At 42.0% G+C, this 136,938-nt stretch overlaps 7 protein-coding genes across 10 annotated transcripts; 4 read left to right on the forward strand and 3 right to left on the reverse strand.

The window, feature by feature from the left end:
• Window positions 1–282: 282 nt before the first annotated feature.
• sh3bgrl2 (SH3 domain binding glutamate-rich protein like 2) lies at window positions 283–8,703 on the reverse strand. Its single transcript, XM_084377577.1, has 4 exons — window positions 8,445–8,703; window positions 4,069–4,254; window positions 2,939–3,019; window positions 283–2,164 (listed from the first exon to the last, which is right to left on the reverse strand). Exons 1-4 carry the CDS (start codon window positions 8,487–8,489, stop codon window positions 2,150–2,152), a joined length of 327 nt encoding a protein of 108 aa, XP_084233703.1. The 5' UTR covers window positions 8,490–8,703; the 3' UTR covers window positions 283–2,149.
• Window positions 8,704–9,850: 1,147 nt separating this feature from the next.
• lca5 (lebercilin LCA5) lies at window positions 9,851–17,027 on the forward strand. 4 transcript variants are annotated; one of them, XM_084376932.1, is made up of 11 exons: window positions 9,851–10,269; window positions 10,707–10,847; window positions 11,896–12,052; window positions 12,151–12,566; window positions 12,890–13,131; window positions 13,245–13,550; window positions 13,788–13,925; window positions 14,067–14,163; window positions 14,259–14,395; window positions 14,497–14,683; window positions 14,771–17,027. In XM_084376932.1, the coding sequence occupies exons 4-11, from the start codon at window positions 12,173–12,175 to the stop codon at window positions 15,658–15,660; spliced, it is 2,391 nt and encodes a 796-aa protein (XP_084233058.1). In that variant the 5' UTR covers window positions 9,851–10,269; window positions 10,707–10,847; window positions 11,896–12,052; window positions 12,151–12,172; the 3' UTR covers window positions 15,661–17,027. The 4 variants fall into 4 exon arrangements, with proteins under 4 accessions (XP_084233058.1, XP_084233056.1, XP_084233057.1 ...); XM_084376930.1 differs by lacking the exon at window positions 11,896–12,052; XM_084376931.1 differs by lacking the exon at window positions 11,896–12,052 and having other exon boundaries at window positions 9,851–10,166.
• Window positions 17,028–17,109: 82 nt separating this feature from the next.
• On the forward strand, window positions 17,110–23,572 carry fam167ab (family with sequence similarity 167 member Ab). The gene is made up of 3 exons (XM_084378319.1): window positions 17,110–17,341; window positions 20,856–21,418; window positions 22,471–23,572. The coding sequence occupies exons 2-3, from the start codon at window positions 21,053–21,055 to the stop codon at window positions 22,732–22,734; spliced, it is 630 nt and encodes a 209-aa protein (XP_084234445.1). The 5' UTR covers window positions 17,110–17,341; window positions 20,856–21,052; the 3' UTR covers window positions 22,735–23,572.
• A 5,114-nt stretch (window positions 23,573–28,686) lies between these two features.
• On the reverse strand, window positions 28,687–37,149 carry ccm2 (CCM2 scaffold protein). Its single transcript, XM_084378304.1, has 10 exons — window positions 36,742–37,149; window positions 32,305–32,481; window positions 32,097–32,180; window positions 31,827–32,010; window positions 31,529–31,665; window positions 31,268–31,403; window positions 31,032–31,089; window positions 30,787–30,922; window positions 30,551–30,689; window positions 28,687–29,990 (listed from the first exon to the last, which is right to left on the reverse strand). The coding sequence occupies exons 1-10, from the start codon at window positions 36,769–36,771 to the stop codon at window positions 29,695–29,697; spliced, it is 1,377 nt and encodes a 458-aa protein (XP_084234430.1). The 5' UTR covers window positions 36,772–37,149; the 3' UTR covers window positions 28,687–29,694.
• Window positions 37,150–38,757: 1,608 nt separating this feature from the next.
• On the reverse strand, window positions 38,758–99,382 carry xkr6b (XK, Kell blood group complex subunit-related family, member 6b). The gene is made up of 3 exons (XM_084376703.1): window positions 98,502–99,382; window positions 46,267–46,463; window positions 38,758–45,491 (listed from the first exon to the last, which is right to left on the reverse strand). The coding sequence occupies exons 1-3, from the start codon at window positions 99,068–99,070 to the stop codon at window positions 44,521–44,523; spliced, it is 1,737 nt and encodes a 578-aa protein (XP_084232829.1). The 5' UTR covers window positions 99,071–99,382; the 3' UTR covers window positions 38,758–44,520.
• Window positions 99,383–108,060: 8,678 nt separating this feature from the next.
• On the forward strand, window positions 108,061–120,080 carry mtmr9 (myotubularin related protein 9). Its single transcript, XM_084378083.1, has 11 exons — window positions 108,061–108,120; window positions 108,516–108,710; window positions 109,627–109,735; window positions 110,034–110,159; window positions 110,259–110,432; window positions 110,557–110,774; window positions 110,914–111,075; window positions 111,203–111,344; window positions 111,573–111,793; window positions 112,244–112,395; window positions 117,289–120,080. The coding sequence occupies exons 2-11, from the start codon at window positions 108,529–108,531 to the stop codon at window positions 117,450–117,452; spliced, it is 1,650 nt and encodes a 549-aa protein (XP_084234209.1). The 5' UTR covers window positions 108,061–108,120; window positions 108,516–108,528; the 3' UTR covers window positions 117,453–120,080.
• Window positions 120,081–124,883: 4,803 nt separating this feature from the next.
• On the forward strand, window positions 124,884–130,645 carry tdh (L-threonine dehydrogenase). The gene is made up of 9 exons (XM_084377292.1): window positions 124,884–125,041; window positions 126,848–127,042; window positions 127,374–127,416; window positions 127,521–127,591; window positions 128,064–128,213; window positions 128,311–128,483; window positions 128,609–128,699; window positions 129,017–129,283; window positions 129,470–130,645. Exons 2-9 carry the CDS (start codon window positions 126,856–126,858, stop codon window positions 129,607–129,609), a joined length of 1,122 nt encoding a protein of 373 aa, XP_084233418.1. The 5' UTR covers window positions 124,884–125,041; window positions 126,848–126,855; the 3' UTR covers window positions 129,610–130,645.
• Window positions 130,646–136,938: the final 6,293 nt, after the last annotated feature.

Consider the following 136,938-nt stretch of genomic DNA (forward strand, 5'->3'; position numbering starts at 1 on the left):
GTAAATCTGAGACCACAATGCAGTGAATAAATAATTCATGTCTTTTTAAGGGGTATTTTGTATTCTTCAGTGAGACAGATATCATGATGCATTGTTAGATGATTGTCTTGCCAAATATCAAATATCACAAATTCGCTGTATCATGATCTATTGTTTTCATGGGCAACATATCATGAGTTGTATCGAACAGTCCTACCCCTTAACGTAATCTTCTTCCTTGTGTCATAAAACAAATGCAGAAAAGTGTCATCAGCATGATTCTCAACACAAAACAGTCACAGGCAGACATAAGTACATTTAGTCACTTTGTGGCCCGAACAGGCTTGTTGGTATCCATTTAACAAAAAGAAAAAAAATCACAAAAAAGTCATCACATGATTTGAAAAAAAATGAGGATACAACACTGCGAAACAGGAATGTCTTTAGTGTCGACAGTGACAGAAATACATGTGTATGAGTATGACGTGATTTTAAAAGTGAAAATGACATATCCTTTCACATGATGGCACAACATTCAGGGAGGAATGGCTAGCGAGGGTGTATCTATTTGTGTGTGTCCTTCATGTGTGAACATAAAGGAGGCAGTCAACCACCCACCCATGATAATTTAATAAGGATGCCGTGTGCTGGTGTTTGGGAGAGAGAGAACATAGAATAAAGACTGGAGGACCAAGAGTTGACCATGATTCATCAGTCTATCACTGCATGAAACGCCAGTCCCCACATTTCATCATGTGTTTACTTACATTTGAAAATATATAGATGGAAGGGGAGTCGCAGCAGGGGAAGCTGATTGCAGAGCTTTGCCACTCGTTTATCTCTCAGCGACAGACTATCATTTCTTATCTCCCGTCTTCTGTCAGATAAGACTTGGAGTAATAATCTGTGAGGTGTACTGCTACAGCTATGCAACCCTGATTGTAAGCATGCTTTGTCTGCAGCGGTCTTGATTAAAGGATAAAGCTGGCGATGATCTATATTTCTCATGCTGTCAACAAATTCCATGAAAATACCATAAATCAACAATGAACGTATTTAATTCCCCTGCGCTGCAGAGTGCCAGTCTAAACTGCACAATGTGATGAGTTCCTTCATTATAATAAACTTCGGCATGTAGTTTTTTGACTCAGTCCCACAAACATCCGATTGCAGCTGTGCAGTAAATATTCATTAGAGCCCAAATGTGTATTCATCCCCATATTCACGACAAACTGTTCATGTTTTATACAGTCTATGGTAGGATTAATGTAGGGCTGAGAGACAGACTTACACACTGTTGACTTTAGCCTTTTTATTGGATTTGTAGACAATAAGAAATATGTATCAAATAACGCCACCCTTGTCCTTTAATCAAATTAGTTTGGCAGTAGAACGACACAAGAACAAAGTTTGTTTTATTTGATCGCGGTGACTACGAACTTAGCATGAACGCTAGCAATGATATGACGTATAATCTTTATGCATATGTTTTAGGATACTTAGCATTTGGTCTCATCTGCTATGTGATAAGCTGGAGTGTCAGCCTCACCTCTGAGAAAAGCATCCTCACTCCCACACATGCACACACAAACACATGCGCGCACACACCAGCCAGACATGATGGCTATAGGCCTCGGGGTTGTTTCAGGTTGCGTTGAGTGCTGCCTCTCAGGTCCCCTCACTTAACGTGGCCTTCATAAACATCTGCTGATTGAGACGGATACACACATACACACTAAGGCATGCACACACACAGTATAGGTGTGTGTTCAGGTGACTAGTGTCTGATCAGTTCTTCCCCGTCAGCTGCACTGTAGGTTGACCTAAAGCGAATTATGCAAAAGCTGCTACATTGTCTTCTAGTTTGCACAGCATTTATGCTACTGACAGTGTTTGTCACAACGTGTTAAAGATAATACAGGAAACACAAAAGCATCCGTTATAGAGTTCGTCCAATTCTGCGAGAATCAGACCCTTCTTGGATGTGATGGTGGAATGTTGATTTCTCGAGTCAGGAGAGGTCGTACAGGGCAAAATCCACTGGGTTGGATTTTTGGCAACACGGTGGCATCGTAGCAGAAGGAACAGACACAGGAACAGGAAGTGATGCGGGTTTTGTCCTCGTATTTGAAGGGTCCCTGGATGTCACATACCGGCAGTTGGATCTAGGCTACGACTCAGAATCCTAGAGATCAGGGGGAAAAGGGGATAGAGATTGGATAAGTATCGTCTGTCTAAAGCACATTATACAGTATGCTACACAGCCAGACTTCTCTGCTCAACATTCCAGACTCAATCCATCTGCAACGTCCTGCTGGTTTATTCGTAATCAGATCTCTTTTAACTCAGTTATCCAATCAACGTCTCGGAGAGGGACAGCAAAAGGATGGACCAGGGGTAAAATTGAATAAGTACTCTCCTGTGATAAATGGAAATTTGATCCTTGAAAATTGGATCATCTAGTGGTCGCTGTAATCTCTTGTTTTCAGCCAACGTAGCCAAGTTCTAAAGTGAAGATGTGAGATACTCTGCTGAGTGATGTATTCATTTTCCTGATCAAATGAACCCCTGAACAGTGGTTGATGTAGGGATGATGATTATTTCGAAGAGGGTCTTTGAGAGACACAGCAGCAGCAGCAGCAGCGCATACATATTGATTTTTGTCAAACGGTTTGAGGGGAGGATTCGGCTGCATGTAAGAGGACTTCTCTTTTTCCCCACCACAAAAAGCTGATGTGCATGAAATGCCAATAAGTTACACAGTAAATGTTTCAGCTTGCAGAAACTAGAGCTGCTGATCCAGCACTGTGGGGACATGTTGCAGTGTTTAGTTCAGTTTGAGGAAGTCGGGACTGACAGCAAACCTCGTTGGCTGTATGATTTATACCACAGAGACAGCAGTTTGTTTTCTGCATCTCAGAATCTGAATGCATGCATTAGCGTTAATAAACTCTCTTACTTTCACTGACGGCTGGGAGCTGAGCCCAAGGAATGTAAACACAGTGTTGTCCTCCTTTGACTGGAAGAAGTCTTCGTAGTCCTGAGGGGGAGGACAAAAAAATGAGGATGTTCAGTGTTACATAATCTCTCTAAGTTTGAAAGATGCCAAACAAACAGTCTTTCCACTGCTGCTTTTAATATAAATCGCTGTGACATTGCAGAGTAATGTTGGATTACCTTGGCCAGTGAGAGTGACGGCAGGCAGAGCAGATAATCTGCCCCATCCATGAAACTGGATTACGACAGGATTACAGAGAAGCTTGCAAAAGGGGAGGACATAAACTGGCAAGCACTAACCGATCAAACTCATTCTCCAGAGTAGTTAGCTCAACCATGTATATGAAAACCTAAATCTCATGGTTTCCACTTTTAAAATAATTTCTAACCCTAACCCTCTGAAACTGTATTTATTGTTCTGTTGTCTCTTTGTTTGAATCTAAATAAAACTAAAACAAATGTATCAACACCTCTGTCTGCTCTTCCTGTAAAATATTTACAGTGTGACCCATTCAGACTTGGTGGCATACATCTATCCAATCAAATTCAAGATGATTTAGGTCGACTACCAACCTCATAAAACAGCTAGCGAGCTTGAGGGCTGTCGTAGCTAACGGACCGATGAGTACGTTTTGATCTCAGCTGGTAAAAACTTATTTTACATTTCTTAAGAATGTGGTTGAGGTCCGATTTAGTCGTTTCCCCCTCATTCCCCACCTCCGTAGCTACAGCAAGAACGTGGGTGGAGGAGGTGTAGGTTGAAAATATACAGTGTAGCGATGGATGAGGTGACAGCTCCCCAAAAGTGAAGCCAAATCATCTTGATCGCCCTCTGGTGGCTGGTAAAAGTAGACATTTTGGAATATATTGTGGTTTCATTTTTGTGTGACATGATGAAGATCTATAGACTGCAGAGGGCGGTACAGTTGTTGCACTGGTCATCCATAGGAACACACGTAATGCATTTTGAGGAGAATCAATGAAAACTTCATATTGTACCTTTAAAGAACAAATGCTCCAACAACGCTGTGCTGTACAGAACTACCTAACGGACAGTTGCTCATTAAAAACATTAACAAATCTCCAATATACCCCGCAGTAGCGATCCTCGTTGAAGATCTGCGGAGGCAGCGGGTTGCCCTTCTCCGGCTGCTTGTCTCTGGGGATGTTACGGTACATCCAGAGCCTCTGCTCCTCCAGCATGGTGATGTCTACCTCCTGGAAGCTGATTCGATTTGCCTCCAGGAAACCCACCACTGCCTGCTGGTGCTTCTTTACCTGAGGAGGTTGAAAATGAATTAAAGAAAGAAATAAAGAAGGGTGGAGGAGGGTTGGATTGGGATGTTTGGGTAGATTCACATGTACATTAAAAAGAAAGAAAGTCAACAATATTCACAAACACATCTCATACTGCCTTCGTGTATGTGTAAATGAAGTGCAGCTGGACGCTGTACTGCATGTGTGTGACATTCACCCCGTCTCCGTCTGCTGTTCCTGCAATAACAAACCGTAAGCTGACACCCATCGAACCACACACACACATGTGGAGCGTATGTATTCATTGCATAGCGACTCCTTTGGTAACGGGGACATTAAGAAGGATTATTGATTAGTGGAAGAGCTTAGCCTTGAAACCGGAAAGCCAACATACTTTTCCTGTACGGTACGCTATGACCTCTTATCACATCAGGAGAGTTTTTGTGAGGTTATCGACTGAAAATTAACAATTAATAGCCATCTTGTTTTTATGATGCTCCTAAAAGCAATGAATCGGGATGTTTCGTGTTTCCTTTCCCATCTTTGGTCAACGGGACGGATGCAACAGCTCCCTGTGGTATTGTCCCGTGTGCTCCGGGAGGCCCTGTGTGCGAGTGAAACTGCATGACAGTGTTTGTGAATGCTGAGAGAAAAAAAAAAAAGTCCAAGGATAATTTTAGAAGACAGAAAACTCCCACGGAAGGAGGAGGTCATAAACAAATTAGACACAAGAGACACAGTCCATATGTCTCAGACCTGCCACTGTGAGTGAGCGTCTTTCTCTCCCTGATGGTCGACCAACAGTTTTGTTTTGTGCCTAATTTCTTTTTCATTCACAGCTACCTTGTATTATGTCTATGTATGCACTGAGTGTTCATTAACATCACAAAGGGGCTGATTATTCAAAACAGTTTGAGGGCAAGCAGTGCGGACTCATATAAACAGGGGCTTATTTTGTGGCTGAACGCTAACATTTATTATCCAGTATGCTGAAAACATTTCTCCAGTTATTCTGCCTTTGATCGAGGAGACAAAAACAAACAAAAATGTAGTTAAATGATGAAAAATGAATGGTATCTACCCTGTGTGCTTGTGTGTGTGTGTGTTCATGCCATGTGTGTCCATTATTTTAATGATGCTAAAGGCCACAATGGAGCTATTGTTTTATTTTAAAGACAGTAAGGGATTGTTCTGGACACACACCCTGTCTATAAAACAGCTTTATCTGGACTCTCACAGCAAAGCAAACTCATTTCAAGGATACTGATTGTCTGTTTGTTCTGGCCAAAGGTTAAAACTCCACAAGCAATGTTGTTTTCTCATCTATACTGTATGTCACATCGCTGGCTTCCATATAAATGATATGACCTTCCTCTGAGCTCACAGGCAGGCAGCGTGAGTCTAAATAATGAAAGAGGTGCCCCTGGTGAGGGTGAAGGAAAGTGTGTGTCAGGGGATGGGTGAGTTCAGATTTTTTTTTGTGTGTGTGTGCATGTAGGATTAAAGAAATCCAAACACTCATTACAGTATGTGAGTATGCATGCATTGTTTGTGAGCACGTTCTGAAATGTGAGGATTAACTGGAGGTTAAGATTAATCCATGGACAGAGAGAGACATGGGGAGAGAGGAAATGTAATGAAAATTTAAAAAAATACATGAATTACGTCCATCCTGATCAACAAGATATTTGCTGATTTGTTGGAGCTAGCAATGGGGCCATAAAATGTCCCAAAATGCTGAAAAATGTTTTTTCCAAAGCCCAAGATGACACCCCTGCCAACGTTTTGTTACTAAGAAAATCTTAGTAAGAGTCTTATTCCCAACTCGTCAAATACTGACGCGTTGGGAGTGTGGGTTGGGCTGGCTGCCATCCCCCCCAAAAATCAGCTTTTCTTACAAGTAGGACCTTTAAAGGAGACATATTGTCCTCATTTTCAGGTTCATCTTTTTATTTTGATAGGTTAACATGCTTTAATGCTCCAAAAACACATCAGTTTTCTCACACACAAGCACTGTATTCCCCCTCTGTCTCAGCTCCTGTTCCTTTAAAAACCCTGCTCCAAAATACCCAGGCTGCTCTGATTGCTCAGCTCACCCACGCCTGAGACACCACCGCTCACCGTGTCTCTGGTCGGCCCTATCGTGTTTTCAGCTAACACTTAGCTTCACCTGTGCTGTGAACATAGGCATAAATCGTGTGACATGGTGACGCAGTGTGATGTCACAAAGTCACAGAATTAAAGGTGGGAGTACTGATGAGACATTCAGGAGCAGTGTTTTCTGTGAGAGAGAGCAGTTCCAGTTGGCGCAGACGTTGACCTTTTTAACTTCCAAGACCTTTTACATGCACAAACACTGAAGGAAAGGGAAAACATGATGATATGTCTCCTTTAAATCTTAAAAAATGACTCAAACCCCCTTGTTCGATTGTCAAAATAGTAAATTTCATAGTTGACAACTGATGTAATCATTCTTAGATCAGATAATGTGGGGATACATAGTGGGGAGTATTATTTAATTACATTTAGGATCATTATCAAGCCATTAGGAATTGGACAAACAGTCTGATGAGGCTAACCCTGATACATACCCTCTGAGGAGGGGGGGATAACCTAATTTGCACTTCATTCATTCTGTGGCGATGATTTCCGCCCCACTAATCTGCTGTTGTTAAGCCGCGAACTGCTCATTTTCATGAGGACACTGTAGTGTTTTGATTATTACTTTCTCCTTGAGTCTGCCTTTTTTAATGCTTACACATCCCTGTCTATTTTCCAGATTTCAACCCCTGACCATCCTCCTCCTCCTCCACCACCTCAGTCTCACACTCTTTCTTTCACGCAAACCCATCCATTTCACTTTCAATCAGCTGAGGGGATCCAACCTCACCTTTCCCTCTTCATTCAATCACTTGTAACTCAATTCAAAAGCATTCAGAGTGAATCACATTCACATGAGCTCCGCGCTCGCATAACTGACCCAAATGGTGGACCCATTCAGGCGTGCCTGCTTGTGTGTGTGTGTGTGTGTGTGCGCGTGATAGAGAGGGAGTCTGTGTGTTTTGAATGTATGTGTCATAGGATTAAAAATAACTCCTTTGTAAACGCTCAGAGATTGTGCTGCCCTCTTCTAAGGCCGGAGCACGATAAAATAAATATATTACTCATCCGTGCCGTTACCTAAGGCTTGAAGCATTCGCGCAGGAGTGTTGTTTGATGATTTTCTGCTTATACTTAATATCAGCTGGGTCTACTCAATGGTATGTGCCTGTTATTTCCCAAAAGGGGCATCTGGAGTGAGGCTGCAACTACCTATTATTTTCAGTGTAGATCTAGCTGAAATGTTCTGCTGATCAACTGAGCACTACATTTACATTTACGTTTACATTTAGGGCATTTAGCAGACGCTTTTGTCCAAAGCGACTTACAATAAGTACATTTGTCACAAGTAGCACTACACAGGACACAGTAAACGGCCTTCTAATGAACTATACTGACATCAGTCTCATGTATTTGGAGTAAGTTGGCCCCTCAGCTGCTCAGATCGTAGGAGCCCCTTCCTAGAATTGCACAGTTGAAAGGAAGATCTCAAAACACACAAAAAAAGTAAGGTTAAACCCAAAAAAAGCGCTGTACAAGAGGTGAACATGGACCTGCTTCTCCTGCTGATGGTTTCAAAGATGAAAAGCTTGATTAAAACAATGCCCTGCCCTTTTTTTAAGGAGTAAGCATCTCTCTTACTGATTATGTTTGTGAATCTTTTTGAAGCCATGAGGTGTTCCTGTTATTTTGTCCGCCCCTGAACATCCTTGGATAATGCAAATGGGCCACTCGAGGCGTGTTTGCACACCACACACGCACTTTGTTCCACCTGTAGGCTCCTACAAGAATGTGTTATCTATCAGGCTCCTACAAAATAAAAGGCGCTGCAACTCAAAAACATTTGCATTGCACAGGACACACGAGAGAAATCCACCTTTGCCAATTAAAAACGTGCATCTGCAGCGTGCTGGTGTGTAACCTACCTCCCCTGTCTTAATGATGCTGACCACTTTCACTGCTTGTGTGAGCAGCCTGGAGTAGATGAGCGCAAACAGTTACATAAGGCTCATTATAATAAGATTATAGGATTTCTCGAGCATGTCCACATTTGACTGCTTTAAATGTGCGACTGTCAACACGCTTGAAAAAAAGCGTTTGTGAATACTCACCGCGACAGAGCCAGATGAAGAGGCGATGTAAACCTTGATGACCATTTTTAATCCCAAATGCGCACAAACAAACAAAAAGTGTTTGTCGGCAGCGAGTCTCGTTTATTCCCAAACTCACAGGAAGAGACTTTAACCTGCGGGCTGTGTCTCAGATGAGAGAAGACACTCGTCCCCAGCATTTACACTGAGGCATGATAATAAAACAGCGTGCGAGCGTCTCCACTGCTCTCTGTGGCGCTCAGCGACACTCACAGCAACACACGCAACACACACCATGCAAATCACTGGACTTCCGGTCGTTGTTTTTCACAATAAAACAACAAACAAACAACGTGATTGCTCCATGGAGGGGATTAAGGAGGTCCAAATAAATATAGTTTATCATTTTCTACACATGCAAGAATCTAAACATGTAAATCTTGGTTTTCGTTTTCTCCATATGTTTACCAAGCAAAATTAAATAAGATGCAATCTAATTAAAAGACAGTTTTATTAGGCTAATTGTTTGGTTTTCAGGGAGTTTCTTCAGCCTATTTGTTTTCACAGATCCCCAACACATCATTTTAGTGGCAAACGTTATCTTTTTTATTTTGAAAAATCCTTTTAACTTGGAGTTTGACTCTGATTATGTCCGGTAACTTGACGCAGGTAACCTGGAAATGTAGCCCAAAGCAGGGAAATGTAGTTCTGGTTTTAAATTAATTATTATTTATTTTTTTTGTACCAGTTTGTTTGTATGTCATTTAGTAGCATAAGTCTGATTTTAAATTAAATTTGGTGAATTTCGGTATGGCTCAACCAGTTTGTGATGTGGCTCCAGATTCAGCTGCACGTTACACATACTGTATATAAATAAATAAATAAATAAAACTGGTTTTGTATCCATTGACTGTGTATTACTATATGTATTTTGATGCAGATGTTAATCCTGTTGGAGATCAAATTTTCCAAACATTTTCCATAACTGGGCTTCACAAAAAAGAAGATGCACAGCCTTGGTGGAGGCATGAGGCATTTGCTTGTTATCTTGCAGTACTACTGCAAATATGAAGAGCTGACAGATTTTGTACATGCACCCTGATATGTAGCACATTTTCAATATTGCAGAGAGTGGGGGAGAAACTATATCACCACTTCCTCCTCAGTTTGTTGGTTGCTGTGAAGCACTTTGTTTTAATTTGTTTGTATGAAAAGTGTTATTTAAATAAAGTCTGATTGACTGATCCCAATAACCTTTGACTAGTCATGATATCCTACCTATCAGATGGCAAAACAACAGTAGTATATTACATAAATACATAGCAAATATGCGGTATGCATAAATCTACTGAGAAACATACAGTATATCTATATATAAATATGACAACACGCACTATAGCGCCACGCTGGCGTTAAGGTGGTACTGCAGGGGTGCTGCGGTTGCCATGGTACGGCGTCAGCGGTACGACTGGCTCCTGAAGGCGTGGACGAAAAAAAAAAAATACTATCTGAACGCCCCCGACGGTCAGGATTACTCCGTCTTCTTGTTTTACTGTGGATAATTACAGGGTGGCGCATTCTAAAACGATACTATTTCCGAGAAGGGCGGACGACTAACGTTATGTCCTCATATATCTAAGTAACGGTTGCTAAGTTAGCTAGCGTCAAAGTTCATGCTAGCTTGCTAGTAGTTAAAGCTGTGTGGCTAACGTTAGCTACGGATGGAGTCTAAACAAGGAGCAGGTAACTAATTGCTACAAAGTTAAACATAAAGCAGACAAAGCCGGGAAGGTGTAAAGGAGTAAATGTGGCAAACGGACAGGCTGGTGCCAGCAGACACATAGCGGTAAGGCTAAAACGCGACCCCCACCTGTTGATGGTAGTTTTTTGTTGCTATGCTAGCACAGTAAGCTATCACCAATAAGTCAATCCTCTCTCGACGTTAGCTTCCAACAACCCGTTAAAGGCTAATGTTTGCTAATGTCAATACGCTGAAATGGTATTAGGAGAGTCACCCACTTTTCTCTCTCATCCACGCCTAATTAATAATGCTGCATTTGAGTAAAGGGACCATTAAGATGTGGATGCTCAGGTGCTAGCTACATTTTGTTGCCTTTAGCTACATGGCAGGCAGTCTGACAACAATGCACCTGTCAACAGCAGACGGTCCATTTTAATCCAATCTGTTCGTGTCACTCACAGCAGGCCGGGGAAGCTAGCATGTTATACCACTACAGGAAGCCCTTGATAACACTCATCTGTGTGTACATCTGCTTTCACCAGGGAGCTTCTCGCCTGACTGAGTATATTCTCTCAGCAAATATCATTATCAAGAGCCTCCGGAGACAGTCGGACATGAGCTCGATGAAGCAGAAGATGTGATGACGGCCACAGAGATGATGGGGATATAATGTAACCTTTGTGGTAGGTGCTAAATAATGGATACTACTGTACTGTACTTCGTATAATTATCATCAACACTTTTTTGTCATCAAAAACATTTGAGATTAATATCACTTATGTGTAATTTAAATGTGTATTTCTTGTAAATGATTAGAGGGGATAGCAAACAGTAGGCCTAAGTGACATGACATGATTTACTATTAAAGTTTCTGCATGTAATGAACTAGGTATAGTTAAACATTTAAAACTGAAAAAAACATTTCTGCCCCGCTTGACCTGCAATTATGCCCTTTTCTATTTATGCTGATGATGATGATGATGATGATGATGCTGCTGCTGCTGGTGTGTGTACTGCTGTTGCCATAGATACGTGTCCATCAAGTGATTGTGTTATTGTCAGGGCTGACAAAAGAGCAAGATGACTGCACGACCTTGTCATTAACACAGATATCAAAGAGCGAAGAGGCCCCTCAGTATTATTCAAGGGACTCAAGGTTGTTTGATCCCTTACAAACAATGGCAAATAATATCTGGAGGCGCTGGACTTTATTCTTTTTTTTTTTTTGAGTTTTGTGTGTTGATTGTGTGGAGATGTAGGATTTGATTAATGTAGAAAAACAAAAAATACATACCATTAAGGCTTGCAGTATAAAGACTTGCATCATGATATGATAGATTCAGATACAGTCAGAAAATGATATCAGACAAATTCTGCATTTCACAGAGTGTATGGAAAACCATTCAGCAATACATACAAGATATATATGTGGTGCTATCTACCATAAATATGCAACAACATGTCTACAATCAACAGAATTAAAATATCAGATAAGAACACCTGAACACTTTACATTCACTATATTTTTTCTGCTCCTTGTATTTTTTAAACGTATGTGTACATGTGTATCTTACTGCAGTCAGAGATAATAGTCTTGCTGTTTAATAAGTCACCTGGACAGATGGGGGCAGGCTAGCATTTTGTATGTAGCAGCAGCAGTGGTGTAGACCAGTGATATCATACATCATTCAGCCTCATGGAAAATTCCACCTCATGTGTGTTGTCGCTTAGTGACCAAGGCACACGATACGGAAAACCTGAGAGAAACCCGTTGGCCTAGCTTCTTATGACTGTTTTGGATGAATTTTGAGAATTTCATCCTGGTTGCTCAATACCAACGATGATGTCAGTTTATCAGGGGACTTTTAATGCAAGTCTGTTAAATCAGGTAAGGTACATTCTGTACGAGTAAGCCTTTGTTATTGTTGAACTGTAACTCAGAAAAAACTTCTCATTTCTTCCTTTTTGTGTTTAAATCCAACACAGCATTTCTTCTCAAAGTGACAACATGGAATCAGAAAACAAAACCGACCCTTATGAAGACAACCGGGATGCCGATCAAAGTCGTCAGTCACTGCGGAGTACGAGGAAAGATTCCCGTGACTCGTCCGTCCAAAAACACAAAAAGAACAACTGGGACAAGATCAATGATGGGGAGGAAAAGGAAGACGTCGCTGAGGGTAGATCGAAAACAAGAACGTGGCATTCTGATCCAGATCGGGACCAGATATCAGATGGAGAGGGGCGGAGGAGTAGTCGCTCTTATTACTCTGAGGACTACGAGAATGAGTCTCCTTCAGACAGATCGCTCTCACCTTACTCCCAGTCCCGGACGCCATCCCCAACGCCTCAGAGAGGGATGAGGGCAAAGAGGACTTCTAATAGCCCCCTTTACAAGACGGGTATGTACTGAAGGATGTGTGAATGGACAGATAAATACATTTATCTTCACCCTTACTTTTTAATTTCCCTGTACTGTCCAGATGATGGCAGTGTAAGGCAGATTTTAATGTGGTCATTAAGATTTTTATAAGCAGTTTTTTACCCTGAACTCTGACTTTCTTGAAAACACACTAATTGTGTTTTGAATAAAGTTTTTTTTTTTTTTTTGCATCAAATTTAATTAATATTCACCTCTCCTGGTGCACTTGTCCATGTAAAAGTGTTTATTGTCATTATTACTTTATATTTTTTTCAATATCATGTGTGTTCCTCTACCTTGCAGGCGGTGTGGGGCGTCGGGGTGTGTCTCGCCCACAGCGTCCAGGTGGCCAACCCCTGACCCAGCAGCACCGCAGGGGAGTGCGTTCACAAAGCAAGGAGTCCACACCCCCTAAAGACTTGGACCTGGTCACCAAAAGGATGCTTTCAGCCCGCCTGCTAAAGATCAATGAATTGCGCAACTCACTTGCTGAGCTGCAACAGCGCACTGACGAGCTGCAGAAGGAGAATCGAGTTCTCAGACAGGTATGCCTAACCATCTAGTTAAGTTTAAAACAAATCACATGGTCTTTTACCTTCAGATTCTTTGAAACACCTGTGGCATCCTAAAGTGGACTAACTGCTTTTCCGCACTGCAGCTTCAGGTGCGTCAAGAGAAAGCCCTGCAGCGCTATGACGACACCGAGAGCGAGATTTCTCAGCTACTGGCGCGCCACTCCAATGAAACCCAAGTGCTGCGTGAGCGGCTGAGGCGCACTCAAGAGCGGGAACGGGCAGCCGAGCGACGGTTGAAGGACAGCGAGGAGCAGCTGCAAAGGAGTCGGGCGACCATAGCACGGCTGAAGAAGCTGGTCGATCAGCGAGAGTTAGCCGCCAGAGACGAGCTAAGCCGCAGGCTGGAGGAAGAGAAGACACGGGCCCAAGAGGCAGAACTAAAGATCAAGGTAAATTAATTTATCAGAAAACTCAGCTCCTACAATAGACCATTCCTGCACATGATCTTTCCTCTGTCCTTTTTTAATTGTAGCTTATACATTAGATTTAACAAATGATAGATGTCTAGTTTACAAGGCTATTCCATAGCTAGCTAGACAATCACTTGCAGGTAATCATCAGACTTAAGTTCCTTTTTGTCATGCGGCAGTCTGAAAGTGCATTCGTTGTCCTGTGTGTGTTTGAAGGAGCTGGAGCGTAGCGTGGAACTGAGCAACAGCAGTTACCAGAGGCAGCTGGCTGCAGAGAGGAAGAAGACCATCAGCGCCCAGGAGGAGATCAGGACTCTGCAGGAGGAGCTGGAGCGACTGACCAATAAACTCAAGGTCCATATATTAAATGATATACTTGAAGATATGTTGTCTAACATTCCTGCATTAAAATAATTTTGCGGAGTTGTGTACTTGGATTATCCCAAATGTGTCCGTAATTTTATTTAGCAATTTTATGATTTGATTTATTATCAGGAGAAGGAGAGAGAACTAGATACTAAGAACATCTATGCAAACCGCATGATGAAACCATCACTCAGAAAAGATGCTGACAGTGGCACAAAGCGGAAAGGTGAGGCCTAACTATTGGTGCCTGTTCATGATTTATGTGCTGTGTATACTTCCTGGTCACGGTTTGGACTCTAATATATAATCTCTCACCTATAGTCCCCAGCAGGAACAGCAGCAAGGCAGTACAGACGACAGACAGGCTGTCCAGTCTGGATTTCCCCACACCTCCACCTGCCATCACCGATGCCAATGAGTTCAGTGAACAGGCACCTGATGACTACCTGTCACTCAAGGTACAAAGAAGTGACTGTACTTTACTTTACCTCCACGTCCACACTTTCTCCTCCCATATTGTTACTCATGCCTCTTTCTCTCAATCAATTTATGTCGAAAGGAGCCTAACCAAGAGGACAGACGGGCAGAAACAGAAGACAGACATCAAAAGTGGGAACAGCAGAAGATGAGAGATGGGGAAAAACAAAGAGACAAAGAGAATGAATCGGTGAAGGAGAACAAGGAGAAACAGCAACTCAACCAGGAGCTAAATGTGCTTGAGGAGAAGGCAAAAAGACTCAGAAATAGTAAGATAAACAGAGAGTATACATACGCATAGAAATTAGTAAAAGGCATAAAAAAGTAAAAGTAACGGCTTCATGTTCTGTCCACAGGCCGGGAGAAAGAAAAGGAGGAAGAAGACAGAAAGAGGACGAGTTCCTTGTTAAACCAGGAGGAAGAGAATAACAGGAAGCCCGGCCATGTCTTGGAAGAGGTGAGGAAGTGGAACCAGGATGCTCTGGCCAATCAGCAAGAAGCAGAGGAAGCACATCGCAAAAAGGAACAGCTGCTGGCTAAGATGCTTGAAATAGACCGTCAGAACCACGGAGCCCAGGACACCATGTCTTCTGAGTCCAATAAGGGCTCCAGTAACCATTCTTCTCCTCGTCTTCCCGAGCAGAGGAACTCCATTTTTAACCTGACAGAATCAGAAGAATCGGCCAGTTTGCGCGCCGGTGCTGGAAGCAGGGAAGGTGGAAGGAGAAGATCAGGCATAGAGGGTGGAGCTGTTGCAACAGGACTGGGGAGGAGAGCGCTACGGTCCCAGATCTCCGGTGATGACTTGGCATTCGGAAGCTACGCGCCTTCTTTTGGAAATTCAGCCTCCCGAGTTTCTTCAGGCTTCCCTCCGCCTCCGCCCACAGAGGACAGGGACTCTGCGTTAGAAGCAATAGGCGTTTTTAGTCTCAGAGGGGTGGAGACGGAGAAAGAAAAGGAAAGAGGAACCGGGAAGGACAAGAAGTCTAGCCTCATGCAGCAGCTATTTGGTGCCCTGGCTACACCTACTGGTGATGGTGTTAGCCCCTCCAATAAGATGGAGATCCTGAACAGTCCTCCATCTACCAATGGAGTGCGTTCTAGAAGGGAAGGACTGCTCAGCTACAACTCAGGGTCTTCCACTCCTCCGGCATCCTCCCTGAACACCCTACAGGTCGCAGACAGCAGACCTGCCATCCGTGCCATCAGCTCATTTGATGATGACATAGAGGAACTTACTTTATGAAATTAATTTATATTTAAAGTCATTAATCTCATAAAGAGATTGAGTGATGAACATGGTTTATAAATTCAAAATGATAAATTATTAAACTTGTCTTACTGTCTTTTAAATGTTTCATCATGTAGGACAATAATTTAATGTGACCGTGATGCATTCAGGTGCATGTGTGTCGACACACGGATGATGGATAGTTGTCAGTGTTGCTGAAACTGGGAATATAGAAATGTTTAACCTTTGATCTGTTTTTAATGGTAGTTGAACTCAGAAGTGTTGTGTCGACTGTGGCTTGTACTGGTTGCACTTGTCAAATTTGAAAAGGTTCCTCAGGTTGCTTTCCAGTGTTTGTGGTAGAATATGACTGGTAGTTTATCTTTCAAAAGCAGGATAGCACCGCCACAACACTCAACCCCATAATACATATCCAATTAATAAACCAAACCAAGTGCAAGCCTTACATTCACTCTGGCTGCAACACACATTACTTTGCATTGGATATTTTAGCGCTTTGCCATATTTTTTAGTAATGATAGTTTTGAATCCTGCATTTCTTTGTGTGTCGGTATTTGGGTAGGTTTTATTCCGCACAATTTGAGTTATTCATGATTTAAGAATGTATCACTAAGCAATATGACAATCAAACATCAGTTGCTGAATGTCTGAAAAATTATATAATACGGGTATTTTTAAAAAAAAACATTTATAATAAAACTTAAATGTCAAGGTTCTGATTAAGTGGGACATTACAAGGGAAACGTCGGATGTTAATGCCATACGAGCACGTGTTGCTAAATAACTTATTAAAGGACATTAAAAGCATAGATGTAAGTTGTATTTTCACAAACTAAAACTGTTACTATTTGACTTGCGTGTTTGAGGGCCGATACAGGAGCGTTGTTGGACACTCGTGGCTCTGAGACAGTAAATATATTTTATTATTATATTCCTGGGTCCTTGTCCCCCTGCACTGATACGACTCACAGCAGACAATCAGCACTAAAACAAACCACCAAGGTACAAGCTGTAGTGAAATAAATAGACTCTATTTCTATCTGTATTTATTTTTTGTTGTGTTCTTATAGACTCTCAGCATCTCCTAACGTGGCACAAGGCTGATATTAATGTGCATCAGGAAGCTGTTAAATTGTTTTAGATATATCCACATTTGAAGAGCTCTTTGTATTTATTCTGGCAGAATTCATTATTGTCACTTTCATAAGGGATTTAAATGTGTAACCAGTGAACACTTTGTGGTTTAATCAGCCTGCATTTTGGATTTTTCACATTTTCTACTTATTGTCCAGCTGTGTTGTTTGAATAAAGTGTATGTGTTGTATCTTAGTTGAATGAAAATAAATGCGAGTGAGAGTGAAGCTGTTGCTCAGTTATCAGTCTGTGCTGCACCCTCATTAATATTCATGCGGCGGGAAGTCTGATAGGGATTCCTGGGGCGTCTCCCAGCAACCAGAACCTGACGCAGCCGCTCCGCCCCGCCCCCGCCTCCGGTAGCTTCCTGCTCAAAAACAAGCGGACCGCGGAGCTGCTGAGGGACAGACACAGGAGCTGGGTCTCGATGGTCGTCAGTGATGCGGCTCTGCTCGGCTTCAGGTTGGCTGACTACAAGTTGGACTCCAGCAGCTGAAGTCTCACAAGGTGGACGAGCCGCACGCAGTTTTGAATGAAGCAGGTAATGTCTCACCTGGCAGCAGGAGGAGGTTAAAATGAGCGTCTGCGCACCAGCATCACTTCGGGTTATCCGCGCGTGACGTTAAGTTAAGTTCAGTGTGAGCCTTAATGTATATTTTTTATGCAGAAATCATGCTAGGCTATTCCTTAAAGAAACCAATGTGGACTACATGTTGCTTTTATGTTAAGAAGCTTTGCTAAATGAACAATTAAGTTGGTTAACTTGAGCACAACTTTATATTCTGACATGTCCCCTTATATGGGCTGAAGTTACATTGTTACTACATAAATGATATAGTAGCTAGCTAGTAGGCTAATGTTTTTTTGTGCTTTTTTCACCCTTAAAAAGTGAATAAGGAAAGAAAAATACTCAGAGGGAAATATTCATCTTTTTACTCCACTACATGTAGCTCATGTGATAACTCCAGGAATGGGTAACTTTGCAGTTACACATTAATAAAACAAAAAAAATATATTGTCTTTTAACTTGTATTGACTCTAGGATGCTCAGGCAAAGGGACTGCAGATGAAAGCTAGCCATTCAGCTAAACTCTGGCGCCTTTACACAGTGTTGTATAAAGTAACCAAAAGTCGTAGGCTACTTGAGTAAAAGTTACTAGGAACTAAAGTTATTAAATTCATGTATTCATGTCAATATCTGTCTCCAAAATGTAGTAGAGTGAAGTTATAAAGTACAAGAAAATGGGAATACTTAAGTATTGTACAAGTACCTCAAAATTGTACTTAAGTACAGTGCTTGAGTAAATGTACTTAGTTAATAATACTAAGTTACCTAAAATAAAAAAATATCGAAGTACTTCCTCAGCCACAGTAGTTTCTTTACTCTGTGTGTACATGTGTTATAGTATTAAAGTAATACTTTAGGTATATTGTGATTTAATTAAAGCAGTATATCTTAGCCTCTATAAATGTGATTTTTCTTCCATCTTTCTGAACATAAACAACCATTAACGGACAGCTGTTGCTGCTGATATCCATTATAGGTTTTTTTCCTTACTTCTTATTTACTTAGGTTTTTAATGTGGTATAATTTGAACCACGGGCTGTTTTATTGAGTTTCTGTTGCCATAACAAAGGACTCCAATATGCCACAGTAATTGGGTGTTTCCTTTTATGAATAGCTTTTTTGTTCAGCTGCTCATCTCTTTGAGTCAACGTTTGACCTTGTTGATGATTTTCATGGATAGTAATGCTCATGTTCTCATGTACAGCACTGTGTATCAGCACATAACCCCCCCCTCCATCTTGAAATTTAACACCCTTGGATGGAAATGACTCAGAGGTGTGTTGTGTTATAGATTGGAGAGATTAACACTAAAGCCTGATTAGTTATTCTGCAGTCATGTTTGTTATGTAGACATGCCTTCATGTTCCAGATAGGAGAGCCAGACTCAGAAGCCAGACCAGGTTTTGGCATCTTATAATCCAACACCACCAAATAAATTATATCAATGTGGCATTACCTCATCTGAATGTTGCTGAGCAGTCAAATCCCAGTGCCTTGAAACCAGAAGGATGTATGGGTGATGTTTGGTGATATGCCAGTTGGATAATGGGGATAAATGGTCTTTTTCCTCCCAAGATTTGTCAGCGTTTGTGCATTTGATATTCAGGATGTAAATTTTGGCTTCCTTAAGAGAAATATTTCCTGCTGGTCTATTCAGAAGTGGCTGAGGTCACCAGAAGTGCCTCTTAAATGATGAAGTAGCCAGCAGGAGGCTGGTTTGGTGTTTTTTGCTGTTGTGATTTTAAACTCTTTATTTCTGCATGATTGTGATCACAGCTCATTATATTTAATCACTTTTCCTCAGCTTTCTGAAACTCTTAGCTCTGCAGTTCCTGTTCACAGTGTAAATCACTACCTTACTGGAGATACAGTGTCTTTACAAACTCTTTAAAAATGCATGTGGTATGGATTTTCATCCTCCTTCATTGGTCTCCTGTAACAATGTGGTCTCCAGAGAAACACTGATTCCTTTATAGAATAAGGAGTGGATCCATTCCCACAAGTCAGCTATTCTTCACAGCGAGAGGTCTATTTTACCTTGCAGAACGACCAAGCCTATCATTAGATACAATGACTTCACTGCTGGTCTGCTGTGCCCATTATGGAATAACTGAGCGCTAACCACTTATTGAGTGCTTGAATACTGTGTAAGAGGACACTGGGCTTAAAGTCTGCTGTAGCTGCAGCTGTTATGTGTGTGTTTGCTATATCATCTAAGAGGCTGTATTAAAGATTTAGTTTGTGACTTTATTTATTTAGTCAAGTCTTTCCTGTTGGCCTCTATCTTCACCTAGATGTATCTAGCTGGGTGGACTAAAAGTACTGGTTCATGATCACCAGAGGAAGAATCCCACTAACTTTACTAATTTACTTACTTCGGGTTACTAAAAAACAGCACCCGCCCCAGCCACAGTGTGTTCACCCTGCTGCTGTCTGGCAAAATATACAGAAGTATCCGCTGCTGTACCACCAGAATATGGAGCCACATCTTTCCTCAGGCTGTGAGACTCCTGAACTCTCACTCACCTATATAAAAGTTAGTTTTTTGTCTCATGTAACATAAAAGGACTTTATGAACTTTTAACCTTAACCTTTAACCTTTTAATCCATGTAATTTTCCTCTATAGGCTTAGTGGTTTAAAGTTAAAAATCTTTATAACTTTTGGAATAATAGCGTGAAATTTGGTAAAAACTATTTTTTCTTTTTGTTTATGAACCAACGTATCTGCAAAACTGATTACATTGCCTTCAGCCCCTGCCATTCTTTGTATTCAGTGCTAATTAGCAGATGTGTCCATGCTACCACACCAAGATGGTCATCGTGACTGTCCTTGCCAGCATGCCTATGTTAGCATTTAGCTCAACGCAGAGACAAAATGCACATTGTTGAAATGCGTTTTTGTTGAAAAAGAAAGGTGAACACGTTCTATGAGAGCTACTTAAATATGCCATAATATTACGGATCCGTTAAGTAATTTGTGAAACATGTATTATCATGACACAAGTTTTTAGCTGCAAATAGAGGGCTTTCGGTAAAAGAGCAACACTATCAGCCATCGTGCCCAACCGCCAGCCGTCTGACACCTCAGGTTGGCGAAGCCCTGAGGACAGGAGGCGGAAAATTGCTGATTCATTTACAGTCCCGGTGTTGTTGCTATGGAAACAATTTGTTCCTGTTAAATGAAAATCCTGTAGGTGTGTTTCCTCAGTGTGTCTGTGTTATTAGATATGTGAGAAGCCAAATGCTCAATCTAAATTAGTTTACAGAAGGAAGGAGAACATGGAGAGAGAAGTTTAACTTTACTTTTAATCCAGTCTTTCTGAGATTAAATCTATCCTGTTGTACAACTGAGCCTGAGTCATGACAAAGTTGAGGTGTAGCCTTTTTGTCAGATGCCACGTTAATTTTATCTCTTGTCATTTTAATATGATAGCTGGTGATACAGTCAGCAAATGTTTCCTAACTTACGTCATCTCTTCTTTACAGCTTTAAAGATCATCTGCCTTCAAAACTCCAATGGATCCATCGGAAATCCTTTGAAGATCGACTTTGCTGACAAAGAGCAGAGAAAATAGATGCAGGAAGGACATGATCACATCACTGCGAGGCCACCAATGAAGAACAGATATCTATTTTTATTTTGACACATTTTTAGGGAGCTTTTTTTGTTTACCACATTAAAGATGGACGTACCCTCTGCTCCTCAGATCATGGTGGACCCAGCTCGTGTCCTCGAGGAAGCAGAATGTGGGGAAGAATTGGATTTGCCTACAGATGACCATCTCATGAACTTAAAGGCCTTGACTGAGAAATTAAGACTGGAGACCAGGAGACCGTCTTACCTGGAGTGGAAAGCCCGGCTCGAGACGGAAAGCTTCAGGGAGCCAGGAAGTGGAAAAGGCCCGATCCACGTTGAGCCTGAAGGGAAAGCAGTCACACCCAAAGAGACGGTAGTGAACTCTGAGATGATTCAGTGCAAGTTGCCTTCAGGCGTACTGAAAGGATTTGGGAACATCGATGAAGCTCTCAGTTGGCTGAGGAGAGAACTGGTGAGACATTGCAGTAGTTGGAGTAGTTTACTATAAGTTGTAAGTTTACTATAAATTTGGGATCTCTGATATATTTCGTTTTGTTTTGTATATGCAGCCACTGGACGTCCCTATTGCAGTCAGATAATTGAGATTCATTCACTTTGAATCACACTCTTTATTTGAAGAGCTTTTTAATTTTGCAGTTAAAAGCCAGATTGGGAAATAACTTCCTGCTACTTAGCTAATTAGAATTAAACAATGGACACAATGTCCAATTACTGGCCAGAAGAATCCCATTCACATCATTGAGTGAGATTGATTGGGACTCAGGCGATTGCATCAGACATCTGTTACACAGTTTTTGCAAGAGTAATCACTTTTACTCTGTTCAATTACTCTGCACATTCACACACGGTCCATAAGCTTGGACCGAGCACGCAAAGAGGCACCGTCAGAGGCAGAATCATAGCCAAAAAGACAGTGGACAAGAGAGATGAGAATAATCTTTGCACAGAGTTTTGCACACGGACAGTGGACATGAAAGAGACAAAACTAAGAGCACTTAATGATGAGAAACTTGTTTGTCAGTGTCCCACTGTGAGTTTGCTTTTGAGATTTAGCTAGACAATAAGGACTGAATGCATTGACCTCCTGTGAATCTAGATCAAGAACCAAGTCTAAATTGATGTCGACTCATACGTAAAACACTGAAGCATGGAATTAAAAATTGTTTGTAGAGGAATAGTTTAACATTTTGGGAAGTAGGCTTATTTGCTTTGTTGCCAAAGACTAGACAAGGAGATTGATACCACACTCATGGCAAAAATGAAGCTAACAATTAGCCTAGCTTAGACTAAAGACTGGAAACAGAAGGTAATGGCTAGCCTGGGTTTTTTTCAGAGTTTATCTAATAATTTCCCCCTGTTTTCAGTCTTGTGCTAAGCTAGGCAAAGTAAGTAAAAAAACTCCATCCACTGAGGAAGGCCATTAGATGTGTTTGAAAGAAAGTTGATTAATCAGTTAATCAGCAGGTTGTTTGAGCACCGCTGTTTCCTGTCTCTCTCCAACAGACGGACATGCGCTTGCAGGACCAGCAGCTGGCCAGGCAGCTCATGCGACTCCGAAACGACATCAACAAGCTGAAGATAGAGCAGACGTGCCACCTGCACCGACGGATGCTCAATGACGCCACCTTTGGGCTTGAGGAGCGGGATGAGCTGTCGGACCTGCTGTGCGAATGTCCGGTCACCCCGGGGCTGGGCCTCTCGGCCCCGCTGAGGCTCATCGGCGTCACCAAGATGAACATTAACTCTCGCCGTTTCTCGCTCTGCTAGTGACATCAGTCAGAGATTCCTAGAAACAAAACAGCCTGTCTAACACTATGTTTGCTCCAGTGCAACATGCCAGCTACGGCCATATGTCAGATAGTGGTCAACTCTTGTGCATTTAGCGCTTGACCACAATGATGTGAGGATGAACCTCGATGTAAACACTGTTTTACAATCCCTATAATCAAAGAGAGCGATTTTAGTAATGTATATTATTTAGAAAGAATAATTTGAGTGTAGAAGGTACATGTAAAGTGTTGTTGCCACTAAACTATACAGGGCAGCTATATACAGAAACCTCTCTGTCTTGTAACCACAGACGATTTTAAACTTGTAGGCCATTGTGACTTGAAACAGAATAGTTGCAGCTTTTAAACTAAAGCACTCTCAAGTTGTTTGGTGGGACTTTTGTGGTTTCTGTCTACAAGCAGAGATTAAAAATTTCAATATATTTTTACGGCATACAGACCTCTGTGTGATGCTTTCAATGACAGTCAGGATTTTATTGCATGTTCCATGTTGTCTCAACCTAAATGTTTTTGCTTTTTAATAAAGATGCCTTAATATTGATATATGTACAATATACCCGATGCATATTTGAGTCAGCTAGTAGTAACATTGCTTTTTTGTAGAATATGAAGAAAATGATTTATTCTTTGTAATGATTTGATGGTTTTAAGTTTGCTTCTTATAAGTAAGGATGCATGTAACTCTTGGTCAGAGCTTTGCCCTTTTCATGCTCTAATTGTGATCTGAAAGTAATTGAGATGGAAATGTCTGTTTGAGGCAAAAACAAGGTTTAGTTTCATGGATAAACATTGAATTACAACCCATCTTGACCAGATGACATGATTATGTGGATCTTGTAATGAGCCTCCTGTAATGATGAGATATGTCATTAGAGGTACCCTTGCCTTACTAATTTTCTTTGGGCTGTGGGGTCTGCATTTGAAATGTGAGCATAAGAAATTTGAGTCAAGTCCCAATGCACAAAGCATGCGACAGGAAAAAGGATTTTTAAGGGTTTAAGATGCCCCTCCTTGTGGCCCAGATACACTATAATACAATGTGAATATAATAACATCTTTCAGGCTCTCTCACACAAGATCTATTTTTTCACAACAACAGAGCAACCATTGAAATGACAGGGTTAACATCACCATCCACTGCTGAGACTGTTAGACATTATATGATTAGCATGTTGAACAAACAGAACACTCGCCCATTGTCTCAGTTTTCAGTATTCCCTGAACAGTGAGGCACAATGCCACCCGGCAAGAAAACAACTACTATGACAACTTGATCTTGTGTTACTACAGTAAGCCTATAATCGACTGGGACGTACTGTACTTTGAAACTGGTTTGACAAAATATGATACCTTAAACAGGTTCTTGTTAGTGGTTGTAGGTTTTCACAAATCTACTGGAACTAAACAATCCATCAAGAAGATGGATGCCTTACTTTTTCAACCTTTAATTTGCTGTCATCACAAGAAAGTCTTGTCAATGGCCTCTCAGCAGCGATGCAAACGACTGTTTGGGTGATGTGTGAATCAAGTCTCCTTAACGATACCTACAGCTTATTTGACTGAATACACCTTTACACTTTTCCAACTATGCATACTGCTTCAGCTGTTCCTAATAAAACGTTAAGCCAGCAGTGCAGTTTAGCACCTGCCCATTATTCAAGCAATGCAGTTTAGCTCCAAGGACTTTTTGACTCATAGATGTGTCACTAGGATGAATTTTTGTTTGCATTGGAGACCCTGAAGTTGAACTGTGAGATAGTGACTTTTTGGTTACTCCTATCAACCTTTAAATCGCAGCATTTTGTGTGGTTTCTGGGTATTTGGTGTATAATGAAGGGAAGGGAAGGGGCCCCACAACAGTTTACTGTATATTGATGAAAATTTGTATTACCAACATAATACAGACAAAAGAAACAAACTCAAATTCTCCTTAGTACACCAATACAGTTAAGCTCTCAGCCATTAGTCAAGTAATGTAGTTCATCTCCTACCTCACACTATATTTTGCATCCATCCCTTTGCTACTTTTTAACTATTTATACTCTTCAACTTTTATCCATTCACTCATCTTTACAGCTCAAAATAACATGTAGACATTATAATGTTCCTCATCTTTCATGCATTGAGTTTTATTCAACTTTAAAAAAACAAAAACATAGCTCGCAAAATGTTGAATTAATCCTTTAAGTTTTGGAAAACAACATTGTTATCTCGCCTCCTTTCTTCAAATTAGCCTCTCTGTCATTTTTGTCCCAATGCTTTTGTTCTCCTAGTAGGCCGAGCTGTCATCTGTGCATGCTTCACAAGAACTTAAATAAACAGTTGGGGCAGCCCAGGCTCCCACAGTCCTGGGTATGTGTGAAGACACGAGCATGGAGGTCATGAGCTTTTGCATGTGAGAGTCACAGTGTAACCCTCTTGCTGATTCCTGTGTCCGTCTCCATCTGGAGGGCCTGAAGTGGCGTGTCATGAATGACTCTGCTGAGCCTGAGATTTTTCATGCATGAGCTCCAGCTTTATGTGAGCTTAACGCTGCTGAAAGCCACATCTCCTTTTGACTGAAAGGCTGCCAAAGGGGCCATTGCATATTATTTAACAAGCTTCTGGTGATCAAGGTGGTTTCATTTCATTTTTCTATCATATTTTTTCTATATAGTGTACTTGTTGCTTGTTTAGATTCTAGTACTGCCCAACGGCTGTCCCTGGAGTTTGCTATTTTATTAATTTCATGCCTAACCCATCTCATTTGCATGACAAAATGACTTGACAGGCATAAAATCAGATGTTGTCTCTGCTGTTGAAGCATGAAGACCAGACACTGTATCAAAAGCCACAGTCCTGATGCAAAAATTAGGCATCATGTTGAGACCATAGACCTCAGCATAGACCGGCTGGTTCAAGTTCAACAGACCGGTCAAAGAAGGAGGTGGACCGGTAGCTGGAGAGGTTCCAAGGAAATTTCTTCTGCCTCACATCACTAGCATGTGTGTATGTTTCTGTGTGCGTATATACAATTACTAAAAGTTGCATAGACAAATCAGTAAGACAGACATGCATCGCAACCAAGAGATGACATTGATGTTGAAGACATCCTTCCTGCGGCCCGATGTTGATGAGGGACTCAACCCGCCTGGTGTTGAAGAAGAAGACCCTCTGCTTGGTGGATCCAGACGCCGTCCACAAGAGGAGAACAATGAACACGAAGCCATCGGTGGAAAAAGAATCAGGTGGTGGGACGAGTTTGCAGATAGCGACTCAGACAGCTGCTACGAAAGTGAGGAGAGCAGTGATGAATCTTGAGGAATGATGGAGTAAATCCTGGCAAAAATCCAGACTGTAGAAACATCTACCACTGTCAGAAGCCCTTTTACACTGCATTTTCATATTGCACTATTATTCTGCCTCACCGCCTGTATAAAAGTTACAGAATCTCTGTGGAAAACGGGGCTCGAAACTGCAACACATCACATCCCTGGCACCTTCACTGATCACCACCAGCCCACTGGAGTGGCTGAGACACCACTGACCCTATTACAAGACACTGTACCATCAAAATGGTTTTGAAGCTGTTATTTTAAGGTAAAAAAAAGAACTACATCAAGTGGGATGCTGTCAGTTACCTGCTATTTTTACCTTTTGTCTACTGGAGCTTTTTTTTCTGATGTTCACGGCTGGGAATGTAGCTGCCATCCTGTTCCAGGAATATAACAGATGTGACACCACAGAGCTGCAGTGCTCGCCGTGACTGAGCTGCAAACTCGAGCGTGAACGGCCGACAGAAACATCACCAAGGTGAACCGCAGGGTGAGACTGGCGAGAATCCCAGACTGCATCTCACGCCGAGCCTTTGTGTAGCACCGTCTGAGTGCGTCCCATCTGAGAAAAGATCTACTGTAAGGATGGGCCGCTTGCAAACCAGACCACCGCAACGCAAAGAAGAACATCATAAATAAACCATTAGTTGATGGGTAATTATTTTTTGGATGCTGACTTGGGTGATGTCATGACAGAATGAACATTCAACCGGCAACAACACTCTCAGGTTTTAATGGTGTGGAAATGAAAGCTAACTCAGACTGTTTTTGTTGGAGAAGAAAGGCATGCTGCCTCAGACTCATGAGGCTTTAAGCTTGACCACACAATTAAACCCCTGGAGCGTCGAGACATAGATTCTGACTGTGATGGTTGTCGGAAAATAGATTTATAAGGTCAGAGGGACATTTGGATCAGTTCCTGGACACATATTAAACATTCACAGGAGCTAAAAATAACTTTAAAAGCATCACTTTCTATGTGGGATATTTGGGGAAAAGCCCCTTTCTTGCAGATTCCTTTTTATTTTGGATCAGGCTGTGTGCTATTTGGTTGGTGGGGGGAAAAAAAAGGTCTCCACCAATGCAGCCTATCAAAGATTTTTATGCTGAAAGCAGCTGCCTGCTGATGTCATAATGTATGTTCAAGAGAGCAGCGAGTGTGAACCAAAACAGTGATCTGAAAGACGCTAAAATAGCAAGGATTTTGATTCAGAGCACGTTTAACCAAATCTTGACAGTATCAACTAGCAGAATGAAGCGATGCACAATATGGATTTTTTTCTTCAGCCGATACCAGGATTTCAATTACCTGCATCTCATGGCCGATACAGATAAGAAAACCAATAGTTTCACATTTTTGTATTTTAAAAAGTTCCTAATCTGTACTTTATGCACAGCTGAGGGTTAGAAAGTCTTAGATGTAGTGAGCAAAGATGAATGGTTTAATATTCCACACCTCTAATACGGTTTCTTGTGTTAAAACCTAACTTTTCCCATCTTCTCTAAACTCAAGGGACGTAATAAAGGAAAATGTATCAAAAGTTTTTTCTTGAATCAGCATCCTATAATAAATCCCTTTGAAGTTACCAATCTAGTGTAGTCACAGACTTCTATATTTAATCCATTACGGACACAATCTCAAGCGAAACACGTCAACGAACGCCCATCTGATTCTTCTTCAAGAGGCATGCTCATGCAAGGTAATGAAGTCACTATAGAGGCACTACGGGGGATCCGGCCGTTGTTGTAAAGATAATTGCCGAACTCTTTATAAAACAGCGTGGGATCTTTTAATGACTTAATTAAACCAACTGATCTATCTAATAACTACTTACTTCAAATGAGGAGCTGTAATGAGTCACTCTGCGCTGTCTAAAATTGGATTACGAAGAGTATTTACAGGAGGCCAATTAGGCTTCTGCCAAGTACTGTGAGAGAGCAGACGCTGAGACCATGTCGAAAAACATCATTTACTCTCCTCCTGTGCCAAAACAATGAAGCAACACTGTTGCAACCAGGTACATCTAACCAGGAATAGTTTGCCTGTGATGACAGAGTCTGTGTTTGCTCGGTGAGATCATAGGCTTCTTGATCATCTCATCCTTTTGTTCCGAGGCAGCGTCTCAAGCCAAAGTGGCTACATGAGCCCAGGTGTAGTGTTCCAGTCCAACAAACGGCAGACAACACAGACAAACATCTTTTGATGCCAGTTTGTTTCGTACGTTTCAAACTTACTGAGGGAAAAGTTTATGAAAGATCTGTGAAGGAAATGGTTTTAAAGCCCTGTGAGCGCCTTGACAGGATGGAATGTGCTCCTCCTGAACGGTGCTGCCAATTTCTGGCCTCTCGGACTCACAAAACTAATCCCTGACTTTGAGGGCGACATCCTGACTTATTGCTTTGATGAAAGCGAGGCTGAAGTTCCACAGCAGCTTACGTGCATCCAAGCAGATGATCAGTCAGAGAGGATCATAATCAGATTACAAAACCTTCGCCTCTTGTGTCAGTTTTGGTGAATGAAAAGTCAAATTAAATGGAGGTTATTCTCACTTCAAACTGCAGTGGACAGGTGGTAAAGATGGCAATCCTGATGTAATTTCACAAAAACAAGACAATCAGTTTTAAGTAGCTGTTATTTAATAACCATGATTTGCTCAACAACTGTAGTTACAGTTCATAATTACCTGTCTGCGTGTGACAGACAGTTGGCAGCAGTACTGCAGTGTAAAGGCACAATGACAGATAAATGTAATATCACAAGACATAACAAGATGACCTGCAGGAGAAGAACAAAAATCTAAAATCATAAATTTACATCAGCCATAACTGGCTTTGTCAAATACAGTCCCCACTCAATCGCTTGAACTGAATGAGAATTTTTGTTTTTACAGCATTTCCTTGGTCAGTTTGAATAAGGCAAAATTATATAAATGAGTAAACACTGATAACAAATGATAGTGTAGAAACAAAGTGGTACACAAAGCTTACTGAAAAACAAAAAAATATATAGAGCAAAATGTTACACTCTCACAGCAACACACACGTGTGAAATAAATGAAGACCAAAGTTCTCCTGGTGGATGAAGCGGATTGACCTATAGCTAAACAAAAGCACAAACCAGTACATCCTCACTCTTAACCTTCTAAAAACACGTAGACAGTCCTCTGATGGGTTCTCCAGAGTCTTTGAGGGTATAAACACACTGAAATATTCTCAAAGACTCTGGATTTCCGCTACATTGATGACAGCAGTGGCAGATACTGCCAATAAATGAGTACAAAAATCAAAGAAACTTTAAAAATATATCAGAGACCATGAATCCCTCTGAAATGCAAAAATAGCCAACTGACTGCGTGTCATCTACAGGGTCTGCATAAGTGCATTTGTTGACTTCATGTTTTTGTGGTAACAGGTTGAGGTTTTCGGTGAGTTTACAGGGACTGTGGAACGTCCTCTTTACAATCAGAGGAAAATACGCTTAACCAAATCTTAGGTCAGTGCTCAGGACCACCTTCATCTGATCCGTTCAGCTCATGCCTTCTGTTCATTTGTGAATTGGCTGCCATTATATGTCAGCGCCGGCGAAAAAAAAGAGAAAAAAGAAAATCCCTTTGCTCGCCATGTCAAGGCGTCACTCCCTCCTGGTCCATACTGCAGCCGAGAGCTTCGATGTCATTACTGATGTCAGTGATCATGCGGTCCCATTCGTCTCCCTCTGAGGCCTCCTGGCCCTCGTCTGATGCGGCGCTCCCTCCGGCTGCTCCGTTGCCGTTGGTGGTAGAATCGGAGGCGGAGCTGGCTGTGCGCCGGTAGCGACCAAAGCTGTCAGTAATGATGCCTCGTCCATCCTTCACACCGATGGTCTCGAGGAAATTCTCAAAGTGCTGGCTGTCCTTCTCTGGTATGAAGGGACGCAGGCCTGCAGGGGCACATAATAATGTGTAAGTGCCTGACAACTGTCTTTTTAGCACATACTTTAGGAAAAACGCGTTACATTAAATGTGATATGAAAGGAAGGTGGATTTATACAGAATAAAGGAGACAACAGAGCAGCTAGGACTTCTATCCAGATATCGTTTTTTATAATGTCTCATGTTTACAAATAGAGAGACGAAATTGGGCCTGAAACTGTGGTGGCAGAGATTTGCCACAACTGGAACCGACATAAGGTGTGGCTACTGGTACAAACACCAAGCAAGACTGTGGCACTTCTGTTCACTGTTTGTTTCACTTTTCCCCACAGACCAACCACAACCAGACCACATCAACAACGTCAGTCCATTCTGGAAGCAGCTACTTAGTGTTAGTTAAGGTGGCATTGAATACACCAGTGTAACCATGACTTAAGATTAGACCAGTTCAAATGATTGCAGACCTTCAGACCTTGTTGGATATGATAATCAAAAGGTCTAGCTAAAACAAGATCATCGCATCTTGACTTATGGGGGGAAAAACAGAAAAAAAAAAGAGTGGTCATACCAAGTAGAAGGAACTTCCTGCTGTCCCCATAGAGTTGTCGAAGGTTAATGCAGAACTCATGGATGGAGGATCCGTTGCGGTATTCATGAAGCAGGGTGGCAAACTGCTGGATCTCCTGTGATGACAGTTTTGTCCGCAGCTAAAAAGAGAAAAAAATGGCAAGAATTGTAAGTATTACTGTAGCTTGAGAAAATGTCTTATGCCAAAAACGGAAAGAGAGGGTGAAATCATCATACTGTGGTCATGTAGTCCTGCAGGAGCTCTGCAGCAGTGGTGCTAAGCTCTCCTTCACTCGCAGTCTTTGTCTGAGGGGATGCTGGGGTGGAAGCTGAGGGAGAGTTTTCTTCTGCCTCCATAGAGCCCTGGAAAGGACTGAGAGAGAACACACCCCTTGTAAGTGATAAGCAAAAAGTTACACTCTCAGAGATGTGTCGAAATCTTTCACGAGCACCGTGTCCAAAATAGAAACTTGTGTACTTACAATGTGCTTGCTTCCTCATCAAAGGCCTCCTTAACATCCACTTTGCTTGAAGAGTCATCTGCAAAATAACTTAATATTTACTACAGACTACATATTTACAGGTTTATATCGTTCTGAAACTTGGAAAGACTGTAAAACTCATCCATGAGTAAAACAGTATTATACTAATGTATTTAAACCCAATCAATTTTATATTTCTTAAGCTTGCGAGAGAGCTAGTGCATGTTGTTTCTCACCACTGTATAGAGAAAGGTGTCTGGTAGGTGTAGTCGCTCCATCAAAAATGGCTCTGTCCAAGAAGTCGATGGTTGATTCTGTGTAAACGATCTGAAAGACCTGGCTGAGCAAAAGACACAGCTCCTCTGCTGCTGCCTAAAACACAAAAAAGTGAGCGATTAATCATCCGCTCTTCAACGAATATCCTAACCTAACTAAAGACATTAACTCCTTTTAACAATGTGCATGTTGTAAACGTAGCCACAGATGCAAAGTATTACCTTATTATCAACAGCCAGCACAAGCAGACAGCAGACTTCCACGAGCACAGCTCCACTCTCCGATAAGGAGCTCAGCGTCTGAGACTTGTTGAGATCAGGACATGAGCTGGGGCAAGGAGAACCTCCTGACTCCTGGGCTGAAAAACAAGGAAAAATTAACAATGTCGAATTTAATTATTAAAGTGTTGAATAGTGTGTCGAGTAAAAAGTCAAGTCAATTTTATTTACATAGCCCAAAATAACGAATCACATTGCCTTTCATCCTTAGACTGTGGATTTGAGTAAAACTTCATTTTACCTGTTTTGATCACCACAAGGTGCAAAGAGTCGTCCCTGATGTAGGAGACAGCAGCGATATCATGGATGGGCACTCTCAGAATGATGTCTTCTCCATCGCGCCACACAAGCTTTATGTTGTATGCCGACAGGCTCACCACTGCATCCTGCTCTGCTGTCAGCTGGCCTGCCAACTGATGGGACTTCTGAGAACCACAGAGGCACACCATCCAGGTTGTGACAGATATTATGAACACCATATCAGGTTAAATCCTCTCACTCAGATACTCACCCTTGCAGTGTCGATGAGCTGCAGCACTTCTGTGCGACTTGATGGGTTCAAGTATCCTGGAACTGATGACAGCTGCCCCAAGTACTAAACAAGACAGAACATAAGAAAAAGGTTTTTACTTAGAGTTTGATCCAGTATCATATAATTAATCATTTAAGTGAACAGTACGACAACATTTTTCATTTATATCCCTGCTAGTCTCACTCACTTTGACTTCCTTCTCAATGTAGTCATTGAGCAGGATGTCAGGGTCGATGCGGTGGTCAGGCTGAGAGAGTGAGAACGTGTGGAGGGCCCTGCGCTCAGTGGCTTTCTCCTGGGCCTTCTTGTCTCGCCCCTTCTCTCCTTTCAGGAAGACTCGCTTGAACGGAGACACGATACCAGGCTGGAGAATAAAGAATAAAGAAAGAGAGCGGGGTGGAGAGAAATTAGAAGATTGTAAAGCCGCTTTCCTAAAATACAGTAGGAAATGAGACTGGATTTATGTGGATATGTAACATTTCAGACTTTCTATTCAACAATATATTATTAATAATTACATCTACAGCGTACATGTAGTAGCAATGCGATAGCAAGCAACAAAGTAAACCAAACAGAAGCTATATCAAACTTCTGTTGAGTGTGGTACTTGTATGCCGACTCCGTTTCCCCTGACTGAGCCGATAACTGCAGAGTAAGACACAGCAGATGTACTCTCGTATAGCTCTCCATGTTACCCAATACGTGTTTCTTAAATGTCAACAATAGCATGTGCAAAAGGAAACCCTGCATTTTGCAATACTTGGAGGAGTTTGCGGTTGAGGTCGGCGCAAAACATAAGGGAGAACCACATCTTAACATCTAACATCATGAGTATTTATGCTTAAAACATCAACGAGCAGAATGAGAAAAATATATTCTCCTTTTTCCGTATTTACTTAAACCCATTCATCGCTTTGTTTGCAAATGACCCGGCCATTTATCAACCTGGATGAGTTTGGTCTACAGTCTATGCATAAAACAAAACATTTCAAAGCATTTTAAAAAGCCTACCTCGTTCTCCATGAACCCCACACGCTAGAAGAGTCGCCTATTCAACGGCAAAGCACACAGCCGTGCCACGGATGCTGCTACGCTCGCACTGTCTCAACTAGCCACTTGTTGCCTCCACTCACACACAGTGACAGCTGCCAACTGATGACAGACGTACAGGATCAAACACAGCAGGACTGTGTGTCAGGGGTGTGACCCCCCAAAGAGGAAGGGAAGTGTCTCTCGCTCTATGCTCAGGCACAAGAACAGGAAGGGGACCAGCCACAACTTCCTGTGATGACACGCGCATGCATGCTTTAAATACTGTAAAGATTACAAGGCTGCTTCAGACTTCTTTCAATCTCGTTTTGAATATACTGAAGACAGACAAAAAAAGAGTGTGTGGTGATCCCCCCCTTTTGCTCCAAATCTTTATATTTATTGTGATGATGATGATGATGATGATGATGATGACTGCCGTCGTCCCTCATTCTCTCTTCACTCAGGACTCGGCTCAGCAGCACGTCTAAGCCACAGAAATACAAGACCTATATTCTACAACACTAACCACAGATGTCAAATCTGCAAAGCTGCACACTCAAAAGGGGGGGAAAAGTCTAGACATTCAAATGTAGTTCTGCAAGACTTATTTCCGTTTTTCAGCCACCTTATCAAAAAGGTCAATGTAACTAATTTGCTCTACAAGCATAAAATTATGCAAGAAGAGTAAACTTCATCCACACAATATCTACAATAGCAACACTGTATGGTTAATGTTGTAAGAATACTGAACAATCACTCACTGCGCCCATAATTTGGTTCCTGCCTGACGTGCTGACATTTGATCACAGAACAGCACAACCTATGACCAGTACATTATTTAACACCACGTAGCTCGTGAAGACAAACACATTAACATTTTACAGCGTCTCCATGTGAAATGTGAGACAGGAGCTACTGTAGTTGACCCACAGTGAATGGCTTCAAGATGAATAGGTGCCATTATTGGTGAAAGTCTGTTTACAAAAGGGACATAAGAGAGGATACTGGGTGGCTTCTTTGTGCGGTGATGGCCAGACTCTGAAACTTTCTCACACATAAGAACAATACAGGAAAACTTGGGCTGTTAAAATTAAGGCCCATGAGACTAAGTTGGCCCACCAGATGTCACGTCCCTACTGAAAGGAAAAGAAAAAAAGAAAAAGTTTGTCCAACCTTGCTATATTCAGTGTAAGGCTGCAGCAATTAATCCATTAGTCGTCAACTATTAAATTAATCAGCAACTATTTTAAGAAGCAATCACTCAGTTTGAATGTCATTTTTTAAGAAAAATTGTATTTTCTGGTTTCTTAACCCCTCTATTCCCAAAACAGAATATCTCTGGGTTGTGGACATAACAAGACTTTTGACGATGTCATGCTGGGCTTAGAAAAACACTGATCCATATTTTTTACCATTGTCTGATAGTTTATACACCAACATAACCAATCAATTAATCGAGACAATAATCAACAGGTTGTCAATGAAAAATAATCATAATTTCAGCCCTGATTCAGTGCAACAACAGGTTACAAGAATAAAAATCCAATCCTACAAATGATGACCATCTCTGGTTCATGGATGACCTATTATTCACAGTGAAGTAAATACCAGTATGTATTATTTTAATTTTCATATAGAATAAGAGTCACTTAAGGCTAATTTGTCTTCTGTACGCCTAGAAACTACACTACCTTTTACACAGCGGTCTTAAAGTAAAACACTACCATCTTAATCTGCCTTTCCAGACCTAAGCTGCAGCACCTGTTACATTAGGATATTTGTCATTCTTGATGTGTTACTGTGACATCACCACTGCAGCGGGACTGAAAGCAAGCTAATACACAGACATGCGAGTCATGACAGCATTCACTCTGCTATGTTCTTGTAACAATAATACCTCAACTTCTTTAGACACCACTGACCGGTTCAAGACTTAATGATTACCCAGAGTTTCCCTGACACCATGGGTGGGGGGCTTTTCAAAGGAGTTCATATAAATCATTTAGCAAAGTGAAAACAATCATATAAAGGTGTCTTGTGTTTCATTTGAACCTGTGCAATACAGTAAAATAAGTAAATAAATACATCTTGGGCAAATGCTGTTCACTATCACCACCAAGTGGCACATACAAGAACTGTATATATCTGTGACACTGATCCCTGAAGGTAAAGATCATCAATAAGTGCTAACCCTATGACAACAAACTAAGTTTGTCAGTGACATTGCACTTACAACTAACAAAAGGAATCTGATTTAGACCAAAAGGAGGTCTAAATCAGATTCATAAAGCTGAAACATTAACATTTAGTGAGATTAAAAAGGACAAAAGAAATACATTTTCCACATCCGACTTTCCCAAAAGCTTAAATGCTGCTCGGCATTATGAATCGGTCCCCTAGCCATCAGCGATGAGGCATTTTGAGGGGAAGTTTCAAAGAGTAGACACTGGGTTTGTTAAAAACATTTCCTTGTCACAACAAACCTTCTTGACACAAGGATATCACTTCACTTCCGTCCAAATTTCCCTCCACATCAAGAGGAGATGGGGAAACGACTTGTGTTATTGCCATGAAAAATTATAGAAAAACCAGAGCAATCATAGCAAAAAAAAAAAAAGTTAACCTCAGATCACTTCCCATTATGCTGCACAGGCTGTGAGGACTTATCAGTGCCATGTCCTGACTAGATATGCTGGAGTCCTGCAAGTCAGTTTCCTCCTGTGCCAACCAGAGGAACAGAGGGAGCATGTCCCCGGTGTCTATTATCAGACAAGGTGGGAAGAAAAAGATCAAGGAAATGTCAGCTATGTGTCCGAGCATAAAGATCTGTCCCACTCCAAATCAAACTGGATCATTAGGCAGTATGTGTGTGAGACAGGGCAGCAGGGATGGCTGACACAACCAAGGAGAGCTGATTCCCTTCAGCATGACTGACACCGATAACGGCTGCCTCTGACAGCCCATGTTGAGCACAGATCTTCCGCCTACGCTCACCAACGAGGGTTATTACTCTGAAAAACCTGTTTGTGCTTTCATTATCTTCGTGGAAATACTGACAGTACTGTATAACGCCCTATATGTCACCCTCAGTGTTAAAAAAACAACCCACAATGGATTACACACAATACATACATTAGCCTAATTATTACAACAATGGCCGGTATTTCCTTTTTAAGTACATCTTCCACAAGATCACAGCGTCATATCTGAACAAGTTTCAATGCACTACAAAGCGATCAACGCTCAGATAAAGTTGATATTAATATAAACACGAGATTAAATCCTGAAACTCAGTGTAATCTTGAACTGAGGCGGTAACGTTTTAAACTTTTAACACTCAAGCAGTTTCGCTTTAACTTACCTATTTACTGTCCCTTTGATAAAAGATACACACTTTTCCTTTTTGGACTAACTGTGGTTGATAGAAAAGACAACAAATCTGTCAGCGTGTGTGTTTTCCCGTTTATATTTACTTCAAAGTTGGCTAAACTTAGCAAGCTAACTGCTAAACTCCCCCTGCTCCGGCTAGCTAGCAAGTTAGCATGCTAGCTAGCCAACTTGCAGTACAAAGTGTGACAAATGCCCGACTCACCTTTTTCACTTTTTTCACATCATCCTCCATTTCTACCTAATGGTCCTCTTCTTCATATCCAGTTCAGCGCGGAGGTCCAGGTGAGACGAGACATAGCTACCGATGCTTTTAACCAGCACTCATCTGACAGTAGTTAGCTTTGCTAGCCTAGCCTAGCGTAGCTTAGCTCAGCCTAGCGTTGGTAAAGTGATGCCCGAATTTGAGCTGACAGCAAAACGCCATCCCGGCACTCGCCTTAATCCGCAACCATTAAAAGAAAAACGCCGGCGCGCCACCAGTGTGAAAATGCTACGCTTCAGTGCTGCTAAAGCGGCTACAGGAATAGTCTGTGAACAAGACAAACTAGGATAAAACAGGGAAAAGTTTTCAACCGTGCCGCCATTTTGGGCGTTGAACTGTGGTCCAGCATGCTTTGCTTTGCACAAACCAAAACAGCTGCTACTGATACAGCTGGGTGAGAAGGGAAGCCAGCTTAATGAGGCTGCAGTGGCACTTTCTCTGGTAGCTTTAAGTTGTTAACTAGGATAAAAAAAGTTTAACAATTCATCCAGTCACAGAGACTCACTTCAAACCAAAAAGGTATATCCTTATTATAGACATTTGACTTTTGGACAGGTAAGACTGTGCACACCTGTGAGTAATAAATCTGTTTTTTTTTGGTTCATCATTTTATTATGCACAGGATTCCTAAACAACTTTTTTACTAAGCTGATATTTTTATTTTTAACATCCGAAATAAAGCACAGGTGGCTCCTTCCTGTTCAAGTGACTCCTGTGAATGCAAACCTGCTCATGTTAATGCTACACATGCTTTCCTGCTAAGATAACTCTAAATTAAATTAAATATTATTTCATAAATATATATATATATTAATATAAAAAAGTGTCTATCAGAACAATATCTTGCTGTTTACAACTGCTGTTTACTATCCTTGTTTTGACAGCAACACAGAGAAGCCAAGTGGACGAAGACATGAACAGTTACAGCAAGACGATGTGAAAGTGGAGAAGAGACCCGAGACTTGCTGGGCTGCATAAGACGGGTGAGCTCATCACATGTTCAGTAACATTTAGTGGTGTTTAATCATGTCGTTTTAAGGTTTGTTAAAGCTGTGTATAAATCAGTTGAAGGGTTTTGTATCTGCTATTGGTTTGAAATATTTGCGATGGTCAGGAAATGTCACTTTGATGGTCTTTTTAGAGGATTTGTTGATTTTTTTCATGGAAATCATAAGGATTAAAGGTACTCGATGTGATTTTGTTATGTTAAAGCTATTACAAGGACATCTGGACGGTGAAACAAATTAAACTTTGATTTAGTGCCATACCACCAGACTACAGAGCAGCTACCACACATTGTGAGACTCCTGCATTCATCCTCAGCACTCTGTCATAAAAAATAGTTTTAATTTTTTGACTTACCTCACCTGGATAAGTAGTTGGTATTATGGTTAAATTTCTGTAGTCAATTGTGAAAACACACTTGAGTCGGCACGGTCAAAGTATTGAATTCAGTAACCTTGTGTTTAGGTCTGTGGGGCCTTATTTCTCTTTTGTACAGTATAAAAATAGACATCTCAGCACATGTAACCTTGAAATATACTGTTTATCTTAAACCTAGTTATTTAGCATTAACTGAACTTGCCCATCAAAGGATAACCTCAGACTCATCCTCCAGATATCCACATTAAAGGGGCTCATTTTCGGCCACATGTGAGCAGATTGTAACGCGGCCGGAAAAATTTAGACCTTCCCCTTCTCTCTCGGCCGCTTATACAAGCCTGTAGATGAAAGTTGTTCATGTTGATGGACTGTGGATTTCTAGGTGAGGGACTTGGGTCGGATTGTCCCCCGACAGTCCAAAAGGATGTGACTTTTTGACCCATTTAGTCCAAGTCCAGTACGTAGGCTCACATCCCACACCTTTGCAGGCCACATACTGCAGCCGCTTTCATCTGCCGAAATGTGTAACGTGCATGTGAATACACTACTAATATATATTGCACTTTCAAATACTATATTTATTTTTCTCTTCTGGGATGAACAGTCTGATATATGAATCTACAGTAAGGCTTAACATTACATTTTCAGCATAATATTTCTCTTTTCATCTAAAAACCAAAACATACAAAAAGAACTTTAGCACCATATGTTATTAATAATATTCATATTGTTCCCAAAAATAGGACATCAGTTTTGCTTTTTTTTTTTAAAGAACGGGGATTCCATGAAACAATTTACTTACATTTTATATTCAACAACAACAAAGAAATCATTCCCTTATATGTTCTCGGTCACAACATAGGTTGAATGAGTACACTTTTCGTAAAGATGCTACAGATCGTAGCAAATTTGCTCACTGACATTGTGCCAACTTTTTGGAATACCCCGGATAAATCATATAGTCTAGGGAGTATCCTGATAGATTCGTGAAATACACCGACAAGCTAACACAATCTATAAATTGATTGAATATAAACAAAGCAATATTTCCCAACACCTTTTGATAACAATTTCAAAAATCAGCAGCAATTAATATGACAACCATAGTCGCTTCATTGGAATATCAAATCCATTTTTAAACAAAATATTACAGCCAATTCTACAATAACAACAAAAATAGATACACACAGGTTAAGGACATATAGATGACAGGAATTTACAACACAGCAATCACGTTCTATATATTTTTTTTAACCAAATTCCAGTAGCAGAAGTACATTTGTGCTCCTGTGCATTCGCCAAAAAAGATGCGTTTTGTCATCTGCCAGTTCCATTCTCTCAGAGAAAAGAAAGAAGAAAAGAAAATCCTAGTGCAGATTGAATCATAGTAAAATAATAAACATACTATAATCATAGTGTAATAATAAACATTATATGAAAGGTAGAGTAACTGTTGTTTTTTTATGCAGATTGGAAAATCAAAGTGGCACCATTGAGTGTTGAGTTCTGCTGTAAACTGTGTGGATTTGAGGTGCTAGCTCTGGAGCATTTTTTGAGACTGCGAGTTTGTGGGGCACAGGCCCTTCAGTCAACCGGAAGGCTTTGCTGTCAGACAGTCAAAATGTGGACTGCGGTCCACAGCTGTAGCACCGTTAAAAATGTATTTATTCAGCACCAGGTTGTTAACAGAAATCAAAGAAGGATCAAACGTAAGAAGAAGAAAAATGCACCGTTATATCATCTGAACATACTGCACCGATGGTCAAACAGATGGTCGTGACACAAAGGTACAGACTTAAACCGAGTCAAACACTACAATGGCCTGCTGCTACACATTAATGCAGAAATCAGAGGGTTTGTTGTGCAGTCGAGAGCACTTACATGCTAAATGTTGAGGGTCACCTCACAATGAGATCTAAAGGCATGCTGGGAGGCGGTGGGAAAACCAGGAGATGAGGTTATTCAAAAGTGAATCGGTAATCGGGCCTGTTTCATCATTCCATTGTAAGAAAAATGCAACATAAGTGATTTTTTTTTTGCGCATTTCGTCATCATTGACTTCTTCCCATGTTATATTCCAACTGCAGGCATTATTGTTTTGGCTAGAGGATGTAATTGTTCACACGAGACAAAGGACACAGAAAGTTTACGTCTTGGCACTACAAATCATTCATCATTGCAAGACAGAAGAAGATGAAAAGGCATAGACAAAAGTACAAAACAATCATTGACCAAATTGTTCGGTATCGTGTCTGGCATCTTGTTAAGACTACCCATCAAACAGTCCAAAACTAACACTTGTGAGCTCAGTCCAAAACTGCTAAACTGTAATCAAGCGGGACTGCTGTGATTCAGCTTACCCAAACGTAATAAAAGATGAAGAACCCCACGTTCAAGTAGGGAAGATGTTCAGTATTGCCTTACTTTTTCTCTTATGTCTTTGACAGAACCAATAACTGGGTTTCACAAAGCACCCACCCCTTGGTTCTGTCACGCTGCGAAGTTCAGTTGTAACACTGTAACGAGGAAACAGTACAGTCCTGTAAATGGCAACTTGGATGAAAGTGTAAGACTAAGTAGCATTGTCGGCTGACAGAATTGAGAACTTGGCTTGACGTGATTTTGGGGAGACAGACAGGAAGAATACTGTTTGGTGTTGTCATCGTATTGGTGAGTGTGCTGGCACATGAAACAAGTAAAGAAAGACATTGGCATTGTTGTTTGCGGACCTGGCTGCCATGGCTGGATTGAAGCACCCAAAGTGACAAGGCACAACAAGGACTGAGAAGAACAAGCTTGCTGTTCAAACGCTCTTGCTGTGTGTTGTGGCTGTCGAGGGATGTGGAGTTGGGCAGGTAACCTGGCAGAAACAATTCTCCATAGGGGATTTTCTTTGTGACCTTGCTTATGGTATAAAGTGTGTCAGCCGGAAAACTACACAGTACAGTATTGAAGCGGCTTCCACTCGCACTCGCCGGTAGCTTAGCTCTTGAAAACCCGTTTATAATTTAAAGAAGAAAAATATATAAAAACTAAAGCCCGCTTATTAACCAGCTTCTATCTTTAATACACAGAATGCGGCAAAATGGTGATTGTTCTGTAGAATATTTAAAATATACTGCACGTCTCATAAAAATCCAGACTTGAACATATAGACTTCTTTGTAGACTTAATTAAAATCAATTAGTTTAATCATCTGCCATTTCTACTATTCCGTTAACACAGTTAGGCAAGCATAAATACTCTTTCACGACATGAAGCACCACTAGTTGAAATGCAGCCCAGTTGAACATAATCTTGTCTATTATGCTATATACATCATCCCGTACGCGCACACAGACACACACAAATGAATGAATCACAGTGTATTTGCACCTGATTTGGACATGTGTCCACGTCTGGAAAAGGTCAGCAGTGTTTGGAAAAAGGATGCACCTATACGCCAGGCAGCCAACTACCACAAAAAAACGCCGGTCCCCCTCCCCGTTAATAAGAAAAACAAAATGTGCAAACCATAATTTAGTGGTACAATCCCAGCCGTGGAGTGGTCCAGGATGCAGTATGTTAAGGAAAAAATGGAGACCCTTGAGGACATGCCTGGGGATGAGAACTGCATTGAGACACCCCTGAGTCAGCTGGTTCAGTGGTCTTATTTGTTGGTCCTGAGGAACCCCTGTATTGGCTGTTTTGCTTAGTTTTTTTTAAGTTTAACAATACTTATTATTCATTCGTTAACTAACTATTAACATGGCTGTTCATTCACTACAACAGAGAGGAACTACTCTGGCTACTATGGTAAACAATGAACAAGTTGGTTGTTTTGCATACTTATGTATTCTCTATACATACGGTGAGTTGGATGTTTGCTCCACCCTAGCTGACCCAACAGTTCTCAATTACTCAGGGCTGAACATCGCTTTTTAAGCTGAGAGGGTGGCAGACCCTGGATGTTGAAGCTCTTGGTTATGGCAGTGTACCTCATTGCATGTTCTCATGTCAGGATCTCCAGTTGTTCAACCCCATTGTTCAGTTACCAGAGAGTGTGAGAGTGTATTCACTGGAGGGTGCCAAGGCCCGACACCGCCGCAGAGACGGGGGAGAGGGCGGAGCAGCAACCGAGGATGGAGCCGAACAATCGGCGATGGGACAGAACTGTGGGAAAGGGCTGAGGAACGCACGCAGACGAGCGCGCGTGAACACCACCGTGCGAGAACACTTCGAAAAGCACACCGCAAGGAATAATCCACCATGCTCCGCTCAGGCCCTTCACCACAATCTGTCCTCCTGTTCTTTTCCACCCCTGGCAAAAACCGCCTCTCACCTTTTTGCCTGGACTCACTTGGCATCTGCCTTTTACAGTACGATGTTAGCAGGCACCCGTGGCCACAGCTAAGCAGAATGCCAGTGAGCCAGGAGAAAGGAATCTCTGCCGTGTGTCGGGCTCTTGGGCACGCCTTGTTGGGTGCATTCATACTAATGCCTCATACTAAACTCATGCCAAACACTGCAATGTAAAAAACACACATTATATATTCAGATGAATCATTGAGTAAATAGATAAAATTGGAGTATGAAATGCATTCTTTTTTCTTATGAATTGTTCAGTAGCCCTCACTTTTCAGTCAAGCTCCTTTGACTTAGAAGGCATGTTTTTTTCTTAGTTTGTTTTATTTTTCGTCGTGAGTGGTCGTCCTGTGGCTATCTGTGTTGGAAAGCTCCCGCAGGTTCAGCTGCGGGTTGTGTATCAGTGTGTAATTGCTGCACAGCAGGCCTATAGATGGCACACATTTTGCAAGGATTCATTCCACTGGTTCAATGGGGGCAGATAAATTGGAATGACAGTACTGTAAGATGCGATTTGGCTTTGTTTCAACTGTGCTAGCAGATGCCAGAACAGTCGCCCTGCACTCCTATGTAAGAGCACAACCTCTTTGAGGGCACACCAATGTTGAGGAGTATACCTTTTAACACGTCAACGCACAACATCTTTTTGTTATGTAAAAAAGTGAGGTTCTGGCAAAATATAGTTATGTCAATGACTATAAATGTGGACACAAATACGCACTGAAGTATAATAGCATAGAAATATCTTCTCAGATGTGTCGTCTTTTTTCTCAAGAACTTATTACAAGTCTTTGCACCCAATAAGCATATATTAATCAACCCAAAACATTAGTTGATAAGAAAACAAAAGAGGGTGGTTTGATAAGGGAGTACTTTCTGGTATTCAGAAGGGAATGGTGGAGGATTCCTTGAAGGCTGTCTTTGCACTTCAAAAAAAGTCCCCTTCTACCCTTTACTAAACACCTACAATCTTTAAAAAAAGTCTTTGGAATGTTTTTTTTTTTTACTATGATTTTCTACCCATCAATTTAGAAAACGTTGTGCTCATTTCCAACTTCATTCTACATTCTTTTCATTGTGTTTTTATCTTATTGTTTTGTGCTGTCACAACTACAGGCAGAAACAACCGAGTAAGGCGTGCTGTTACAGCTTGCCTCCACTGGAGGGCGGTCTGCACTGTAAAAATTGAATGTGTGGGTGGAACTGATTGAAGGTCAGTGTGCTTCTTTTTTCTTCCATACATGATGCGATTACGATTTAGGATTTTGAACAAAAATAGGACAGCCAGGATACACTTGAGCCACGTAAGCTCACAGAGGGAAAATCCATTTTGAATTACATTAATTACAGAAAGGGCACATCTTTGATTGCGTCCTCTCTGCAATGGCATCGTGTTAGAAATGTCAGTGCTTTTGAATTCATGGGCTAAAGACTTGGTAAACATTATCGTACATTTCAATAATTTACATAAAGAATGGCAGTAAATGTTGGGCCGTGCAAAGACCTGCCTCCTCTGAGACTCTCCTCCATCATTCCCATCAGGCTTTGCACCAGTCCCATATCACAGGGACATACAATATGCCCTTCACAAGTATTCACAGGTTGAATCACCAATACAGTATAATGCATTAAACACATTTCATAATGAAACATTCATATGTTATCTACACACTCATACAGAACCCTCCTCTATCAATGTAGAGGGATTTATATGAGACTTCTGTATATATCACATAGGTTTATAATTTTCTCTCTGTACTGTATGTTTTTTCCAAAAATAAATCATGACTGTGTGTTTAGACTGTCTTGACAGATTTCAAGTGGACAAAACACACATCTCCTGCAGAACAACTGAATGATCAGAGAAGAGAGAAGGAGAGAGCCAAGTGTCAAATGGACAGAGGAGAGGAAGAAGAGCAGAATGAAAGAAAAGGAAAGGCATGTGCATTGTTGTGTGATAGAGGAGGTGACAGAGCTGAGGAGAAGATTCCTTCAGAGGGAGGACTCGTACTGCAGGAGTTCATAAAGAAGCGGACCGTCCCTATACCTGATGCCCACCGCATTAGGGCTAACGTACTGCAGCACGTTTATGGTCCTGCGCAGGCGCCGATCCACAAAGTGTGCATCCCAGGCCGGGTAGCGTTTTCTGGGCATGTCTATCTTGATGAGAGGACCCTCAGGCCGGATGGGCCTGCCAGCAGCATCCACAGGCTCTGTGGACCTCACCTGGAAAACCGGAAGGCAGGTGTCTGTGGCTGTTTCATCCGACTCCACGTACTCCCCTGCCAGACCCCTTGTGGGTGTGGCTTGAGAGCCACGGGGGCCTGGAGTGGGAGCCATGGGCTCAGCCTCGGGGGGTAAGGGAAGGCCCCACAGCAGCTCAGCACAGCAGGAGCTGGCTAGCACCCTCAGCCGGGGGCCCATGGGGTGCAGGACCCCGTAGTAGAGAACCATACAGGCCACACCTGAGGCAAAGCACAGGAAGACGCCACAGAGGGCAAAAGAGGCATAGGCGTCAGTGGTGGCTGGGTCACGGTACGCATACCAAAGGGAGCTGAGGATGGCGTTCTCTAACAGTACTACTGTGTAATAGGCCACCATTCTGTACCGCGTCCGGCCCTCACGTACATTGAACCAACAGAAGACGTAGACCACGCCCACCACCATGTTGAAGAGTACCTCCTCCCACTTGGACATGCAGAAGTCGGTGCCGCCATGGATGACCCAGAAAGCCATGGCACACCAATGGAGCACCACAAAAATGCCAAAGTAGATGTGGAAAACAGAGGCAAATAGGGCAAGGGAGAGCACCCGTGAGGAGATGGTAAAAAGGCGCCAGAACAGATGCACCAGAGCACCTCGGTAACTCATACTCTTCTGGTCGTCACGTGAATCACGCAGGAGTTTGTGGTAAGATGCTAGCACCCAGGCCAGGGACAAGAGGGAGGACAGGGCAGAAACACCTGTGAATGTAGACAGAGAGGAAGAGTAAAAGCAGAGAAAGACTACGAATGGCAAGAATGAGAGAGGCTGACACTGTGGAGATGCTGTGAGATGGTTCTTAAAAACGTCACAAATTGAAAGAAAAATCCACTTTCATTCTTGGGCATGAAGAATAATGGTTTTATCTCAACTTGGCTGTCAGTCCACTTACTGTATACAGTACATTTCATTTCAGCCACAGCCATCTATCATATTTTTGAAAGGCATATTATTACCAATATCATCATAGGTCATCCAGTCAACACAGCAGCATTTAGTGCAGCAATCCGCTGTCCTTTAGACTTTATAACAGTAGAGACAGCAGATATGTCAGAGCCGTAACCTGCTGCATGAAAAATGATGGAGGATTATCTGCAGAGCAGCAGCATGGTGCCTCTCAGCAAATGTATTGATGGCATTCCTATAGACACCCAGACAGGGAAGGGGTATCGCTTGTTATGATTGAATTGCCCTCCTCGGGGAGCTGTATTGCACGAGGAAACTGGAATTGTAAAAGAGCTTTCAATAACAAGAGTGATGAATGTTGGAAATTGGATACAGTGGTGGAGAATATTGCACACTGTAAATAAAGTGATATGTGAAGCTCACAGAAAGTGGACTTGTCGGGTGGAAAATATGGAAGCGTCTCAGCATCATGCACTAACCACAGTATGACGTACAGCGTAATGCAGAAAATACAGAGATGAGGGATATCTTGCAAGATAAACTCGTATAGTGCCGTATGGAGCCTCTTACACTGCAGCCACTCAGCCTTGTTGCTCTGGATCATGATGCAGAGCTGCAGCACCAGCTGAGGGGCGCTTTCTAAGAAGGTCTCCAGCAGTCGCAGCATGTTGACATCGGCATACTCGTACATCATGGCCCAGTAGAAGCGCCTCTGGTTCTCCTTCTGCCTGTGACTTTGTATACCGAGATACATTGTGCGGATGTACCTGCAGAGAGAGAGAGAGAGAGAGAGAGAGAGATGATTGACATCCAGTTAATAATACATATTTCACTGTATTTTTACACAAGAACACTCGATGACAATCAATATTGCATGTTTGCCACTCAGAGAAATTCAGTGTTCAGTACACCTGCACACGGCTGAGAACACTAGAGGGCATACTTAGCTACACTTTTTAGCACACAGTGAAACATTCAACATCATTCTGCACTCATGAGGAGCTTATCAGAATTAGTCAGGGACTTTTCAGACGTTAAACATGAATTGAGTTGTATTAATGGACTAATTGCTTCTTGGATTTTGATTGCCACACAAACCTGTGAACATGTAACAAGGTCAATTATACAGCAGTAATATGTCTAACAGAGTTAAATACACATTTGTGATGTGTGTTATTATAATTACACAAAATGTGTGTAAATAGTTATAACCTGACATGTTAGGCCCCCAGAGTTGATATATGGAAAGTCTGAGGCTCAGTTTCTGTTTGCGTAGGCATGAAGGACCAGAGGATTTTTATTATTCACCAGTTTTGCCAGAATAAGCGGAGATCCCCTCCAAGAATATCGTCAAAACACAACGCACACAACTCTAGTCACCATAAAAGCAAGAATATGTCATGATAAAACTAGATGTAGTGACATAACTAGGGCCGTAACAAATTACTACTTTAATTGTCGATTAATCAGTGATTGGTAAATGTCCATTAGTGGTGCCTAAAGCCCAAGATGACGTCTTTGAATGTCATGTTTTGTCTACAACCTAACAATATTTAGTTAACTGTTATAGAGAAGTAAAGAAACCAGAAAATATTTGAAAATTTGACTTTTTTTCTCAAAATGACTGAAACCAATGACCTGATTGTCAAAAGAGTTGGCAATCATTTCAGTAGTTGACAACTATTGACAAACAACTACTATTGACAACTACACCCTTCTTCATCCAATTAGAGGGCAGAAAGTCTTACAATCATCCTACAATAGGAGGCACATAGTGAGCTCGGCAGTTATCATTCTCCTGAGTGCCCCACATACAGCACTAGGCTGGCTATTCCCATGACTGACTGGGTTTCATAGTGACTCTGGTGAAGCCAGGGAGATGGTAGGTAATGCAGCTAATTGAATCAGTTCTCCTGTTGCAATCCCGCTCCTGTGTTTTTTTAAAGGACAAAACATCGCAAGTCTTTTTGTGTACTGCTGAGCAAAAATGTAATATGCTCAGGGCTGTGATATAACTAATTAAGATCACAATCTTCTTTGGGTATGGATTTCAAAATGGAGCGCTGCCGTCGGAGCTGCCAATTAACGTGTGCAAGAAGACGACGGGTAAACAACAATGAGGGGAAAGCGTGTAGCCGATCCAAGCTTTGGACAGGGACATCACAAGACACGCTTGAAACTGCAAAGTTACAAACATCAATCCCTCCATCCAGCAAAAGAAAATCAAGACAACAAATAGAAGGAAAACAGCAATGTGGTGTGCTTTTATCCTCTCCAACCGGTAAACAACTTCAGCTCTTCACACGTTAGCCCAAGAGAAAACAATCTCTGCACCTCAATATGACAGTTATACTGGTTTATAGTTATCTTAACAGCGACTTCAGCCATTGCATATTGGGTGGTAGCTGCAGGGCCTATCTGCCTGAGCTGGCACAGTGGCCAAATAAATCCAGCACTTGATGTGAAGGCAGTCAACCGAGGACAATAGTGTAGCAAGGACAGAAATAGACTAGACAGTAGCACTCCCCGAAACAAATTGAGAGGCCATGGATCTAAATTCAGTTCTTAAAAGTGAGACACAAATTCACTGCAGCACAAGTGTGTACGAGTGGTTTTCAACATAATTGGCTTCTGCATTAGCTATTGGGGAAGAGATTACTGTTTAATTTTGAAATGAGGTTGTGAACGACGCGCTGTAAAGAATGCTTCGTCTAGTACGGTCTGATTGCTTGTGGTTATTGTTTTGGCTAAGATTTAAGCACTTCCTATTCTACATACATACAATACAGCTCTCAACAACGCACCAGACCTCCACTTAAATGTGGTCATGGGAACAGGAAATACATCTGGTACATGTGGAAGGCCTGTTTCTCACTTTTTGTTCACTTGTGCTCGCAGAATAATTAATGACCTCGACGTGCGCTCTGTTTCCCTGGGATCGCAAAATAATTGCAGCCACGAGAAAATGTTTAGACATTATTTTGATGTGGCACATTCGCTCTGATCTCAAGAAAATTGATTTGAGGTTGCTATTTTTTGCAGCTTGTGATCACAAATTAATTATTTAATGGCCAAGTAAATAAGCATGCTCTGGTGAGAGATCACAAAACAGATCTAAAGTGACATCCTCGAGGAAATAGGTCACATCTAAGCACAAATGAGGAAACAAAATTGGATTGGTCTTTTGTTTTTCTGCCCACAACAAAGCTCCCTCTGCTTCCTTTTTCTTTTTCTGACAAAGTTAGCAAACCTCTACGTGGTCTAGTCTGTCAGTCAGACAGTCAATTAGCTAACCTGGAAAGACAGCTCGAGTTTCTAAAAGCTGGGAAAGGAGCTGATGAAATGAAACAATGGAACAAAAATGTCGGCACGCACCAACTGTAGCTACAGTATTAGTGTGAAGACTTGAGGAACGAGCTGAGGGAGTTGGTACATTTCAGCAGTTGTGTTACAGTAGCTCTCAGACACATGAAGAAGAAAGCTCATACAAAGATGTGGCTGACAAACTGTACAGTACAACAGTAATATAAGTACACATATACAGTCCCTTATGGAATGTGCATATATAGACATATACTGAAAATCGAGTACACATATATTTGACAATACTTGCCATTATATTTTAATTTGCTTCAAGTATATATAACAACCAGTGCTCCAAGCTCCCAGTCCGGGCAGAGCCAACATTTTTTGCATATATTAGCCTACTAGATAATATTTTTTTGGATTATATATGGAAAAAAATGTTTTTACAATATATGAAAAGGGCAATAACTGGTATATTTGTCAATATATAGAGAATATAAAGTGATATACTCAATAATACATCAAAAGTACACTCTTATTTTATATTATTTCTCATATATCTTGAACTTTGGGCTACACCAACATCTTGTGTCTTGTCTGACATCTTGTGTTTGAAGATGACACTAATTTCAAACATAAGCCTGTGTCAACTCTTCATATCAGTGTAATTACAAGGTGACAATATTGTCAACACTGTTTAACTGACAAAAATAAAGAAAAACTAGAATGTTAATCTATCACATCTATGTATATAGAAAAATCTATTTCTGTTGCAGAAGGGGTCATTACCTGTGCTTTACTTGAACATGAGATGCACAAAATATCCCCACTAGTGTGTCCCTCTGGCACCTCTACCTACTGAGCCAAGACTGCTAATGCATTGAGTAATCAAAAAAAGGTCTGGCTGGGCAGGGAAATTCAGGAGCACAGGGATGGTGGTCTTTCTCGGGACAGTGGACAGGGGGAACAAGAGAGGGGTTAGAAAATGGACAAAAAGTTTTGGGGGATCAATGGCTCCAGGCTGTAAGAAGCATCATTATATCCAGAGGTAAAGGCTGGCATTCCGTGACATTTTCCGTTGGACTGGTAAATGTCAGATGGAGCAAGTCAACCCCTCTCCCTCACTAATGACATGCCACAGAGACCTACACAGGCCCTTTGTCTCCATCCCCCAATTTCTATTAGTCTGTGTGTTCCACTGTTATGTCTCACTGGTCTGTAGTGCCTCCGTCAGAAACAGTAATCTTCATGGCCTCCATAGCTGTCTCGCTTTGAAAAAACACGAGTCTACAGCCATGCTAGCAGCTCTGTGAGGCGGTGCTCGGGCACAGCGGTGCTTTGAACTAAATGCTGATGGCAGCATGCTACAGTGCTTGCAATGACAAAGCTGAAACGCTGATGTTAAGCAGGTCCGGTGTTTACCATGCAAACCAACTTATTTAAGCACGTCAGCATGCTAATATTTGTTTGGTCTCACTAAAAACATGATAGTTTACCACGATCGACATAGCAGGACATAGAAGTGCACGCTTTGGCGAGCTCCGTGACTGTCTCAGCCAGTGGTCTGAGTGCACTTTGTTTTTCAATAATTGTGTTAGTAATTGTGATAGTCTTCCTCGTAAGATCGTTTGAGTGGTTTTATGAGATGTTTCTCGCCTAAAGGAAAGCCTTAAGGAAGTCAGGTGATATAAATTGAGAAAGTACTTGGTTAGGTTTAGGTAACAAAACTACTTGGTAAGGTTTAGGTATTAAAACTACTTGGTTAGGTTTAGGTAATATGGCTTATTGTTGAAGTTTAGGCAACAAAACTACTTGATTGTTTTGTTGCCTTGGTTTAGGTTAGAAAACTACTTGGATAGGTTTGGAAAAGATAATGGTTTGGGTTAAAATAATTAGTCAACTTTCACTTTTTGTTTCACACAGGACACAAACAGCGTTGATCACATAAAATAATTTAAAAAAAAAACATGAATACATCATCATGAAACACATTGGAAAAATTTAAATCTTGGTGCTAGATTAAAAAAATGTCAAAAGGGGCAACATGTAAGACAGTCCATTGCTGAGTCTCATTCGAAGGTCTGCAAATACCAATGCTTTTGGTTGGGTCGAACCGCTTACTTTATTTCTTCAGGATTGCTTAATGCACCTTCGATCCAGTCGATCCAACATTTTTCGAGACAATAACTCAAAACCACCGATTTCAACACCATGGTGCCACTAAAGTAAAAATCATTGGATCACCAAAATCATTAGGATATATCACCTGGGTACCATGAATGTACATGTACAAAATGTTGCACTAATTCATCAAGAAGATGTTGAGATATTTCCTAGTACAAGTAAAAAACTTGCATTAGAAGAAAAATCTGAGAATCACCGAGGTTGATGGGATTTATTGACTTCATGGCAATCCATCCAATAGTGAGACATTTCACTAGAAAACAAAAATGTGGTAAACGTAATTGTTTTTTGGAAACTAATTTGGCCCTAATTATAGGAAAAAGGATCAATGTTCAAAGGTTACACTAGCAATTAATTAGTTCAAATTAATTGCTAGTGTAACTCAGATCCCTTTAGTCAGGGCACAGCTCTGAGTCCAGCTGAACATGCAACTTTCTAGCCTGCAATATGCGATAAATGAAAATGTTCAATAATAAACGTGAAATCATCTATTTAGTGAGCGTTATATTGAGTTTTTTCAGGTTCATTCCAATTTACCTACACGGGTTATGAATAGGAAATCTAATTCTTTCCAGGAAACTTGGCAATCCATCCAATAGGCGCTCAGTCTGGACTGAATTGGCGGACAAACCAACAGACGAACCAACAAAAACGCTTTTCTAAAAGCAACACAAGTAATGTGGCTCATGAAATGTCATCCAGATGGAAGACATGACAAGGTATTTGCCTCGCTTTTGGCTTCAACAGTGGTGCTCAGTTCTATTTTGCCGAGCTTTAACACTATCACCTTTTATTCAGTTTTCAAAATGACGGCTGACTGTATGTGCAATAATTCAAGCTTCAGCTCCGATATCCGAGCGCGAAAAAGCTCAATGAGAGTTCTTGCTGTACACATTCACATCACACCCGTTCCTCTCTAATAATTCACTCTGTTAGTTCATAGTCCCTTGGTTTCAGCAACAAACAAAAAATACTTGTACAGTTGAACACTTTGGGCTTCGCGGCTGTCAGAAAAATCTGAACTCACTCCATCACGTCTCCAGTACACACACACACACACACACACACACACACACACACACACACACAAATAGCGCATGCCTTCACAAGAATCTCACACACATCCCGCGATTGTGATGCACACTGCTAACACTCCCACAGTGCCTTTTTCAGATGTAGTAACACAAATGGCTCTCTAAAAATAAGCACACACAAATACACACACACACACACACGTGCACGCACACACATGCTTGTCAGCGCTGTAGGTAATGGGGGATTTCCTTTCTATTCCAGACACATTTGTCAGGCGGATCTCTCCCTGTCTCCCTCCCCTCCCCTCCCCTCACCTCCCGCCCTCACTCCACTCAGGCTGTGGTCCACTCCTTGATGCTCTCCTCTCCCCCCCACCCCCCCACCTTCCCTTTTAGCTCCATAGCTCCTCTACAGGGCTCCTCATGAATTATTTGTGGCAAGATCATAGCAATCGCTCATGGCTCGTTAAGCAGCGTACGCATGGCCTAACAGCTCGACGCTGTGCCGGGGTCGTGTTCCAAGCTCAGCCGTCTGCCGTTGCTGTCGAGACACAGGCGACTATTAACCCCCCCCCTGCACAATCACAAACACGCCATCTTCAGAAATGCGAGCTTTGCCAGCATGTGAAGTTGACCAACCGAAAGGAAGACGTCAGATACACGCATGAAAGTAATGACAAGGTTTGCATGAGTAGACATTCTGAGATCTGAGCATGAGCTGCAGTGACGGACAGGTAGCACAATAAACACACACACCATGCGGACGACTTGGCCATGTTGTTCCCTCCCTCTCCTCAAAAGTCATTGACCGATGAGTCATCCAGCCACCCTTACACTAATCCCTTGAGTGGGTGGTTAGAGGGATCACACACACACACACACACCTTGCCAAGTTTAACAGCATCTGTCTCCGAAGTCATGCTCGTGGGAAGGCTCAGCAGCTCAGACTGCTTTCATATCTCGTCATAAGCTGATTCATAAGAAGATCACAAGTACTATTACAGCAGCATGAAGCAGAGCTTATGTGTCGTCTGTTAACAGGTAGAAGCTGCCAGAACAGTGAGCATGGGGGACACATAACATACACATGGCCTGAGGGTTTATGAAACTGTGTGTGTGTGTGTGTGTAAGGTGGAGGCAATGCCAGCTGCAATGAGTCACACCCTGAGTCACTCCGAGGGGCTGCACATCGACTCTCAATGAGGTCTGAACCTCCTTTATCAGGGAGATTTAAAATTCTCCTTTTTATCAGGGGTATCTTTACTTCTCTGTGTCTTTCCCTCTTTTTCACACCCCGTCTCGCTACCGAGACAGAATTCAGTTTCTGTGTGAGGACATTTTTTTGTATTTTTCCCAACGAAAATAGTCAAAAGTGTGTGGGGAGAATGGGGGTAGCAGTTACAGCAGGTCTGTTTCCTCTCTCCCAGTACATGTTTGGTACTTGGTGCTTTTTATTTAGCTTCAGGTCTCATTCCTCATTACCCAGTTAGATCACATCAGCAATTATATCCACCGCGAATGCCTCTTTATGATGCCTACGAACATTGTTTTAAAACTAGATGCTGACATGACAGTACACAGTCACTGCACCACAGGAGTCATAATTATTGTGAGGACTAGAAACCTGAGGAGTTGCAAAAAAAATCTTAGATTCTGTTGGAAAAAAATATTACTACAACCTCAATATATCTGCATATCAGAGCTTGCGGCAATTCGTAATTTATTAATTACTTGATGACAGAAAATGTATGTGCAACTACTGTAATAACAAATGTATTCATTTTTCAAGCCAAAATACCAAATGTTTGAGAATGTACATTGTAGTGAATAGCATTTTGGAGGATTTTGGACTGTTGATGGACAAAACAAGTGATTTTATGATTTAAGGCAGTAGGAAATTGTGATGGATATTTTATTTATTCCTGTTTTCCATTGTTGTATTGACTCTATACAGCATGAAAAAACAATACAAAAATATATATTTTTTTTTCAAAGATTTATGTAACTTTCCAAATCTGTAATCTGTCAAGCACACCTACTTCATGCAGCAGTTGCTCAGGTGTACAAAGGTGCAAAAGTTTGCAGGTTTTAAACTTCTCTCAAGCACTGTCATTTTTTCATTCTTCACATAACTACTTCAGTCACTTTTTAAAGGAGACATATACTCATTTTCAGGTTCATTATTTTATTTTGGGTTATTACTATAATAGGTTTAGATGCTTTAATGCTTAAAAAACACATCAGTTTTTCCCTCTGTCTGACACACTCTGTTTTAGCTCCTGTCTCTTTAAGGTCCCCCCTCCCGAATACCCAGTTTCCTCTGATTGGCCAGCTCACACATGCCTGACCCAGTACCATTAACAACAACAGAGCAGCTGTGCTAAATCAATTCTTACGTGCCAAACTAGCCACTAGGCATAAATCATACAAATCTGTGACTCCATGATGTAGTGTGATGTCACAAAGTCACAGAATTAAAGGCGGGACTACTGACAAGGCGTTTCAGGAGCAGGGTTTTCTCTGGGAGAGAGGTGTTTCTGTTGGTGTGGACTTTTTACTACTAAGTTTAAGGTCTCCTTCCTTTAGTCCAAATTACCAGAACTAGTTGCAATCATGCTCATTTAGTACCGAAAATATAGGCATAATGTTCTCATTCATGCTCCTGTACAGCCATTATAAAAGGCGTCACTATTTTGGCTTTCTATCAAAGTATGTAAGGGGCAGAGTTTCCCGTTTCCTGGTATTACCTTAAGACCTCTTTGTGCGAATGACTAATAATATTTCTCATGACACTGAGTTTCAAAGGAGAAAGTCTCCTCTTTTCACTCAGCCATAGTGAGGTCAACAGTACGGGTCAGCTCGAGAAAAACTGGCAGGGATTCAGTCTCTTGCTCAAGGACACTTCAGAAGGCCGTCTCACAAATCTGCCATCCTTTCGCCCTTTACAGCGAATGGAAGTATCACAGCTCCGGCGGGAGCTGAACAGTGATGTCAGTGTTGTGTTATTTATCATTCGCCAATTTGTACAGTGCCAACGGAAACTGTTATAGCACACATCTCTTCAACTCAGCATCTTAGCCTCCGTGGAAGAGGAATAGAAAGTATATGTTGAAAAAGTGTACATCATGACTAGGGATTCTGACACTTTCCAAAAACACTTTGTGGCTCAATGGGCTTCCCCTTTAAAAGTGTACCACTGATCCTACATTAGATACAGCTTTATCCTCCTTATGGCGGTGGAAAGCCCTGGATGAAAGGCTGACTGAATTGAGATCAGAGTCCCACAGGCGAGTCAGATACACTCACATACAAACACACAACGATCTGTGACCAGTGCCTTTGGGCGATTCCTACAACGAGAGCTGCTGAAATGTTGAATGGAGACTGGGTTGACATGATGCAAGCTGAAAGCGATGGGGTGCGGCAAGCCGAGATGAGAGACGCTGTGTCAACTCTGCTCCACCCTGTCAGTTCCTGGAGTGTGTACTGGTTAACCACCTCTGGCATCATGACTAAATATTATCACTGTAATTATAACACTTTGTACATATACATCATTGCATGCGGTCTGTTAGAAGGGAAGATGTATGTGTTAATTCAAAGGTCACAAACACCAGTGAGAGTCTTACCAGTTAATGTCTCATTTACTGGAGTTTGGTGCTTCATGGGAAATCTTCAAGAAATAAAAGTCCTTTTTCACAGGAAACATTTTGGCACGTTACAGTAGGAAAAGCACGGGCGCAAACATTAAATTAATGATGGATGAATTATATTTAGCTGCTTACAAAAAGTGTCTACAAACATATAGCAATTAGCCATCTCTGTGAACAGATAGTAATTATAATTATCATTTTTAGGACCAGTGCAACAGCTTAAGCTCATTTACAACAAGATATACACTGTTTTGTTTGTATCACACAGTGTGATTTCACTTTTTATTGCAAATATGCAGCCTAATAAAAGTAGCGTAGCTTATTTGGGATATTTAAATCATTTGACTACAAGTCTACCAGTGGGTTAACCATCAAGGAATAATAAGTTAGTAGTTAGTTTGGGTGCTTCTCTTATTTTGCCCTATATACTGTAGAGTCCAGAAATGAGTTAGCTTTAGTTTTTGCACATCTGGTTCCCTCGTCTCAAAGTCTATGAGTTTTTTTAAATTGGTTTTCAGGTAAATGCCTCAAATAAGGTCTGGGGTTACTACAGGCTTAAGATTTTTACGTTTTGCTCTAAGACATAAAATACGTCACTAAATGTCCCACAATTGAATTATAAAGCGCGTCTAAAAAAATGGTGGTTGATAACAAGTGGCTAAATGAGACTACAGAAGTTGTCGTGGACATTAAACGTCATCACAGCAAACACAGAGACTCATCTACTCGCTTATCCGTCTTTACAGGCTGACTTCAGTTGCAAATTATTCCAACTCTAACTTTACAATTTGCACATTGATCAATTTATAGAAAACATGGACAGTAATTGTGTAGGAAGGCTCTTAGCGGAGGTGACGTTCAAGTCATGCAACCGCAATGTGCCTGACTACCAAAAACTGGGCTTATTAAGGGATATATCAACTGCGTAGAAGATTCAATACATGAAATTGAAAGTCACAAATGGATTTTAGCTTAATAAACTGACGTTTTGCTTGTTGGCATCTAGCTAACGTCACCAGCTCGAGCTCAGATAGCCTAACGCGATCTGCATCGAGCTGACATTCTCACAACCATTGTCCCAGCAAATTTTTCTTTTCTTGTGAGTGCAGATGTGCTGAACTAGGCTAGTACTCGAGTGCAAGCAGTGACCGTCTGGAGGTAACTTTGCATCACTGTCATGACAACACCAGGCATCCTCCGCTCACGCCTAGAAACAGTCCAGTCTTCATGCTAAGATAAACTAAGCTAAGCTAAGCTGACAGTTCCCTGGGTGTAGCTCTTTTTTATGTAACTCTTTATGAAAGTGAGCAAGCGTAATTCTTAAAAAGTGCAGATATATGGAAACAGATATTGTTTCACATATGTTGCAGTGTCAAAAAGCTTCCTCCTCCCTCTCTCCATCTGTGCACAGGGCACAAACATGACTCCCAACATGTACAGTAGCTCTTCTCTCCTCTCCTCTGCTATACTATTTCCCTTTTCCTCACAGCAAAGCCAGTCATTTGTTACCATTAGCAACGGTCCTCAGGTACCCCAACTCATTGTGCTGGGATCACGTGACATTTGCGAGGGGAAAGAAGAGGGAAGAGGGTAGAAAAGATAATGGGAGAAAAGATAGTCGTGGATGGGGAAGAATAAAGGAATAGATAGGGTAAGAGAAAGCAAAGTGGACATCACACACCACATGATCAAGGCCCGTCTGCCTTCAGATGGACGACAGCCAGAGATTCAGGCTGATCTAAGATAATTTGGGGTCATTCTCCAATAATGGACTGAAGCATGATACGGATAAGGAGGTGCAGATTCTGTATCAGTGCTAAAGAGAGGGGATGTTGCTTTGCCTTTCAGACGGAGAATGCTATTGATCACTTCAGCCGGGCATTAGCAGCTATCAACAGCGATATGGCTGCACTATCCAATATCCAGATGGCTAATCAAATGAAGGGGAGGCTTAATGAAATGATTGATTGGATTCAACAGTTAAAATTAAAGCTACATAATGTGGCTCTGAGCAGCAATCAAATGGAGATTACACAGAGACTGAAAGTATACACCCAACCTGCAGTCACCTTCGCGTGAACTCCAAAACTGAGAGGTTTAAGAAGTAGATCTGACTTGTAACGTTTCCCAACAAACATTCTGACATTCAAGAGAAACTTCTCCCCTAAACAGCAATGTTTACGTTGTTTTTTTTGTTTTGTTTTTTGAATTCATAATTCCATCCAGCGGTGGTATTTGTTTGTTTTTGCCTTCTGTGGTTTCTCAAGTAGATTCTTCTGTCTGAACCCAACCGAGTCTGGTCCGTCGGTATTTGACGACCTGAGAATGAAACTCTCTCCCTGCAACGTAATCTGCTCTCTGCGTCAGCAGTTTGTTTTATAAAGACACCCGAAAAAAAACCACCTCGCATTTAGGATTTTTTCACCCGCAACTCCCGCTGTCATAACAGCAGGTGAGCCGCATGTGGTGGAAGCTTGTTGTCAGTTATGTAACCGAACAAAACCAGCGTGCACCGAATGACACAGCAACAACCAGGTGCACTTATTTATTTTTTAAAGTATTTTCTGGGCCTTTTTCGGCTTTATTTGATAGGACAGCTTGAGATATGACAGGAAACGGCATGACATGTAGCAAAGAGCCACAGGTCAGACTTGAACCCAGGGCCGCTGCAGCGAGGACACAGCCTCTGTACGCGGGGCACACGCTCTACCAACTGAGCTACCAGGTGTATAATGCTAGTTAATCGATTGCATATCGCGTCGTTCTCTGGGACAGATAAAAAATATATATATAAATATTAGTATGAAATGCTAAACTGGATCACCAGAAACACTTGAGTGGAAGTTAATATACCAAGTAAAGTCTATGTGTGGGAAACACTGATTGTAACCAACATCATTTCTAAGTTTTTGTCCAAACCTGGCCCCAAACGCGGGTCGGGTATCCATGCTCCATTCTCAAGTGGTGGTGTGTATACTGTGGTCATTTATCGACCAGATGCTTCTCACGTTTTTTAATCTTCTAACTTCAGTGAGACAACAAAAGTCTAGTGCTGAAAGATTCTTGCAAAACTGCAGATTAACTGAATAAAAAAAAAACTTTAGGCCTGAATCCACTGATTTATTTTCATTATCGATGAATCTGCTGAATATTCTTTTGACAATTCAATCAATCTTTTGTTCTACAAGTGTCAGAGATCACATCAGATTTCACGAAGCCCAGGGTGATATCTTCAGATGTCTGAAACTCAAAGACATCCAGTTTAATATCACATTAGACAATGTAAAGCAGCGAATCCTCACAACTGAGGAGCTGGAACTAGAGAATTTTTCTCACTCTGCTTGAAAATTGACCTACTAATTGATTCAGTGCTTATCAAAGTATTTGAAGATAAATTGACTAATTGTTTCAGTGCCAGAACATTTAGAAAAAAACGGTAACGTTTCCAGATATGAAATGAGCTATTTAAACCGTCTCCTCACCCACTGCATGCTGGGATAGGCTCCACTCTCCATATTAATTCTCTATGATTTGAGTTTTTTTGTTTTTTTTTGAGGACATGGCTTACTTTAGCTTTTTGATTTGTTGTTTGTGTTTTTTCAAAGGTTAAAGTGTCAGTCGCGGACATTTTTCTGAATTACCTTCTCAAACACACATTACCGCTGGTCTCACAGCTCTTCATGTCAAATGTTCGGTAGAAAATCTTACCCGAGGCACACACACATACACAAAAACATGTATAATTTCGTCTGCTGCTGAAAAAAAAGGACAGAATGAGCTTAAATATGAGGATAGACAGTTATTACAGTAACAGCAATTTATTAGCGTGTGGCCTTCTGCTACCTTTAAGAGAAATACCCTGCCAGCCTGAAGTGAAATCCTCTTTCTCTCCCCCTTTCCTGAGTCTCTCTGTCTGTCTGTCTGTCACTCTCCGTCTCCCCGCCCCTCCTGCACTGTTTTTGTGGCTGCTCTTCAACCAGAGGAGGAGGAGGGCCAGATTATGTACGGATTAAGAAGAAAAGGCTTGACCCACTTGCTTTTCAAAGAGCACCAAACCAAAAAGGACCGTGTGGAGGCTGGCTTCCATTCAGTGTCAGCACTTCTGTTGTACTGTGCGAGACACTTGAAGCTCATGTTTATTGCTCTTAAGACTATAATTAGCAGGGGCTGGCTTATGGTGTTAAAATGCTTCCCTGACTTAGTGACTGATTGAAAGTTCTCCGTGTAAATCTCCTTTGTGCCTGTGAGTTTTTAACCGTCACATAACCAAAAATACATAATCACCTCGTTTTTGTTTGTGTTTTTTTTTTTTGTCAAGGTTTGATGGGCTCGCTTGCAGGTTAGGTGGCATTATGCATTTTTCAAGCCCCGGAAGATAACACAAGAATGGAGGCGAGAGCCAAGTCAGCACACAAGGAGGAAGAGGAGGATGGGGGAGGAAGGAGGGGGGGGGATGTGTGAGACAGAGATAGAGAGGAGAGAGGCAGTGGAGATAACCGCCAAGAAAGTGGAGGAGAGCAGGGAGAGAATAGAGAGAAGTGACAGTGTGATGTAGTGACAGAGGAAGTGGAAGGAGGCGAGAGGCAGCAAAAGTGGCAAGACAAAGACACAAGGAAAAGCAACGAGAGGTAGAAAAGAACCTGGGGAGTGAGAGGAGAGTGAGAGGAGGGGGAGTGAGAGAGAATGAGACCCAGGAGGTAAACTAATCACCGAGCACGCAATGCAATTTTCTGGCTCTGTGCCTCCACTCCACCATACTCCTCCCTCCTTCGCTCTCGCTCCCTTCCTCCCACCATGCGCACCCCCCCCCCCCCCTCGTCTCGGGGGCTCTTTTTACTATTCCGCTCACACACACTGTCTCTTGCTCCTCTATCTATCAGGCTGTACCATTCCAGCGTTTCCCCTCCTCTCTTTAATGCTGCCCAGCAAATCCCCTCTGGCTCCCCGAAAATGGATCGAGCCACTCTGGCCATCAGCTTTCAAAAAAAAAAAAAAAAATGCTGTGGATGAAGGGAGGGAGTGTTTTTTTTTAATGAGGATGTGGTGTCTTTTAAATGATGATTATTCAGCACTGGAGGATGCTCTCTCAGGTGTTTCTTATGCCTCGTCTTTATGACAGGGTGAATGATGGGAAAATACAACTAACAGTCAGCAAGAGCATAAAAAAAAAGAAAGATGATATAAAGCAGAGGCTGTCTGTTTGCATTTGTGCATGCTCATGCGTGTTCGTAGTGTGCCTTTGCCCCGAGGTGGAGGCATTTAGGAAGCGTTTGATATCGCTGCGGTAAAGGTTTGAAAGTGTGTTCAGTCTCTCTCCCGAGAGCGTCGGCGGTGCCTGCCTGCCTCACTGTTTTGCAGCGCCTTGATGATGATGATAGATGTTCGCTCCAGACATGCAAATAAAGGAGGCGGCTCCGTAGAAACCGCGCACACGCTCTCGCTCGCAAGCCCACGCACGGCACACACACACACACTCACATGTGTATGTTTGACTATGATCAAGTCATCCATTGATATATTAATCTGCCTCTTTAGGGAATATACCCCCGGGAAAATGCAGAGAAGCTCCCACACACAGCAGACTCCAATGTGCCCCATTTTCACAGGAGCGCCGACTGGGAAGGAAGATCAGTCGCATAACGTTGCTAATTTGAAAGATAGGGGCCTCTCTTTAAGAGGAAGGGGTGAACGTGTGAGAGGAAAGCCAGCTAGTTCATTATTGACATGCAGTATATGTCACCTCATCCATCATAAGTGACACTGCTGCTGCTACTGAGGCGTACAGAGACACACACACACACACACACACACACACACACACACACACACACACACACACACAGAGAGAAACGCACAGACTACAGGATCAATTTCAACATAAGCTTATCAAATTTTCACTCTTACACAACAGTATCACTGCACATTCTCTACACACACATACACATATATATAAATGTGTACATATGCAACCATATCAGGCTTCAGCACATTACTTCCCAAAGCATGTCATGAATACAACCGATGCATTACGCATAAAGACACTAAAAACACTTTTGCACGTACGTCTCTTTCCTCTCAAGTGCAAAACCTGACACACACATACGTGGCTGGCTACACACACAAACACATCTTTACACCGGGCTTCACAGCATCACATGGGAAAGCCCCGAGCCCCATGCTAACCTGAGGGGATCCAATGACACAAAGCATATGTGTGCGCCCCCAGCTGCTCGTCGCTGACAGGCCCGCCGAGCAAAACCTGTTGTGACAGATCAAAACATCAGCGTGGCGGGCGCAGGGAGGACAGAGAAAGAGAGAGAGGCAGACAGAGGCGGGTTGAGCACATTAAGTGGCCACCGTAACAACTAATCCAGAGGTACTTTGGCTATGCAGGGGTACTTTAAGGTCACAGACAGGCGGTAGTGCAGTCGGGCTGCACAGCAGACTGAGAGAGATGCAGTTACTGACAATGAGGGGAAAAAAAATTAAGAGTCATCATAGTTTCCTTCAGGAACACACACACACATGCACACAAAGCTGTGGTGAAAAGAAATATCTCCCCTGCCCATTCCAGCGTTTTCAGCCCCATAAACAGCTTCCTCCCATCACCCAAACACCGGCTAACACAATGTGATATAAATCCCCTGAGACAGCCGCCTGGATTCACGGCGTCAGCTTTTCCGGCTCTTTATAGAGCACACGCACAAACATACAAGTACGCACAGTGAGTAGCAGACACGACGCACATGTGCAGACTCTCCTGCTTTACCTCGGTGGGCTGGGGGAGGGTTAGATGGGAGATAGAAGGGAAAGGAGATGTGGGGGATGGGGCCAGATCGATTGAGGTGTCCTGGGAACTCTTCCTTTCTTCCATGAATCTATGCAGGTAAAATCGGATGCTGACAGCACAAACCCCCCCCCCTACTCCAGACACCAGATCTAGGTGTCTGCCCCCCTCTGAGGAGACTTCATCAGGCTGTTTGAGCAGACGAAACCCTACCTCATGCAGTTCTACTTGTCGTATCAATAACAGGAGTGTGTGTGCGTATGATAGCAGCTGTAGCTCGGCGTCTGTGCCTCAGGTTGGAAAGGGAAGGGTTGTGATGTGTGATAAGATACATACTGTATCAGTGAGAATAGAGTAGTATATGTGATGTATTGACAGCATGACAGGAGGGATGAGTGTGGTTTCATGGAATAGTTTAAAGAAAATGGGGGATGGGATGTCAAAAATACACATTCTGACAGGTACAAATCTTATATATTTTTAGCATAGAACAGGCTGGACTGCGAGTTGTGGCTGAGTTTGAAGCTCAGGTAATTGAAAGACCTTCACACTGACGGTCCCTTGTACTCTATGATGTGTGGCTCAAAGTCCTTCATTGGCAAGATTTAATTAAAAATAATTAATACACCAAACCAAGAGTCACCACAGCCTGAGCCCTGAATCTAAGAGGTTTAAGAAATGGATATGACTTGCACTACTTTGTATTCATTATTCTACCCAACAGCAGTGTTGTTTGTTTTTGTCTGCTTCTGTGGTTTGTTGATGTAGACGTCATGTAGATGACTTATCGACCAGAGTCCGCTGATATTTTCAAGGAGAAAACAAAGAGTCTGGCATTGACGGATGCTTGCTAGATTGCACAATTTCTGTTAAAAACAAACAAAAAAAACATATATAATAATGTATAATAATATAATAACGCTATAGTCCCCTTCATGCTACCAGTTTGTGATGTTTCTATTCAGGATGCTTTCTATTGCTCCTCTGTAAGAGTTGCCAAGAACCTGGCACAGGAATTTATCCAAGGGTCTTTTCAGTGCTTTTTCGTTGATTAATCTGTGATCATTCTTTGGATTAACCGATTACGCCCACGGTAATGTCTTGTTTGGTTCAACAATCAGTCCAGAATACAAAGATATTCACTTGATTACCATATAAGAAAAGGAAAAGCAGCAAATTCTCACAACTGTGACTTTGGATTATAGAGACATCACTGAAGAAGAGTACATCAGTCGCCAGAAAGACACCTCACAATATCTATTCATATTAAAGAAATTGTGTTATAATAATAATAAGTTAGCATAGCTTAGCTTAGCATAAGGGGTCACTGCTCCTGGCCAAGAAATGGGCCATACTACAGCTCAAAATGCCACAAAATAACACAACTTGATGTTGTAGCTCTTTTACAAAATTGTATACGTCTCTTGTATAAGAGTTAACAAACACAATATAATGTGCTGATATGTGAGTTTCAGAGGTTTTTATCTTAAGGAGAGTCAGTCTAACAGGCTGTAAGCTAAGATAAGGAAACAGCATCCTGTAGCTTCACAGAGTCATTTATTAGGTTCATTAAGCTCTCAGGTTAAGTTCATTTAAATGTGTGCTGTGATTAGCTTTGTCATTTGCTGTTGCTAGTGCAAAACTGATGTTTAACATGCTATATTGCTAGTAGTCAATCGTAACTGAGGATTTCAAGGCTGTACCTTGTTTTTAATTAGTTTTAAGTGATGACAAAGACCATTACGTTTATTCAGTTATGACAACAACACTCGCTGACATAGCGTTACTCTTGTGCACCTGAACGGAGCCACGTTTCTCTCCTTTAGGACTTGTTCCACATGTCATGTGACATGGGGAAACACATGTTGGCCATTACCGCGACAGAGCACTTTAAGTTCAGCGGGTGGACGGAGACAGAGATAAGAGGAAAGCAGAGAGGGTCTGTGGTTGTTCGGATGAGAGTTTAAATGAGGTTGTGTGTGTGTGAGAAAGAGTGTGTGTTTGCCTGTAAATGTGGGCTGAGTAAGTGAATGAGGAGAAGCAGTAAGTAATGGTCAGAGTGGAAAAGATACATCGAGGATGGAATTGATTTTTTGTATTTTTACAGCCCCTGAAAAGTTAAGATGCTGGATATATTTCTTTATTTTCTGATCCAGCAAAAAAAAAAACTCACGATACCTCATGTAAGACATTGTGATTAAAGGACAAGTTCACCCAAAAGTTAAAATTCAGTTATTATCTACCCTAAGCTAAAATTTCCACTGTATCTGCTTAGCGAGAGTGGGTGGGTGGGTAGATAATGACCTAATTAAAATTTTCTGGGTGAACTTAGCCTTTGAAACTATGCACAGTTCTAAATTATATGTAAACATTATATAAACAGCAAAGCCTTAGTTTTACAGTGTAAAATTTACAAATACATATTACTGAACAGGCCATACCGGCTTCAACAACACTGTATTTTAACAATAATCTAAAGCTTATTTGACTCGAGACGAAGAGACAGCAGGAGAGAGCGAGAGAGAAAGAGCGAGAGAGCATCAGAGAGAGCCGACGACTCCTGGGAGTTGCTAAGTGATGGTAACTGGACTCCAACATGTTGCAGTCTGGGAAGTCTCCTGATGAATAGGAGGGAGACAGGGCAGCGGAGGAGGGATGGGAAGCAAGACAGAAGAAAACCTAGCTGTGTAATGCACGGGCACGGTGCCAAAGCGTCCATTTCATTCACAAAACCCCTGAGCAAGTCTAACCTGAGGCTGATCTGCTCCTACTCAGCCCGGGGGGAAAAGGACAGGAAGCTACTCTCACTTCTCCTCCTCCTTCTCGCTCGCTTTTATCCTCTTCTCTTCCTCCTTTTTTTTTTTTTTTTTGTCATATTTTTGTTTTATTCATCAGGCTTTTCCTCTTCCCTTCCCCCCACTTTCACCTCAAGTTATACCTTTTTATGCAGCATCACTTTGGATGTGTTGACAAGACCAACCAGCCAAACCAACGTTGTTTTGGGATTCCCTGAGTTTATTAAAATGTTTTCCAAGTGTGAAATGAGTCATTTGGCATGGACATATTGCATTTTTTTTCTCCTTTCATTTTCAAACGAAACGAAATGAAACGTTAATTGTTAATTATATCTAAAGACTGGCCATCAGCTAAACACTTTCTCTTGCCTGTGTTGTCTGGGCTGTGTTGCTGCTGTAATTAACAGAACCAGATGACTGAGGTCAGTGTGTGCCAGTATTGCACCCTGCTAAAGTTACAGTAGACTCTCCAAAATGAAGGATTATGGTTTTAAATTCTTCATAAAAAGCATCTCCTCCCACACGCAGCAGCTCAACTCACCCTGACCCTGGGGTAATTTGAGTCACAGGAGCTGTTTCAGCCTGTCTGGTCATCATTTTGACGAGGAAAAAACAGCACAGGCAGAAATATGCACCTGTAAAAGATGATCTGAAACTATAACTTACATCACTTTGGTTGAGATATTGAAGACTTCTCCTCCCAAACTCAGTGCAGCCCTCTCTCGACCTTAAAAAGCACACACAGAGCCTGAACCACTGAAATGGTAGAAGACGCATAGCGGGACAATCCTGAAGCCATGGGAAAGTGTGAAAAGCTTTAGCAAGATTGTTTTTAAGTGCTTGTAGTTAGGGCTGGGACATATGCCAATTTTATATCCTTATCATTATCTGACACAATATCCTCTTAGATTTAGGATATTATTATTTCATGAGGTGGCCTAAGTGTTTTTTTAAAAGGCTGCATGACAGTGAAGTGATGCCCTAACCCTTTTGTTAGACTTCTAAAACATGCCTTTACCTATATTGTTGTAATAATGATATTGAGGAATTTGGTCAAAAATGTTTTTGTCGCCCAATCCTAGCATTTATGAAGCACCTTTGAGGAGATATCTAATTTGATGACTTATAGCTTGACTTGACAGATACTAACTTGGGACTCGACTAGGACTTGTTGACACATGATGACTCGTATGACTTGTCTGTGTTCATTTTATGGTTTCAGTTTAGTTTCCTTTGGTTATTTTTTCACCCGTGTCCATTTGTTGGTTGGCTGGTTGGTTGAATAGTTTGTTGCTGTTGGTTTGTAAGCAGGATTACAAAAAAACTACTGAACGGACTGAACGGAAACATGGATGGAGGATGGGTCTCAGCCCAGAATGGACCCCATTTACTTTTGGTTTGGATCTGGGAATTCTTTCTCACTCTATTTAACACTGCGAGATTGAAGTTTCTTGTCTTAAGATTTGATTTGCTTTAACTAAGATCGCGATTGACTCGACACAACCTGCGACTTAACTCGCCCAAGAAAAACATGACTTGGAACTTGCTTGAGAATTGGACCAAATGACTTGAGGCACATGTCTGCCTAAAAATAGCAATGTCATTTGCAGGCCAAATCACCCGGCCCTACTTGTAGTTTATTTTGCACGAAACGTCAAGATTCCAGCAGATGTTTTCATCACACACCTACACGGTCACAAATTCATCCCACTGCACATATAAAAAAATGCCCAGTTTGCATCCGGCCCAGTGACACATTGAAGGTCACGCAAGTTGGTCTTTTAAACGAGGGGAGCCACAGAATGGCGATACCCACAAAAAACAAACCATAAAAGGTGCAACACATAGCTGAGCTTTAAGATAGATTGGTTGTTTTATTGCAGGATAGGCTTCTGCTTTGACTCATACCTGTTGTGAGTTTATGTACATGTCTGTGGGTGTGTAAGTAGGTGTATGGCTTTAGAAAACAGATCTGAAACAAATTTCGGTCCTAAGATTAACCACATGTGGGCCTGTGTGCACGTGTGATATGCATGAATGTGGATTTTTTTTTGTTTTATATAGAGGCTAAAAAATGCTGCAGATCTTCTCATAGGATAAGAAGTTATGGGTGGGTGGACAACCAACAGGATCAACAAGAAAAAAAAGTCTCATGCAGCGTGATTTTGTGATTCTTAAGCAGCGAGATCGGTGCATGACTTTAGGAGCGGGTGGGGAGCTGGGGAGAGAGAAAGATCAGGAGGAGGAGGAGGAGGAGGAAGAGGAGCGGGAGAGAAAGTAGGACAGAGATGTGTGGGCCTGGCTGTGAGGACGGTGGCTCTAATCAGGACTGAACAGCTGCTATTACTCCAGCGCTCTCTCAGGGAGAGCAGGCATACCATACTCATGCTTTAACATCAAGGAGGGAAATCTAAATCACACAGGCTCCCGTTAGGAGCAGCACACAGCTTTGGGAAAAAAAACAGGATTTTCTCTTGTCTGACTACGCTAAGACACTGTAAGAGCTGTACATTGTTTGGTAGCACTGATCCGCAGATGAAAAGGATCAAGGTGGAATTGATGAAAAACCCTCTATGAACCTCATGTGGACACTGTCTATTTCACCCAGCAAGGCAGCGATTGATCAAGCTAAACCGTTCACGACAGGCCTGTCAAGCTTCGGATTTTGCAACATGCCAAAGCCGAAGAGTGATACTTTGCATTTAAAGAGTTTGGAAAGTGCTGTTTTCTTCTTTTCTGTCTTTTTTTTTTTTTACCCATTAGCCTTAACATGGTGAATCCTGAAGTTAAAGGTGAAAACAAACAAACAAAATAATCATATTCTTTTTTTACTTTAAGGCGAGGACTATCTAGTTTTCAAGAACTATACTGATTTTAAATTTAACGACTTTTTGACTGAGACATGCAGCTTCATCTTAAGTCTTTCAGCATGATATCATGTATGTAGCCATTACATAAGTATTGTCTGATGATGTGTAATGTCGTCCAACAAAATCGTCATTGACCAGCTGGACATTAGACGCCTGCTTTTGTCTAAATCACTGCTTCCAATGTTTCAAAACCGACAACAAATTTCCGAGTGTCTTGTGGGTTTATCAGGCGTTGCAACAATGATGGTGCTGCTACATAATATACCGTTGATTATGATAATCGTGATATTTAAAATTGAAATATTGATATCGTGATAATGTGCAAATAATACAGCGCTCCTAAAATCATTTCCATTTCTTTCCGTTGGCTTCCTTGCATTCTTTTGGCCACGATAATAGTGTAGTGAAATTCTGACAATCATCAAAACCTTATTTCTCATTCAAACTTTTCCTCCATCACCCTCTTCACAACACACACATTGCAAGTCACCAAAGCCCCAATCCCTGCAGCAGACCCTGTAGCAACAACACCCAGAAAACACCTCACACTGAAATATTAAATAGCGAATGGAAAGTGACAGTGTCTCGAAAATTCAGCAGTTTGTGGGGGAAAACAAGCTGTCAATATCAGCGCCCTGGTAGCACATGAAACTTGAAAAAGAAAGAACCAGGGAGACAGCGACAGGGATGGAGAACGAGAAAGAGATAGGGAGGACACGTTGACATAGTTGTCTCCCTCACTGTGGGCTAAGGTGCTCTTCTCTAACAAGGGAATGTTGATCTATATCTGAAGTGGACAGCTGAGCCAAAAGAGCTACAGTGTGTTGGTACCCGTGTTCGCCCAGGAGGCCATCCGGGGTGAAAATCCTACTAAACTCTTCTCTCTTTCCTCCTCTAGCCCTGCTATGCTTAAAACATTTGGAGGGTGACTTTAGTGCAAGATTTTTCCTCCCAATAGGTAAATACACTGTACAACCACGGCACACTTAGCGTAAATCAACATCCACACACTTGTTTGATCTACCCAAGTGTGAGCTACATACAACTGTGTGTCATCATTCGCTGTCACCAACACAGCCATCTGTTATGTCCCAGACAACTGTTTGCATGTGTCAGACGGCCTGAAATGCACGCTGTAATTTATTCATAAGGTTTTTGTTTTGCAGAAATGATTGCAACACAATTCGGTGATTAACAAATGATACCACACATAAGGACTCTAGCTGAAAAGCCGGTTTTCAAAGTCAGTAGTCAATATGTCTGATATCACAAGACTCCTACACTCCCACAGAGCAAGATTGAGTGTGATTGAGTGATGTGTATGAATTAACCTTTGATAAGGCCAAACAACCAATACAGTCATTTTTCCGGTGAGGACCGTACAAGGCCCATTGCGTTAATTCAGTAATCAGCTGCTTCATTCATGCTTTACAATGACTAACTCATTCATCAGCTGACAAGTAATGTAGAGTCATTCTGATCAAACATGAGCTACAATGATAATTCAACAAATATTTGAACCACAATCAATTCACTTTGATGGAATTTTCACAGATCAGCTGCAAAATTTGTGTAAAGACAGCGCTTACCTTTCAATGTACGGAGAGAGCAGGTGAATCTCAAATGATGTACTGTAAGCTAATCAACCCAGTCGCCAGAATAAATGTTGGCAGTGTCTGTCGAAACTTTACTTTTTTTGTTGCAATTTTACATTTCTTTAGGTTATGTTGCAACAACGCCGTCCTTATGATTTTGTTGCACAAAAACACTCGGTCAGGGTTAGGAAAAGATACATTTTTTCTCTTAAAGTACCTGTTTTGATTTGCCACAAACACTGCTGGGGATCTCCTGACTTCTTGTCAAAAATAATTTAATCGCCACAAAAAAAATGGCTGGCAAATTTTAAACGCAGTCTTGAACGGGGGTCACTGGCTTGGCAACCTCCACAACTCCATCACCACCAACCCTATCTATCTATCTATCTATCTATCTATCTATCTATCTATCTATCTATCTATCTATCTATCCATCCATCATGTTAAACAGTATTCCTACATTGTATTTAATCATATTACCACACAGCCAACATGACGCCACTGTTGTAAACTGTACACAATGTACAAACAGTAGAAGGAACAGGGGGTTAGAAGACAGGCTCAGTTTTTCAACAAGCTAATTCTCGTAACCTTATTACGCTGTTGGTGCCCCATTACACGGACTTCCCACTGTGCCAGGGTTGCAATGCTTCCCAAAACTAAACATCTGGGAGCCGGTAATTAGCGTGTGTGTGTGTGTGTGTGTGTGTGTGTGTGTGTGTGTGTGTGCGTGCTTATCTGTGTTTGCACCCAGGTCACCTCCCCAACTCACATCAAACGGCTGCATCTCAAGTCTGTGACACACTTCCATCAAAGGCGGCACACAAGAGAGAGAAATGTCCTCAGAAAGGCTCAATATGTTACGGTCGGGTTGCGCTCCTAAAGCAGGCCAGGACATAAGCAGCACTATAAAGCACACAAACACGGGCACACACACACAGTGTGTTGCTGTAAATGGACCCGAGTCTGAAAGAAAAGAAAAACATGAGCACTATACAGTGCAAAAACACAAAAACAGGACTAGCAAGCGACACATGAAGTACAGGCTGAGGGTAAATATACAGTAGATGCAGCTTTTTCAAAGGCGAATTCTCCTCATACATCAGCTTTATGACAGAAAACTCATCTCAAAGATGCCGGTACAGCTTCAGAGGCTTGTGTTTTCTTATTCTTAACTGTATTCTGCACAGTGTCTGTCCGTGTCAGAGTGCGAAGCGAGGCAGAGTTGACTTCAAACGCTCTTGTCCCATCGAACAACACATCACAGCCCTGCCAGCTCTACCTTTGAAGCACCCTGGACGGAGCATGCTCAGAGGCATCCGGTCAATAAGTCGTTAGTGCGGACTTTAATGGCGGTTGCTCACCTTGTGAGGCTGTGCACTGACCCCGAGTCAGACCGGGGACCACCGGCGTACCACGCCATACAGCTTCATCTTGCAGATCCAAAGGACAAAGAGGAATGAGAAATGTCTTGGAAGATAAGGAATTGGTTTCTGTATTGTCTTCTGGGCTTGTTTGTTAAAGCTAAACTAAACTAGTGGGCAACATGTAAAAGAGAAGGCGACATGCTGGTGCTGATTAGCCCTTCAGTAAGTTACTGAAATGAAATCATAGCTTATTTGCTTTCTTTGCCCAGCATTAAATGAGATTGTTACCTCTCTCAGGTCTGTCTGTTAAATATGAAACTAGAGCCGGCAGCCTGTTAGAAAAATTAGCATAAACACTGTGCACAGTGTTAATGCTGATTTTTACGCCATGGCTGCTCCTCAAGACGTTAGCGCTAGCATCAGTTATGTCAGAGCTGGAGAGTACATTTCATTGAAAGAAGAGCAAATAGTGGCAAGGAAGGCTTTTCTTCCTGGAAATATGTTCTCACTCTCTTCTGACTGACTGCAGTACCAACTGCGCCCTCCTGCTTTCGATTTGATTGGCTGAAGTTAGCCCATGATCAACGCTGATAGACCAATGGTTCGTCCAATCACCTGCCAAGTATTTCCGGCCAAGTGTCTGCCCGTTTCCAAATGGTTTCTAGTGGCTCCTGTCCAGATGGTTCTGTGAAATAACCCATTTTGTGAAATAGACCATCTGGCTAGGTTAGGTCAAGCTATCGAGATCTTTGGAAAGATCAACATCACACCCACAGAAGCAATCACGTAAAAAGCATTGACAAATCCTTAATCAGTCCGGTTGTATGTTCTAACCTCGCAAAACATGATTTGCCCCTGTGAAGTCCTCACTATCACAAGTGCAATTCACGGCCAGAAATGGAATAAATAAATACCTCATGCTTCAACCAAGACAGGAATAGCTTTAATCGGGTCAAGTCACTGTGTGTAGACATTGTAAAAAGATATGACAGCAAGATTTAAAAGTAGATCAGTGGCATTCATGAGGCCCGGAGATTGAGATCAAAACCTCTTTGCATAGTACATGCGCAGAGATGCTTTAAAAAGTCTGTTTCATGGCCGCTCTCATTGTGACCCGCTCTGAACCCGTCGCGTTTTTGCCTTCAGTTTCTCATTTCCTTGCTTTCCACCCTCTTTTTTGTAATTTTCCTTGTGTTTTACATTCTGTGTTTTCCCTTTTTTCTTATTTTTCCTCTCTCACTCTTCTTACCCAGTGTCGTCGAGGCTCTTTTTATGGGAGACACTGCAGAAAAAACCAAACTCTGCCAGCGTGATGACAAACTGCTTTGTCGCTCTTCGTTCCTTGGTGTGGAAATAAGTGATGTAACCGCATGCAAATCTCTCTCTCTTTATAAAGGAATAAGCATAAACATCACATTTAATTATGTATTGTGTGTAAGTGGTAACATTAATTTTAAAGAGGAAAAACTCTTTCAACATTACTCAATTGTTCTATGGGCTTAAGAAAATATATATATGCAAACCCTTTTTTCATCTTTTGTAAAGATTGTGCAATTGTATCTTGTCTTAAATCCATATAATACAGCCATTGTGAGAAAAGAGAATAATGCATATCTTTTATCCACTTTCCAGTATATGTGGACAATAGGGCCCTCTCCCACAGTTGAGTCACTATTAATTAGCTCTTTAAACATAAGAGGATCTGGTCAAGGCAGATCCTGCCTTTAACAAATTCATGTTGAATGGAGCAACAATGGCGCACGTCTTTTTTTTCTCACATTAAAAGGGAGGCATTGGCTTGTATCCCCCCTTACTTTGGCAGTCGGATGAGATATTTCTGTGCCGACAGCCAACGTGTTTGTAGGCTACTCAAGTATAGTTTAGCCAAGGAACGGATGTTTATTACCCTTAATTTGTATCAATAACCTTTTTTTTTTAATAGGAGTTAAACACTTATTTGATTTTCAAATGAACAAATTCATCAAAAGATCGTAATGCAGCAGAAGTGTAACAAAAAAGACTGCGGTGGACGTCTGAGGTCAGGTGCACAGCAGAGCCTCCTGCCCCTGGTGTATCGCAGGTTGGTTTTCCACTGTAAAAAATGGTAAAAACACTTTTCTGTTCTATTTTGCCATATGCACTATGTTGTGTATGCTGTTTTATGGTGCTACATTTCTTCATAAATGCTGACTTTATACATGTTGATTTTGTAACAAACGTAATCTTTATTGTAATCTTATCTGTCTAGGGACAGTTGAACAGGCCTTTTTGTCTACCCCATTTTCCAGGTTTTTTTCCCAATGATCACTGGTTGCTATCCACTAACTTACTGACTAAATAGATTAAATAGGATTATCTAGCTCAATAATAATAGTACTGCGTCAGTGTAAAATTTGGTAACGTAATATCATGATGTTAGCGGGCTTCACTCTCAAATACATTACATGTTCTAGTTCTAAACTGAACTTGTGTCTTAAGTCCGCCGTCATCCCTCTAATTCCGGATCCCTTTGTCTGTTATCAGTTTCCTCTGTCTCCACCCGGCTGTGTGTGAGTGAGTGCCTGTGAGAGAAACTGCAATTTCCAGGGAGAAGCGGGGGAACTGGCTCAGTAGCGGCACAGCCTGGGGCCTTACACACAGCTCCTTTTCCCAGTCCTCAGAGGAGCTGCCTGTAACCAGAACGATACCTGACAGGCCGAAAAGGAAAAGAGAGGCCACGCAATGGTGGGTAGAGCCAAAAAGCAAGTGCCCAGTCACGAGATGTTCACATGCACCCTCCACCCTTGAGCTTTGGTTGCAGTGTACTCGAGGAAAAAAAACTAAAATAAGACTGAACTGCTGGGATGTGTTATATAGGTCATTAATACAGCCCATCATCCTCTGTGCATTGATCCAGGGGAGGCACATCATTAGGAGGCCAGCATTTCCACTTAAAATGTCAAAAATTACACCAAACCCAGCTTGCATTATGACTCTTATGAATTTTACTCTGCCTGCCATCCTTCTAACACATTCACAATTCAGCAGAGCCGAAGGGAGGAATAACTTTGAGTTTCTAAAAATTTACATATAGCCTTAAAGATGTGATAACTCGAGTGTCTTTCCTACAGAGGCCAAATAATTAATCTGTTATCTCTGATACAAGTTATCTTTAATAACAGATTAAAATATCCTTTCCCCCGAACTGTAACACCAAAACAGAGTTTTAACATTGGCAGTGCTAGTTTCAACTGATACACATCAATCCCTCAAATGTCTTCCTGGATCCTGTTGCAGTTGAATTCTCTGTTAATCCTCAAAGCTTAACTCCACCAATTTAACACATAAACGTGGTCTTGTTTTTTTTTCTTTTTTTTATGGCTCCAGAGGAAGCTGCATGTAATCTGATAAATTGCCTCCAGTGATGTCACTCAATGGATAAGATGTATTGTGGGTAATGTAGGCTGCAGGTGTTTAAAAAAGCAGTCCCCTGGTCTGGCATTGCACTTCTGTACCACTGTCGTTCACATGGACAGTTTGACTTAGCCAGTTTAGCAATTTATCAGATTACATGCAGCTTCTTCTGGAGTCACAAATGGCTTTCATACTACTTTTTCTCACATATGCAGTAGTACTTCCACAAGACCTGTAAACACACGTTAATGTGTAAAATTGGTGGTGTTACCCTTTAAACTGGTGGCTCAGAATTGTAATATTTACAATATAAATGAAGTAACAAGACACAACTGAATAAACAAGAAGTTCTCAGAGGAAAATAAGGTCCCCAGAACAGTTTGAAGCTAGACATGTGGCAGGGTCCGCCACATATAAACAGAGTAAACCGGTATGAACTTTATGTTGTCCTCTAAGGTCAGTTTGTTCATTCAGTCAATGATCTCTTCTGATTAAAAGTCCTTTCCCAAAACTACAGTCAGTCGTGCACCTTTAATACAAAAAAGTATCACCACAAATCATGTAGTTTATGAAACAAATGAGGTGAAGTCCTCAAAAACTACATGACATTATCGCCGAGAGCAGAGGACAAAGCAGCTCTGCGGGAGACTCTTGCCTGTCATCACCCTGCAGAATAAGCCGACTAAGACAAAACATCTCGTGCAAAACGCCAAGAACCCGCCCACCCTGACTCTCCAATAAGTTGAGTGGACCCCCGCTGGGTGGCGCATTGGAATGACACCATCTGCGGAGGACTCGAAACGCCCCCGCACTTGAACCTCAGCAGGGGGGGTTTGTGCTTACAAATGTTTGCTATGGTAACTAGATCTGACTCCTCTGTGAGTTATTGAACACCCATATCCATTGATACCTCCAGATGAAATAGAACTGGAGCGGGATAGATAGAGACGCACACAGCAGATGTGGGAAACTAACGCTGCATTACAGCTCATACTTTTAAGGATTCCCCGTCCTCCCACCCGCCTGCCTTTCTGTCTTCCTCAGGATCCCATGCACAGACGTTTGAGCGACTGCTCGTATTGCTGTTTGCTCAACAGTTCACACCGATTCCACACGTTATGCATAGCTTGCAAGGAGACAAGTGTCGGAGAGCGCGGAGAGAGAAATAGCGAGACGGTGACAACAGGGGAAGGCAGAGGTTCAGGAAATGGGAGAGACAGTGGGATGAGTCAACACTGTGCACAGCCAGATCACAGCACAGGAGACAAACACCATCTGGAAGCCGGAGAGTGTCGTCGTGTTGTTCCTCTAAACCAGAGATCGACCGCAGATCATTGTAATCAACACAATGACGCTGGAAGCCGACGTCCAACTGAGAGAGGAAACTATAGTGACAACGATTAGCACCCAAAACACTGCGATAGCCAGGGCCTGAATCCAACGCTTAATCACGACGAGCTAGCCTACTACATTTGAATAGCGGGTCGACAGCTGGTTGGGGGGGTTGAACATCTGCATCGGGCTGGGTTTAAGAGATGCGAGAGGTTAATTTTTTGGTGCAGACTCTCGTGGAAAAACGACAGGCTCGGTTAGAAAGTCCTCAGTCTCCTTCTTTCTTGCAACCTGGCGACTAAGAGCTCTCAGGGGAGCAGTCACTCTCAGCCCACTCGTTGCCATGGCGATTAAATGCCAATCAAGGGACGGCGGGGTTCTCTACATTAGATTTTAACACCCACACTCCGTCTCACACTTGCCTTATTCAAGCTGAAAGGACTAGAGCAAATAAACATAAACATGTGTAGGTGGAGTTCACCGATCATGTCATGAAAATCACCCAAGCCGAAAGGATTTGAATTTGTCTTTTTTTTTTCATTTTTACACAGCAGGAAATAAAACAGTGAGTGCACTTGAAAATGATGTATTCACCTCATTTTACTTCGGATACTGTCCTCAGATTTCATTTCACTCATAACTCTGTTTCATTACCACCCTCTTCTTTATCCTTGTCTCTCTCTCTCTCTCTATATATATATATATATGTGTGTGTGTGTGTGTGTGTCTGTATATTCTAGCTCCCATCTTGCTGTTTTTCAATATTTTCCATTTACTACCCCCTCGTATTCCTCTCTCTTTGTTTCTGTGGCTCAGACAGTGCTGCTGAGTCTCAGTGGGGCTGAGCGAAAGTGACCTCGCAATCGACTGCTAATACAACTGTCATCGCCTGCTGCCCGCCAAGGCCCACCAGGGTAGGTCTGGGAAAAGACACAGAGGAATGAGAGACAGGGAGCGAGAGAGAGAGAGAGGGAGATGTGAGAGAAGAAGGCAAAGTGGTAAAAAAAAAAAAAGAAAGAAAAAAGAAAAGAAAAAGAAATAGAGGCCCTGGAGGAGAGAAAGCAGCAAGAAATGTGAAGCTTAAGACTGAGAGCAAACAGAAGGATGGCAGACGAGCACAGTGAGGCAAAACTTATGTCAGTGGGTGAGCATGAGCAGTGTGGGTTGCAGAGGCAGACTGCTCAGACTACGGTGAGTCACCGAGGTCATCCTGTGACAAGGCTGCACACTGTAGCATCACGGTCAGCAGGTCAGACAGGTGGATGTCTGAGAGCAGACTATGTTTTCTGCCGCACTGGACACACTAGGGTGCGCATGGGTGCCCCTGCCACAGTGTATTGTGAAAAAAATGTGAAATTGCTCACCTAGATTCATATATCATTTAATCCTAAATTTAAAGGATTTTGAACATTACCAGAGCAGCAGAGTCTAGTGGGGTAATGGCTTCCTGAGCAGGGATTGAAATCACACTGCATTTTTCTCCAAATTTCTATATATGTCGCGACGACATTGTAAATTCTTCTGGCCACGATAATCGTCCAGTAAAAAATGTGACATCGTGACAGCCGTAGTTTGAAATTTTTTCGATTAAGATGAGAATAGTTTTCAATGGAGTTTGGTAGCTTTGACGAGAGAAATTTAACAACTGGTTCTGGATAGTTGGGACATGTGGCCAACAAGCTTGTTTGTTTTGTTTTAGATTGTGGTGATCTAGTGCGACATCTAGTGGCGGAGTACGTCGTATGTGGCCTTTAAGATTCTGTTGTTGGCGCTACATACATTTTTTAAGGTGTTTTTAAAGCGTTTATTTACAGAAATCCCCAAAAAATAAATCTTAGTACATTACGTCACATAAACAGTATTAGTTCTATCTGCCAGAGTTTTAAGATATACAGTGTGTATCTTAAATGTGGTGTGTCTAACTTGACAAAAGCTTTATTAGCAACTCAAGTGCAACATTACGATGCAAAGCTTTGGTGAAAGTTCAATTTCAATCTTTTCACTCACATATTGCATTTATTTCTCTTTGAGTTAACTATTTCTTCACTGCCTAATCTTTTCCGTCACTTCCACCTTCCCATGCTGTCAAAGTCTGTTATATTCACATATTTTGACCGTATCTCTCATTGAGCCTAATCACCCAAACCTTCCTACTGTATGTTGCTAACCTCAATAAATACTGTAATATACTGTAAAAAAAAAAAAAAACCTCTGCGGACTTCTTGAGATGAAAAAAGGGAAGAGAGTGGAGATAGAGAGGGAGAGAGAGAGGGTTTGTGCTTTTTGTTCTTCATTTTTCTACGCATGGCTGGAGCTGAGTGTTTCAAATGAAAGCCGAGCGCTGCCACTGTAGAGCAGCATTGGTGTGACTGGTCAGTGCTGGACTCCACTTTAAATCTAGGTCACAGTTTGCAGCAGGGCATTACCTCATTAACAGTTCTGGATACATGCAGCTCTCCCACTACAGCCCATAGATAGTAAAATACGTATGTCAAACCCTAAACGGAGAGAAGGAAACTTTCAAAAAGCTCTTAAAGCGCTTTTAATTTTGACTAAGCCAATAGCTGCAGATATGTAAAGACCAGTAAATCTCCGAAGTGAAGGTTGAATCAGGAAGACTATCTTTAACACTTGCTCTCTTAATCAAGTTTTGCCTTTCTCAACTTCCTACTCAATCAGCTGACTGAATTTGTAGACAGTTTTCACCTCAACCAATCAGATTTTACCAAGACCTCTCTGAGCAAATCATCTCGCTGCTGACAAACTTTACAAAATGTTCCTTCCTCTGCTGCTCTCAGCCGTCATATCATTGACTGACTGATGCGAGCCATCTCCACCTCCCCACCTTCCACTTTTCATCAGCATCAGTGGAGCAAGGGGTCCTCATCAGGAATCCGCCTCACATCACAGCCAGTCAGATCTTCAGCTGGGCTTGTTATTCACTCTTTCACCACCACCAATGTCTCGACCACCCCTGTAAAAATGGTGACGTCAATGCACTCGACTCCATCTCTGTCAGCACCATCTCCTCCTGATTAGGGGTTCAAAAGAAGATTAAATCGACCTGCTAGTACGGGGTTAAGAAATAATCAATTCATTTTGTGTTGTGTTTAAACTCCAATCTGCTAGGTGGCGGTGTTGTAATTTATCTTTGACATTTTTGTCATTTGACTAACGTAACAACATCAGCTGAGACAGAGAGAAAGCAAGTGCATATCGTGGGCAAACACAAAGAACACAGGGGAATGATATATGACATTTTGCTTACAGTATCACAATTTGTCGCGATGTAGTGAATCGTAACCCCCGTAAGGTGACATGTATTGTACGGTGGCCGGCAAGGGCGCACTGCAACTTTAGAAAACACATGCATGTAGAAAAGAAATGAGCAAATAAGAAAACATCTTCATCATTATGACAACACAACCAAATACACAAAGGCGCTGCAATGGCCCAAAACACCACTAGAAAAACATGCTTATACAGTCGAAAACAGACAAACCCCAAATACAGGAAGTGCTCCAGGCCTCTAGGGGGAGCGATTTTCATACCACGGTATACCTTGAAAGCGGTATATCGCTGCAACCCTACTTGGAAGATGTATCAATTTGGAGAAAGTTTATACCATATCTGTGAAGTTTCAATGATCGTGAAGTATTTTTTGACTCTTTAGACTGCGAAAAGTCTAAACGGCACCACAGTTTTCCCCCATAATGTCTAAGATTTCCAGAAACATTATCTCAACAGCTTTATTTACAGATCTCATGCGCTCCAGCAACACTGCTACGATCAATCGCCCAGCAATTCTGACACTTGGAAAATGAAATGTCAGATGTTTTGTTGTAATTCTGATGGGCAGATGGTGTGCAGAGAGCTAATTAAAAACTGGACAGGGAGTTCAGAGGCGAATAATTAATTGCATTATTACTGTACTGTCAGATGATCTATTTAATAATTCCCACTATAGAACAAATGAATTCAGAGGGTCTCGCTCAAAAAGCGGCAGACAGAGCGTTTTCACAACCTCATAATCAACTTCCACTGCAGCACTCTCCTATGATCTCGTCGTCCTCTCTCCGTCTTTGTCTGTCTCTCCCTCTCCCTTAATCACACACACACACACACATACACACACTACTGTTTTGCTCTACTCTGGTATTTCCTCTCTATTGCACACGGATTCGGAAACCCATCCCCCCCTAAAAAAAACTCCTGCAAGCTTTGATGTGAGGCATGTTAATGACTGGTTGGACATTTTGAGCAACCTTAAGCAAATTAATGTTTTGGCTCAATTAATTTCACAGTGTCTCTGGCAAGGACAGGTGTAAATGAAACCTGACACATCAAATCATCATCAACAGTCTAAATCCAGGAAGGGAACGCGCAAACACACAAGCTGGCATGTACACACAGACACACACTGTTAGCTGAAGTGTGAAAATGACTCTAAAGCATAAACAGCATTTGCCATGGTATATCTATGTAACAGGTATGTGCAACTGTGCAGGTGGTGGAGTCATCGTGGGCAAAAAATAAAAAATATTTACACTTACAAGACGTATTCTTCTTCTTCTTGGTATTATTAGGATTATTAGGAGGTTATGCAATGATAGATAATGTAATATGTATAATCACTGTATATCACAAGGTTAAAACCCAGTTGAAGTGTGATTAAGGACTTTGCACGTGAGACCTTCTAGATGTCCAAAATGCCCATTTGATCCGTGCTTTAATAGGTCAAACTGCAAATGTGCAAAAAAAAAAAAGCATAGCTTAAGACCGGCCTGTTCTCTATAAGCACAAAGCTTCGGCTACACAAACTGGAACTGAGAATGAACTGGAAGAATCATTCACATCAGTGTAGTAAACGATTTATAAAGATTTATAATCTACATGAAATATAGATACAGAGAATGACAGATAATCATTAATGATTCAAATCCAGATTTTTCTTTACAAGAAAGGCTTACAGACTGAGTAGTAGCAACCACCAGCATCGCTGAGATAATATCCTCTGTAATTTTGTGGGAGTTGGAGTTTCTGGAAGAAATCAGGTGTGATGATCAGTAACTACATTAATACATATCTTATAATGTTGCCGTCCAATAATCTAGTATGTGGATCAATAAAATATAGTGAACAAACAATGTCGCAACAAGGGCCATCCCTTTTAGGATTACTCTTCCATGTTGGCATAAAAGGGTTCATTTTTTATCTTAACCACACAGAACTTAAAAGTCAAGTCCACAGCTACTGAATGGAAAAATAAACTTATGAGTGCTCTCTGGTGAACAAACTGTTGACTTACATATCTTTGTCAATTTGCTGATACACTTGCAATGAGCTAATATAGGCTGATCAACTGCGTATTGGTCAGGCTCTAACAGGAAACAACAGTTCAAGGGCTACTAAGGACTGTAAGTCTTGGATAAGGGTTTCAGAAATAAGATTTTTGCCGTTTTTAAACTAAAACCAGAGCTATGAGGTGAAGGAGAAAGTAAGGATTGTAATGATTTCAGATCACCTTCAGCAGCTATACTGACAAATGAGGGCAAATGCATTTTATGCTGAGGTGAAGAGCGGTTTAAGGACAATGAAGGACCTCAAGCTTTTCCTCCCTCTACACCTGTGCCAGAATTGCAGGATGTCTTGATGAAAAGCTTCCGAAAGGTCTCATTTGAGGTGAAACTGCACATACTGTAGGAGCACAAACTCATCACAGGGCAGATTTTATGTGTGCTGTCAGCCTGTGGTGCATGACGGTGCTGCATATTGCTCCATGTTTTGTTGCATCCACTTGTCTTCAAAGAGCAGAGATTTGTGCCCAGTGGGGAGGTGAGAGAGAGGAGAGCTCGACCATGCCAAAAAAGACAAAGACAATCGACACACGACAATCTGCAATCTCTTGTGGCAGTGAGGGAAAAATGCCAGACAGGACACGCCAAATAAATAAATAAATAAATAAATAAATAAATAACCTTCTCTCTCTTGGACCCTAAATGGTTTGGGGAATGCCTCAAAGTCCTGCACAGAACACAATATCAAAAAAGTCCCAAATCAAATCAATAAGCAGACACTCAAACATTCGACAGTGCTGCTTGATTTTTGTGTTTCCAAGGACCTTTCTCCTCGGTACAAACCATAAGAATTCCTGTGCTGTGTTTTTTTTTCTTTCTTTGCCTAGCACTCGCATAAATGTTAAGCTTATTTCAAAAGGCTCCATGATTAAACATCCCGCTAATCTTGGCGCGTTCTACATAAAACTCCACAGAGCCTAAATCCATTTATTGGGAAATGTGAGGGGAGGCAAACATAGAAAGAGGAGCTGCCGTCAATTTCCAGGTCGAAAATGGCAACTTTATAAATACAAGAAGTGTGTGTGTGTGGGGGGGGGGATATGTTTCCCTGCCGCTACTCATTGAGGTTTGAACGTGTACATTAGCAGAATGGCTCATCAGGAATACTGCATGTGTGAGAGAGAGAGAGAGAGACAGAGAGAAACAAAAGTCTGCATGTAAGTGAGTTTGTTTTGTTTTTCCTGTCCTTGAGTCAAAGAAATACCTAAATACATTATAGCAAATAGTCTTTAGTTAATTAAAGATTAGATGCAAACCACTCTAATTGTGATCCGTAACCACGTTAAATAAAATCACAGCTCTAGCTTTGAAAGAGATATTTATGGTCTCCTTTTTGTTGTTTCTTCCAAACCTGTAATCCATGTGGACGCAAGGGAGTCGCAGTGGCAGTTTTCAAACTGTTAGGTCCCTTAAAGGAATACTGGACTAATCCATTCAGACACGGTGGCTGAAAATATCTCACTGACTGCATTTCATCCTGAAACCACTGCAGACAAAGAATAAAGCAGAACAATGTTCATCCACATCCTGGACCCAAAGATTGACAAGTCATGTGGTAGATAAATAAGCCTTGCATGCTAAAAATTATTATGGGAAGTGTACAGTTTTTGTGATGTATCACTGAAGAATTTCAGCAAATGGGATATGTGTGTGTATGTTGGCGCTTGGACATATCTGGACTCTAAATGATAGCAATCAACATTGTGGGTACACAAACATAATATTTAGATCTCTCAATTTCACTGTTTCATAAAGTCTCATCAAGGACATCTGGACCCAGTTTAAATCTTGTCCAACTGAACATTCTCTGACTCCATAAACGTCATAAGTCATCAGCTCCTTTGATAAAAGGTGTGCCACAAGGGTCAGTTGTTGGCCCACTGCTGTTTTCTGTGTTCACACTTCTCCATGGCCACGCACGATCTGATATCGCTTTGTTGGTGTTGTTCTTGGAACACCATAATTAATGTTGATCTTATCATCTTCCAGGTGACCAGTCACAAATTTTGTGATGTCATAGCTTTGTGACTCGGAGGGAAGAAGGCCGTTAAAATAAGCACATGGGAGAAGTTATCCTTGCAAACACATGTGAAACGTTTTCAAAGGATATATTTTAACCCAAACCATGTTTTCCTAAACCTAACCAAGTTTTTTGTTTCCTAAACCTAACCAAACAGCAAACAAAATAATAAGTGACCTTAGTGTAAAAACAATAAGTCAACAGAACAACTATATGTTCCAAACAGGGTATGAACCCCAATCTTCTGGGTGAGAATGTTATACTTAATCCATTCAGCTGCAACAAACAGACTGCTCAAGATGTGGACTTTGTTGTGTAGAAATGATGGTCCTGGAACAACATTAATTAGGATGTTCTAGGAAAACAAATACAGTGCTTTTTTCAACACTACAAGATGGCCCAGATACTGCTTCTCAAAATCACTTGAATCTCATTGGCCTGCAGAAGATGTTAAATCCATTGAAATATTATAATGTTATTATATAACATTGCAAAGTATCAGATCCTTCTGGAAGATTTGCAAAAAGTCATCCATGCTTTTATTTTGTGACGCCTTGTTCACCTACTTTAGCAAATCGTCTGTTGACTCCAGATGGTCCATGACTCTGCAACGAGGGTTTATGAAAAAAAAAAAAAGACGTATTTCACACATTATTTCAGTTTTAGCTTCTCTACATTGGCTTCCTATCAGTTACAGGAATGATTTTCAAATTGTACTCTGAGCATACAAGGCATTGCAAGCTCAAGCACCTCTATACTTGAAGGAGTTGTTGTGCCCTTCAAGCCCTTCAAAGGTCAAGACTGAATCGACAGCTGTTTGCCGTCGTTACTCCTCAACTATGGATCAGCCTCTCACAGCCTGTCTTTCATGCCCGCTATACATTGAGTCTTTCAAAATGACTTTCACTAATGAGGATGTGAAACTGTAATAATCCAATTAACAAAGTTACACCATGTCTTTCTGCAGAGCTGAACTTCACGGCAAAGCATCAGATGTTTTACACCATACCATATGAGATGAGTCAAGTGCTTCTCAACACTCATTGTAACATAAGGCAAAAGAACATTCACACCTCTTATGGCATGCAAGCTTTCACACACACGCACACATTTGCATTTACACGTATGAGTGAGAGGCAGGTGGTTTATGTACAGTATATAAGGAGCAGGGACATAAGAGTGACATCAGTGAGCTCTTGTTGCTTTCGCCTAAGTACACAAGCATACTGACCAAAGTGTATTTTAATAACCCTGCAGGGCCTGAAGCATACAGGCTGTTGTTGATATGTATTCACTGTGAGGGCAAACAGAGAGGCAGTGAGGATGCAGTGGAAACAAACAAAAAAGATAAAAGGAGAAAAAAGAGTGATGGAGGCAAAGGGGGAGGAGAAGTGGGAAATTAAAGGAAGGGAAAGAGCAAATACAAAAAGACAGACAGGAGGATTAGAGGCACAAGAAGATTCAGAGAAGAGAAAGAAAAAATAAATAAAGTAAATAGGTCTGAGTTTCAACATGTGAAGCACACTTGGTGTGGACCTTTTCCCTGTCAGGCCTGAAGAGGTGGCGATATGTGACATCTAACTGATCACTGTTGGACTCCTGAGCTGATGACCTCTCTGCTGTCATGCTCTCGGGTCCTCCTCAAGAACCCAAATTAGCTCTCCTGGCTCGCCAAGGAAACAGCCACCCAGCCACAAACATAAGGAAAAGTAGAAGGACACACTGAGGACAGTGGTGGACTGCTGAACAAGGAGGCCTGAATATGGGCTGTCCTAAATATGACGAGGCACCTAACATTATGTGGGACAGCTGAGATCTTTTGATTTGATTTGAAAACCAAGCGTCTGGATGCTGATGGTTTATATAGATGCCGTCTGGCAAAAGATACAAAAGTATCCGCTGCCAAGAATGACTGTACTTAGTTGTTCTGCATGTAAAATACAAGCTACAGCAGTTATTTGACTCTGTTCTCTCACTGCCACGCTGTTTGCGTGATTTCGCCATCATTTCTTCTCATTCTCATATTAGCATAGTGACAGCCTTCTAAGTGAGCTGAGACGGCAGCACGCACGCTCCGCACAACAGCCGCGATTTTGTGAAAGGAGTGTGCTCCTTCGACTTTGCACGCAGTATCTTCATATAGCTCATTTCTCAGTGAGTGTAACAGCTCACTAAGCAGGGTATCACCATGCAAATATGAGACTGAGAAGAGAGGCGACTGCGAAAACCCTGCGAGTGTGACACCGTGAGAGCGAGAGAACTAACGGGGCTGTTCAATTATTTATAAGCAGAGATTGTCTGTTTATCAAACTGACGCCTGGAGCGTCGACCATGATTAGACTCAAACAATGGTGGTCCTCTCTGAGCAGTGCTGATGCAGCTTCCAAGACACAGCCCAGATATGAATAAAACACAGCCAGCATCAAAAAGGGCTGGGAAGTGTGTGTGTGTGTGTGTGTGTGTGTGTGTGTGTGTGTGTGTGTGTGTGTGTGTGTGTGTGTGTGTGTGTGTGTCTTTTTTTAACAGGTTTGAAGTAAGACTCAAACTGTATTCTCTTTCATCGTATCTGATTGAACGATCTAACACTATGTTGTAAAGGATCCACTTACATTGTTTATGCACCTGTAATGGATGCTTTTTTTGGAAAAGAGTTATAGTTGTTCACAAATTTATTAACACGCAGTATTATTGAATCTGCTCACAGTTCTTTCATAGTTTAAAGCGTGTTGTAAGCTATGCATTAGTCGGTTATTTGCAGTCACGTGATTTCGATGACGCGTGGCATTCAGATGAGAAGGAGGGGAGTTAGTTAGTTATTGTTGCTATGTATTGTTGTTTAGTTACATGGAGTCCAAACCCTGGCAAAGGAAAGGCAAAATAGTAACTTTAACAGTACAAAGTAAGGGAACAGTTAGCTTTATAGTAGCCTCAAAGTTACAAAGTTGCCCTTACAAGCGTTATCCAACTTTGCTTCTTCCGACAACAGACGAAGGTTTGGGCAAACGTTAACAACACAAACCACAGATAATTAGAAGATCTGTGATAGTGCCTTCTACGTAGCACTAAGGAATTTTGTGTATCACTACATCCTATATCACCATAAATCACTTCCTGCCCTCTGTCTGCAGTTTGTGTCATAACAACAGCATGACGTGACATCATATTCAATCATTATCAGCAGTATACGACTAGCATGAATATGATGAATATGTTATAGATGTGCTTTAAGTTCCCAACAGTGCATAGACTCATGTCAGAGGCATTTCCGACACTTGTATTGGTATCAGAACAACCGCCTGTCGGGTTTATTGTTGTAATATGTCTTTAATTGCTTCAACACAATTTATTTGCTTTAACTACACTGAAATGTTGTTTATCAGTATGGTCGCTCGGCGTGATAGTGGTCTTACATACTGACAAACTCCAATGTATTCATGAGTGTTGCAAAATATGCATCACTGGATAAAACACAGTGTTATCATCACGACACATCCCGCCAAATTTGAAACGACCAATGACAAATGCTCCAAAACTCCTGGTTTGAGGAGGATGCAGATAGTCACATAACTTCTTGAAGCTCTGAAGACAACATCGAAATCCCTCACTGGCTTCTCACCCACAAACTAGTGCACACTGCTGGCCAGGATTTATCCAAATCTGTCAGATTTCAAACACCCTGTTTAAACCCTGGCCCACTCAGGCTTTATGGTGTATTGTGCAGCTTCATTTGCATTCATCTTTCATTTTATTGGTTCCTTTGTTTTGCCTGTAAAGCACTTTGTATGTATTTATATAGAGTATATAAAAAACAAGGTTACATATTATTTTTATTAAATTTAAGTTCAGTATCTTTAATCTTTGGTTTTAGGCATCCAACTCATGAGGAAAATATCTGGCTCTGTTTGGCTTTGACTTTCTTCACCTGCCACTTGTTTTCTTCCACTTCACACTGGGCAGGTTGTGAGCAACCAGCTTATATGATCTCCTGGGCTTAGTGCAGCTTCTCACAGCTGCATGTGAACATTGTTTTGACTGGAGCTGAAAAGTGGCTGAAGCCTACACAGCATTGCGTTGTGGGGTGTCGAATCTCAGTGGAATCTGAAGTGCTAGCAACCCTCTCACAACAGAGGGGGTAATTTGATTCGGTGGTAAAATATTATTTAATGCACCTTTAAAGACCCTTGGAATGTTGGTTAAAGCCTCTCCCTTTTCGCAGCGTTTTGTATTGATTTGCTCCATTGTGTGTAGTCTTTTCAACACAGCATAAATAAGTGCCTGTGAGAAGCTGGGAATCCAAAGAAATGCCGTGTAGAGTGAGAGGAGGGCCATTAAGCCACAGGTTGGCCCGTGAGCCGAGGTGTAACACTTTCCTGCAGAAATGAGACGTTTTTGTCAGAAAGAGGGAGCAAAAGCGAAGGGAGCGGCGGGATGTGGGAGATCTGAAAATGGGCTCTGTGGGGAGTAAAAGACGGGTGGCATGGCAGGATAAGGGAGGGAGGAGGTGTTGAGTTGTAATGGGGCAGGAGCCAGATGCTCCAGTTTCCTTGACAGAAATGGAGGTCAAGTGCAGCTTTATGTGAAGGCAACGCAGGAAGAGAGGCACAGACGTACAGAGAAAGACGGAGGAGAGGGAGGAAGTATGATGACTTTAACTAGTGGTAAGGGACACGGTGTAGAAAGCCCCATCCTTCTAACTATAGCAAATAAGGAGGAGGATAAGACGGCACAGAGCAACGCACAGTGTGGTGTCTCCTCTCAGGATGGATGGAGGGGGATAAAAGGCTCTATGAGAAGCCTAAGAACATTAATTGGTATAAGTGATAGGGAGGGATAAAAATAAAAACATATGTTAACTTTGCAGGGAGGACAGATGGTAATGCGGTGGCTTTAGAGTGTGAAGAGCACTAATGGATAAAAAGAGTGTACGGGGAGAACACATGATGATCTCAAATAGTGCATCTGGGAGTGGAGGCCTCACCTATTTCAGGAAAAAGCATAAATATATTAGGCCGTGGACTCCGGATGAACAATGTGTTGTGTTTGAGCATCTCAAATGGCACTGGAAATTCTCTGGGCCCGGGTAATGATTCTCTAATGTGCAAAAACATACATCACGCAACATGGAAAAGTTGCAACGGGGCAGATTTAGATTTTTGTTTAGAGGAGAATGGAGATAACAGACAGCTGCGGGGAGGATTGAGAATTGAACCGGCGCAGCCAATATAATTGCCAAACAGAACGAGGCACACACCACATTGCACAAACAGCAGACTTCAGAGTCAATAAATCCTTCGTCGTCATGAGCCAAGTTCCACAAGCGTGCGAGCTACAACTGTAGCAAGCGCAAATGAAGAGTGTAAACATGTTAACATACACGAGAGCAAATTGAAAAAATACCCTGGATCTGGAATGAGACAAATTTAAAGGACGAGGCTGGCTTTAAATAAAAAGACCAGATCCAATAATGAGATAGTCAACCTCAAGAATACTTTCTGAGCTCCCTACCCAGTCCGTGCACTCAGCTTCAAGCCCATTGTGTCCTACTGAAGACTGAAACCTTTAATAACATATTTGTAACATTTGATGCCTAGTGGCTAGTTTGGCATGTTAGAGACAGAAATTGTCCCCTTTAAGTATCAAAAGTATAATTAAAAGTAGATTATAAATATATTTATGTTTACCTGTATACATATATACATTACGCTATGGGTCGACTGATTACTGGATCCAAAAATCAGCATTTTTCTGATTATGGGAATCAGTGTTTTGTCATCCTGATTGCCAATAAAATACATGATTTAAAAATGTGCTACTTTGGCTCTGATGCAGCATGTAATCTGCAAAGTAACTACTGAAGTAGTGGAGGAAAAAGTAGAATATCTGCCTCCAAAAATTTCATGGAGTGGAAGAATAAAGTAGCAAAAAAAAAAAAAATCTAAATTGTACTAAATGATAGCACTTCCATCACTGATTGAGAACTAATTTCATCTGCAGAGTAGTGCACATTAAGTGCTCTTGTGTTTGTGGGATTGAATCAAAATACACTGGTGTCCATGTTTTTTTATAGTAACATATAAAAATGTTACCCGGTGAGCTGGTGTGGCTCACTGATGTGTTTTTAATAGTTTAATCTCTGTGCTCTGAGGGGAAGTGTGCAGGAGATGACTTTTTGTATAAAAAAGAGAGAGCCGGGGGACGGTGGGAGGAGTTCGTTGTCCACTGGCTGCACCACCTCTCTCTGATCTAAGTGCCTGAAGAAACAGGACATGGAAATGTGTAACAGCCATGGTGTGTGCAGTTTTTTTCTGTGTATCCGCGAGCAAGAGAGAGGCTGCGACGTGAAACCGCATGTAAGGAGGTATATGAAAAAAGAGCTACTCTCGACTCCCCTGGGGTGTGGATTGTGTATGTGTGCGTACACATATGTATGTGATCTGCATACAAATCTCTCTGGGAACCCATCTGCCTGTGTGCTTAATATTCCTTCATGAGAGCCAGCCTGTCTCTGTCTGTTGACCAGTGTTAAGAAGGAGGATGTAACAACAGGGCCTTCGGGCTTCTGCTACAAAATATTGTTTTGCTCAGGAGGCAGGCCTGAGGCGGTTAAATCAAGCATCATCACAGGCTCTTTATTTCCATTCATTCGGCCTGCACTGAACTTAAGAGCTCTCTGCGGTAACAGCGAGTGTCAACGCCTGTGGAAATGGGTGATGAGCTCATATAGCCACACTTTCATTTAGGGTTTTAGGCTTACACGCAGAGGTAAGATCAGCAACAATATTCAGTTAAAACTTGCTGATTTTTTTATTTTTTATTTTTTTTATTACAATTTAAAGATGTGATTTGTGAAATGTTGACAGAATTCAAAGGTATCTCCAAAAACACAGGGGAGAGCATATCACCAGAGTAACCAACAACCGCTGCTCTCTGCTAGCTACTGTTAGCTAATTAGCTCATGGCTCAGTTGGCCGTGGAGCCAGTAGCCGAAGAATTGGTCTGGACAGGGACCTCAGATCACAGGGGTAGTCACCACAGGTAATGAGGCCCAACTCAACTGGATGTGTGACCAAACTGGGAATGAACACAGAACCATGACCGAATGAGTTCAGTTTGACAACAGGGGATACAGTAAGGAGGCGATTTACAGCAGCTCTGGCCAAGACTTTGATTTCAGAGACGACAAGTCGCAGCAGGTGGAGACTGAAGAGGCGGGAGAGTCAGACATCAGCAACGAATGAGGACTGAATATTTTCACATCTTACTCTGTGAAATAAGGACTTATTTCAACTCAACCAGCAGTGATGGGGAAAAACAAGCGAGGAAAAACAAACCAACAATGTGTCGATGACTTTTATTTTGTCAGTTTGAATGAAGGCAATTAAGATTGTCTCAGTATAAGAGTGGAAGGTGTTTGCGTGTAATTTTCTGTTTATTAAGGAAAATTAAAGTAAAAGTATTGAGCTTCTTCACATTTTGTGGGTTTATTGTGTTCGTTCATTACACCAGTAGCTTTTTTTTTAAGATGTGAAACATTTGGATTCATACAAATGCCGCACGCACAATCAAAAATGCTCCAGCAATACTCTCTAATTCAATAACTCAGCTTGAACTCAAATGATGATGACACCGAAGCAAAACAGCAATTTCAATCCCTTTTTTCATATCCTGCTCCCTTCCTCTGCTCCTTGAGAAACCGAAGCGCATATTTCTGTATCATTTCAGGCTTTCTCCCTCTTTACCCCCGGCTGCGATAGGTTCCCATGAAAGCCGGCTTGTCTCGCATCCTGATAGGCTCCTCTGTCACATAATTGGGGGTTTTCTCGGAGCGCTGGCTTTAAAGGTTTGTCCCCTGTTATCAGTGCTAATGAGAAAATGAGCAGCGTTGCACTGATATGTTCCAGAGCAGCAATGGAAGTTTAATGTGCTGTCTGTAAATAACACACAACACAGTCAGATGTGTACTCTAATAAAGATAAGTGCTCTCTGTCTGTGCCTGTGTGCTCTTTTCTTCTTCTGCTCTCTGCAGAATTGAATATTTTTGGTTGGGCTTGTGTTGTTTTACTGTGTTTGTTAAAAAAATGAACATCAAGACTCAATATTTTTTTCCCATGCCTTTACCACAATGGAAAACAATTGGATTTTTTAAGGAGATTCCCAGACTTATTTATGCTGCCAGAAAACTGAATAAATAGCCAACCCAGTCGTCTATCTGTCGCTTCCTTCACTCCAAAAATACTCCAGAGCCTCCACTGCGGCGAGAACAAGATGTTCCCATCTTTCGCCATTTTAAACTCTCAATACATAATTATATGGAATGTAACCAATTTATCCAAGCCTTCATCTTTGCCCTCTTTCACCCCCTTAGCTATGTTTTCTCCCCTGACAGGGCAGCTGGTTGCATTGTATCATCTCAATGTCTCGCTTCGCCGCGTGTACAAACCTTTTTTGGCAACTACAAGCAGCCCGGCCAGCCAAGAGAGGCTTTTGTCGACTCCTTCCCAGTCTGTATTAATATTTACCAGGCTCAGAAACACAGGCAGATGTCAACCATGAGGCGATTCCTTCGTGTCGCTCGGTGGTGAGCCCACTCTTGTTCTGGATTAAAGTGTAATCCAAGCATCAGATTTGTGGTGTTAAAACATTTTGTACAATTGCAAGTGTCTGTGTGTGTGTGTGTGTGTGTGGGGAGGGAGTCCCCACTTCTTTGGATGCAGCAGAACTGGAGTGTTCCCTGATAGCCGAGATGAAAATACAAGATATTTACCAGCATATTTTAAATCTGATTTCGCTCTCTTTTGACCCCTCCACATATGTAAGATTTGCAGTGCCAAAGTGTGTTTCACTTTGGCACTGAACTAGAATATATTATGTTTTTATACACAGTCAAACACGCAGTAATACAACCCACACACTCAGTGTAACATTAACATAGATCCTTCTTTGTAACCCTAATGCCCTCTTTATTTCAATGTACCTAGTTGCTCACAGGATACAAACTCAATCTAACAAAGTCAACATTTCCGCACTGTTTAATACAAATACAAGAAACTAAGTGTGGTGTAAGTACGAAGCCTCCTCCAGCTTTAACTACACACAGCAGGAGTCCAAATGTGCACTGAATATGATATTAAACCTCAGAATATTAAAACCTGGCATGTATCTTATCTTCACTGTGGTTATTGGATGCTGTGCAAAACAGTGGTGTATTTGTCTTGGAGACTGTATGACACCCGATGAGACAGTGTAAATCAATACACGCTCTCAAATACACAAAACCCCAGTAGAGCAGCAACTAACGATTACTTTCATTATCGATTCATCTGCTGAATTTCACAATTAATCATTTAGTTCGCTTAATGTCAAATAATGGTGAAAAATGCTCATCACAACTTCCCAGACCCCAAAGTGACGTCTTCAAGTTGCTTGAAGATGAATCGATTATCAAAGTAACTGGCAATTTATTTTCTTTTTAATCAGTTAATCACTGACTCATTGCAGCCTTACACTCTTCAGTGTGCTTAATCTGTTACAAGGCTGCATAATGTGGAAGGTGCCAAGAAAATGCATTAAAACATATGAAGCCAGGATTTCAGCACTGGACAGCTCCCACAAAGAAGAGCTGAGGAGTCTTTTTTTCAGGAGGGACAGCTCCTGATCTCTCTAGTGTGTCAGCTAAAACGTGCGGACCACCACACCCAGATCATCAGAGGCCGAGATATCCTGACCTTTAGTCTCTAGCAGTGCTGGATGATATGGCCTGAAAATAATACCACCCTGTTTGTATTATTGTTATTTTGTTATAACGTTTGCATGGCTTTATTTCTGAAAGTACAAGCGAAGATGGACAGGAAAGGATGAGAGAGAGCGGGAATGCCATGTAGCAGAGGGCCACAGGTCAGATTTGAAAATCGTGGGCCCAGTGGCGGACTCAGGGTGTTTGAAGGGCAGGGGCGAAAAAAAAGGGGGGCACCAGCGAGCAGAAAGTCATGATACACTTATAGTAAACTGGAAGGGTACCCAAGAGGACACTTCACCACGTTTTGTCCACTGGAAGGGCCACAAAAAGGCTATTGACCCCCCAGGAAAAGACACTTACACCATATCACAATAAAACAATATCCCAGATCTAAGACAATATATGGTCTCATATCGAGATACTATTATATTATTGGTTATTTTACCCATCCCTTGTCTTGAGTGTGGGTCAGGCTTCTAGAAAGCTGGATCCTACATTTCCCATGATACATTTTCATAATCCATTTCGACCAGAGCCTTCATTAGACCCTCCTCACCTCCTTATTGTACACATCTTTCAAACTCCACTCCACATAGTTTCTAACGCCTACCTTCTGTTAAAAGTGAAAAAAAAAAAAAATGTTCAAACTTTGAAAAGCCCCAGAACCACAGAAGACATTACACAGCTGTTTTCCAGATGTGGCGCTCCCTATGATGAGTGAACTGAACTTCATATCAGTGGAGTGCCCTTTTAAAAATGTTGAAATATTTAGTTACTGTCTGAATTTAGGTTGGTCTCAGCTTGTGAGAAGCTACTGAAGATTGCCTGTTATGCAATATTTTCACCTCAAACTAAAAAGGAAGAAGAGGAACAGCACCACACCCAATTCTGCTGGGATTTCCCAACAACAAAGAGCTCCCAAAACTTTCTACATGGATTTCCTCGGGGGGTCAGAGATGGATGCAGTTCGTTTCCACTCAGACGCTAATTTGGGTTTACACTGATTAAGCTGTCCATCCTACTGCCAGGAGACCTCGGTGTATGTGTGATCCACTGCCTGCCCGAGCGTATGTGAGCAGAATCTCTAAAGCTTAAGGGGACGCCGTCAGCAGTGCCGGCGATTCGCAGGGAGGACGACATGAAAGAGCTGCGGAGAGCCGGGATTACAGATGGGAGAGGAATCCTCCTCCCGTTCGGTCGACAATTAACAGGGGGATAACTGCAAAACAAGCCTGGCGATTCTGTCATCAGCTCGGTCCTCAGGTGCACAGAGGGAAAGCGGCTAATTGAATGTAGAATTGAAAACAGGATTGAGTAATGAGACATGATGAGGCAGTGTTTTTGACTCCTGTCAGAACTTCATCTTGTTTTCTCGTGTTAATGAAGGCAAAACATTTCACAAACTGATACTGTAGCAGCCTGTCAGGAACAGCCGTGTTCGTTGAAATCCAGCCATGGAAACTGGTTATTTATTCCCCATATGACGACGAGATACTAACAATTAAATGCACCATATGTGTCATGGGATGAAACCCTAAACTAAGTAGATGTTCAGCAATGTTCACACCCCATGATACAATGTAAAATGATAACATATGCTACCTATTGGCAGTCTGGCCTCTCACAATGGCTAATAATCTCCATATCAAGTGTTAGCCCTGTGGGTCTGAGGCTATGAACTCTCACTAAGCTGACAAGAGCAGCTTTTGACCCTCGACCCCCGAACCAGCAGCCGGGCGGATCATGTCCGAAGGGAGACAGTGGCCTGACAATGATCCCTCGCCCTGGGCTTCGTGCTGTCACAACATACACACCAACACATTATGTTTACTTGAGTTGCTTATAAGCAAGTTTCAAAACACTCACAGTTTGGTTCCTCTTGGGTCAGGTTATTACAACTGTACCTGTAAATCTGAGGCTAGTGGTGAAAACTAAAGTTGGTCCACGCGCTGTATTGTGGTTCGTTTGTCCTAATGTGCCTTAAAACGTGCATCACTGTAGGTGGAGAGCTACAACAACTGGGTCCAGCTTCTTAAATCAAAGGATTTGCTGCTTTTCTATGTCATTCATGAGAGTAAATGAAGAGACTTTTGGTTTTGGACTGTTGGTTGGACAAAAATTGTGATGGACATGGTTGGGCTGATAGACGTAGCCATTGTCCATCGCTGATGGCTGACCGTCATCTACCACCGAGCCTTTTAATCTCGTTAAATAAACACTGATATCGTTGTCCATGGCTATGTTTCACTGCGGATATCGTCATATGCCAATTTGGGAGCCATTGCCCAAACCTAGCGATGAGCATTTTTTGTTGACATTTATGGACCAGGGGTTCCCAAACTTTTTGACAACACGGACCAGACATGGGTAAAAGCACAATGCTGCCTAATCTACTGCACAACACACATGAAAATGGCAACTACATCAGCAACTTTTGTTCCTATTGAACTACTCAAGGCCTGGTTGCGGTCCACTGCCTGGTGGTTGGGAACCCCTGTTTTAGACCAACAATTAATCAATTAATCATGAAAATAATCAGCAGCTTTATCAATAATGACAATTATTATTAGATTGAGCCCTTGCAGAAAGCAAGTCCTGCCGCACTGCATGCTGCTCCAAAGGTTTATTAACAAATCAAATAAAGGTGTCGTTTTGAAGTAATTCCTCAAAATGTTCATGGTAATATTTCAGCCCAGTCGCCAGAATAAAAAGTAGGCATTGTGCGTTTCTGCAAACCACAGATACAATCAAATATGTGCGTGTCATACGTGATACATCAAGATTTCAGATGGTCGACGGGATGGCGGTGTCTTGACAGCTGGACGGGCTGGCTACCACGGCCTAGCAGTTAGCGTTTCTGGAAACCACAGATACGTTCATGGTGGACATTTGTAGCAAACGTGGCACATCACATTCACATTATATGCTCATTAGCTGACTTTCACATCACGAGGTGGTGGCATTGTTACAGCCAACATGGCTGCCAAACGGCCGACCACAGCTCAAGTCACACCAGTGGATACTCTTATGGACACCTGGGGATATCTAGCTGATATGGTGGCTATTCTTTTAAGTGTCCCAAACAAACATAAAGTTGCAACACAAAGAAGCATTCAGTTTGAACTTACTGCGGTTTGTCAGAAACGCACTTCGTTAAAATGTATTCTCGCGACCGGGTGGCAACCAGGCGACAGACCACTGTTCAAGATGACGTTTCGACATTTGTAAGGCTGAAACCACCGGATATTATTAACGAGACGTCAGAGCCATTTCCAGCCGTGTTTGTGGCGACAGAACCACGTAAGACAAAACGTGATCTTTTATTAAGCCTTGCAGTTTTGTGCTTTGATTTAACCAGACCAAAACACAGAGTTGTCACAACATAAAACAGGAAATTGAACCTAAAGAACGTAGAGTTGCCACATAAAGAAATGTGTAGTTTCAACATATTTGTTGTTTGCTGAAACGTAAGATGCCAACATTTATTCTGGCGAACATTATGCATACAAAGGAACAGCTGGGGACATCTAAACATCTTAATGTGCTAGCTGCATGTCATGTGATTCGTGCAATGATCCTTTCGTTACATCCCGTCCAGTGACACCACAGAAAGTCGCCTTCCTTGTGCACTTTGAGTTACCAACCACCACAACCACCAGCACAGGCCAACGACTCTGACCGTGCACCAGCTCGCAGCTCTCTCCACATCTCCTTCCCACGACAGATATGAGCAGCATAATCAATTGTACCACAGGAGAGTAAATGAACTTGAGCCAATGCAACTGCAGCTAATCAATATAACAGGCTTCAGGTGCAGCTCAAAATGAGTCTGATGAGAAATGCAGAGTGGATTGTCTCATTCTGGGAAAAGCCATCTTGACAGGGGGCACTAAATTGATCCTGAACATGAGAGTGAAGATGCTCCTCTCAGCCACATGGAAAGAAAATGAGGCTTATTTTCAGACTAAACTGTGTGTGTGTGTGTGTGTGTGTGTGTGTGTGTGACTGGATGAGAAGGTATCTCATTTAAGGCTTCTGGCATTTTTTTCTTTCTTTCAAAAAAAAAAAAAAAAAAAAGGTCAGTGAGTTTCAGTTCGGATTTTACTCTCAGCCTCAGCATGTGAGTAATTTAGCCCCTGGCACAAATGTTCTCATGCATTAGACCACAACAACAATCTTGGCTTTAGAAAAAAAAAAAAAGAAGAAAAATCCATTTTGTCAGACGAGGAGCTGAGGCAGCTGTCAAACACAAATACTGTAACACAATCAGTGGTCGAGCTCTGGCGCACACACAACAAAAAAAACACACACACTGCAGACGTCGAACCGAAAACCTGAAAAAAAAAAAAGTGAGGATGAAATGACGTGACCCCCTCCACTCACTCTCACAGTGTGCTGTTTTACATTTTCCCAGCCGCTGGCAGGGCAGCCGTCATGCGTTACTCGGTTTTTATTTTTTTTTTTTTCCCCATTAAATGCCAGCCACTGCGTCTGTCTGCACCAAAAACAACTCGCTGCTCACAAGCATCGACCGAACAGCCAGAACGGAGTAGACGAGCTGCGCGCACCAGTGTCACATTTTACTACTACAGCACTGTAGCGGCTACATGTCACACATTACGCGCGGAGACGTGCACCTTGAGCATCCCCGCGGTCCCCAGACGCGTCAATTTGCACGGCCGACAGAAAAAAAAAGCAAAAAAAAAAAAAAAAGGAAAGAAACGGATTTGGGGACCAAAGATGTCGAGCGTCGCAGAGGAATCGATGACATCATGTCTGTGGGGGGAAGATGTAGTTTTGTGAGCCGTGAAAACAGATGCTCGTCTGGCCTCTAGTTGCAGAGTTGGGAGTATTTGACGCGGGGAGGGAGAGCGGGTGAACCGACGCGACCATGTGTAGTGTGATGCACTGTGATGTGCACGGCGCGCCTGACACACACACGCACGCACACGCTCAGACAACACACACACACACACACACACAGGAGCGCTCAGCTTCTACCTGTCCGTCTTTGAACAAACAGCCACTCGTTTCCCTCCCCACACAAGCGCAATGGCGCACTGTGATGAAATAATCACAGAGCGGTGCAGTTTGGTTGTGGACACGCTGGGAAATTGCTGCAAAAGAGCGTGAAAATTAAGATATGTTGGAAAATGCAAATGCGGGCATGTGAGTGGAGACTGTGGGGCGAGCGTAATGGCATCACCACGGTGCTGATTTTCACCCCAGTCATGTACACAACAACGGGTTATACCAGGTGACAGTCAAGAGGAGGTTAGGAGGCTGAAGTGAAAGGAGAGCGTGAGAGGAGCGGGACGCACTGAGCTTTAGAGCTTTTAACCGATTGTTTTGAGCCAAACTTTCAGGTTGTCTTACCTCCACACTTGTCCCAACTGAAAGATGTGAATGATGGTCTGCCAGACCCAGACAGAGAGGCGGCAGCACCTGTCTCTCTGCAGACCGAATGTAGCTCTTCGACTACTCAGCCCCTCCACGGAGCCCAGTCCGCCCCCAGTGAAATCCTGCACAAACCACCTGAAGCTCAGGATCTGGACCAGAACCGAGGGCACCAAGACGAAGAACAGGGTCAGGCCTGACCACAGGAAGTCCTGCTTGTGGTAATAGTCGATGGACAGCCACAAATCGGTCCCCACGTCCCAGAAAAAGACCAGCATTGCCAGGATGATCCACAGGCAGTCCAGCCAGAGGCGCTCCTCCTGCGGTGGCCGCGCCGCATCTCCCCTCTTCCCCTTCCCCTTCCCCCGGAGGTAATGCAGGCAGGCGCTCCGGCAGCCCCAGTAGCACGACGAGGTGTTGCAGCAGTGGCAGATGTGGAATGAGCTGCCGTCCCGATTGTCGTCCTCTCCCGTCCCCACCACCTCGTCCAGGTTGTGCAGCTGGGCGAAACCGGTGACGACCCCGCGACCATCGGATTTCGCTGCCATCTTTCCCTCTGATGTTTCCACCTCCTCCGGCTTCCGGGGTTCGTGACGACACTTCCCTGACACCTGTTTTGCACCCCAAATGTTGGAGCCATCTAAAAGCGGGGTGTCAGCGCGTCGCCGTCGCTCACTCTGTCCCCGGATTGCGCACCGGTGGCGCCACGGACGCAGCACATCTTGTCTCGCTTTCCCTCCGCTGCAGATCTATCCCCACCTGCTAACAAACAATCTAATCTACAAGTTCAAACAAACTGAACGTGGAACTCATGCATCCAACTGTGGCGGACCAATTTTCTACCTGTGCGCTAATCTCGCTCCCCGCTGCTCAGTTGTTTCCCCTCTCTGCAGCTCTCCTCCAGCTGCAAGCTGAGTGCCATGAGCAGACCGTCCCTCCACTGTCCCACGCCGACGTAATTCATCTCCCCCCCTCCCCTCCCCACCTCTCCCTTTCTCTCACCCCCTCCTTTCTCTCACTCTCTCTCTCTCACACACACACACACACACAAACACACTCAGGCACGCACAGTCTCTCCCTCTCAACGTGGTTGTTGCCATCTAGTGTCTTGTTTGAAGCCCCCAAAAATGCAGGAGTGGACTGACTGCATGATGTAAGGCAAAATGCCTCACCACCACCACCAAAGGGAGTCTTTCCTGTTGTTTGAACGTTTGAATCAGCCACAGTGACACAGTGTGGGGTCACTTTGTGTAGGAGGAACGAAAAGAAAAGCTCTTTTTTACTTGTATTCCTTTTTAAAGACTTTATAGTGACCTTAAAGTGCCTTTAAGTGTTGTGTAATGTCCCTTTAGGTTTCTATCAGCATTGCTTATCATTAATATCCTTGTGATGTTAATATATTTAATCAGAGAAGAGTCATTTCCACACAAACAATTAGAAATTAGCTCTGTAAGCCAAAAAGGCAAGCTGTATCCTCCAGGGGAAGACAGCATTTATCTATAGGTGAATCTATAGGCCTCTGGTATGGTTGCTAAGAGACATGTTGGGTCTTCTCCCCCTCAGCATCAGCCAACAAGGGGTTAAGCGTTTGCTGAACATTGACGCTTTCCCCTCTGGTAGCATGTGCGAGCAAAAGAGCTGGTGAGTCCGCCGCAGGCTCAGAAGCAGCCCAGTGATTAGACTGTGCCCACTGAGCTGCCACGCAGGGTCAGATCCAGTGTGAGATTGATTGGATCATGTCCGCTTCAGCCCGGCTGCCAGCGGCTCTGCTCTCCTGTTGTGGATGCCGGGTTTCATTGGAGCTGTCCAGTGCTGAAACAGCGCTGAGTGTCTTTTCTATACGTCTCTCTGAAGAGCCTCGTTGAGGTTTCAACCCTGAAACACAGTCTTAAGCCCCCAGAAGAGGTGGGGAGAGGGCAAAATGTCCTCGAGTTTGTATTATTGCCTCATTATTATTGTAATTATCAAATTCTGAGTTTGAATTTCTTCTACAAAACTACACAGCGCCCCTTTAATCCATAAACAGAGTAAAATCAGCATCTCATTTATCTATAGATCATCACAGGTGTCTGGATTAAACCAAACATCATTTCTGTTTCTTTTAACTTGATTTTGTCCTATGATAGACACTCAAAAGCATCCATACACACATTAGACACACAACACACCCTCTACATAATCATGACAGCATTACAAGGCCAGAGTAATATTTAAAGTTTAGACTTAGAGATTCATCTGATTGAACACCCACATGAATTCCAATACAAAAACACTTTAACTCAAATGATTTCGACTCTCATTATATTAGAGTATGTCGGTATGAGTACAAAATCATGTGAAGTGCAGACGACCTTGGGCCAAGAAAGGCTCAAATAAAGGCACATCACCAAGCAGCCGCGTCAAGAATGTGATATTCAGGCATTTCAGTTAATGGTATGTTTAAATAATGCTATTATAACAATGAACTATCTACCTTTTAAACTCTTCTAAAAGGGTTTTTGGGGAAGTTTTTCCATTAGTGGAGTCGCAGGTCTGAGGACAGGCTTATAAAGCCTCCAGAGGCAATGTGATTTGTGATTTTAGGCTATGTAAATAAAACTGACTTGACTACATTGACTGTGAATTCATCCATTCCAGACATGTTTTAAGACACATAACAAAAAATTGTTGAAATGTGTTTCAAAATGTCTTTAATTATCTGTAAAAAGAACAAAAAAGAAAATAAAACACCTCCTTCTTCTTCAACTAGACTTTAGTTTAACTGGCTTCCAAACTAGTTGTGAGTTCCAGCTTCACGCTCGTACGTACGTCATCCTGCAGAGTGATGCTCAAGCGTTCAGTCGTAAGCAAAATGTATTTTTGAGAGGAGTGACGGTGATATTATCATCATATCCTCCTCTGCTGATCTTGTGACTAATGACACATCACATCACAAACCTCCCCCAACTTTCCATCAGCGAGTGGATAATGACTGAATTTACATTTTTGAATTAACTTATCCTTTAACACATTATGGAGAGGTTTTCCTGTCTTCTACAGCCAGGATAAGAGATGCCACTGGACCGGGGAAATGGAGCCCAGAGGAACATTAATTTACCTACTTAATTCTGATTGGGTTCACTGGACCAGGTCTTCTCTGGTTTCATGTCAAAACAACCATATGTTTTCATCCAGTGCTTATAATATACCTTACAGTACATAAGAGAGCATTTGTATGATCACATTTACAGTAAACCGAGCACAACTAAAGATACTGTGAGGCTTGATTTAATTATTCCTTTATCATTAAAAGCTGTCACATAAATGATGATAATCTACAAACATCTTTTGTTTGTGGTACAAATACATCATGTAAAATTAGATAGTTTAGCACCTCTCATGGTGGACTGTTACTGATTTAGTGAAATAAGAAAGTCCATGTTTTTATAAATGCAGGGGAAGTCACAGTGTTGCTGGGTGTAGCTGCTCCTCCGGGCGCAGAACGTCCAGGAAGAAAAATTCTTTAAATGTGATCGAATGCACACAAGAGGTCGTGTGCAAGGTACCGGCAGATCATGAAAACCTGTTTCATCTGAGTAGCCCCTCATTTTCTCCTCTTCCTCAGGGCTGTTAGGCCTTTTGAGCTGCGCACCAGATGCACACTCAGCTCTAATGTGCAGAAGATTGTAGGCAGTTTAATGCAGCCAAGGCCTCACAGCAATAAAAACAATCAAATCACGGGACATCCGTTCAAATTATAAAGCACTTTCTTAACCAATTTGTCACGAATCGTTTTACAGGGCAGCAAACGGGCATTAGTCATTTTAAACAAAACAAAAGCAAATCGCAGGCCTAACATGAGTGTGTGTATGCGTGTGTGTGTGTGTGTGTGTGTGTGTGTGTGTGTGTGTGTGTGTGTGTGGGTGGGTGGGGATTAAAGATTACAAGGCAGGAGTTGCAAGAAGAACTCAGAGGTCCCTCGAGGAAGGGATCACGATGAAGGTTGCTCAGGGTGGCGTAGGCTAAATAAATCAGACTCAGTGTGTGTGTGTGTGTGTGTGTGTGTGTGTGTGTGTGTGTGTGTTTGTGTGTGTGTGTGTGTGTGTGGATGAAAACCATGATGCGTTGTGGACGAGCCTGTGTCATGTCTCACTTTTCCTAGCTTGTGTGAGTATCCCTGCTGCTGAGGTTTACCAACGTGTTTAGGCCATTATGCCATTCAAACACTTGGCACAACACAATGAAATGTGATGTTTGTGTTGGTGAAAGCAAGCAATCTGATCGATTTGTACGTGCTCGCTTTCATGTCGGTGGATTTTACAGCGAGCAGAAGAGGTTTCTAATTCTAGAAACAAGGTTTCAGTTTACGTGACGTACAAATCTCATCAGGGAGCCAGAAATGTGTAGCTATTCATCCACGAGTGACACAAAAAAATGATGACACATCCTGTTTTTAACCTTAATGATGAGTTAGTAATGAGAGAGTTCATTGCCAGTGACCAGGGTTTTGGGGGGGTTACTCTACATATACAGTATATCCCAATACAGTTACTGATCACCTGTTAAAAGATGTGGTCAGTAATGTAATCCAAGTGTCACAATATTCAAGTAATGTAACTTGATTACTTTTTTGAAGAAAAAAGAAATGAAAAAGATGACTTTTATTTCCTCTAAATTGTGTATTCGGTTTCACTCGAGACCAGAGTGATGTTGTGTTTATTATTATTACTATTTTAAAATGTTAATCCTGTTAGTAATCTCCTAATCCACACAGTTTTACCGAGTTGGTTACCAAACTACCACACAACCAAACCAAGACACAGTGCAACAAGAGAAAGAAAGAAAGAAAGAAAGAAAGAAAGAAAGAAAGAAAGAAAGAAAGAAAGAAAGGAAGAAAGAAAACAGCTCTCACGACGTTTTCAATTTTGATGAAAACTAATTGGGAACCCATTACAAGGTTTACAGCAGTACACATGCGGCTCATGCTACATGCAATAAATAATGCAAAGAATGTAATTAGTGATGAATCCTTCAGGAGCTTTTACATTTTTTCTCTGTTTTTCCCTCTGAGGAGCAGGTTGATGACTGTAGCTGTGGTCAGCGGCCAGCCTTCTTTATTTATTTATTATTCCCTAAATGATGTTTTAACTAACATGCATTATTTGTGTCTGTGTTTCCCTTTAACTGTGTCTAATGTTTCATCCTAAGGCTATCCACATGGTTGTTTTTGGCCGCACTCTCTGAGGCGCACTGTGCTTCCACATGAAATGAAATGTCCTACATAATTAAAGAGTCTCTTGTTTGCTAAATGTGAATGTCTCAATGCAACAGAGCCCCTCCATGCGACAGAGACATGACCGGGCAAATCTGGTCAAGCAGTAACTGAAATTTACAAAAACAGAAGGAGGAGGAGAAGCAGAAGAAGAAGAAGGAAAAGACGAGGAGAAGAAGAAGAAGGAGAAGAAGAAGAAGGAGAAGAAGAAGAAGATGAAGAAGAAGAAGAAAAAGAAGAAGAAGAAGAAGAAGAAGGAGAAGGAGAAGAAGGAGAAGAAGAAGAAGAAGAAGGAAAAGGAGAAGGAGAAGAAGGAGACGGAGAAGAAAAAGAAGGAGAAGAAGAATAAGAAGAAGTAGAAGAAGGAGAAGAAGAAGGAGAAGAAGAAGGAAAAGACGAGAAGAAGAAGATGAAGAAGAAGAAGAAAAAGAAGAAGAAGAAGGAGAAGGAGAAGAAGGAGACGGAGAAGAAGAAGAAGGAGAAGAAGAATAAGAAGAAGGAGAAGAAGGAGAAGAAGAAGGAGAAGAAGAAGAAGGAGAAGGAGGAGAAGAAGAAGAAGACGAGGAAGAAGAAGAAGAAGAAGAAGAAGAAGGAGGAAGAGGGGGAGAAGAAGAATCAACAGTGTGGCATCTTAAAAAATCTGAACTAAAACAATGAAAAAACAAAATTTTGGGCAAATGTATTGTTTTGACAGATCGAGAATAGCCTCTCCCAAATGTCTCCCGGAGCTTACACAACATATTTTGGTATTAGACTCTGCACCCACGTTTAAGTCATCATTATCCGTCGTGACAGACTGCTCTGATTCACTGGACATGCCCACAATAACGAAACAACATCACATGGCAGAACAAACAGCAAACAAACCAGGCAGAACAGAAGGTTGGATGAGACATTGTCTTCACTAAAAACTGGAAAAAAACAAACAAACAGCTGACTGAGTAATGGTGTAGGTGTTGGTGCAAACTGTTAGTCCCTAACATTTTGGCAGAAGATGTTTGTTACGTCCCCGTACAACGTTCCAAAAGGCGAAGAACTCATCGATAAACTTGAAAGTCTGCGTGACGCAAGCGAGCGTTCAGCATTTGGCAGTCATCACCCAGGTCTCTGAATGTTCTTTTAATATAAATGTAGTTAGTGTTTGACAAGTGTATTAATATGATTCCTCCAAGGCAGAGTGAGCAAAGCGTGTTTCATCAAGTGTTATCTCTTTAAACATTCAGCTGCTGCCATGAAAGTGAACATTTTATTACTGAGCCTTTTACAGCAGATGCTAAAATAAATCATCTCCTCCTGCACCAACACATTTGTCTAAGCGTCCTGTTAAATAAAACATAGAGGTTGTGTTACTCTATTGTACCCTGCGTATTGCTGTGTAGTGAATATTTGCTTTGAAAGCCATTTTTTATCCACCCATCTTCTTTTTAAGAAAGCCACAGCGAAGCATCTTTTCCTGAGCGGAAGGGCAGTTATTTGGTTTGTAAAGCAATGCTCGCTCTCACATTCAATTGAGCCCCGGCGTCTATACATGCGTTCCCTATGATGTGGGCTGGAAAGGGTACAAGTAAAAAACCATCTATTGTGAAGCCCAGACAGGCTGCAACTGAAGCAAATACTGCTCTGACTTGCAATACATCACAAGTGCACACACACACACACACACACACACACACACACACACACACACACACACACACACACACACACACACACACTGTCCTGACAAAGATGTGTCTAAAGCAAACAAGCCGTCACCAAACTATCTGCTCCTCTTCTTCTTCTTCTCTCTTCAAAAGTGTTCCCCTCTTTAGGGAGTCTCCAATTGGAGGAGGTGCTTTAAGATCTCTGCAGGAAGACCTCATCGCTGTCCCGAAAACTGAAGACAAAATCCTCAGGCAACAGCTCTTTCCTCGCACACCCCCTCTCTTTAGAATAAACTCCCAGCTGCTATCAGGAGAGCTTATGATCTCTCAGTCTAGACTCAAATTGTTTTTTATCATCTCTATTCTCAGGGTGTGCAAAGCCTCCTGTTTCACTTGAGATTAAGCAAGAAATGACTTGAGTGAGTCCTGCATTTAAAATGTTACTAAAAGAAGTAAGTATAATGAGGAAAATGTACTTTAAGTAATGAGAGTAAAAGTACTCAATGCAGAAAAATGGCCCCTGGAACCGTTTGACCGTTATCATATAATCATTAGATGATTATTACTCATATATTCATATAAAAAACAGGGTTTCATTGTTGTGGCTGGTTGAAGTGGAGCTCATTTTGAACTTTTTTTTGAATAAGACTGATTATTTTAATTATGGTTTAATCTGCTGATTATTTTCTTGATTAATTGTTTGGGAAAAATTCTGAAAAAAAAAAAAATAGATAGTGAGAAATGTCAACCAAGTTACCAAGATCCTGCAGTGACCCCTTCACAACACTTGTTTAACACCTTCTTACCTGATTCCTTTTCATTGTGTGACCTTCTCATCTTATATGTTTTATTCCATGTTTCTATCTTACATGTTTTTATATATGTTTTTTTGTGTGTGTTTTCAAGCACATTGGGTCTACATCTGTCGTATGAAATGTGCTGGATCAATAAACGTGACTCAACGTCTCCAATCAACGGTCCAATCCTCAAAATGATCAAAGATACATTAAAAATATGAAGCTGATTAAATGGAAAAGCAGAGAATCCTCACTTTAGAGGAGCTGGAATCATGAAAAATGATTTATCGATTATCAAAATAGTTTATTAAATCGACTACTTGTACAACTTTATATGTTTTGTATGCAAAAATCTTACCTATAAAGCTAATTATTAATATAACGGCTCAAAAAATTGGAGATAAACGTACAAGATATCCCTCTGAGATGTTGTGGAGTGAAAGTATAAAGTGGAATGAGAAGATCATATTCAAATAAAGTACAAGTACCTCCAATCTGAGCCCAAGTACACTACTTGAGTAAATGCACTTAGTTACATTAAATTACTATGAGCTGTCTTTCCATGTGGCTCCACCTCCCCCGTCTCATGCGTATCAGCAGCCTCCATCTCCACCTCCACCTCCACCCACTGACCTCCCCCTCGCTGAACTCATTTCATTCCTGGACGCTTTGTTCATTTTACTGAAACTACCAGTTTTTCATGTGGCTCCTCTGCCATCCAAGGAGGGATGGGTCCCTGTTTGGATTCCCTCTCCTGAGCTTTCTTCCTTTTTTCCTTTCCTTATGTTGATCTGCCATGACTTGTTAGTCTGGTAATACTGTACTCTATAGATGGGAATTTACTTTTTTCCCTTGTGTTGGATTCACAGGTCACTGTCACCAGGTAGACAGTCTGACTGACCAACCAGGAGCTTTTAAAACGCCTTGTCCATCTGAGGAGGTTGTGTAGAGTCTGGGACCTGACTCACCATACAGTTTGTTATCAGAATAACATACATACATTCCTTAACCTAGACTACACAATCATGTGTTTCTCATGAATGAATGTACCTTACTTATTGAATTATGGGCCCATGCTGTTCAGTCTTTCAACACCACAAATCTCCAAAAATCTTTCAATGTCACCACCTAGTGTTTCTTTTGGATATTGTTAGATGTTTCATGCAGCTGGAGATGAAAGGATGATTAATGGAGGAGCCATTAAAAGCAGGTGCACATTGAAACTGTTTGCGGTGGTTTGGTTGGCATGAAAATCATATTTCTGTACCACTGAGACCCTGTATCCTTATTTAGGTTAACATGTTTGGCAGTGCAGTATCTTCACTCATGCCTCACAAAAAATGGGTTCAGTTCTGTTTCTGTATCTGTTTGGCTTTCACTGTAAATGGTCATGACTGTTTCCATACTTTAATCCCCATCAATGACCTCACTTGTTATGTTGTAGCCTAATAAAAATGTTAAGGGAAACCCCACCATAAAATAGGACGAATAGGCTATTTTCTTTTGATGAAGTAGATTTCTGAATTGACAAAGGACCCAGTGAAAAATGTAGTCTTCAGCTCTTTAATGTAAGTCCAGTGGATGGTTTTATTTTGGATGAATGAGATGAAGAAACATTTCACATACACTCAAATTTGATTTTACTATATTTTCACGTCATTTTCTGTCCTACTGACTCCCCTAGTTGAAGATTTAAAGACTCCGGATGCATTTAACTTCAGTGTTAATTTTAAAGATCATTGGAAAGCATTGAGCACATTTTTGTTTTCCTTTTTAAAGAAGAATTTGTGAAACCTGCTATGCAAATTGTGCGGAACTAAACTTCACAAGTCCGTTGTTTCCAGTCGGTGTGTTTTTGTGAACGCACCACTCTCGCCCAACAAGAAATTAAACGTAAAGATAACCAGGTAATTGTATGATACATCATTTAGGAATCAATTAAAATCATACATTTTCGTTCTGTACATTTACAGCATGTATGATGTCAACATTTTGACGCAAATATAAAAATGACGCACAATTTAAACGGTCTGTCGCGATTAGCTAGCGAGCTAAAGTTAGCCACTTCATTTCCTGAAACAAGCTAACTTAAGCTAGCTGTCAGATAAAGCTGGTTTTATTGGTTTAATGTTTATTGACATCGACCGGCACAGTATTATGTATTGAAAAGCGGAGGAGCAGGGCTTGGGTTAGCCTGTCTTAACGTTAGCTAATCAGTCGCGTTGTTCATATGCTGTGAAGAAGAAAAAACCCACACCCTCATCATTTCTCTCCCCTGTGTCTGGGCTTTTGTTTTCTTCAGGTCGGGTCTGGTCATGGAGTTCGCAGAGTTGATAAAGACACCCAGGGTGGACGGGGTCGTCCTACACAGGCCTTTCATGCCCACCGTGGAGGGGACGCTGTGTTTGACAGGTCATCACCTGATTCTGTCCTCTAGACAGGACAACACAGAGGAGCTGTGGCTGCTCCACTCAAACATTGACTCCATAGAGAAGAGGTGATGAGCTTCTTGTTATTCACTGTTGTGGGGATTTTAAACCAATATCTTTTATTGGTTTTTATCCTTTTCCCTAAAATGTCAAGTTATAGCTTCATTAGTTGCACTAAGACAATGACACAAACATGGAGATCGTGCTGTGTGTTTTGGCATTGTGTGATTTCTTGTTATAAATCTCGTTATGAAAATAGAGGCAGATCAGCCGGACATGTGTTTTGTTAAATACTGTTGTTTGACTGTGGTTACTCCTGTGATTGCATGCACCAGATCTCAGTATTTCACTGCCATTCTTCTCTGTAGTGCTCAAGCTTTACATTTACAGTTGGAGAGAGGATGTGAAACTGCTGTGGCTGGAAGTCTGACTGTGCTGACACTACAGTGTCTCCCACAGGTTGAGAAATGATTTTGTGTGGTTTAGAAGGGCGGGGAGCTGTAATCAGCACTGAGGATTACACATCAGCTTTAAAGAAAATTACGACAAACTAATGATGCACATTAATGCACTATCCTGGTATTTGGCCTACGTAATAGGTACATCCTGCTGCATTTTCAGGCAGACTTTTGGAAAATAAGGAAGAATAAACTCATAAAACAAAGTGTAGGGGCGAATGTGTTTGGGTGGAATTGTGGCCATGCTGTTAAAAACTCCCCAGGACCATATGAAATGTGTGGTGAGATTACATATATCCCAGTGTTCATGAAACTGCTTGTGATTTGTTCAGCTTTCTGTATGGATTCATTACCATTTTGAACATTTTAAGTATTAATGTTGTATTAATGTTGCTGAGCGTAATGGCATATTCTCAACCTCTCAAACACAAGAGCATTCTTGCTGCAAGGCAAGAGTTCCTGCCATGAGTCTTTGTGTCTTTCTCGTCTGTTGTGATTTACAATTAAATAAAATCTTCTCCTTCAGATTTGTTGGCTCTCTGGGAAGCGTCATAGTCAAATGCAAAGACCTGAGAGTGATCCAGCTCGACATTCCTGGTATGGAGGAGTGTCTCAACATTGCCAGCTCTATCGAGGTAAAAAAAAAAAAAAATGCCTAGTTCTCTATTGAACACCCATCCTAGAGCTAAATTATATTTGGGGATTTTTAGCAAACCATGGAATGTGTAGCATCGCTGCAGTGTGTTTTATAATGTAATATTTATATTACATAAATATATATAGGTCTTAAATTGCATTAATAAAGGTCTTAAAATGGTCTTAAATTGAATTTGTTGAAACCTGCAGAAACCCTGTTAAAGGTCCTCCTATTTCTACTGTCATCTGAAATTCTACATTGTTATTAACAAACACCTACTCTTTATGCCTCTCTAGGCTCTGTCCACACTTGATTTAGTCTCCCTGATGTACCCTTTCTTCTACCGGCCCATGTTTGAAGTCATAGAAGACGGCTGGAATTCATTTCTTCCGGAGGATGCCTTTAAAGATTTGGAGTCCATGGTATGGACATGATTAGTGAGAAAATCTCAACCTTCTCTCAGCCCTCTGGTGCACATGCTGAACACTCCTCTTTTAACGTGTCCACATCTCCTTTATCAGACAGATGAATGGAGACTGAGTGAGGTCAACAAGGACTTTAGTGTGTGTCCATCCTACCCTCCTCTAGTGGCAGTGCCCAAAGACGTTGACGATGACACACTGAGGAAAGCAGCTACCTTCCGCCACAGTGGCCGTTTTCCAGTACTCAGCTATTACCACAAGAAAAATGGCATGGTGAGCACCTGGGAAATGGAGTCTATATGATTCTGTTTCAACATATTCTCATCATCATAATATACTGTAACACTGTCCGTCAGCGTGGTCATAGAGTGTTTATTTTAATCACTTCTTCTTTCAGGTGATGATGCGAGCAGGGCAGCCTCTGACAGGCACCAACGGGCGACGGTGTAAGGAAGACGAGAAACTGATCAACGCCACCCTGAGGCCAGGCAAGCGTGGCTACATCATCGACACGCGCACTATTAATGTCGCCCAGCAGGCCAAAGCTCGAGGTGGAGGATTCGAGTCTGAGGCTAACTACCCCCAGTGGAGGAGGATCCACAAGGCGATTGAAAGGTGAGCGGTCACTGAGGGCTTCAGTGGCTTTTTTGATATTTATTTTTTATTATTAAGACTCTTTGGATGGAATGTGATTCAATATATATGAACTATTCAGGCATTTCCTTCAGTGTTGTGACAAATCTGTCGTTTCCAGGTCTAATGTGCTCCAGGAGAGTCTGATAAAGCTCGTCGAGGCGTGTAATGACCAGTCGCACAGTATGGACCGCTGGTTAAGCAAGCTAGAGGCTTCCAGCTGGCAGACTCATGTCAAGGAGATCCTTACCACCGCCTGCCTGGCTGCGCAGTGTATCGACAGGTCAGGGAACAAAGTTTGCCTGTTATACTAATCCTGGACCAATAAATATGAATAATAAGAGCAATACCTTCATGAATGAGAAAATTAGAGTAGCAGGTGACAAACTGTAATCATGTGTGTGTCTCAGGGAGGGGGCGTCAGTGCTGGTTCACGGTACAGAGGGGACAGACTCCACCCTGCAGGTGACCTCCTTGGCTCAGATCATCCTTGATCCGGCCTGCAGGACCATCAGAGGCTTCCAGGGACTGGTAGAGCGAGAGTGGCTCCAGGTGAGCTCGTCTGACCTTTGAAGCGCTGCCCATAGCTTTTTCATCTTTTTGATACAATGGACGACTGAGATCGCTTTATTTCTAAATGTTGTTATTTAGATTTGACGTATCACATCCCATTAGTGATGTTTGTAAACCTGTCCATACAGGTATCGTAAGCATTCCAATGCCACGATTGATATGTGCTTTGCTCATGACCCGTCTCACCTCTTTGATCTTCCGTCTCAGGCGGGTCACCCATTCCGCCAGCGCTGCGCCCAGTCAGCCTACTCCAACAGCAAACCTCGCCAAGAGGCCCCCGTCTTCCTGCTCTTCTTGGACTGCGTGTGGCAGATCCTGCGGCAGTTTCCATGCTCCTTTGAATTCAGCGAGAGCTTCCTGGTGCTGCTCTTCGAACATGCCTATGCTTCTCAGTTTGGCACCTTCTTGGGCAACACTACAGCTGAGAGGTAAGTCTGCTGAGGTTGGTTCTGCCAGCCATATGCTTTGTTTGCAATCATCTATAATACCCAGTGTCATGTACAGTTGCATAATCGAATGAAAAGTAATACAATATCCATACAATACAGTGTTTATAAATGTTAAATTGCAATGTATAGGCCATTAGTGTGGTAATGTTCGATTCATGACATTGATGTAAAGAGTTGCGTCACGCAAGCGGTATTTCATGGAGCCTTTACTTCACATCCCTGAGCTACTGGCCACTAAGCGGCTTTACTCAAACAGTTGTGGATTAGGTGACTTTCCCAAAGTCAATTCTAAAGTTTTCGTTGAGGGAAAAGGAGGAGTCCATTCACAACAACACCAACGCCAACAACCAGGGATGTGTCATTGTGCAGGTTACACAACCACTTTGACAAGCCGTTATTTTTTGTTAACCCTCTTATCTTTTTCCGTAGAGCCAAACTGTCACTGCCTGAGAAGACTGTGTCCCTGTGGTCGTGGGTGAATCGACCCCAAGAACTGGAGCGCCTGACCAACCCGCTGTTCGAGGCCAACAGTCTCGTGATCTGGCCCTCTGTGGCCCCTCAGAGTCTGCTGCTGTGGGAAGGTGAGAAACACAGAAGACATACAGCTGAGATCATATACATTAGGTGACACAAAAAAGTTCTATCTTCTGGAAAGATGTCAGTGTTAGTCCATTTAGTTTGTAACTCCCTGTAATAAACCACTGTCTCTAACTACTAAATATCATTTGTAAAGCATACATTTGTGTAAACCTTGTTGGCAATACCTTGAAAAAAGACTAAACAGAAGCAAACATGCACGGTTTTTCGACTAAAACAAGTTGAATACGGATCAGAATTATTCCATAATATCACAGATAATTGATAGATGAGCAGACCTAGAAGTGAAAATACCTACAAAGGTTTAAAACAAGCAGCAACTTGAGAAGGTTTTAAAACAGGTTTAAGATAAACTAAGTGGGGCTTTTAAGGGTTCTCATTCTCATCATAAACCTATTGCTCAATGTCCTACTTAGGTACATTTTTTATCTTTTAGAGGGATTGGTAAAGCACTATATGCTCTATATTTGTGCCAGGCTGGGAGCAGGCCAAACAGCTGATGGTGACTAATGGTTTTGGTTTATCCTTGGAATGATCCTTGAAACCAAAAAACCCCTAATTAACTTAATTACCAACGCCTCAAACATTTGTCAGCAATGGCTGGGAAGACCTTTGCCAGGTCTTGGTCATGGTCTCATCTGTGATTAGATTTTTGCTCAGACAGATACTCTGAAATGTCGCCAGAAGAGGGCGCCATTGATTTCACCATTTTGACTGGGGATAAACTGAGTGACCCTGTAAACCTCTAGTACATTCCCCACATACATAAATGACTTGACATTTTTACAGAAACGTGCAGTGAATGGTAACAACAACAACATAAAAACTCTGTTTATATTGTAATAATACTATTACTGATAATGTATTGTATTGATAATATTATATTTTATTATTGACATAATATAATAAGTACAAACATAGCATGATATAAGAAAATAATGAGCACAAACATTTTCAAATTTGATATTTACTTTTAACATTTACTCACCTTTCTCGGTCACGAACGGCCTCTGATAACCCGCCTTATGAAACGTGTCACATGAAGAGGTCAAACTCTGCACGTGGCCGTTTAGCTCATATGGCGTCTTTTTTTCCCTCGCATTTGACTTATGGCATCTTTGCATTTTCAGCATTGCTCACACTGCTTCTCAGGTGTCTCCATGACGTGTTTGGCATACATGACTAATTATAGGCTACACAGAAGGTATCCTCGCTGACCCCTACTAGTGACCGTTTACTATGAGGTAGCTGTTAGCGTGTGCACGCTAGTCTAAGTCCAGTGGCACACTTTTAAACTTGTCTCACATAGTTCATTTTTGAATTTTCCGACTTAAAATTGCACGAGAAGATATCGGTTTGGATGAATTGATAGCAGATGTCAGAATGTTACACAGTTCTTCCACCTTATTATAGTTTCAGAGCACCGAATGGTTGTAAACAACATGAGCAGTGAGACAGTGATGGTTCCATAATGATTAAGTAAAGCTGTGTGGGTGAAAAGGATGCATACTGCTGTTTTATCGCTCAGCAGCCTCTCGCAGGAACAGCATGAGATTGAGATGGTATCAGGCTGCTGTCTTTTCTAAGCAGAGCTACTCTCCATTATTATTTCGATTGTTTTCTTGGGACATGTGGTCATTGTAAATCAAGGATTACTTGGAATTGAATGGATATCCACTGCTGGAAGCAAGTTTTCCATTCATTTAATGTATTTGAATCTAAAATTACTTAATTTAATGCAAGGAATATGTTAAATAAGTCAAAACCAGCTGTTTTCTAATGTCTGTGTTTCAAGGAGCTAGGTTTGCGATGTTTTTTCCTAGCATGAGTGCGGTTACGTTCTATAATTACGGGTTCAATGATGGCAAAAAAGTTCCAGGGGAATCTGCCCTCAAATGCTTGAATGTTGCATCAGCTCAAAGCACACACCATTCATAAAAGAAGTATGGGGGAAGGGGTCTAGACACATCAGGGGTCAGTAGGTTCAGGCGATCACGTGTGAGGGGCCTCTTTTCCTGCCTAAAGCCTCAGAGCCACACCCTCATTCTATATGAAGTGGATTGTATAAGAACTACTGAAGCATGCGAAATGCAACAGACATCCTGCCCACGCTACTCTTTTGTAGAGCATGACGCACATCCCACTGAAAAGACCCAGCAGCAGTCCACATCTGTACGTTCCTGAAGGCTTCAACTAGGCAGGTCTCTTCAGAAGGAATTTAGAAGATAAATGTGACAATGATAAGAGGGCGTGACACAAGTTGCTGTGTCATCTGTCTAGAGTTACAATTACGTTTGCACTATTTTACATGGAAAAGACGGATAAAGAGTGAGAAACTGAATCCCCCTGTGGCGTTGATTTGTCATAAAACCTGCGTTTTAAAACCAGATACAAGCCCAGAGAATCGCTTCCACGTAAGCATCCCTGCAAGGGAGCATTTCTGCTTGCGTACACAAATGCGGTCCCTCGTCCACATGGCTTTGATGAGCATGAGCTGTGACAAGCACTTACAACTCCTCAACACTCATAAGCTCACTCATGAAAGTGATAACAACAGTAGTAATCCATATAAGTAATGACTGCTTTGCTGCGCTCCGATTAATCGGCCACCTATCATTATCGGCTGATATTTCATCTGAATACATTGTTTGGTCGTCTCCATAAAAGCCGATCACGTGAGCGTGCTAGACAGCTTTTCTATGCTCAGCTAAAATGCCATAGTACTGCAAGGCTCAAGACTAACAGCGTGCTTAATGTGCTTAAGCAGAACAGACTATTACTTAGACAGTTAACTGAAGTGACTACTGACTATGTGTCGCTGACCATAATGGAGCGTGTCTTCTCATGCTGTTACCATTGTAATCTCTCTCTTCACAGTGCTATGTCAGCACTATATTATAATTATAAGTTATAATAATTATAATTATAGTTATAATCACTGTCTGGTGACTCGAGAAAGAAAAATGTACTTAAGTACTTCAGCTGAGTACTCTTTGGAGGGAACACGTACTCTGAGTTTAGAGCATCAGACACTTATATATATGTTATATATTACTGTCAGAGAGGAAAGTAACCAGATATGACCAGGTGGTGGAGTTGTGGCTTCACGGCACAAAGACGTCTACTAAGGTCCAAGAATTTTTTTCCCAGATTCTGTGTCACTAAATTCTGTTTCTTAATGACTTTATCTTAGTTCTTAATTTGGTGTGTTTACAACTGACAAATCCTGAACAGTATGCCTTTAAGATTAAGCTGCAGTTTACTATTACCTAGTATTTACTGTGTAGTCCAGGGACAAAGATGCTTAAATCCTGTCATAAAGGGACGCGGTCACACATCACCTCCTGCTCCCATTTTTATAAAATGTGGTCCATACAGAAAAGTATTTCGATCCTACTAACCTGGAATTAAAAACTAGAATGGCCACTATTTCTAAGTTAGAGGCACAAAAGTTAAATATGTTATTCTAACATGAATTTAAAGTATATTTCCTGTCAATTTACTGTAGTGCAGCAAAACTAAAATCATCTACCCCAATGTAGATAAATAACAAGAGAAAATAACTGCTACCTCATTAATGAGTGACACATGGATGTACAGTAGATCCATTTTGCGCCGAACTTACTTTAATTATGACCGACCTTATCAGTTCCTTCCTGTCATGCAGCACATCTCTGTGGTCATACTTGAGTTTCCAGTGTATCAGTCCCACAAGGTCATCTTCCAAAATCCCCCACCCACCATCATAGAGCAAGTGAAAGGTTGGCATCTGCACACATGGTCACTGGTTTGTTTTTCAGCACTGTCATATGCTTACTGGCGTCACATTCAGCCTCAAGAACCTTTGTTTATTGCTCTCGGTGCTGAAACTTAATCAGAATAACTCCTTACAATACATTGACCCAGTTATTCCACCGCTACTGTTCTTTTCTACCTTTTTTTGCCTTAATTAGACAATTTAGGCGGGAAACAAGGGGAGAGAGGCGGTTTATTTCAATTTCATATTCTTGAATACCCCTTTATGTGTTATAAAAAAGCTCCATATTTTCTCATGCATGCAAGGTACACATTGTTTTTTTGTCAAGATGTCTTGGTTGCAGTTCGCCACACCGGTAGTGTTTGTGATGATGAATTTAGACACCATGAGGTTGACATTTAAGGTTATAAGTATCTCAACAATTATAGAATGGATTGCCCGTCATGTTCCCGTCATGTTCCCGTCATGTTCCCTTCATGTTCCCTTCATGTTGCCCTTAGTAGAGGCATTCATGTTCCCCTCAGGTTGAACTCCTAACGTAACCTTGGTTTATGACCAAAACTAACAGGGTTGTCATAATTCAGATTTCGGATAATTGAATTCTGAGGCGTTGTCAGTGATTGTCGGAGATGTTGAGTTTATTTTCTTTTTCAGAGATCCTTTATTGATTTCTTTGAGTAGAGGGTTTACTCTGGACAGATTTGAGAAACTGAACTTTGTAACAAACTAAATCTTTCTAAATCTTTTGTTATTTAATGTTGAATCACTAAAGCGTGTTGTTTTTATGTCGAACTCTGGAATCTTTATTTTTGGTGAATATTATTTTATCTTGCCTAACCTGCAAAAACCCACCAGGATCTTTTTTAAACAGGATTTTATAAATGTTACTGCCAGTTGTAAGGGGATAAAACCAATGATTTGCCTATATTTACAAATATGAATGTTAGTACTGTGACTGAACATTTTAGCATGCTGACATTTAGCTGAAAGCACAGCTGAGCCTCTAGCAGGGCTGTACACTCTAATGTAGAGCTTAATAGTAATAAGAGAAACCACTTCCTTGTAATAGGTGTTATTCCTTTTAGATTACTGAAAGTGCTCGCCTTCTTTTCTATTACAGGTGTGTTCCTTCGCTGGAACCGTTCCTCCAAGTGTTTGGACGAGGCCTACGAGGAAATGGTTCATATAATTGAATACAACAAGGAGCTTCAGAACAAAGTAAACAGCCTGCGCAGGCAGCTGGCCCAACTGGAAACTGAAGACCCTCTGCTGCAGACGCCATAGAGAGGAAGAGAGAGAGAGAGAGAGAGAGAGAGAGAGAGAGCAAGATGGAAGAAAGAGGTAGAAAATGTGAACATATAACAAAATACAAAACGAGAGCGCTGTCAGCCCGCTTTTAGGCTTCGGTTAGATTGAAATTTTCTTTTCTGTTCTTGTTTGAAAAGATGAAATACAGGCATAATTTTGGATTTTGTACTTGATTGTTGTTACATTTTGGTTTGCTGGATTGATGAAAAATTGAACTGGAACGGCCCAAAAAGTCGACCTCTCTCTGACTTTGCATTCGTGGACTGACAGAGTGCTCCGCCACCTTACATACAAACGAAACATTTTGAAATTTTTGGGCACATTTTACCACTTTGTGTCATTTAAACTAAGCAGGAGTGAAAGATTCAGAAACCAAAAATCAAGAACACACAGCCAGTTATTTCTCAGAGTGCTGATAAAAGCCAAACACTCATCATCTCAAAGTCCTTTAATATATTAAAATAATTCGCAACAGTTTAGATAGTTAATCATTTCAGTGGTTTTTAAACATTTGCCGGTTCCACTCCGAAATGTGAGAATTTGCTGCTTTTCTGAGAAATTCAAATGGGCTATCTCTGGACGTTTCATGGACTGAAGGATTAATTGATAAATCGAAATGATAATCGTCGGATTAAACGATAACTTGCATCCTCGCTCTAATACGCATGCAGACCTCTGTGTACAGAAACAGCTGCTCATTTCCATAAATGATGCTTTGGCTCGTCAACTGATTTCACAGTTGCTAAGCCTCGTCAAACCCCCGCGTCTCACACACTCGCTGACTCTCATTTACATACACAGATATCTAAAAAAAAAAATCAGTGAGTGATGTGTTGTAATAGATTTCTATGATATTTCTATTATATATTGTGGGCATTAATCTTGTTCAGGAGGGAATGTTGGTTAATTTACTACAGGGTACACTTTTGCACCAAACATCCCGCTGAATGTATATGCCACTGAGGCACTGCAGAGTAACTATGGCAACATATAGGGTGCTATAAGGCAGCATGTGACTGTGCTGCACATTGAGATGATATAATAAGCGTAGGTAGCCTAGGTCAGCACCTACTGTACTGTACAATGAGAGGACGGGGAGGCTTATTTAATAAGGATCTGACCAAAATATCCCGATTTATGTGTCTATGAAATCATTACTTGACATTACAGTAAGTAGCATCGCAGGAGGTATGGACAAAGACTTATTTAACACAATGTCCTAAAGTGTTTGTGTCTTATCAGCTTGCTTCGTCAATAGTATCTTTATGTTACAATAGAAAACTAGTCGAATATGTTTTGAGTGTATGATACAGAAAAAAGAGGGATGATGAGGGTCGTGTTGCCACAGTAACGGAAGCCATGTCGGTCATATGATAATTAGAAAGACTTTACAGAGTTTAACACACAGGTTTGTCTTCTTAACAAGTGGAAATGGTAATTTGAGATGATCGCTTTAGAGACCAATTTATATTTTGGTAATTAAAGTTATATTATAATTGTTGTGTTGAAGTACATATATTAAACAAATCGCTTATCCTCTGATTTGTAGTTAAAAATTCAGAACTAATGCACTTTGTGTGAAAGGCATATACAATATCAGACACATACTCCGCTAATTGTAATCCTCACTCGCCCGCTGTCGCCATATTAGACAATAAATGTATTCATATTCAATGTGAAAACAAGCTAATACATCCAACTAATGTAAGTTCAAACTATCCGGCTTAGGTTCAGGTAACCACGACATTGTGTTACAGGAACATTGACACCAACCCAACCTAAGTCCAAGACCAGTTGAACCGCATAAAACATTGTTGGTGCTTCTTCTAAACCTTAATTGCACTTGTCACTAAGAGCTAGGGGAACACATGTAGAACAGTATGACCTGAATTCTGTTCTCTGAACATTGTGACATTACAGCTCGTCTTTCAATGCTGTCCATAGGTGAAGGCAGCTTCCATTAATATTATACTATAAGAGAGCTTCATGCTGCACTTTACGAAGGCCATTCTGGGGTAAAATTGAATCCACTGTTCATCCTGGGCCAGTTTTCTTTGTTTTGCCAGTATGTAAAAATGCATTTCTCTGCTTGTTTCAGTGTCATCTTCATACTTTTTTTTTGCTTCAAGAATGATGTAATAACCACACTAAACTGAACTGATACAGTCACTACATTAAACTGCTTGATAAAGGGAAAGGTAGTTATCGCCGCACTGTATACATTTTTACTCTTGCCAAAAAAAGACACCTTACCTGCCGTTGCTTTGCCTGTGCATGAATGGAACAATGAGTTCAATACAGGTAATGATGTGATTTACAACTGTACAAATTTCCTACGCTTGCATTATGCATAATGTCTTTAATGATCGTTGCTTTGTCAAAGTCAACAAAACTCTAAGTGATTATCAGCGCTGTGGACGAACGATGCTTTTGTCTGTTGTGCTTATCAGCTTCGTGCAATGCCTTACTGCTGAAGAGTTCAAAGTAAACATTTCAGTTCTTTTATCTTTTACGATCAGATGTCTGTAAAAATGATTATTGTTCAAAAGATTCAATGTTTTTTTTTTTAAGATTTCAAGCCATTAAAAATTTAAGCACAACAGATGTTCGACTTTGTTATTATCATAGAAGTTTGTGTTCTTACACCAACAGGGAAAAATACCAATTCCAGCGCTCCCAGTGACGGCTTATGTTAAAAACGCTTGAAGAAATGGAAGAGCTGCCTCGAGAAAAACAGAGGAGACGTGCAAATGTGGTGAAGTAGAGAGGAGGGAGGGGACAGGAAGTTAGCTAAAACGACATCGATGTAGCCAGATGTGTGGTCAGTTTTGTGAAATATTTTGTTGAAAGACATGAACCCCTGCGCATGTACCCAATATGTTAAACAACTAGCAGCTATATCATGCTGTCTCCTTTCACTTGAAAACAATGTACAAATAGGTCCGTATTACATCCATCAGTCAGTAAACTAATTGGTTTTTAATGCAACATTTGTCAACATGCATAATTCTGAACCAGAAAAGGAAAATGGAAGGAGGAGTTGTAAATCGCGGATGTTCCTCGGGGAATAAATCGAACTTTAAAGCTGGGCTAAATTCTGCTTGTATATAAAAATGTATCATGTGTCATGTGAAAGGCTTGTAGGGATGAACCAACAGAGAATTATCACCTGTCTCTGAAGTTCCCTTCAGCTGTATGGCGCATATCTGCATCTTTCAGCATGTTGTTTGGTTTTACAGCCCACAACTTTTGTGTTCTGATTCAGTCTCGCAGCTCTCATCAACCCAGTTTGTGGCAGGCAGATGGGTTTTTTTTTATGAAAAAAACATTAAAAACACATGCTACCCTCCAGCGCCAAAAGCAGACAGATGAAGTTAGAGATTAGCTGGTAAACAAAGAGAAGCATTTAGCAGCTAATGCGCCAGATATGCTAAAACGCTCACCCTCACAACTTTATATGGTGATGATAAAGTCAGTGCTATTGTTCCTCTGCCCTGAGACCCTGGTCACGTCTGTCACTGCCCGCTGACAAAGGAACATTTTTCCACTTTAATGGCAGGTGACAGATTTAAATCTTCCCATACCTTGTCCCCATATGGCTTGTCCGAGGATTAGTAAACAGCTACCATAAAATATCTTGCCTTGCCTGTGACGAAGGGATCATCTGATGATGACTGGGGAATAAATAGCCAGGAATCAGCTGCTGCACGGAGGCATGTGACCGCTGCTGGTGTTTACAGTGCCACCGTCCAGCCATCAGTCTTCTCCATATTGATGTGGCCTTGTTGCTACTCTGATTTCATGGCTGAGAGCCTTCTGTTGCTTAACGCACAGGATGCATTTGACTGCCTCTTGGGACAACTGAGGACTTTGTGTGCTCAGTTGCTCCGATTTAATAATTGGCGACAGTCACTTAATCACAGCCTGTGACTTTCAGGGGAAAAGAGAGTCGGTGAGCTTGTTTGTGCAGCCCAGTCAAAAGTTTTCATCCACATGAGGCCATAAATATGTGATGTTTTGAAAATGAGCGTTCACCAAGTTTTCCTCAAAGATGTTCAGGTTTTGTTTTTAGTGGGTCAGTGTACAGATAAGCTTGTTTTGGAGCCAGCCACTTCGCTCCCAGTGACGACAGCCATGGGGGTGTGCGCCTCTCCACCACTCACGTTTCAGCACAGACCTTGTGCCCACCCTTTGCTCGCTCCGCACGGAGACATCGTCACTCCCGTTGGCCCTTCTCTATCTACTGCAAACAAACCTCAAAGTCAAACAGAGGGTGTGCACATACTCACATCCTACCTTTCCCTTGATAAACACGAGTTGATTCTGTCAGATTCAAATCAAAGAGGCTACAGAGCTTCACCGCTTTCTTTCAGGAAACAAACACCTGAAGTGCAGCCACACTGATTTAGTTTTAGAGTGCCTTTTAGAACGATTTGATTGCTTTATCATCAGAGCAACATTATGTTGAAATTGGTATTTTGCACACAGCTTCTGAGTGCAACACTAGTCATCAATACAAATCCAAGGATTTTGTAACGATATTAACAGATGTTATGTACATGCTAACCCTAAACAAAACTCGGCGCCGTCAAAACAGTGTTATGTCTTGAAAACTTGTGTCTCAAAGTAAACATGAATGCTCAGACAGTTTGGGTTTTTTTTGTCATGCAGCAGTCAGGTTTGTGCTGCACACAACTCAGAGCAGTAGCATGCCAACCAACACAACCTGAACCAGAGACGATATGGTGTTAACAGCTGATATGTTCCAGGCTGAATGTCCTATAAACGTAGGGAATCTGACAAATTGTTACAGCTAAGTTATCAGCTTATTGATTGTTTAGCAGTTGAAAATCTGGATGGAGATCAGGCCACATCTCAAGGTAAAACAACATATTTGATAGTTTGATAGCTTCAGTTAGACAACAGCTAACGTGAACATTTTAATTACCACTTCCTCTCTAGCGTCACATTTGATGGTGTTACACGATCAGTATGAAAGGCATACACACTATTATGTGTGTTATTATGTGTGTTGGTTATTCTAAATAACCAACACACATCTTGGACACATTTATTTAAACCTGGAAGTGAAACACACACGATGTAATAAAACACTAATGTTAACTAGAAAATGGTGGAATGCCAACGTTTCCCTTGAAGTATGACCTGATGCCTTTCCAGATTTTCATCATCCATCATCTTTTCAGTTACTGATAAATCAGGGAGCTGTGAACTGATGTCAGATTCTCAAAGTTCATACGACTTGCATCCAGAAAAACAGCAGCTTAACATTATCCCAGCATTTGAGCTTCCCACCCTGAGCGTGACGTCCGCTTAGGTCTCTTTGCCTCTGTCACGATGTCCGTAGGGGCTGCTGAGCCCGGTTCCCCTCCTGCTCACGTGGCTCCAGTTCTGGTGCTCATTCTGGTGCTGCTCCCGACCAGCAATGTTCGCTTGGCCCCCCTCGGACCCAGACATGTAAAAACTCCTCCTCCCGGTGGTCCAAAGCTCCCTGCCATATCAGTGTCAACACCAACACTCCCCAGCGCTCCGAGAAGAGAAATAGCTAACTGGAAGCTACAGTTAGCAGTTACTTCAGCAACAAGTAAAAAGCTTTCTGTCCATCAGGAAAACTTTTTATTTCTCCATAAAACGTGACCCAGTTTCACCAAACTCACTGTTGGTGGCATGGTGGTCTATGATGAATTGTTACACACAGCGATACCCGCTCACCCAAGTTACATGGTGCACACACAGGTGATTGGTGGTGACTGAGACAGAATCACCACTGACCTCATGACAAGTATTGTATCAGAATGACTTTGCAGCTGTTGCATGAAGGTAAACTGGTTCCAGCATGCTGCTTTAAAAGTATTTGATCACAAGAACGCATCAGGTTCGTCTTGTTTTGCTTCGTGTGTAGTGCAGCTATGTTCAAACTACTCATTGACTTGTCTGCGAATGTAAAATTGTACTGTAGCCTGCTTGAATATAAGTAATGTATAGAGTATAATCTAGGTTAGTGGAGCTGAAACTGAGGGCGTCACTTTGTGTTGAAAAGTTGCGGGGACGGACGAAAGACAATATTCTTTTAAAAGCATGTGCAATTTGAGGCGATGTAATGGGGGAATCAGCACGAGGTCAGAGCTCATCGTTTCAACAGAAAAAACTTGCATAACAACGCATCATTAGGACACAGCGTTTGCGAATCCGTGACTCATTCTAAGCACAAGGCCACGGGTTTGTCAATCCCAGAAACGTGAGCTACACTTTTTGTTGAAATGAGGGCAGCAGCCTAGTTTACAGGAAAACCAAACTGCACAGGAGAAGGGGAGGTGTCTTTAGAAACTGCTTTAAGTCACTCTGTAAGTCACTCTCTTATTACTATGAACTGTAAACTGTGTCTTTTTTTATTTTTCTGCAAACCTTTGGCTCTCTCACCTCGCTAATCAGTCCATTTAATATACTACACTCTTGATTTTACAGTCTATCCTGATGACATCTAGCTGTTACGCTGTTGCTAAGCAGCTTAGGCAGCCGGCTCCAACTGCTTGTGCTGATAAAGTGCAAAGGCTCCTCAACTGTTGGTAAACATCTCTCTGTTCAAGCCATTTTTCAAAGAACATTTTGCACAAATAATGTTTGTAAAAAGTGATGGGGACACGCCAAGGTTATAATACAGACTTATAATACAACCAGCTGTCCTTGGAGGGAAATAAGGTCCGCAGAGCACAGTTTGAAGCTGGAGAGGTGGCAGGGTCTTAAACATAAACAAAGTAGAACAGGGTGACATTGTGGTTTGTTGTCCAGTTTATTAAGCCATTAAGATCAATCCATTAAAATGTCTTCCCCCACAACTACATAGTGCACCTTTAATTAAATGAATCAAAGCTTTTTTTTGTTTTTTCAGCAAAACTATTAAAATTCTCTTCTGTTAGTTTGTCAGGTGTGAATATTAACTGGGTTCCTCTGTAGCACAATGAATATATTTCTGTTTTGGCACATTCAGGCTCTGGAAAACTGCACTTTATTACTATTTACGCATGAAGATGACCAACAATATAATTAGCAGGTGAATTGTTTGGATTATAATCAGCCTCATATGTTATAGAAACAGGCCCTACTGAAATGCATTTGCGTGATGATCACCTTGTCCTCCACCATCTTTGTATCCGCCACACCACAAGGCTCCATCACTCGGTATCAGTCGGGGACAATGTGTGAAATACTCGTGGCAGTGAATGGACGCGCTGCTCTTTAATTGGATCCGAGCCGCGGGGCTCTCAGGGTGTCTGCGTGACGCTCTCTGGGAGTGGTCTGTGAGGGAGGACCGCACCTCCGAGGCTCCACCAATCCGAGAGGAAGCCGGCTTCCCCTGGAGCCAGATGGCCGCTGATATATAGCCTGAAGACGCAGCTGATGCAACACTGGCCGGAGATAACACAGGCATCACGTCAGAGCGCTCTAAAGGCTTCAGGATCCGCTCAGAGGAGGAAGCAGCATCTTCTTCTCGCAAAACAAGTCAGACAGGAGTTGTGGGTGCTTTTATTCCTGCAGATTAACCGGTGAGTGAAGTACTTCCGTTACATTTCCTGGGTTAGAATTAGATTTGGAAGCTGAAATGTATTTATTAATACGATAATGATAATTAAACAATACCCGGGATATAAATTATCTGCCTCGACCACGTGCTGGCTCTCTCTCTTAATGTGCTTTTTAAAAATGTAATTATAAAGAGATTTTTGTGATGTGCTGAACAGATATTTCACAATGTATGCGCGCGTTTGGAGACCCTCTGTAGCCTGCATGTCCAGTTGAGACCCTCGGACGAACCCTTCTTGATAATTCTGGCAGTCAGGCTACCAGCCTCACAATGACGTGTCAAGCCCAGGCCGTGTGCCATGACAGCTTCACTCAGGCGCACTGGCCTGGTTTCATTTGTCTGGGTGGCGGGCTGCGACTCACAGACCCACATTTTTTTAATTAATTTTTTTTTTAACATATAAAATGCTGCTTCCTTCTCTCTCACTCACTCACTCACTCACTAAAAAAAAAAGCTCTTCAGCCACAGTAAACAGCCTCCCTGCCATTAAAGCGCGCATTTACATACGTGAAGAGATCCACCGCGACGCGCCGCATCAGGTCCAAAAGGGGAAGCAGCGCGGAGCAGCCACCCTGTTACATAACTGACTCACACCGTGATGAGCACGTAAAACCACGTTGGAACAACAACCAGCGGCACATGTTGTACGGGGGGCAGCGGAGGGTCAGATGAGATGGAGCAGGGGCGCGCGGCTTTCTCTGCGCAAAAATAAAGTCTAAAAACATTAAGTTTTATTGTTGATGCCTTCATTTATAATATTACTAATAATAACAGACAGAGTCTTGTATGTTCCATGATATATTTTACTCTAAAATGACAAAAGATCCCTGATTTCTAAAAACTGCGCTCCAAAAATATAACCAAATCCCGTCACAGTAATTGACGACTTGATCTTGGCACTGTTTTCGTCCGCTACCGTACGCCCTCGCTCCCTGATTGGCTCTCGTTGAAGGCAGGGCAGTATAAATACTCTCAAGTTACTTTCTTCCGTCCTTTTTTGGGAAGCTCACAGCCCTCTCGGTAAGTACACTTCTAATATGATGCGTGGCGCAAAAAAAGTCGAGTGATGAACAAGTGGAGACGGGCTGCTTTTTTTCGTTAGATTAAACCAACTTAAAGTCTGTAGGACATCTCCAAAGAGCTGCTTTCGATGTCCCGACTAAATGCTCCGTTTGTTCTGCAGTCGTGCTTGTTCCTAAAAACGAAATGTACGTTGGAACAATCTGCAGTGAAGTTTTATGAAAGTTGTGTGAAAGTTAACAGACTGAGAGTGGAGGGCACTGGATGAAATGTTTGGTGTTGCTGTGCGCCCCCGGTGCGCCGCTGCGCCTCTATGGAGACAATAGGGATTTGCATTTGAGTGTACGTGTCCTCCCTGCTGGCACATTTTCTCGCATCTCGGGGAGTTTTCATTGTTCTGCAGATTTGTCCTTGTTTCACCGCTGATACATGTGAAAGAGATGTAAATTGAAGCGTCTCGCTCCGCGCCAGTTTCGTCGTCTCTTGGCGCCTGAGGTTTGGAGAGGAGCCCAAACTCTCTTGACACAGAACTTTATGCTTTGGCCAGAAAAAAAAAAGTACGGAAAGAGGCCACCAATTAAATTAATTCGAGTGTTTTCAATTAAATGTGCAGGATTTAATGCAAAAATGCAAAATCAGTAGATTTTTTTCTGCTACTAAAGAAAAAACCTCTTCAAAGTTTTTGCTGATGCCTCTGGAATTCAACAAATGTCACTCAAAAGCACGAACACGTTTCTCTCCTCCGCAGGTACCAGCATGCCTGTCATCAGAACCCTCAGCAAGGTGGCCAAGCAGGCCCTGCTCAGCACCCCGGGGTGCGGCTGCCAGCCCCTGACCGTGGCTGTTCGCAACATCAGCTTCTCCCCTCGGCAGGTGACGTCCGACGCCAGCTTCCACTCCGTGTCCTTCTCAGAAACAGACCATCCCAAGGTGCTCATCACAGGTATGTAGGAAGTTTACAGCGTCTTTTTCGAGCAGGTCCTGCAGCATTTTTTTTTTTAACCATGCACGGCAGTCGGGATGGGAAATATGAAGATAAGTTGTGCGTGGGTACATAATGTGCTCTGCTGGGAGTCAACACCAGCGGGGTTTATAACAAGTTTGCAATAAAGGCAGAAAGAGATGACAGTTAAAAACAAAAGAGTGGGAGGCAAAGGCTGGCCTCTTCCTTAAAGCACACTCTCCTTCTTAGTTACTTCAGTCTCCATGGAAACCGGCAGTGATGATTATGAGCTGCTGCTGATTTAGTTTCTGTCTCCCTCCTTGTGATGCAGGTGGTCTGGGTCAGCTCGGGGTGGGGCTCGCCAAACTCTTGAGGTAAGAATTTGTGTGTTCGCTACTGACACATCGCAGTCAGACACTTAATGACCGTGAGATCAACGGCATTTTCGAGTTACGTAACATTGGTTTCCTGCTTCTAGGAAGAGGTTCGGCAAGAACAATGTCATTCTGTCTGACATCAGGAAACCTCCAAGCAACGTTTTCCACAGCGGTGAGTCGACTCATGCTCTACACCGCACTGAATTTGCATGGAGTTCTGCAGTGTGAACAGATTCAGACAAGACATACGCTCACAAAGTGTCATTTTTTTAGACAGGCCAGGATACAGGTGTGTCAGATTATCATCAAAATCTGTTCAGTGTCTAGACAGTCTTTAGTTTCACCACAACAGAGAGCACAAAGTAGTTTTCCTCTGGTGAGTGTGCCAATGACTAATACCGTATTAGTAACAGTGGTATTTGGCAATACAGGTTTTCACTGTGTTGCAAATGTCAAGAGGAAGTCACATTTCCCTGAAAAAGGGTTAACAAATAACAAATCAGTAGGTGACACTGATGTTCTGTGCGTCAAGTAACGAGCTGTACAAAGACATAATGAATGTAGCGGTAAACAAACGATACACAATTATATAATTATTCTGTCTGCTTAATTTTAAAATCTTCTATCCTCTCTGCCACCGTCAGGCCCCTTCATCTACTCAGACATCCTGGACTACAAGAACCTGCGGGAAATTGTGGTGAACAACCGCATCACTTGGCTGGTTCACTACAGCGCCCTCCTCAGCGCCGTTGGAGAAGCTAACGTGGCCCTGGCACGCTCCGTTAACATCACCGGTCAGTAAATTAGTGACTCAGCCTAAAGACGGAGTCTTGGCATCAATAATGTTCCTTTAAACGTGGCGTCCTCATGATATGGTTGTTTGTTTCTCAGGGCTTCACAACATCTTGGACATTGCGGCGGAGCATGGCTTGCGTCTGTTCGTCCCCAGCACCATCGGCGCCTTCGGCCCCACCTCTCCCCGAAACCCCACTCCAGATCTCTGTGTGCAGAGACCTCGCACCATCTATGGTGTCTCCAAAGTCCACGCTGAGCTGATGGGAGAGGTAAGATCCCAGATTTCTTTCTGTCTTTTTTCATTCCAAAACAGGACCCCTGATAAAACCCCCCTGGATATATTTGCAACCTGACACGCCACCATATTGAAATTGTTCTCACATTTCTTCAACAGTACTACCACCACCGCTACGGCCTGGACTTCCGCTGTCTCCGCTACCCAGGAATCATCTCTGCTGACTCCATGCCAGGAGGCGGCACAACAGGTGAGAGAGATAAAGTTCAAACCCTCATACAGGTTTTACATTTTAATGGATGTCTATTCCTGTAGCGCTCCCACCATGTCACAAGTTCGTTATGTAACCGACTTCTTCCAGAGAGCTGTCGTGACTTGTATTTTTAGGGTAGCAGATAACTCGATGCATCATCTCCATATTTTCACGTGTCTGAACAGCTGCAGCAACCGCAAAAAAATCTGTAGTTGTCATCAGTTGAAATTTTTCATAGCTGTTTATTCACTTTTTCCTTTCATAGTTGACCAGCGTTCTTGTGCTCATAATGTTCTTGTTCCATCTCTGACCAGACTACGCCGTCCAGATTTTCCACGATGCCATCAAATCTGGCAAGTTCGAGTGCAACCTGAAACCCGACACGCGGCTGCCCATGATGTACATCGACGACTGCCTGCGTGCCACGCTGGAGGTGATGGAGGCCCCGACCGACACACTCACCATGAGGACCTACAACATCAACGCCATGAGCTTCACCCCCGAGGAGCTGGGCCAGGAGCTCCAGAAGCAGATGCCCCTGGAGGTCACGTATGACGTTGACCACGTACGACAGGCCATCGGTAAGTTGATTTTGGATTTATCAGCCATTTGAAAGCTGACATTAGCCATCGTAAGCTAGTGGTCATAGCAGACCGTCATAGCAGTCTTCTTTGAAAGTTGCATACGCTTACTTTAAGGTGAAGAGGCTATTAGCAAATACAGATTTTCACAATTAAATTTTATGTCTCACTTCTGTTTCTTTCCAGCTGACAGTTGGCCAATGAACTTCGACGACTCCAACGCACGGAAGGACTGGGGCTGGAAGCACGATTACGATCTCCCAGAGCTCGTCCAGACGATGCTTAACTACTTTGGCGCAGACACGCGCATGGCTCGCGCCAACTGAGAGCGCACATCGGTCTGAGTTTTCTTTGTACATAATGTAAAGACTGACCAAAGAGAATAGAGAAACACGGCCTGTACATAGTTGTTCTCTCACTTCTCTGTGTAAAATCAGAAGGGCTCTGCTTGCCTGGCACAAGGCCACTGTGTCTCCAGAATGTAAATGTCAGCGCGGGTAAGACAATCCTCCCCGCTCCTGTCTATCTACCCCTGCTTTGCTCTCTTTCCCCCTTCTTCTCCTCGGAGATTCGGCAAAGAGCAGTGGAAGGTTGTCAGCGGTATCAGGGATGACAAAGTTGCCTCTGAAAAAACGTGTTTGGATGAAAAGGAAGATGACTTGCATGTTGATGAATTGCGCAAAATCTTTGCAATGTTTTCTAGGCAAAAAAAAAAAAATCTATTTAACAAACTGTTGCATCATGTATATGTAAGCCTTTCCACCTGTTTTTTCTTTGGAAATCCAAAATGGTTCAGGGTTTTTATTTTCTGCTAAATTTCCCAGGATTTTCATAATTCAGGTATTCCGGGCCTAAAGCTCCTGTGGCTAAAATCAAGTGGGTGTACAAATGCACAAGTTGTGTTCTTTGATGCACTTTAGACGGATTTGTGTCTTAAAATTACTGACGAGTAAATGAGCCTAATCACCTGCGGGGGGCGATTTCTGATGCAGTGCATCTGTATTACGAGCAGTGCGGAGCAATGATTCTTGAGAATTGTTCTTCTTTTGTTTATTCCACGTAGCGTTATTTATTCTGTCTGTTGGTGTTAAACGTGTGGGAGCTTCATCAAGTGAAAGCATTTCTTAACACTCTTGTTTCTAAATGTTCCTGTCCACTTTAATGTTATTTTATTTTGTTTTGACACAAAAGGGAAATGTGACTCTGTATGCCACATTTACGTTCAACCACATTTGGTGGTTTTCTGTATCACGACATTTTGTAAAATTGGTACTGGAATTGGTTTCTGTATGAAAGTCTTAGCAGGTTCTGTCTGGTCTTTTAATCACAACAAGCTTTGACAATAAAACGTTTTTCCACATACCTCTGCCTGTGTCTGTTGTCTTTTTAACACCTTCACAACATGAAGAGAACTTAATCTCTAACGAGTTCCTCTCGAATCTCTTACATAAACAGGCGATGTTACATCAGGGTGCATGGCATGGCAAACATTTGCCACAGACAAAACGACCTTGAAATCCAACTGTGTCAACATGGATCTGTCTGTCTTTACTAAAAGAGTTTTAGATTGGTTAATGTTTGAACTTCCTTTATGCTTTAAAACGGTGTAAATTACCCAAACAGTCTTCGTGGCCGTGGGTTCTGAGTTATGAAAGCTGTTGACCATTAGCATCACTGGTTGTGCAAACAGACAGCAGATAAGGTGCATCAACACGCATCCGGTGATCTTATGTAATAAGCATCCTGTACACTGAAGTTTTTTAAGCAGTGACCTGCAGAACTGTAAACATGTTTAAAAAAAATTTCACATTCACCTCAAATCTGACCTTTATTGATGCTACTATTGGAATCGTCAGCAATGTCAGATTGCCTTTCAGGCGTTCCTGAACAGGTTGAAACGAGTATTGTCTGACTGCAGAAGTGAGAAAATACGATATGCTGTTCCAGTGTTACGTGTGAAGGTTTGAGCTTGTGCTGCCGGCAGCCAAAACCAGTAATACAATCCAGAAATAACTTTCTGTACGCTCCAACCAAAAGTGACACAAAGCATCATATGACTTGTGTAGAACCGAAGAGTTGGTGAGTGCATATGTGGAAACTTGAGAAAAAGGCATCCAGCTACTCGCCTTTCTCGATAACTGTACAGTTGTTCATATAACTTTACTGCAATTTAATGTTAAATTATGCAACTTTTTGTCTTATGCAACATTCAGACACAGTGACTCTTCCAACCGATACTCCTGTTTTGTTAGTTATGCAACTGCGGCTCCGACAGTGTTGTTGTGTTCGGATTTAATTACATTTCATTTTCAAAACTCAGCTATTGTGGCCTGACAGTGGAATCTGTTATTTGTTATTCCCCATCTATTTCAGCTGTTTAGGAGAATGCTGCAGCGCTGTTTCCCAGTAAAGCTCCAGACCTTGTTTGAGGGCTATCGAACCTCACCTGCCTTTCCATCTGTAGGGGGGGTGGGTAGATAATGACTGAATTTTCATTTTTGGTTGAACTTTTCCTTTCAATTTGGTTCCTTTCTTCATATTTTCTTCAGTGTGTTTAACTGTTACAAATATACACATTTAGGAAAGCACAGTAGAGTTGCAAGCAAGCATGTATACTGTAGCCTTCTCACTATATATATGAGGTGCACTTGTTAGAAGGGGCACCGCCTCCATTGATTGATTGATTGATTGGTTGATTGATTAATCAGGAGAAAAATTAATCACATCGCTGTACAGTAGGTTCAGTGAAGCAGCTGGTCTCGCTCCTTCAGGATAATGAATCCAGGCTCATGCGGGGCCTATCTGAGGCCACAGAGGAGACACAGCATGTGTTCTCCGATCTTGTTGCGTTCAGCGACGGGCTGCAGAGTTGAGATGTATTGTCCCAAAAAGTCTACATTAAAGAAAAGGATTACTAAATGAATGATTATTCATATAATAAACGGTGGGCTTTGCTTGTGGCTTTTAGGAATCTTTGCAGTCTTTCTTCTCCGTTCAGAGTTCATGCTTTCAGTAAAAAAATGAAAAAACAGAAGTCCACACCTGTACATGCCTGTTAGCAGGGGGGCTTCTGAATGGAGAGGCCAAAAGGGGTCAAGAGTCAGGCCAAAAAGATGAGCCGAGAAGAAACAAGAGGCTGCAGGAGGTCGAGCCTGCACATGAGCTAGGAGCAGAAAGAGGATCTGTGGTCAATATGTGCAACATAGCTAAGAACCAATGGAAGCACCACGGGCTCGCAATATGAATTAATCAAATAACAGCGTGACGAGTGGCATAACAAATAAACATGTGCTTATCTGTAGTTTAGGATTATGTAACAGTGACGCACATCTAAAATAATAAATGATAATAGAAGTCAATTCATAAGTAAATCATTCTGGTTAACGTTAAAAACACGCTCCTTACGTCACTGAGTTAAAAGTTATTACCAAAACTCCTGTGAATCCTGTAAATTAGCAGATTTGAAGCAGATTTAGAGTTTCATAATATCAAAATGATTTCATGTTCTGAAACACAAGATATACTGTATATAATTAAACATTCAAGTAGATAGTTCTGACCATTTCACTCACTTGGTGTGAAAGGAGGAAGGAGAAGAAAGAGATGTATGACTCATAACAGGTTTAAGACGTAAGAATGAGGATGCAAAGTCAGGATCGATGGGAAAAGGCATGTCTGCTCAGTTCTGGTCCTTGTCTTCCTTGACATCCTTCTTCCCTAAGGTAAGAGGTCATTGGGTCTCTGAAGGTGCAAAAAACTAACCCAGATGAGAAAAATGTCCCCCTCAGCACATCAATAAATGCACTTAACCGAAGCTGCTGCATTTTCTTCACTGAATGGGATCATAAACTGTAACCCTGAGGACAGCAGCGTCCTTCGCCACACGCTTGATAGCCTTTCTTCAATTTCTCTGTGTCAGTAATTGCAGCTGCATCCTGGTGACCTTGTTTGGATTTGTTTTGCAGACGTGCTGCAGTAAGAAAAGAGCTCGGAGTGGAGGCAGAGTGCACATAGGGGTCTGTTTCGTTCAGCCAAATTCGATGTTAAGTAAGTCGAGGTGCATATTCCATTTTGTCTCAATCATGAGTGAAGAGCACAGCGGCTACAAACACTTTACCGGCTCTCGACTCTAATTGGCAGCTCTCCTCTGTGAGTGTGTGTCAATAAAGCTGCAGGTGTGCTCCAGGGTTGGGAGGAAAAATGATAATTTTCTCATTACAAAGCTCAGCAAACAAGAAACTGTGAGCAGGCTTTTTCATACACACGCAACCCTGCAACTTCAGCACGTAGGAATGATTTCACAGTGTTTTCACATCCAGCTATACAAATAGTGTTATCGGTGTTTGACTTGTATAACAGGGGAAGGCAAAACAATGGTAACACCTTATGGAAATGCAAAAAAAGCAGACTTTTTAGTAGAAAGATGAGACAACAGGGAGCCGCTTTATTAAGTTACAGCCGCCTGTGATGGTTCTTTGACCATTTACATATTTAAAGTCCTTTAAAGTTTCTTTAATTTGTCTTCTCCCCCCATGTGAAGAAGCATACGCAGCTAGTTTACCTTCAGGAGTTTGGTAGCAATGTGGAAATGCAAATGTAAGTCAATATTTGGTCCAAATATATCTTTAATGCAGTTTTCCTGCCATCTGGAACAAGAGGGCCTTTTTTCCTGACATTTAGCTGCCAGCACAAGAACTGAGAGGAGCTGTGATTTAATTCATGGCTGAAGAATCCACTTATGTCTTTCAGGAGTTACATCAAATATACACAAACAACAAGCGATCGCGACGCAATCGTGTAAACCTGTTTCACAAAATACTAAATATTACTGCACATGTGTGTGCCTGACAGATTTCCACACAGAGGCTCTGGAGGTTGAAGGAGGAAGGAGTTTGGAAGCAGAAACAAAGAGCCATGTGACAAGGTGTCCACAATCTCCCCCTCTCTTCCCCTCTAGTAGGGGAAACCTAGCCTGTTATGTAAGACATCTCCCTGGGTGTGCACACACACACACGTGCAGGCCCGCCTCCCACCGGCCAATCAGGGAGCCTCCTCGTTCTCCTGGGCCCCACTGTTTTGTTCGTCATCCTGTAATAAGATTCGCACAGTGTGCAGGGGCTTACATTGCGGTGAAGGAGGAGACATAAAGAGGACGGGGGGGCTGCTGGGCGGCGGGCCAACAACGCCATAACACTCTGTGCCACAGCTGTTATTCCACATGGAGACCTGTTGCCATGGTAGTAGAACCCAAGACCACCCTCCTCCTCCTCAAGGAAACTGTAAGGGTGTACTGTATGGCACTCCCTTATACAGCATGTTTCTCATGTGTGCTCTCATGGTCATTTTTTAATAACTTCAGTTGTCTCTTTTGTGTGTTATTGTCTTTATGATTGATGATTTTGTGTTTTTATCCTGCAAAAAGAACTTCCTCTTGTCGGGGAAAATAAAGACCATAACCGAGCTTCGTCTTGTTTTTGTTTTAGGAGAGGCTTTTTGCAAAGCATTTAATGGCTTTTTCCACTGCTCCAGTAGTCTGGAACAGCTGATGCTGAGAGGGTCATAAAATCAATTATGACCTCCGGTTCATGGTGATATTTACAAGCTCTATGATTCAATGATCCCGGAGCTATCAATTTTGAATGACCTGATCTGACCTTTACATTGCCGGTGCACAGTTTCAACATGCAATCTGTGCATACTGGAGCGTTTGTATTCAATTGAAATCAGGACATTTCAAGGACAGAAGGAAAAATACAGAGATGGTAACATGATAGCACAGATATTATGAGCCCCATTGTCCGATTCTTTGCAGGACAATCTGGTTGAGTCAGGTACGACAATATCTACTGTGACTGATCCCTCTCAGGCTGTTACACAACCCTCGCCTTAATCCCGTGCTTGAGGTGGTAACTTTAACCACAGATTTGGTGTCAGATTAGAGCTTTACACAACTCGGACTTGACCATTACAGAAATAAAACCGACGTCTGACCTGATCTTGTTCACGTTAATCTTTCAAGTAAAGCTGTGCAGTTAGGGCAAGACTCTGGGGCATACAGGACTGGCAGTATCTTAACCTTATGTAGCACTACTATGCTCAACGTACAGTTTATTTATCAATTCATTATATATTTTCAATCTATGCTGTTGGAGATGGAATGAGTGCCAATTACCAGGACTTGATAAAATGGAAAAACATAACTTCTCAGTTCAAGGGCTGAAGAGAAAAGTAAAAATAGTCTGCACAGATATCACCACCAAGATAAAAAATGTTTGATTGATTGATATATTTCTATTTCGAACATGAAAAAAAGGAACCAAACAGTGAAATAAAACCTTAAAAAACAAACAACAAAGTACAAACGGAAAGCACAGAAAACAAAAATTAGATTAGGACATTCTCAAAAAGACAATACAGCTTACACATTTAAAGATATGTAATGCATCGCAGAGAGAACAGATTCTCAGTTGCTCAGACCAGGTTGGTGTTGGTTTCTAAGAGAGAACAATATTCTCATAAAATATGCTATAATATCACAGATTAAACTTCCACTGTCAATCTTTAACTGTTTCTCATTCTTTAATCACATTGTTATCATTCATTTAGCTTAGCTATTCACCTTAACCTCTGACTCTAAATTAATGTTTTGCATGAAAAAAATTCCCTCTGTGACATAATCTTGGGATCCTTCCCAAGACAAACATATCCTGAAGGTGACTAAGTCAGTCCACAAACATCTGGACCGTTTAGCATAAATAAATATATCGTGCAGACATGAACTGTGAACACAGGCCTCATATCTAGTCTAAGACTCCTGACGGGGCTGATAAATGTTCCCTTGTGAAACTCAAGGACACTCAAGTCGACCACTTATAACTGCAAGGCAACCACACATAAAATGGAGCCTGGAGCGTGCTCACTGGAATGATTTTAGACTTTTACAGTGTTTCATTACAAAATATATCAAAACAAAAAATGTTAGCACTCTAGGCTCCATACTATAACAGCCTAACAGCAACTATAAGTGAAACCAAAGCAATAACATCCCAGAAACCGCCGACAGACACTATCACTCATGTTACTGTTGCTACTTCTGCTGTTATTGAGCTTTCTACTAATGTCTTGGTCACTGGTTGTTTATCCGGGTTAGTATATGGTCTTATTGATTACACGTTACATAAGAGGACTTTAGTATTCATGTGGAATCCAGTTGGTCCACATCTCAGCTACAGCTGCTGCCTTCAAGTGCCGCTTGTAAGCTCCTCTTTCAGAGTGAAAGTGTTTTTTTGTGATCACTTGCGGTTGTGCTTTTTCTGCCATTACAGGAAGCAGCTTTGCACCAAGAGCTCTTAAAATGTGATCTGGTGCAGCTTAGACTCAGTGCATCGCATCCATCTGTAAGAAACTATGACACTGCGGTACTGGCCGCAGGTTATGTAGCCAGAACATGTTGTACAATACTCTGTTTGAGTTGGGCACAACATAGTTTGGTTTTGGGTGGAGCTTGACAAATATATTAGTGGGGTGATATCAGCAGATACAAGCGGATTCCAGACACACAGCCTATAGGCTATTGGTTTTGGCATGTGGATGTCACGGTATGCAAAATAAATGGCAGAAATGACACGAATCAGTCTCCATCTTTTAAATATGGA

The sequence above is a fragment of the Pagrus pagrus genome, assembly GCF_965226575.1.
Source record: "Pagrus pagrus genome assembly, chromosome: 16".
NCBI classification, from domain to species: domain Eukaryota; kingdom Metazoa; phylum Chordata; class Actinopteri; order Spariformes; family Sparidae; genus Pagrus; species Pagrus pagrus.

What these genes read in the sequence shown, in the direction of transcription:
- xkr6b (XM_084376703.1), bottom strand. Translation starts at nt 99,070, where the DNA reads ATGGCAGCGAAATCCGATGGTCGCGGGGTCGTCACCGGTTTCGCCCAG. An exon ending in CAGTTGGGACAAGTGTGGAG is followed by an intron (nt 46,464 to 98,501) that starts GTAAGACAACCT and finishes CTCTCTCTGCAG; the next exon opens with GTACATCCGCACAATGTATC. An exon ending in CAAGGCTGAGTGGCTGCAGT is followed by an intron (nt 45,492 to 46,266) that starts GTAAGAGGCTCC and finishes CTACATTCACAG; the next exon opens with GTGTTTCTGCCCTGTCCTCC.
- ccm2 (XM_084378304.1), bottom strand. Translation starts at nt 36,771, where the DNA reads ATGGAGGATGATGTGAAAAAAGTGAAAAAG. An exon ending in ATGTGAAAAAAGTGAAAAAG is followed by an intron (nt 32,482 to 36,741) that starts GTGAGTCGGGCA and finishes TTTATTCTCCAG; the next exon opens with CCTGGTATCGTGTCTCCGTT. An exon ending in TGCTGGCTGTTGATAATAAG is followed by an intron (nt 31,404 to 31,528) that starts GTAATACTTTGC and finishes TTTGTGTTTTAG; the next exon opens with GCAGCAGCAGAGGAGCTGTG.
- fam167ab (XM_084378319.1), top strand. Translation starts at nt 21,053, where the DNA reads ATGGACGTACCCTCTGCTCCTCAGATCATGGTGGACCCAGCTCGTGTC. An exon ending in GTTGGCTGAGGAGAGAACTG is followed by an intron (nt 21,419 to 22,470) that starts GTGAGACATTGC and finishes TCTCTCCAACAG; the next exon opens with ACGGACATGCGCTTGCAGGA.
- tdh (XM_084377292.1), top strand. Translation starts at nt 126,856, where the DNA reads ATGCCTGTCATCAGAACCCTCAGCAAGGTGGCCAAGCAGGCCCTGCTC. An exon ending in TCCCAAGGTGCTCATCACAG is followed by an intron (nt 127,043 to 127,373) that starts GTATGTAGGAAG and finishes CTTGTGATGCAG; the next exon opens with GTGGTCTGGGTCAGCTCGGG. An exon ending in ACGCTCCGTTAACATCACCG is followed by an intron (nt 128,214 to 128,310) that starts GTCAGTAAATTA and finishes TTTGTTTCTCAG; the next exon opens with GGCTTCACAACATCTTGGAC.
- mtmr9 (XM_084378083.1), top strand. Translation starts at nt 108,529, where the DNA reads ATGGAGTTCGCAGAGTTGATAAAGACACCCAGGGTGGACGGGGTCGTC. An exon ending in ATTGACTCCATAGAGAAGAG is followed by an intron (nt 108,711 to 109,626) that starts GTGATGAGCTTC and finishes CTTCTCCTTCAG; the next exon opens with ATTTGTTGGCTCTCTGGGAA. An exon ending in GAGTCTGCTGCTGTGGGAAG is followed by an intron (nt 112,396 to 117,288) that starts GTGAGAAACACA and finishes TTTCTATTACAG; the next exon opens with GTGTGTTCCTTCGCTGGAAC.
- sh3bgrl2 (XM_084377577.1), bottom strand. Translation starts at nt 8,489, where the DNA reads ATGGTCATCAAGGTTTACATCGCCTCTTCATCTGGCTCTGTCGCG. An exon ending in CTTCATCTGGCTCTGTCGCG is followed by an intron (nt 4,255 to 8,444) that starts GTGAGTATTCAC and finishes CAACCTCCTCAG; the next exon opens with GTAAAGAAGCACCAGCAGGC. An exon ending in ACGAGGATCGCTACTGCGGG is followed by an intron (nt 3,020 to 4,068) that starts GTATATTGGAGA and finishes CCTCCCCCTCAG; the next exon opens with GACTACGAAGACTTCTTCCA.
- lca5 (XM_084376932.1), top strand. Translation starts at nt 12,173, where the DNA reads ATGGAATCAGAAAACAAAACCGACCCTTATGAAGACAACCGGGATGCC. An exon ending in AGGCAGAACTAAAGATCAAG is followed by an intron (nt 13,551 to 13,787) that starts GTAAATTAATTT and finishes GTGTGTTTGAAG; the next exon opens with GAGCTGGAGCGTAGCGTGGA. An exon ending in CAGTGGCACAAAGCGGAAAG is followed by an intron (nt 14,164 to 14,258) that starts GTGAGGCCTAAC and finishes TCTCACCTATAG; the next exon opens with TCCCCAGCAGGAACAGCAGC.